Source organism: Mus musculus, chromosome 5 (assembly GCF_000001635.26).
Source record: "Mus musculus strain C57BL/6J chromosome 5, GRCm38.p6 C57BL/6J".
NCBI lineage: Eukaryota > Metazoa > Chordata > Mammalia > Rodentia > Muridae > Mus > Mus musculus.
In genome coordinates this window covers 93,464,548-93,608,726 of record NC_000071.6, presented here as the reverse complement: position 1 = coordinate 93,608,726, position 144,179 = coordinate 93,464,548, and the positions used below count along the sequence as shown (strand labels likewise).

The 144,179-nt window shown below is 41.4% G+C and overlaps 1 protein-coding gene across 1 annotated transcript; it reads left to right on the top strand.

The window, feature by feature from the left end:
• Window positions 1-72,395: 72,395 nt before the first annotated feature.
• Pramel33 (PRAME like 33) lies at window positions 72,396-126,900 on the top strand. Its single transcript, XM_006535296.3, has 4 exons — window positions 72,396-72,434; window positions 123,339-123,652; window positions 124,321-124,911; window positions 125,894-126,900. Exons 2-4 carry the CDS (start codon window positions 123,366-123,368, stop codon window positions 126,459-126,461), a joined length of 1,446 nt encoding a protein of 481 aa, XP_006535359.1. The 5' UTR covers window positions 72,396-72,434; window positions 123,339-123,365; the 3' UTR covers window positions 126,462-126,900.
• Window positions 126,901-144,179: the final 17,279 nt, after the last annotated feature.

Below are 144,179 nucleotides of genomic sequence, written 5' to 3'. Positions count from 1 at the left end.
TCAGGCTGGCTAACTGCGTTCCCCAATGTCTGGGCAGAACAAGCAGGAATGGGGTTGGCTAAACAAGTGCCTCCGGTTGTGGTAGAACTTAAAGCTGATGCCACCCCCATCTCGGTAAGACAATACCCCATGAGCAAGGAAGCTAGGGAGGGCATCCGGCCTCATAACCAGAGGTTGCTAGACCAAGGAGTTTTAGTGGCCTGTCAGTCCCCCTGGAATACACCACTTCTGCCGGTTCGAAAACCAGGGACCAATGACTATCGCCCGGTGCAAGACCTCCGGGAAGTTAACAAAAGGGTCCTGGACATTCACCCCACAGTCCTGAACCCGTACAATTTATTAAGCTCTCTCCCACCTGAGAGAACATGGTATACAGTCCTGGACTTAAAAGATGCCTTCTTTTGCCTGCGTTTGCACCCTAAGAGTCAGCTCCTGTTTGCCTTTGAATGGAGGGACCCAGAGGGCGGACAGACTGGTCAACTAACTTGGACTAGGCTACCACAGAGGTTCAAAAATTCCCCCACCCTGTTTGACGAGGCCCTCCATCGGGATCTCGCGCCTTTTCGCGCTCGAAATCCTCAGCTTACCCTACTACAGTATGTGGATGATCTCTTGGTCGCGGCGGCCTCGAAGGAGCTGTGTCACCAGGGAACTGAGAGGCTCCTCGCAGAACTGAGTGACTTGGGGTATCGAGTTTCGGCTAAAAAGGCACAAATCTGTCAAACTGAGGTAACCTACCTGGGGTATACCCTCCGAGGGGGTAAAAGATGGCTCACAGAAGCCCGGAAGAAGACTGTTATGATGATCCCCTCGCCAACCACCCCACGGCAGGTACGTGAGTTTCTGGGGACTGCTGGCTTTTGTAGACTCTGGATTCCAGGCTTTGCAACCCTAGCAGCACCTCTATATCCTTTGACTAAGGAAGGGGTTCCTTTTGAGTGGAAAGGAGAGCACCAAAGAGCTTTTGAGGCTATCAAGTCGTCTCTAATGACTGCCCCCGCGCTAGCATTACCAGACTTGACTAAGCCTTTCGTCCTATATGTGGACGAGAGAGTGGGTGTAGCCAGGGGAGTGTTGACACAAGCACTGGGACCCTGGAAGAGACCTGTAGCCTATCTGTCAAAAAAATTAGATCCCGTTGCTAGTGGATGGCCCACATGTCTGAAAGCTATTGCAGCAGTAGCCCTGCTGATCAAAGATGCTGACAAATTGACAATGGGACAGCAGGTGACTGTTGTGTCCCCTCATGCCTTGGAAAGTATCGTGCGGCAGCCACCTAACAGATGGATGACAAATGCCCGAATGACACACTATCAGAGCCTGCTGCTAAATGAGCGTGTAACCTTTGCGCCCCCTGCCATCCTCAACCCAGCTACCCTTCTCCCTCTAACAAATGATTCCGTCCCAGTACATCAATGTACGGACAACCTCGCTGAAGAAACTGGGACCAGAAGGGACCTGACTGACCAACCCTGGCCTAGAGTTCCCAGTTGGTATACGGACGGCAGCAGTTTCCTGATAGAGGGGAAGCGAAAGGCTGGAGCTGCGGTGGTGGACGGGAAAAAGTTAATTTGGGCAAGCGCTTTGCCTGAAGGAACGTCGGCACAAAAGGCTGAACTTATAGCGCTTATACAAGCCCTCCGAGAGGCTAAAGGTAAGATCGTTAACATCTACACTGACAGCCGCTATGCTTTTGCTACCGCACATATCCATGGGGCCATCTACAGGCAGCGAGGGCTATTGACTTCGGCTGGTAAAGACATTAAAAACAAAGAAGAAATTCTGGCCCTGTTGGAAGCCATACATGCACCTAAGAAGGTAGCCATCATCCACTGCCCCGGCCACCAAAGAGGAGAAGACTTGTTGGCCAGGGGCAACCGAATGGCAGACTCAGTGGCAAAACAAGTTGCTCAGGGGGCCATGATCTTAACTGAAAAAGGTGATCCGCCCAAAAGCCCTGAGGATAAAAGGTATAACATAAAAGAGCTATTGTGGACCAGTGATCCCCTCCCATACTTTTTTGAAGGGAAAATAGAATTGACTCCCGAAGAAGGAATAAAATTTGTGAAAGGACTACACCAATTCACCCACCTGGGAGTTGAAAAAATGATGAGACTAATTAAAAATTCCTGATACCAAGTCCCCAACCTGAAGTCAGTGGCTCAAAAAATTATAGACTCCTGCAAACCATGTGCATTCACTAATGCGACTAGAGCCTACAAAGAACCTGGAAAGAGACAATGGGGAGACCGTCCTGGAGTGTATTGGGAGGTAGATTTTACTGAAGTTAAACCTGGAATGTATGGTAACAAGTATCTGTTAGTATTTGTAGACACTTTTTCAGGATGGGTTGAGGCGTTTCCCACTAAAACTGAGACTGCCCAGATTGTGGCCAAGAAGATCCTTGAAGAAATCCTGCCAAGATTTGGAATCCCTAAGGTAATCGGGTCCGACAATGGACCAGCCTTTGTTGCCCAGGTAAGTCAGGGCTTGGCCACTCAGTTGGGCATCGATTGGAAATTACACTGTGCTTACCGCCCTCAAAGCTCAGGACAGGTAGAGAGGATGAATAGGACCTTAAAAGAGACCTTGACTAAATTAGCCATTGAGACCGGCAGGAAAGACTGGGTGACTCTCCTCCCTCTTGCGCTCTTCCGAGCCTGAAACACCCCTGAACGTTTCGGGCTCACTCCTTTTGAAGTTCTGTATGGAGGACCTCCCCCCTTAATGGAAGCTGGTGGAACATTGGTTTCCGACTCTGACCCTGTCTTACCCTCCTCTTTGCTTATTCATTTAAAGGCCCTAGAAGTGATTAGGACCCAGATTTGGGACCAACTGAAGGCAGCCTATACCCCAGGGACCACCGCAGTACCCCACGGGTTCCAAGTTGGAGACAAAGTCTTGGTCAGACGGCATCAAACCGGCAGCCTCGAGCCACGGTGGAAGGGACCCTATTTGGTGTTACTGACAACCCCTACTGCGGTAAAAGTTGACGGGATTGCCTCCTGGATCCATGCCTCCCACGTCAAGAGGGCTGCCAGTCAAGATGAAGGAAACCACGAAGACAATTGGACAGTGGCAACCACTGACAATCCTCTTAAGCTTCGTTTGCACCGCAGGCGCCACCCTGAGCCTAGGGAACCACAACCCTCATGCTCCAATTCAACAGTCTTGGGAAGTGCTTAATGAGGAGGGAAACATTGTATGGGCAACCACTGCAGTCCATCCCCTCTGGACTTGGTGGCCTGATCTCACACCTGACATCTGTAAGTTAGCGGCAGGATCCCCCAATTGGGACCTCCCCGATCATACTGATCTTAGCAACCCACCCTCTGAACAGCGGTGTGTCCCGGGCGGGATAGGGAACTCGTATGGATGTTCGGGGCAGTTCTACCGAGCTAATCTTAGAGCTGCACAATTTTATGTTTGCCCTGGTCAGGGTCGGAGCAAAAGGCTTCAAAAAGAATGTGGGGGGGGGGCATCAGATTACTTTTGTGGTAAATGGGCATGTGAAACGACAGGGGAAGCTTACTGGAAGCCCTCCTCTGACTGGGACCTAATCACAGTAAAACGAGGTAGTGGCTATGATAAGTCAAACCAAGGAGAAAGAAACCGCTATAAATATCCAGAAAATGGGTGCACTTTTAAAAACAGCCCCCCAGGATCATGCAAAGGTAAATACTGCAACCCCCTACGTATAAGGTTCACCGAGAACGGAAAACAACACCGTCTGAGTTGGCTTAAAGGAAATAGGTGTGGTTGGCGAGTATACATTCCACTAAGAGATCCTGGGTTCATTTTCACGATCAGACTGACAGTGAGAGACCCGGCAGTGACACTCGTAGGGCCCAACAAGGTCCTTATAGAACAGAGCCCCCCAGTCGTACCGGCTCCCCCAAAGGTCCCGGCCGTACCAGCTCCACCAACTCCACAGCCCAACACGGTGGTTCCCTTCCTAGGGACTAATACTCCCCTCATAAAGCCTACCTTGGCTTCCCCACCGCCCCTAGATACAGAGAGCCCTCTGGTCAGTCTAGTCCAGGGAGCTTTTTTAGCTTTAAATAGGACTAACCCTAATATGACTCAATCATGCTGGTTATGCTATGCCTCTACCCCCCTTATTATGAAGGAATAGCTCAGATCAGGATTTATAATATTACTTCAGATCATTCTCAATGCCTTTGGGGAGAAAACAGAAAGTTGACTCTAGCAGCAGTTTCAGGAAGAGGGCTTTGTTTAGGCCGGGTACCTCAGGATAAAGGGCACCTCTGTAATCAGACCCAGAACATCCAGTCTAGCAAAAGTGGTCAGTATCTAGTGCCCCCCCCCCTAGACACAGTGTGGGCTTGCAATACCGGTCTCACTCCTTGTGTGTCTATGTCTGTTTTTAATAGTTCCAAAGATTTCTGCATTTTGGTTCAGCTTATTCCTAGACTCCTGTATCATGATGATAGCTCCTTTTTAGACAAATTTGAGCATCGGGTCTGCTGGAGAAGAGAACCCGTTACCTTAACTTTGGCAGTTCTATTAGGATTGGGAGTAGCGGCTGGAGTAGGTACAGGAACCGCTGCCTTAATTAAGACCCCCCAATACTATGAAGAACTACGTGCAGCTATGGATGTTGATCTTAGAACTATAGAACAGTCTATAACCAAATTAGAAGAATCTTTAACTTCCCTGTCCGAAGTGGTGCTACAGAATAGGAGGGGATTAGACTTATTATTCCTTAAAGAAGGAGGACTCTGTGCTGCCCTAAAAGAAGAATGTTGTTTTTATGTTGACCATTCAGGAGTAATCAAAGATTCTATGGCCAAACTTAGAGAATGCCTAGATATACGTAAAAGAGAAAGAGAAAGCCAACAAGGATGGTTCGAAAGCTGGTTTAATAAGTCCCCTTGGCTCACCACTCTCCTCTCCACCATAGCAGGACCTTTAATTACACTTATGCTTTTGCTTACTTTTGGCCCCTGCATCCTTAATAAGTTAGTAGCTTTTTTTAGAGAAAGGATAAATGCAGTACAGGTTATGGTACTAAGGCAACAATATCGGGTCCTTCAAGAGGTTGAAAACTCGCTCCAAGATTAGAGCTATTTTCTAAAAGGAGTGGGGAATGAAGAATAAAAAATTACTGAACTCTTCCTCACCCCAGAGCCAGACCCCTCCCATCTAGAGAGTGTTCCCAGAACACTCCTGAACTCTTCACCCCAGAATGCATTCCTGAACTCCTTACCCTAGAGTTCGAACCCTCCCAACTAAAGACTGTTCCAAGAACATTTTTGAGATAAGGGCCTCCTGGAACAACCTCAGAATGAACTGGGTACATTGCCAAATAATAGGACATGACCCCTTAGTTACGTAGAATTCCCTTGGCAGAACCCCTTGTCCCTTGGCAGAACCCCTTAGTTATGCAAACTTGTACTTTCCCTGCCCCGCTCTCCCCCCTTGAGTTTTTCCTATATAAGCCTGTGAAAAAGTTGGCTCGAGGTCGATTCTCCTCTACACCATACTAGGTGCATGAGTTTCGACCCCAGAGCTCTGGTCTATGTGCTTTCTTGCTGTTACTTTATTAAATCTTACCCACTTACATTTTGAGTACGGTCTCAGTGTCTTCTTGGGTCCGCAGCTGTCCCGAGGCTTGAGTGAGGGTCTCCCTTCGGGGGTCTTTCACTAAAGGGATCTGCAACCCTATAGATGGAGCAAAAATATGAACTATCCAGTACTCCCCCCCCCTCACCCTGCCCCTGGAGCTCGTGTCTAGCTGGATATGTATCAGAAGATGGCCTAGTCGGACATCATTAGAAAGAGAGGCCCATTGGTCTTGCAAAGTTTATATGCCTAAATACAGGGGAATGCCAGGGCAAAAAGTTGGAATAGGTGGGTAGGAGAGGGGGGGTCTATGGGGGACTTTTGTGATAGCATTTGAAATGTAAATAAAGAAAATACCTAATTAAAACCGTAAAAAAAAGTTAGTGTTTCATTTGCAAGTCTTTATGGATTGGAGACAGCTTCTGGGTTAGGAATGGGAGCTTCTCTCAATACTATCATGTGGTACAAATCTGTGCTTGCCCTGTGCCTGCTGCTTCAAGCTCTCTGAATTCATATGTTCATCAGTTCTGCTGTGTTTTAGAAGGCCTGGTATCTTCAGTTAAAGGATGGCTGTTATGAAGATAGTAGAGCAAGTGTCTTTGTGTTATTGTGGGTCCTCTTTGGCTTTCTGTCTGGGAGTGGTAAAGCTGGTTCTAGAAGATAGATTGAATCTCAAATTTTTGAGAAACTGCCAGATTGATCTTACAAGTGGTTGTGCAAGTTTAAAGTCTCTTCAACAATAGAGATTTGTTCCCCTTGTTCCATAACCCCCTCACCATGAGCTGTGAAATGAGGTTGAGAGCTCTGATTCAGTCACTGAAAAGGTTGCATGTTACAAATAGAATTAAAAGGGTGGAGTTTAACCATCTAATCCAATTCCAGTTTGGGATTGTAGGGTGTGGCTCTAAAAGGGAGGGTGAGCAGAGAGGCATATAAAGGCTTCAGTGGAGCCAGAGAACACATTCAGAGAACTGCAACCTGAATAACTGCCTCATTTGGCCAGCACTGAGAGACCTATCTACAGTGTTCAGAACTAGTAGGTAATGATATTCCCCTGGGTCATGGGGTTGGATGTAGAGACATTTAGACTCCAAGTTATGACAAAAATGTTAATTTCTATCTTCTTGGAGGAACACATTGAACACCTGGATTTAATTCCTAATGAAGGTTTAGCTTCATCACAAATGTACATGTTAACCAGTTAATTTAATTATTATGGTTGATTTTTTAAAAGAAGGTCTTTGTATTTTGTTTAAGCTCTCCTAGAAATGATCGTGTGGTGAAGAATAAAAATTTTTACTGAACTCTTCTTCACCCCAGAGCCCGACCCCTCCCATCTAAAGATTGTTCCCGGAACACTCCTGAACTCTTCACCCCAGAATGCATTCCTGAACTCCTCACCCTAGAGTTTGAACTCTCCCAACTAAAAACTGTTCCAAGAACATTTTTGAGATAAGGGCCTCCTGGAACAACCTCAAAATGAACCGGGTACATTGCCAAATGATAGGACATGACCCCTTAGTTACGTAGATTCCCTTGGCAGAACCCCTTGTCCCTTGGCAGAACCCCCTAGTGATGTAAACTTGTACTTTCCCTGCCCAGCTCTCCCCCCCTTGAGTTTTACTATATACGCCTGTGAAAAATTTTGGCTGGTCGTCGATTCTCCTCTACACCACTAGGTGCATGAGTTTCGACCCCAGAGCTCTGGTCTATGTTCCATGTGCTTTCTTGCTGTTGTTCTATTAAATCTGGCCTTCTACATTTTGAGTATGGTCTCAGTGTCTTCTTGGGTCCGCGGCTGTCCCGGGGCTTGAGTGCTTGAGTGAGGGTCTCCCTTCGGGGGTCTTTCATTTTGGTGCATTGGCCGGGAATCAGCGCGACCACCCAGAGGTCCTAGACCCACTTAGAGGTAAGATTCTTTGTTCTGTTTTGGTCTGATGTCTGTGTTCTGTTTCTAAGTTTGGTGTGATCGCAGTTTCGGTTTTGCGGACGCTCAGTGAGACCGCGCTCCGAGAGGGAACGCGGGGTGGATAAGGATAGACGTGTCCAGGTGTCCACCGTCCGTTCACCCTGGGAGACGTCCCAGGAGGAACAGGGGAGGACCAGGGACGCCTGGTGGACCCCTTTGGAGGCCAAGAGACCATTTGGGGTTGCGAGATCGTGGGTTTGAGTCCCACCTCGTGCCCAGTTACGAGATCGTGGGTTCGAGTCCCACCTCGCGTTTTGTTGCGAGATCGTGGGTTTGAGTCCCACATCGCGCCTTGTTGTGAGACCGTGGGTTCGAGTCCCACCTCGCGTTTGGTCACGGGATCGTGGGTTCGAGTCCCACCTCGTGCAGAGGGTCTCAATCGGCCGGCCTTAGAAAGGCCATCTGATTCTTTGAGTTGCTTGTGGTCGACGCAGAGTCGCCGCCGTTTCTGGTTTCTTTTTTGTCTTAGTCTCGTGTCCGCTCTTGTTGTGAGTACTGTTTTTCTAGAAATGGGACAATCTGTGTCCACTCCCCTTTCTCTGACTCTGGAGCATTGGAAGGAGGTGCGGGTCAGAGCCCACAACCAGTCGGTGGAGGTCAGAAAGGGTCCGTGGCAGACCTTTTGCACCTCCGAGTGGCTGACGTTTGGAGTGGGCTGGCCACCTGAGGGTGCTTTTGACTTGTCACTAATCGCCGCCGTCAGGCGAATTGTTTTTCAGGAGGAAGGGGGTCACCCTGATCAGATCCCCTACATTGTGACCTGGCAGAATCTCGTCCAATTCCCACCTCCATGGGTCAAGCCTTGGACCCCAAACTCTACGAAGCTGACGGTAGCGGTTGCCCAGTCTGATGCAGCCAGAAAGTCCGGCCCATCAGCATCCCCCAAGATCTATCCAGAGATTGACGACCTCCTCTGGATGGACTCCCAACCTCCCCCTTACCCCTTGCCCCAACAGCCACCTGCAGCTGCCCCACCACAGGGACCAATAGCGAGAGGGGCTCAGGGACCGGCGGGGGGGGACTCGGAGTCGCCGAGGCCGAAGCCCCGGGGAGGAAGGGGGACCAGACTCAACAGTTGCCTTGCCACTCAGAGCACATGTAGGAGGGCCAGCACCAGGACCTAATGATCTCATTCCTTTACAGTACTGGCCTTTTTCCTCTTCTGATTTATATAATTGGAAAACTAACCACCCTCCCTTCTCAGAGAACCCCTCTGGACTTACTGGGCTCCTTGAGTCACTTATGTTCTCCCATCAACCCACTTGGGATGGTTGTCAGCAGCTTTTGCAGGTTCTTTTTACCACAGAAGAAAGAGAAAGAATCCTGATGGAGGCGAGAAAAAATGTTCTGGGAGAGGACGGCACACCCACTGCCCTCCCTAACCTCGTGGACGAGGCTTTTCCTTTGAACCACCCCAACTGGGACTACAACACCGCGGAAGGTAGGGGACGCCTCCTTGTCTATCGCCGGACTCTAGTGGCAGGTCTCAGAGGAGCCGCTAGACGGCCCACCAATTTGGCTAAGGTAAGAGAGGTCTTGCAGGGGCAGACTGAAACACCCTCAGTCTTCCTTGAGCGTCTAATGGAGGCATATAGGAGATACACCCCTTTTGACCCCTTGTCAGAGGAGCAGAGAGCCGCTGTAGCCATGGCCTTCATTGGTCAGTCCGCTCCCGACATTAAGAAAAAGCTGCAAAGGCTGGAGGGGCTCCAAGATCATACGCTCCAAGATTTAGTAAAAGAAGCAGAGAAAGTCTATCATAAGCGGGAAACAGAAGAAGAGAGGCAGGAGAGAGAGAAGAAAGAAATAGAGGAGAGGGAAAATAGACGGGATTGCCATCAGGAGAGAAATCTGAGTAAAATTTTGGCCGCAGTTGTGAATGATAGACAGTCAGGAAAAGGTAAAATAGGGCTCCTGGGCAACAGGGAAGTGAAACCGCCAGGTGGCAGAAAGATACCACTGGAAAAAGACCAATGCGCCTATTGCAAAGAGAAAGGACACTGGGCTAGAGATTGCCCTAAAAAGCGGGAGCGATCCAAGGTCCTGACCCTAGAAGATGATTAGGGAAGTCGGGGCTCAGACCCACTCCCTGAGCCTAGGGTAACTTTGTCCGTGGAGGGGACCCCCGTCAACTTCCTGATAGACACCGGAGCAGAGCATTCAGTACTCACTAACCCCCTAGGCAAGCTAGGCTCCAAAAAGACCATGGTAATTGGAGCCACTGGTAGTAAATTTTACCCCTGGACGACCAAACGAGCTCTTCAGATAGACAAGAATATAGTGACCCACTCCTTTCTGGTGACACCTGAGTGCCCTGCTCCCCTCTTGGGGCGCAATCTGCTAACCAAACTAAAGGCTCGAGTCCAATTTACTTCAGAAGGCCCACAAGTTAGCTGGGGAAAGGCCCCTGTTGCCTGCCTTGTCCTCAACACAGAGGAAGAGTACCGGTTGCATGAAGAGCAACCCAAAAATGCAGTCTCTTCAGGTTGGCTAACTGCGTTCCCCAATGTCTGGGCAGAACAAGCAGGAATGGGGTTGGCTAAACAAGTGCCTCCGGTTGTGGTAGAACTTAAAGCTGATGCCACCCCCATTTCGGTAAAACAATACCCCATGAGCAAGGAAGCTAGAGAAGGCATCCGGCCTCATATCCAGAGGTTGCTGGGCCAAGGAGTTTTAGTGGCCTGTCAGTCCCCCTGGAATACACCACTTCTGCCGGTTCGAAAACCAGGGACCAATGACTATCGCCCGGTACAAGACCTCCGGGAGGTTAACAAAAGGGTCCTGGACATTCACCCCACAGTCCCGAACCCGTACAATTTATTAAGCTCTCTCCCACCTGAGAGAACATGGTATACAGTCCTGGACTTAAAAGATGCCTTCTTTTGCCTGCGTTTGCACCCTAAGAGTCAGCTCCTGTTTGCTTTTGAATGGAGGGACCCAGAGGGCGGACAGACTGGTCAACTAACTTGGACTAGGCTACCACAGGGGTTCAAAAATTCCCCCACCCTGTTTGACGAGGCCCTCCATCGGGATCTCGCGCCTTTTCGCGCTCGAAATCCTCAGCTTACCCTACTACAGTATGTGGATGATCTCTTGGTCGCAGCGGCCTCGAAGGAGCTGTGTCACCAGGGAACTGAGAGGCTCCTCGCAGAACTGAGTGACTTGGGGTATCGAGTTTCAGCTAAAAAGGCACAAATCTGTCAAACTGAGGTAACCTACCTGGGGTATACCCTCCGAGGGGGCAAAAGATGGCTCACAGAGGCCCGGAAGAAGACTGTTATGATGATCCCATCGCCAACTACCCCACGGCAGGTATGTGAGTTTCTGGGGACTGCTGTCTTTTGTAGACTCTGGATTCCAGGCTTTGCAACCCTAGCAGCACCTCTATATCCTTTGACTAAGGAAGGGGTTCCTTTCGAGTGGAAAGAAGAACACCAAAGAGCTTTTGAGGCTATCAAGTCGTCTCTAATGACTGCCCCCGCGCTAGCATTACCAGACTTGACTAAGCCTTTCGTCCTATATGTGGACGAGAGAGCGGCTGTAGCCAGGGGAGTGTTGACACAAGCACTGGGACCCTGGAAGAGACCTGTAGCCTATTTGCCAAAAATATTAGATCCTGTTGCTAGTGGATGGCCCACATGTCTGAAAGCTATTGCAGCAGTAGCCCTGTTGATCAAAGATGCTGACAAATTGACAATGGGACAACAGGTGACTGTTGTGGCCCCTCATGCCTTAGAAAGTATTGTGCAGCAGCCACCTGACAGATGGATGACAAATGCCCGAATGACACACTATCAGAGCCTGCTGCTAAATGAGCGTGTAACCTTTGCGCCCTCTGCCATCCTCAACCCAGCTACCCTTCTCCCTCTAACAAATGATTCCGTCCCAGTACATCAATGTATGGACATCCTCGCTGAAGAAACTGGGACCAGAAGTGACCTGACTGACCAACCCTGGCCTGGAGTTCCCAGTTGGTACACGGACGGCAGCAGTTTCCTGATAGAGGGGAAGCGAAAGGCTGGAGCTGCGGTGGTAGACGGGGGAAAAGGTAATTTGGGCAAGCGCTTTGCCTGAAGGAACGTTGGCACAAAAGGCTGAACTTATAGCGCTTATACAAGCCCTCCGAGAGGCTAAAGGTAAGATCGTTAACATCTACACTGACAGCCACTATGCTTTTGCTATGGCACACATCCATGGGGCCATCTACAGGCAGCGAGGGCTATTGACCTCGGCTGGTAAAGACATTAAAAATGAAGAAATTCTGGCCCTACTGGAAGCCATACATGCACCTAAGAAGGTAGCCATCATCCACTGGCCCGGCCACCAAAGAGGAGAAGACTTGTTGGCCAGGGGCAACCGAATGGCAGACTCAGTAGCAAAACAAGTTGCTCAAGGGGCCATGATCTTAACTGAAAAAGGTGATCCGCCCAAAAGCACTGAGGACGAGAGGTATAACATAAAAGAGCTATGGTGGACCAGAGATCCCTTCCCATATTTTTTTGAAGGGAAAATAGAATTAACTCCCGAAGCAGGAATAAAATTTGTGAAAGGACTACACCAATTCACCCACCTGGGAGTTGAAAAAATGATGAGACTAATTAAAAATTCCCGATACCAAGTCCCCAACCTGAAGTCAGTGGCTCAAAAGATTATAGACTCCTGCAAACCATGTGCATTCACTAATGCAACTAAAGCCTACAGAGAACCTGGAAAGAGACAACGGGGAGACCATCCTGGAGTGTATTGGGAGGTAGACTTTACTGAAGTTAAACCTGGAATGTATGGTAACAAGTATCTGTTAGTATTTGTAGACACCTTTTCAGGATGGGTCAAGGCATTTCCCACTAAAACAGAGACTGCCCAGATTGTGGCCAAGAAGATCCTTGAAGAAATCCTGCCAAGATTTGGAATCCCTAAGGTAATCGGGTCCGACAATGGACCAGCCTTTGTTGCCCAGGTAAGTCAGGGCTTGGCCACTCAGTTGGGCATCGATTGGAAATTACACTGTGCTTACCGCCCTCAAAGCTCAGGACAGGTAGAGAGGATGAATAGGACCTTAAAAGAGACCTTGACTAAATTAGCCATTGAGACCGGCGGAAAAGACTGGGTGGCTCTCCTTCCTTTTGCGCTCTTCCGAGCCCGAAACACCCCTGAACGTTTCGGGCTCACTCCTTTTGAAGTTCTGTATGGAGGACCTCCCCCCTTAATGGAAGCTGGTGGAACATTGGTTTCCGACTCTGACCCTGTCTTACCCTCCTCTTTGCTTATTCATTTAAAGGCCCTAGAAGTGATTAGGACCCAGATTTGGGACCAACTGAAAGCAGCCTATACCCCAGAGACCACCGCAGTACCCCACGGGTTCCGAGTTGGAGACAAAGTCTTGGTCAGGCGGCATCGAACCGGCAGCCTTGAGCCACGGTGGAAGGGACCCTATTTGGTGTTACTGACAACCCCTACTGCGGTAAAAGTTGACGGAATCGCCTCCTGGATCCACGCCTCCCACGTCAAGAGGACCGCCAGCCAAGATGAAGAAAACCACGACGACAATTGGACAGTGGCAGCCACTGACAATCCTCTTAAGCTTCGTCTGCGTCGCAGGCACCACTCTAGACCTAGGGAACCTTAACCCTCATGCTCCAATTCAACAGTCCTGGGAGGTGCTTAATGAAAAGGGAAACATTGTATGGGCAACCACTGCAGTCCATCCCCTCTGGACTTGGTGGCCTGATCTCATGCCTGACGTCTGTAAGTTAGTGGCAGGATCCCCCTATTGGGACCTCTCAGATCATACTGATCTTAGCAACCCACCCCCTGAGGAGCGGTGTGTCCCAAATGGGATAGGGAGCACATATGGGTGTTCGGGGCAGTTCTACCAAGCTAATCTTAGAGCTGCACATTTTTATGTTTGCCCTGGTCAGGGTCAGAGCAAGAGGCTTCAACAAGAATGCGGGGGGGGGGGAATCAGATTACTTTTGTGGCAAATGGACATGTGAAACGACAGGGGATGCTTACTGGAAGCCCTCCTCTAAATGGGACCTAATCACAGTAAAACGAGGTAGTGGCTATGATAAGTCAAACAAAGGAGAAAGAAACCCCTATAAATATCAAGAGAGTGGGTGCGCTTTTAAAAACAGAGCACCCTCAGGACCATGCAAAGATAAATACTGCAACCCCCTACGTATAAGGTTCACCGAGAACGGAAAACAACACCGTCTGAGTTGGCTTAAAGGAAATAGGTGGGGTTGGCGAGTATACATTCCACTAAGAGATCCTGGGTTCATTTTCACGATCAGACTGACAGTGAGAGACCCGGCAGTGACACTCGTAGGGCCCAACAAGGTCCTTATAGAACAGGGCCCCCCAGTCGTACTGGCTCCCCCAAAGGTCCCGACTGTACCAGCTCCACCAACTCCACAGCCCAACACAGTGGTACCCTCCCTAGGAACTAATACTCTCCTCATAAAGCCTACCTTGGCTTCCCCACCGCCCCTAGGAACAGAGGACCGTCTGGTCAGTCTAGTCCAAGGAGCTTTTTTAGTTCTGAATAGGACTAACCCTAATATGACTCAATCATGCTGGTTATGCTATGCCTCTAGCCCCCCTTATTATGAAGGAATAGCTCAGATCAGGACTTATAATACTACTTCAGATCATTCTCAATGCCTTTGGGGAGAAAACAGAAAGTTGACTCTAGCAGCAGTTTCAGAAAGAGGGCTTTGTCTGGGCCGGGTACCTCAGGATAAAGGGCACCTCTGTAATCAGACCCAGAACATCCAGTCTAGCAAAAGTGGTCAGTATTTGGTACCTCCCCTAGACACAGTGTGAGCTTGCAATACCGGTCTCACTCCTTGTGTGTCTATGTCTGTTTTTAATAGTTCTAAAGATTTCTGCATTTTGGTTCAGCTTATTCCCAGACTCTTGTATCATGATGATAGCTCTTTTTTAGATAAATTTGAACATCGGGTCCGCTGGAAAAGAGAACCCGTTACCTTAACTTTGGCAGTTCTATTAGGATTGGGAGTAGCAGCTGGAGTAGGTACAGGAACCGCTGCCTTAATTAAGACCCCCCAATACTATGAAGAACTACGTGCAGCTATGGATATTGATCTTAGAACTATAGAACAGTCTATAACCAAATTAGAAGAATCTTTAACTTCCCTGTCCGAAGTGGTGCTGCAAAATAGAAGGGGATTAGACTTATTATTCCTTAAAGAAGGAGGACTCTGTGCTGCCTTAAAAGAAGAATGTTGTTTTTATGTTGACCATTCAGGAGTAATCAAAGATTCTATGGCTAAACTTAGAGAACGCTTAGATATATGTAAAAGAGAAAGAGAAAGCCAAGAAGGATGGTTCGAAAGCTGGTTTAATAAGTCCCCTTGGCTCACCACTCTCCTCTCCACTATAGCAGGACCTTTAATTACACTTATGCTTTTGCTTACTTTTGGCCCATGCATCCTTAATAAGTTAGTAGCTTTTATTAGAGAAAGGATAAACGCAGTCCAAGTTATGGTACTAAGGCAACAATATCGGGTCCTTCAGGAGGTTGAAAACTCGCTCTAAGATTAGAGCTATCTCCTAGAAGAAGTGGGGAATGAAGAATAAAAATTTTTACTGAACTCTTCTTCACCTCAGAGCCCGACCCCTCCCATCTAAAGATTGTTCCCGGAACACTCCTGAACTCTTCACCCCAGAATGCATTCCTGAACTCCTCACCCTAGAGTTCGAACTCTCCCAACTAAAAACTGTTCCAAGAACATTTTTGAGATAAGGGCCTCCTGGAACAACCTCAAAATGAACCGGGTACATTGCCAAATGATAGGACATGACCCCTTAGTTACGTAGATTCCCTTGGCAGAACCCCTTGTCCCTTGGCAGAACCCCCTAGTGATGTAAACTTGTACTTTCCCTGCCCAGCTCTCCCCCCCTTGAGTTTTACTATATACGCCTGTGAAAAATTTTGGCTGGTCGTCGATTCTCCTCTACACCACTAGGTGCATGAGTTTCGACCCCAGAGCTCTGGTCTATGTTCCATGTGCTTTCTTGCTGTTGTTCTATTAAATCTGGCCTTCTACATTTTGAGTATGGTCTCAGTGTCTTCTTGGGTCCGCGGCTGTCCCGGGGCTTGAGTGCTTGAGTGAGGGTCTCCCTTCGGGGGTCTTTCAGTGGCATTGGGTAGACTGAAAAGCAAGAACCTCCTTACTCATAAGCCTCCTCAGTTCTAAGATTCCTAACATGTTCCCTCATCCCTCACATTTCTATTACCTCAAATGTTTTTGTTTTTGTAAATCACTGACTCACACTGGAGACATGGAGAGCATGTACCTTTGAACACCTTTAACTCACAATAGCTGGAGTTACACTTGGGTAACTACTCAATGCCTTACCTTATGCTTTGCCTTACATCGCTTTCACATAGCTTTGATTTTTTTTTTTTGATATGGTCTTCATTAAGGACCCAGGAAACCTGGAGAATTATAGGAATCCATTGACATCAACATGCTTAGTAGGCCAATATTGACTTTTTTGTGTTTATAGTTTTTTGCTTGTTGTTTGTTGCATTTTGTTCAGTTGGATGTTTTGTTGTTTTTTTTTTCCTTTTTCCTTTTTCCTTTTTTTTGTTGATTATTTAATTACATTTGAACTGTTGTTCTCTTTCCCAGTCTTCCCTTTGCAAGCACCCCTACCATACTCTATCCACTTTGATTTGAAGACAATACTCCCTTACACCCACACCCAGTCCCTAATAAACCCTCTAGCATCCCCATTCCCAGGGCAACAAGCCTCCACAGGTGCACACTTTGGGTGGTGATTTCACTCATCAGAGCTCTGACGGGTCAAGTTAGTGGATAATGTTGTTCTTCCTATGGGATTTCAATGTCCTTCACCTCTTCTGTTCTTCCCTAAGTCTTCCATTGGGTTCCCCAGGCTCAGTCCAATGGTTGCCTATAAGTGTCTGCAATTGTCTTACATGCTGGCACAGCCAACATCCTGTCTGTAAGCATATCTTGGCATCAGCTATAATGTCAGGGATTGGTGTCTGCTATTGGGATGGATCCCAGGGTAGGCAGTCTCTGCATGGTCTTTCCTTCAATATCTGATTCTTTGTTTTTTTTTTTTTTGTCCATGTTTTTCTTTAGAAGGGAACAATTCTACTTTAAAAATTTTGAGATGGGTTACTGTGTCCGTCCCTCACCTGGGGAACCTGCCTATCCACTCGGGCTGGTCTCTTAAGGTTCTATCTCCCTTGTGCTGCACATTTTGGATTGGGCCATCAACATTAAGTCCTGTGAGTCTTGTTAATTCAATATTTTTTTCATGCTTTCATTTTTTAAGCGTGTCACAAACAAAATTTTTGATCCAATAATTATATACCACTTTTGGTGATAGAGAGCCTGGCATGACGCTAGTGTGAGGGACTGTCTGTCCATAACCAGTTAAGGATGCAGAGGTAAATTGATGTCTCTATCATTGCTTGAGCAGTAACTCAGAAGCTTGGTGGTTAATGTGATGGTGAGGAAGTTTTATAAACTTTGTCTTAAACGTATATGCATTTCTGGCTCCTTCCCCAGGAATCTTTTGATTGGAGACCTTTAGAAGATGAGTGTTCATACCCAACCCACACTCCAGAAGCTGGCAATTCAGATTTTGGTGAAAGAGGAGGCTCTAGGCAGTTCTGATCTGGAGGAGATAGCCCATGGACTCTTCCCAGCACTGTTCAAGGAGGCCTTTGATGGCAGACATATCAAGCTCATAAAGGCATTGGTGATAGCCTGGCCTTTCCGATGTCTCCCTGTGGGGGCATTGATGAAGACTCCTGACCTGGAAACATTGCAGGCTGTGCTAGATGGAGTAGAAATTCATTGAACAAGAGGATTTCACACCAGGTAAGCAATTTCCAAGTCCTGTAGAAGGGAGCAGAAGGAGTACACATTAAACATTGTCAGGGAGATTAGCTTTGTCATAAATGGATTAGATGCTTCTGATGGCATCATCAGGCAGGGATACAGGGTTCTTGACAGCTACTGTTTACTTGTACTGAGCACAGTTGGATATGGATTAGATTTGAATATGGACTAGAGTAAATGTGGCCTCACATTGGAATGAGCCTATCCCTGACATCCGCACAAGAACTAATAATATATGTAAGGAGAAGTAAAGTGTACCTTACTGAAAGAAAAGTATTCATGTGTACAGAAGCACAGGAAAGCCTCAGTAGTAAGCCTGAGTCCAACTTGGATATCAGGTCCTGAAAAAAAAAATGTACACTTTAGCAGGGAAGAGAGACGAGTTTAGATATATGTAGTAAAAGCTAATTCAAGGTCTGCCATCATACTTATGTTTCACCTACAGGAGGAAAAAACTTCAGTTTCTCAACCTGCAAAATGTGCACCATAATTTCTGGGACATATGCACTGATTCAGAGGACAGTGACTCTTCAACTGAGATCTTGGATGAAAAGCAAGCGGTGAAGGTCCATCCCAGATATGCACTGAGCCAGCATCTGAAGGTCACAGTTGACCTGTGCATTAGGTCCTGCCTTGATGAACCACAAGCATGGTTCTCGAAGTGGGCCCAGGAAAGAAAGGGCTCCCTATATTTCTGCTGTACAAAGATGAAGATCTTGGCTCTGCCTGTAAAAGATCTCAGACAGATCTTCCATGTTTTTGATCCAGAGCACATCATGGAGTTAGAACTAAATACTGAATGGACTCTGATAGAGTTGACACATTTTGCCCCCTATTTCGGGCAGATGAGAAATCTTCACAAAGTATTCCTGGAACCCCTCCACAAAATCGACTTCCATTTACCCAATAGAACCAGAGTCACCGAAGTCAAGTGTATCAACAAGTTTGCTTCTCAGTTCTCCAAATTCAACTATCTGCAGCATCTTTTCATGTTCTGCGTCCATTTTCTCAGATCCCAAATGAATCAGGTCCTAGGGTAAGCCATGATGGAGAGCTGGTTCAGCTATCAGAGCAAATCTGTCTGTCTTATATAAAAGATTAGTGGTACATGATGCCAGTCAGTCACTAGGAACAAACATTTAGAGATTCATAAGACTCTTAAAGTTGTCTCTTTTTTCCATGTTTGCTGAGATATACAAGGGAAATTTTACAAGTGAAATCAGTATCTGAAATGAGCACTCATGATCTAGAGAAGTGATTTTGCATAAAGAGTAGGTCAGAACTAGTAAGAATAGGAAGTCATTCTTTCTGGAATCAAGCCCACATAATCAAATGGAAAGGGAAGAGAAAGTGGAGTCTGTAGTGAGGAGTCAGGGTACTCATTAGCACAGCATGAACTTGAGTTATATGCTCAGAACTAGAAGAGTAGCCTTCTATATTCCCCAGTCACCATGGGTAAAATATTTTGAGCCCAAGAAGTGCTGAGTGCATGGGACAGGAGGATGTGCCTGGGCTGTAATGAGATCAAGTATGACTACAGAGAGAATGATAAAATACAGATTCAGTGAGACCACAGCAAATATTGAGATCCTGTCAGAATTTTATAGGGATGTTATTTCTTCTGTGTGCTTTCTGGGATTAGAGAGCAAACTGGTTTTCAGGTTTAGAGTAAGGCCATGAGATAAATTGTGAGGTTGACATGACTGAGGAGTTTCCAAAAGGAAGCATCATAGATGATGTCCTTGACCATTTAGTCAAACTGACACTAGGGCACTTGGTTCCTTCTACAACTTTGTATATCCCAGTCAAACCTCTACAAGACTATTTGCCAGAACTAACCATCTGTCTACTTTATCCCTAGGTGCCTGATGACACCCTTGAAGACCCTCTCCATTACTTACTCCCTGATTTCACAGAGAGATTTGGTTTCCTTTTCCTGCTGTCAGAGCCTCTTTCAGCTAAAACATCTGGAGTTGAGAGGGGTGGCCTTACTTGATTTAGATCTTAAGCCTCTGAGAGATCTCCTCATGAAAGTGGAAGGCACTCTTCAGACTCTGGACTTTCAGGGGTGTAGAATGAAGGACTCCCAGCTCAGTGTCTTCCTACCTGCATTCAAACACTTCTCTCAAATCTCCAATGTCAACTTCTACAACATTGACTTCTCCATGCCTATCCTGAAGGACCTTTTGCAGCACACAGCCAACTAGAGGAAGATAAATGTGGACAATACCCTGCCCCTCTGGAATGCTATGATGAGTTGGGTCATGTCTCTATAGAAAGATTTGCTCAACTTTGTCAGGATCTCATGGATACACTAAGGATAATTAGGCAGACCAAGAATAGCACCTGTGCTACAGATATCTGCCACACATGTGGGGAGCGCTGGGTCTTTGACCAGGTGTCCAGACTTTGTAGTTGTTGGCAATAAATTGGGAATGTTCTAGATTCAAATAAACAATAGGCTTGGGACACATCTCTCACCTGGGGAACTCAGAACTTGTGGCTTCTGACACTGTTCATATGGTTAGAAACTAAATGTTGTTCATTGACTGGGTCTTGGAAACTGAGCTTGACGTGGGGAACAGTTGTATAGACTGTGGGAACAGGGGCCTAGTGGAGTCAGATACACAGATTTTCATTGTTACATGTATTTTCCATGGACAGACTAACTAGTCTGGATACCTATAAACCTGTATGTTCTCAGTGTGGTATTTGACTGTTAACAACCTCACTACCTGGTTCAGGGTCAGGAATGTTCAATTGGTGGAGAAATGGAAAGACACTGTTTTTCATTATTGAAGCAAAGATCTTGGTGAAATTAACCTGTTACATTAAAATGAAAGTTTCTTGACACTTCTTTCCCTTGTCCTTTTCCTGGGCTACATGTACAACACTCCTGTGTGGCAGAACAGTTACGTGCAGAAAACATTTAAAATAATGTGAGCAACATAGACACACCTACTATGAAGGAAGATTAAAAGGATCACAGATAATTAACATGTAGTACATTCAGACCATAAGGCACTGTGGACCTATAAGGAATGCCTAAAGGGAAGAAGACAACATAGTGCAAAGTAAACAGGCTTTATAGTCTGGCTTTGTAATCTTGGCCTTTTTGACATGCTTTAAAGAGATGACTGCTGGAACCACTATATACATCTGTTATGCCACATGTCCCTAATGCCTTATTCCAATGTACTCCAAAACTCTCTGAAGTACCCATATTTATTTAAAGATATCCAATGAGATGCAGGTCCCTCTTCTCCATAAACCATTTACTGTACAAAAAAAAATGTATTTTAAGTCTTCAGTTGTAATCAAAAGAAGAGAGAAAAGTATCACCCTCGGCCTCATCATTATATCCCATTTCTGTAGAGTAACCTCTCAATAAAATAATTTCTTACTCTATATTTATTGAACAGGTAAAACATGAGTTCTTTCTTTAAATATCATTGTCTTCGTCCAAATTGAATAAAGCATGTAAATTTAAAGATTATGCAACAATCACCCTCTGGCAAGAAGTCCAGTTTACAATCTTGGGAAGGTGGATAAAGTTATCAGCTATGGTGGGATACATATAAACTTTTAGGCTGGCCTAAAGTACAGAGGTAGACAAAAAAATAAAGAACATACCTCTCTCAGGTTCGTTCTTTCTGTCTTCCCCCACAACCCGTCTCCCTGTCTGAATGTCCAGTTACCTGATCTTTTTCCTTAGGACCGGTAAACTCACCTGAGATTTTCTGACAATTAAAATTCTTTCATATTCTTAAAACAAACAATGCATAGATGGAGAGAGATTCTTCACAGGTGAAGAGCACACGCTGCTTTTTCAGAGAACCAAAGTTTTGTTTCAGAGCTAATAATCAGGTGGTTGTCTAATGGAACTCAGGCTTCCTGTTCTAGGACCCTCCTTTCTATCCTCTATTGATCCCACCTTTCACAATCACTAATCCACAAAATACATGTGTAGCTATTCAAATAGCTGAAGACGTCTTTAAAGATAAAATGGACAATCTACAGCAAACCAGTAGCCAACATCAAAGTTAATGGTGAGAAGCTGGAAGCAATCCCACTAAAATCAGGGACTAGACAAGGCTGTCCACTCTCTCCCTACCTATTCAACATTGTACTTGAAGTCCTAGCCAGAGCAATTAGACAACAAAAGGAGATCAAGGGGATACAAATTGGAAAGGAAGAAGTCAAAATATCACTCTTTGCAGATGATATGATAGTATGTATAAGTGACCCTAAAACTTCCACCAGAGAACTCCTAAGCCTGATAAACAGCTTCAGTGAAGTAGCTGGATATAAAATTAACTCAAACAAGTCAATGGCCTTTCTCTACACAAAGGATAAACAGGCTGAGAAAGAAGTTAGGGAAACAACACCCTTCTCAATAGTCAAAAATAATATAAAATACCTTGGCGTGAGTCTAACTAAGGAAGTGAAAGATCTGTATGATAAAAACTTCAAGTCTCTGAAGAAAGAAATTAAAGAAGATCTCAGAAGATGGAAAGATCTCCCATGCTCATGGATTGGCAGGATCAATATGGTAAAAATGGCTATCTTGCCAAAAGCAATCTACAGATTCAATGCAATCCCCATCAAAATTCCAACTCAATTCTTCAACGAATTAGAAAGGGCAATCTGCAAATTCATCTGGAATAACAAAAAACCTAGGATAGCAAAAACTCTTCTCAAGGATAAAAGAACCTCTGGTGGTATCACCATGCCTGACCTAAATCTGTACTACAGAGCAATTGTGATAAAAACTGCATGGTACTGATATGGTGACAGACAAGCAGACCAATGGAATAGAATTGAAGACCCAGAAATAAACCCACACACCTATGGTCACTTGATATTAGACAAGGGAGCTAAAACCATCCAGTGGAAAAAAAGACAGCATTTTCAACAAATGGTGCTCGCACAACTGGTTGTTATCATGTAGAAGAATTAGAATCGATCCATTCCTATCTCCTTGTACTAAGGTCAAATCTAAGTGGATCAAGGAACTTCACATAAAACCAGAGACACTGAAACTTATAGAGGAGAAAGTAGGGAAAAGCCTCGAAGATATGGGTACAGGGGAAAAATTCCTGAATAGAACAGCAATGGCTTGTGCTGTAAGATCGAGAATCGAGAAATGGGACCTCATAAAATTGCAAAGCTTCTGCAAAGCAAAAGACACCGTCAATAAGACAAAAAGACCACCAACAGATTGGGAAAGGATCTTTACCTATCCCAAATTGGGTAGGGGACTAATATCCAATATATATAAAGAACTCAAGAAGGTGACCTCCAGAAAATCGAATAACCCCATTAAAAAATGGGGCTCTGAGCTGAACAAAGAATTCTCACCTGAGGAATACCGAATGGCAGAGAAGCACCTGAAAAAATGTTCAACATCCTTAATCATCAGGGAAATGCAAATCAAAACAACCCTGAGATTCCACCTCACACCAGTGAGAATGGCTAAGATCAAAAATTCAGGTGACAGCAGATGCTGGCGAGGATGTGGAGAAAGAGGAACACTCCTCCATTGTTGGTGGGATTGCAAGCTTGTCCAACCACTCTGGAAATCAGTCTGGCGGTTCCTCAGAAAATTGGACATAGTACTACTGGAGGATCCTGCAATACCTCTCCTGGGCATATATCCAGAACATGTCCCAACTGGTAAGAAGGACACATGCTCCACTATGTTCATAGCAGCCTTATTTATAATAGCCAGAAGCTGGAAAGAACCCAGATGCCCCTCAACAGAGGAATGGATACAGAAAATGTGGTACATTTACACAATGGAATACTACTCAGCTATTTAAAAAATGAATTTATGAAATTCCTAGGCAAATGGATGGTCCTGGAGGGTATCATCCCGAGTGAGATAACCCAATCACAAAGGAACTCGCACAATATGTACTCACTGATAAGTGGATATTAGCCAAGAAACTTTGGATACACAAGATATAAGATACAATTTGTTAAACTCATGAAACTCAAGGAGAACGAAGACCAAAGTGTGGACACTTTGCCCCTTCCTAGAAATGGGAACAAAACACCCATGGAAGGAGTTACAGAGAAAAAATTTGGAGCTGTGACGAAAGGATGGACCATCTAGTGATTGCCATATCCAGGGATCCATCTCATAATCAGCTTCCAAACGCTGACACCATTGCATCCACTAGCAAGATTTTGCTGAAAGCATCCAGATATAGCTGTGTCTTGTGAGACTATGCCGAGGCCTAGCAAACACAGAAGTGGATGCTCACAGTCAGCTAGTGGATGGGTCACACGCCCCGAATGGAAGAGCTAGAGAAAGTACCCAAGGAGCTAAGGGGAACTGCAACCCTATAGGTGGAACAACAATATGAACTGACCAGTGCCCCGGAGCTCTTGTCTCTAGCTGCATATGTATCAAAAGATGGCCTAGTCAGCCATCACTGGAAAGAGAGGCTCTTTGGACTTATAAACTTTATATGCCCCAGTACAGGGGAACGCCAGGGCCAAAAAGGGGGAGTGGGAGGGTAGGGGATCGGGGGGGGGGTGAGTATGGGGGACTTTTGGGATAGCATTGGAAATGTAAACGAGGAAAATACCTAATAAAAAAAATAAATTAAAAAAATGGACTTAATTTCACAAAGGAATAAAAATGGCCCAATTAATTAAAATGGTGATGTTGATCAGTCTCAGTTGTGTTGCTCTAGGAAGAGAGTATGTGGAGGTTCAGGTATATCCTTTGAGTTCCATTGGTGAGCAATAGTGTAAGGTGTTCTGGGATCCAGAAGTTGACCTCTGACACCATGGGTGAGTGAGAGGAAATTAGGAGTTTGTCCCGGTACATTTATTTCTGTATGCATTTATGTATATTCTTGTTCTATTTGCATGTATCCTTGCATGACAGAAAAGGGTATCAGAACCTTGTATAGATGGTTGTCAGCTACAAGGTGGTTGTCTAGAATTGAACTCCCGTTGTCTGAAGGAGAAGCCAGGACTCATACTTACTGACAGATGATTCTTGCATGTGTGACAATGGTAAATGCACTCATGGATACAGAATCACAAGGAATCAGGAATCTCTTTTGCACAAAAGCTTATGACTTTGACATTATCTTTAATTCATTTCAGTTTAAACGATTTGTATACCGGTGTGATGCTGGTTTGCTTGATTGTTTGCTTTTTTTAGATAGTTTCTAAGTAGATCTGCCAATGCAATACCAATATCCTGAGTCATTCCAAGAATGGTCTGGATGTGCATCATTTCATAGATCATTTACCTAGCCATTCACAGGATCTGTGCACCCCATTAAACACAGTGTGATAATATGTAACAGTTATCTCAGTACCCTATAGGTTGAGAATTCAGAGCAGAAAATCAATATCATTCTATGTACTTATCTAATACCTAATATAAAAATTCTAGAAACTTCTTCTTGACATGGAGTTTGAGTCCCTGAGCACTTTCCTTTTGCTGTCTATTGACTTCATCTTATCCCTGATCAGCAACGGAATAAAAACTCTGCAAAATAGGTAAATAAAAATCAAAATAACAAAAACACCTAGACAATTTCTATACTATGAACTTTAAGGGTATGTTGATAACAGAAGGGAAAGAAACCATGTAGAAATGGAGGGAGATAATGACTAAAATAAATATAACCATGCCTATTTATGTCTTAGGGAAATGTCTGACTGAAACAACATTCTTTGTAAAATTGACATGATCTAATTATCAGTTATAAGTGCATACTAACTATAGATACAAAGCTTCACACAAATATTCAGAACTTTATCTTATATTAAAATAATTGCAAATTTCATGTTTATTTAATGTAATTATAAGTACCTCATGAGAATATATGTTGTTAAGTAGTTTCAGGAAACCTTGTTTCCATTCAGTTTGTGCCAAGTTTAAATGCTAACACATCTAGCTCCCAGTTTTTCATTCCTTTTTGTTTTCATTAATTCATTTATGTATTCACTTTACTAGCTGATCACCTCTTGCCTTTCCTTTCCACTAAATCCTACCCTCTGACCTTTTCCCCTCATTTCCTCCTCCCATTCTCCCCAGAGAAAGAAAGGCACCCATTCCCCACCCCTAACAGGTGCCACACAACCCTGACACACCAGGTTGCATCAGGGTTGAATGGTTCCAAACGAAGAGAAAAAGGTCTAAAACAGACAACCCCCAATCTCATTATTGAGATACCCCATTAAGACCAAGCTTCACATCTGTTCCATGTGTGTAGAAGGCATAGGTCTAGGCCATGCATGCTCTTTGGTTGGTTCCGTCTCTCTGAACGCCCAATGATTCAGAATAGCTTAGCTCTGTAGGTCTCCTTCTGGTATACTTGACCCCATTGTAAGGCATTGATGGCCCATAGCTACTGGAGACTGCTAAATAAAGACTCAGAGCCAGTGATCAATTCAAAAGCAAGAGAAATTTATTGTTCCAGTTTGCTGGGGTTGTCCTGTACCTCAAGAAGAGGTGCCAATCCCACATGGCCCATTTGGCAAGTTTTTATACAACAACTAGGCACAATATCATTTGTGAAACCGTATGACTTTTAAACTGATTGGGCCTTAGGGAATGAGGTGGCAAGGACTTCTCTTGTCTGTAGGTGGCCAACAGATAGTGTGCCCTGAGGTTTTCCTGAGAAATGTAATCCACAAAGAGAGGGTTGCCTACATGCTTCATGACATCCTCTGTCTTCCAGGAAGGGCTGGGTCCTTAGGCTCTGTGGTTTGGTGGAATTTGGTAAAAGCCCTGGGCTCCCTCTATTTTTCCTCTGATTTTTCCACAAGACTCCCAGAATTCTGCCTAATGTTTGGCTGTGGATATCCATCTGTTGACATCAGGTGCTGGATGAAGTAACTCACAAGACAGTATGCAAGGCTTCTGTCCTTAAGCATAACCAAGTATCATTGAGAGTGTCAGAGTTTGGCTCTCTTCCGTGGGGTAGGTCTCAAATTTGTTTAATCATTGGTTGTTTATTCCTTCAAACACTGCTTGATCTTTATCCCTGCATATCTTGTAGGCAGGGAAAATATTGGATGGAGAGATTTGTGGGTGGTTTTGTGTCCCCCCTCCCCCCATTGGAAATTCTGCCTGGCTAGAGGAGGTGGCTACTTCAATTCTTTATACCCATCTGCTGGGGTCTCAGCCAAGGTCATTCCCATATACTCCCAGCAGCCTGTTCCATCCCAGCTCTCTTGCTTGTCCCTATAATGATTCCACATGGATTGCTTTTCTATGTCTCAAAACTCTCAACCCCACAGACCCTCCCACCACACCTGATACCCCAAATTGTTCCTCACCATGTACACTCTCCCATACAATTCCCTCTGATCAATCACCTCTGATAGATATTTTATTTACCCTTCTTAGTGAGATTCAATCATCTTACCTTGGGCCCTATTGTTTCTTAGCTTCTTTAGGTGCTTGGATTGTGGCATGGACATCTTGTACGGTATGGGTAATAACTCATTATCAGTAACTACATACCATGCAAGTTCTTCGGGGTCTGAGTTACCTCACTCAGAATGATATTTCCCAGTTCCATCCATTTTCCTGAAAATTACATAATATTCCTTATTTTTAAGAGATGACCAGTATTCCATGGCATAAATGTACACTATATTCCTTATCAACTCTATGGCTGAGGGACAGGTGGGTTGTTTCCACTTTCTGCCTATTATGAATAAAGCTGCTATGAATGTAGTTGAGCAAGTGTCCATGTATTATGGGGAAGCATGTTTTGAGTATATGATCAGGAGTGGTATAACTGGGTTTTGAGGTAGAATTATTTGTGGAAAATACACAGATTGAATTACAAGTGTGGTGTAAAAGTTGGCACACTCATCAGAAATTGAAGACTGTCTCCCTTACTCCACAACCTCAAAGGATGTGCCCACAACCTTATAGGATGTGCCCTCAAAGTACTTTCAATCAGCATTTGACTAGGAAAGTATAATATGTCTTGAATTGCTTCTTGACCATTAGAAATTCCTCTGTTGACCTCTCTGCCCAATTTTTAAATGGGGTATTTGGTTTGTACATATGTGGTTCCTTGAGATATTTATTTTGTTTGGATATCAGCAATCTGACAAATGAAAAGTTGGTAAAGATATGTTTTTTCATACTATAGGCTGCTGTTTTGACATACTAATGCTGTCCATTGTCATCCAAAGGATTTTCTGTTTAATGGGGTCCATTTTATTAATTATTGAACTGAGTGCCTGAGCCATGGGTGTTCAGGAAGTCATCACCTTTTCCAATCTGTTCAAGAGCCCTGACATTAATAATGATATTCTGCAGAAAGGAGCCTAGCACAACTGTCATTGGCGAGGAATCACATTGCCATAGATAGAAATACATACAGAGACCCAGCCAAACAGAGTTCAGGGAATTTTGTAGAAGGTGGGGAGGAAGGATTGGGGAGCATCTCTCTCAGACCCACTGTTTTCTGATTGTGTTTGGCTCTGTTAAGAAGTGGGCCCAATTATAAGGCTCAGGCTCTCCTTCTCTTAACAATATGGCTGAGGATGGCCTTGAATTGATCCTCTTGCTTCCAACTTTTGAATTGTGATGTTCTAGGCATGGCCATATTGTTTGCTGCATGCGGTGCTGGAGAGAGGACTTCCTGTATGCTGGATAACTCTTTACAAACTGAATACACACCCAGAATCCTGGGACAATGTTAATGGAATCAAGCCTTGCCCCGTCCTCTAACTTTTGTGTAGGTATTACTGAAGTTTATTGCAAAAGCATCTAATTCAGTCCTTGAGCTCCAGAACATATTCCTGACTATTAAAAAATTGTTTTTCTCAAATCAAGTGACAGTAATATCTATGAATTATTTTATGTCTATTATCAGCAACAGACTAAACACTGTTCTGAGGCAAATCAGACTGATTTAATCATATGAACAACATTCACCCAGATACAGTGATTCAAAACAGTAATACTAGCAGGAAAAAGGATGCTGAGGCAGGAGGATTGCTAGAACTTAGATTTATAAAACCATAGCTTCAGAGCAAGACACAGACCTGTCATATCAAACACAAAACTACATAATAATTAAGCAAATGAAGGAAAAATATCACAAATTAAGTGATGTGATGTTAATTAATAAGTGAAATATTTGAGGGGTGGGGCAATATGGAGATATACTCACAATGAACTCTGAATCAATCCGTGTCATGGATGTTATGAATACAATTTAAAGGGTGGAGTTTAAAGATCTAATTCAATTCCAGTTTGTGTTTGGAGGCATGGCTGCAACAGGGAGGAGTAGGCAGAGAGTTCAGTAGAGACATAGATAATATTCAGAGACCTGGAGCCTGGATAGCTGCCTGGTTCGTCTGAGACTCAGAGACCGATCTGCAGTGCTTACAATAGGCATGTCATGATTTTCCCTTCAGTCATGCAGTTTGAAGTAGAGAAATTTAGACTCCAGGATAGGATTCCAAATTTTAATTTCCATCTCTTTAGAAGAACACATTGAAGATGTTGGCTTTCATTCCAAATAAAGTTTTAGGCTCATCACCAATATATTTCTATGATAGCATGTATATTTCATTGGTGTTCTCCATATAAGTTTTTGCGACAAGTATGCTCTATGTTGTTAACCATGTGAGTCTTGGTAAGGTAGAAATCAGATCATTATGACTAACATGTTCCCTCCTGTTTCCTTTCACTGAAGTAATTGTCTTTATTTGTTTTTGTGAGACCCTTACTCACATTGTAGACCATGCATCTTTGATCTCCTTCCATTCCCAATAGCTAGAATGAAACTTGCGTGTTACTCATGTGTCTTACCTTTGTCTTTGCATCATTTAAACAAAGTTTTCTTTTTTGGATATGATATGCTTTTGCGACCCAGGAATGCCTGAAAATTGTAGAAACCCATTGTCATCAACCTGCTTATGGGAATTCAATACTGATCCTCAACACAGGATGTATTTGTTTGTTTTATTGTATGTTAGCTTGTTTGGTTTGGTTTTATTGATTTTGTTGGTTGCTTGCTTTGTTTTTTTCTTATTTTACGTTTTTTCTTTTTCTTTATTAATAAATTTAATATTCCTTAAATTCTTTATTTACAGTACAGTCCTTATCCCAATCCTGGTCTGAGCTCTTATTGTTCCTCATTCCATAACTCCTCGCCATTTTTTTCCTTTTTTTATTGACCATTTTATTAATTTCTCATTTTCGGGGATGTTTTCTTTAGTTACATTTCAAATTTTATCCATCCCCTTTCCCAGTTTTCCTCCCTCCAGGAAACACCCTATCATATCCTCCCTCCCCCTGCTTCTATGAGGGTGTTCCTCTACCCAGCCACCCACTCCCACCTCCTTGCCATTGATTCCCCAGAGGCCATCCAATGCTACATATGCAGCTGGAGTTTTCTCCCTTCCCAGTTTTCACCTCCACACCCCCTTCCATTCTCTTCCCCTTTACCTCTAAGAGGGTGTACCCTACCCACTCACTCCAGTCTCATCCCCACCAGCATCCCCCTTAACTGGGGAAACAAGCCTCCAAAGAACAAAGGTCTCCTCTCACATTGATGCAAGATAAAGCAATTCTTTGTTACATATGTATCATGAACCATAGACCAATTCATGTATGCTCTTTGGCTGGTGACTTATTCCCTGGGAAATCTGAGGAGTCCAGTCAGTTGATGTTGTTTGCTTCCTATGGGGTTACAATCCCTTTCAGCTCCTTTAGTCCTTCCAGATCTACTTCATTAGGGTCCCCAAGGTCAATCCATTAGCTGGATGTGAGTGTCTGCAATTGTCTTAGACAGATGCTGACATAGCCCCTCAGAGGACAGCCATATCTTGGCATCAGCAACAGTGTTGGGGTTTCCTGTCTGCTATTTGAATGGATCCCAAGATCCCAGTCTCTGGATGGCCTTTCTTTCAATCTCTGCTCCATTTTTTGTAACTATTTTTCATTTAGACAGGAACAATTCAGGGTTAAATTTTTATGTTTTGTTTTGTTTTGTTTTTCGAGAGAGGGTTTTTTTTTCCATTTTTTTAATTAGGTATTTACTTCATTTACATTTCAAATACTATTCTAAAAGTCCTCTATACCCTCCCTCCACCCCTGTTCCCCTACCCACACACTCCCACTGCTTGGAACTGGTGTTTCCCCTGTACTGGGGCATATAAAGTTTTCAAGACCAAGAGGCCTCTCTTCCCAATGATGGCCAACTAGGCCATCTTCTGATACATATGCAGCTAGAGACAAAAGTTCTGGGGGCACTGGTTAGTTCATATTGTTGTTCCACCTATAGGATTGCAGACACCTTCAGCTCCTTGGATACTTCCTCTAGCTCCTCCATTGGGGGCCCTATGTTCCATCCAATAGCTGACTGTGAGAATCCAATTCTCTGTTAGTCAGGCACTGGAATAGCCTCACAGGAGACAGCTATATCAAGGTCCTTTCAGCAAAATCTTGCTGGCATATGCAATAGTGCCTGCGTTTGGTGTCTGATTATGGGATGGACCCCCAGTTGGGGCAGTCACTGGATGGTCCATCCTTTCATCTCAGCTCCATAACTCCTTCCATGGGTTTTTTGTTCCCAATTCTAAAAAGGGGCAAAGTATCCACACTTTGGTCGTTGTTCTTCTTGAGTTTCATGTGTTTCACAAATTGTGTCTTGGGTATTCTAAGTTTCTGGGCTAATATCCACTTACCACTGAGTACATATCACATGAGTTATTTGTGATTGGGTTACCTCACTCAGGATGATGCCCTCCAGATCCATCCATTTGACTAGGAATTTCATAAATTTATTGTTTTTAGTAGAAGAGAAGTACTCCGTTCTGTAAATATACTACATATTCTGTATCCATTCTTCTATTGAGGGACATCTGGGTTCTTTCCAGCTTCTGGCTATTATAAATAAAGCTGCTATGAACATAGTGGAGCATGTGTTCTTATTGCTAGTTGGAACATCTTCTGGATATATGCCCAGGAGGGGTATTACTGGATCCTCCAATAGTACTATGTCCAATTTTCTGAGGAACCACCAGACTGATTTCCAGAGTGGTTGTACAAGTTTGCAATCCCACCAACAATGGAAGAGTGTTCCTCTTTCTCCACATCCTTTCCAGCATCTACTGTCACATGAATTTTTTACCTTAGCCATTCTGACTGTTCTGACGTGGCATCTCAGGTTTGTTTTGATTTGCTATTCCCTGATGATTAAGGATGTTGAGCATTTTTTCAAGAGATTGGGTTTCTCTGTATAGCCCTGGGTGTCCTGGAACTCACTTTGTAGACTAGGCTGGCTTCGAACTCAGAAACCCACCTGCCTCTGCCTCTCAAGTGCTGGGATTAAAGGTGTGTGCCACTACTGCCCAGCTCAGGGTTAAAATTTCGAGATGGTTGACTGGCTGCTTCGCTCAACTGAGAGCCATGCCTATGCACTGTGGGTAGTCTCTTAAGGTTCTATCTCTCCTTTGTTCCTTATTTCAGCTAGGAACATGTTGGGAACAAAAACAATTGGGGGGGGGGGCAGGGGAAGGCCCTGGGAGGAAGGGGAAGGGAAAAGGGGCCCATATCTGGCCAGATTTCCTGGGCTGTGGGCAGGTGGACGCAGGCACTGGAGGGCTGCTGGACACTTTCCACTTGGCCCTGGGTGAGCATAGCTTCTGTCCCAGTTAGCAGGGGATGGAGAAGGGGCAGCCCCTGATCTGAGAACCCCAAGGCCACACCCTGTAGCCCCAGGGTTAGGAGAGAGAGGAATAAGGGAAGAGGTTCCCAACACTGCCCAGAGTGCACAGTGTATCTTGATGGAGCAGAGACTCTCTCTGGTTTAAGAGCTTTATTATAGAAATGCAGGGAGAGAGAAGGGAGAGAGAGAGAGAGAAAGAGAGAGAGAGGGAGAGAGAGAGAGCAAGCAAGAGAGAGAGAGGAGAGAAAGAGGGAGATAGAAGAGGAGAGAAGACAAAGAGAGGGGAGAGAGAGGGTGAGAATGAAGGATAAGAAGTAAGAGCATAAGAGTAAGAGATAGTGAGGTGTGGGCTGAACACCTCTTTTATGGTCTTTACTGTTGCTAGGTAACTGTGCAGGAGTTGAGCATGAAGGTCAGAAGATTGGGCCATTGTCTATGTCACTACTGACCATGCTTCTCTTGTGGGGGCTGTGGTGGGCGGTAACTTAGTGAGGGGTCAGAGTTCCAGGACCATGAGGGAATGCCTACCATGTCATGAAGGTGAATTATGACCATCGGGGTTCAGACCTCAGCTCAACTGGATACTAGCCTGCAATTTCCCACAGTGACATCCTCATTGAGTCCTGTGAGTCTCTCCCATTTTTCTATCTACCTTTCATTCACTTGCTTTTTTTTTTCTTTTTTTATTGTTTTTTATTAGGTATTTTCCTCATTTACATTTCCAATGCTATCCCAAAAGTCCCCCATACCCTCTCTTGCACTCCCCTTACCATCCACTCCCACTTTTTGAACCTGGCGTTCCCCTGTACTGGGGCATATAAAGTTTGTCCAATGGGCCTCTCTTTCCAGTGATGGCCGACTAGGCCATGTTTTGATACATATGCAGCTAGAGTCAAGAGCTCCAGGGTACTGGCTAGTTTATAATGTTGTTCCACCTATAGTGCTGCAAATCCCTTTAGCTCCTTGGGTACTTTCTCTAGCTCCTCCATTGGGGGCCCTGTAATCCATCCAATAGCTGACTGTGAGCATCCACTTATGTGTTTGCTAGGCCCGGCATAGTCTCACAAGAGACAGCTATATCAGGGTCATTTCCACAAAATCTTGCTAGTGTATACAATGGTGTCAGCCTTTGCAGGCTGATTATGGGATGGGTCCCTGGATATGGCAGTCTCAAGATGGTCCATCCTTTTGTCTCAGCTCCAAACTTTGTCTCTGTAACTCCTTCCATGGATGTTTTGTTCCCAATTCTAATAAGGGACAAAGTGTCCACACTTTGGTATTTCTTCTTCTTGAGTTTCATGTATTTTGCAAATTGTAACTTATATCTTGGGTATTCTAAGTTTCTGGGATAATATCCATGTATCAGTGAGTACATATCATTTGAGTTCTTTTGTGATTGGGTTACCTCACTCAGGATAATGCCATCCAGGTCCAACCATTTGCATAGGAAATTCATAAATTCATTCTTTTTAATAGCTGAGTAGTAGTCCATTGTGTAAATGTACCACATATTTTGTATCCATTCCTCTGTTGAGGGACATCTGGGTTATTTCCATTTCGGGCTATTATAAATAGGTCTGCTATGAACATAGTGGAGCATGTGTCTTTCTTACTAGTTGGAATATCTTCTGCAGAGAGATTAATTTGTCAGATGAACACAGATTCTGACTCTTCTCTTAAGTATCATTATGAAGACTAAAATTCCTCTTGTGCTTAAAATTCAGCTGGGAATGAAAGCTCCCAGAAAAGCTGTTTTCCTGCTTCTCTCTGGGCCTGCTACCCAACAGGAGGCTAGAGATTAACCTCAGCTTTACTATTTACATTTAAATAAAGTACCTGGACTTCCCCAAAAGAATTTCTGCTTTCCTACATTCTCACTGTCCAGATTTTGCTTTTCAAGCAGGTTAATCAACATTCTCCAGCCAGATCAGCAGATGTACATCCCTGCCCCCTAGAGCGCACAGGTGGCAGCTGTTATCTTCAGTCCCAGGACATTCCAGCACGTGGCTTTCAGTCTAAGTTAAAAATTAGGTTTACCAAGAGGGCTAGAAAAGTAGATATTTCTAATATGAATAGAGATTAGTTTTTATTTTGATAGATGGGTTTAGTCCCTTAGCTGACCTCTGGCTTTTCACCCTTGCTGTTACTGCAAGGTGTCCTTAGTTCCTCAGGCTGTGGAAAATACAGGGATGAGGAGAAACGACTTCCAGCTCCTATTTTAGCCACAAATCGTGGTGTTACTAATAACATAATTCTTGCCTAGGCCTTGCTAAATCTGAGGTTGATAATTCTCCTTTAGGAGCTACACAGTACTCAGAACTGTGCATACTAGTTCGTAATCATACGAATATAGTATGGGTATCGCTTGGTGCAGAGAACTACTGCAGGGAAAGGTCCAGCTTGACCATTTCTGATTTTCCTGTGGGTTATACCCGGTTTAAAAAGGAGGTTGATATCTAATAAACCAAAAATATCTACGGCTCTGCCTCCCCTCCCCAAAAGATACCAAGAGCCACAGGTGTGGGTCGTGACAGCACCCACGGGAGGGATCGTGTCAATGTCCACCCAAGCCAAGGTTAAAAGCCCACTCATCTATGGATGAGAAAATCTTTTGATCACCTCAGTTAAGCGTTGCCTTATTTAACTTAATTAATAGGGGGGAGAGATGTTGGAGACTGTACTGTCTTCACTGCCTCCCACCCCAATATAAAAAGCCAATTGGCCTTGTACTATGGAGCCGGTCATACCCCTCCTCCCTGTTTCCCTCCTGTCATCCAAAAGTGCGGAGGAATATCAACTAAGTGTTATTCTTAATAAAGTGTATTTCAAATTTGTTCAGCCAAACTTAGCCAGGGTTCCAATGCCCTACTTAAAATTCAACTAGGAAGTTACCTATTCAGTACTAATTAGCATTATAAAGTCAGAGCCTACAGCTCAAGGCTTTTCTGTTAGTTGTTTACTAGGATAGAAAGGACAGTCTTAGCCAGATACAGTTTACCATAAAAAAAGTTAGGGAATCCCACTGAGACAGGTTTTTTTTCTTTAGCCCTAAAATTCAGGCAAAACTATGGAGCATAAATAAATTTTTTGCCTTAGGCCATCTTTTTCTTTTTTTTCTTTTTTTGTTAACAAAAGGGAGGAGATGTAGTCTCCCCTCCCCCAGCCTGAAACCTGTTTGCTCAGGGGTGGAGCTTCCCATTCAATTGTTCTGCCATGCCCACTGCTGGAACCTGCCTCTTTGCTGTTTGGAGCCATGCACGTGGTCACCCTGCTATTGGACTCCAAGATTAATTGTCGGGAATCGGGCCCCCTTCCCCTGCTTTATAATTGCATGCGGAACAGTAAAATTGATCTTTGATCAGAATGCCTGTCTTAGCTTCATTTCTTTATCTCGCCACCTAGCCCCTCTTCTCTTCCAGGTTTCCAAAATGCCTTTCCAGGCTAGAACCCATGTTGTGATCTACTGGCCAAACAGAACAGATATATAGCCAAGAGAGGTATTGCGGGTTCCTCCGGCAGTACTATGTCCAATTTTCTGAGGAACCACCAGACTAATTTCCAGAGTGGTTATACAAGCTTGTAATCCCACCAACAATGGGGGAGTGTTCCTCTTTCTCCACCTCCTTGCCAGCATCTGCTGTTACCTGAAATTTTTGTGTTAGCCATTCTGACTGGTGTGAGATGGAATCTCAGGGTTGTTTTGACTTGCATTTCTCTGATGATTAAGGATACTGCTCATTTTTTCAGGTGTTTCTCAGCCATTCGGTATTTCACAGGTGAGAATTCTTTGTTTAGCTCTGTACCCCATTTTTAATGGGATTATTTGATTTTCTGGAGTCAACATTCTTCTGTATTTCATATGTATTGGATATTAGTCCCCTATCTGATTTAGGATAGGTAAAGATCCTTTCCCAATCTGTTGGTGGCCTTTTTGTCTTATTGACAGTGTCTTTTGCCTTACAGAAGCTTTGCAGTTTCATGAGGTCCCATTTGTTGATTCTTGATCTTACAGCACAAGCCATTGCTCTTCTATTCAGGAATTTTTCCCCTGTGCCAATATCTTCTAGGCTTTTCCCCACTTTCTCCTCCATAAGTTTCAGCGTCTCTGGATTTATGTGGAGCTCCTTGATCCACTTAGATTTGACCTTAGTACAAGGAGATAGGAATCATCAATTCACATTCTTCTAAATGATAACCACCAGTTGTGCCAGCACCATTTGTTGAAAATGCTGTCTTTTTTTTTCCACTGGATGGTTTTAACTCCTTTGTCAAAGATCAAGTGACCATAGGTGTGTGGATTCATTTCTGGGTCTTCAATTCTATTCCATTGGTCTACCTGTCTGTCACTATACCAGTACCATGCAGTTTTTATCACAATAGCTCTGTAGTACAGCTTTAGGTCAGGCATGGTGATTCTACCAGAGGTTCTTAAATCCTTGAGAATAGTTTTTGCTATCCTAGGTTTTTTGTTATTCCAGATGAATTTGCAGATTGCTCTTTCTAATTCGTTGAAGAATTGAGTTGGAATTTTGATGGGGATTGCATTGAATCTGTAGATTGATTTTGGCAAGATAGCCATTTTTACAATGTTGATCCTGCCAATCCATGAGCATGGAAGATCTTTCCAACTTCTGAGATCTTCTTTAATTTCTTTCTTCAGAGACTTGAAGTGTTTATCTTACAGATCTTTCACTTCCTTAGTTAGCGTCACGCCAAGATATTTTATATTATTTGTGACTATTGAAAAGGGTGTTGTTTCCCTAATTTCTTTCTCAGCCTGTTTATTCTTTGTGTAGAGAAAGGCCATTGACTTGTTTGAGTTAATTTTATATCCAGCTACTTCACCGAAGCTGTTTATCAGGTTTAGGAGTTCTCTGGTGGAATTTTTAGGGTCACTTATATATACTATCATGTCATCTGCAATAAGTGATATTTTGACTTCTTCTTTTCCAATTTGTATCCCGTTGATCACCTTTTGTTGTTGAATTGCTTTGGCTAGGACTTCAAGTACAATGTTGAATAGGTAGGGAGAAATTGGGCAGACTTGTCTAATCCCTGATGTTAGTAGGATTGTTTCAGCCTCTCCCCATTTACTTTAATGTTGGCTATTGGTTTGTTGTAGATTGCTTTTGTCATGTTTAGGTATGGGCTTTGAATTCCTGATCTTTCCAAGAGTTTTATCATGAATGGCTGTTGGATTTTGTCAAATGCTTTCTCATCGTCTAAGGAGATGATTATGTGTTTTTTGTCTTTGAGTTTGTTTATATAATGGATTAAGTTGATGGATTTCTGTATATTAAACCATCCCTGCATCCCTGGAATAAAATCTACTTGGTCAGGATGGATGTTTTTAAAGTGTTAAAGTGTTGGATTGTTTTAAAGTGTTCTTGGATTCGGTTAGCTAGAATTTTATTGAGTATTTTTGCATCGATATTCATAACAGAAATTGGTCTGAAGTTCTCTATCTTTGTTGGATATTTCTGTGGTTTAGGTATCAGAGTAATTATGGCTTCATAGAATGAGTTGGGTAGAGTACCTTCTACTTCTATTTTGTGGAATAGTTCGTGAAGAACTGGAATCAAATCTTCTTTGAAGGTCTGATAGAATTCTGCCCTAAAACCATCTGGTCCTGGGCTTTTTTTGTTTGGGAGACTATTAATGACTGCTGCTAAATTTTTAGGGAATATAGGACTGTTTAGATCACTAACTTGATCCTGGTTTAACTTTGGTACCTGGTATCTCTCTAAAATTTGTCCATTTCGTCCAGGTTTTCCTGTTTTGTTGAGTATAGCCTTTTATAGACAGATCTGATGTTTTTTGGATTTTTTCAGGATTTGTTGTTATGTCTCCCTTTTCATTTCTGATTTTGTTAATTAGGATGCTGTCCCTGTGCCCGCTCGTTAGTCTGGGTAAGGCTTTTTCTATCTTGTTGATTTTCTCAAAGAACCAGCTCCTCATTTGATTGATTTTTTGAATAGTTCTTCTTGTTTTCACTTGGTTGATTTCGCCCTTAATTTGATTATTTCCTGTCATCTACACCTTTTGGGTGAATTTCCTTCCTTTTTCTTTAGAGCTTTTAGGTGTGTTGTCAAGCTGCCAGTGTGTGCTCTCTCTAGTTTCATTTCGGAGGAACTCAGAGCTATGAGTTTTCCTCTCAGAAATGCTTTTATTCTGTCCCATAACATGGGGTATGTAGTGGCTTCATTTTCATTAAACTCTAAAAAGTCTTTAATTTCTTTCTTTATGCCTTCCTTGACAAAGGTATCATTGAGAAGAGTGTTGTTCAGTTTCCACGTGAATGTTGGCTTTCTATTATTTATGTTGTTATTGAAGATCAGCCTTAGTCCATGGTGATCTGACAGGATGCATGGGGCAATTTCAATGTTTTTGTATCTTTTGAGGCCTGTTTTGTGACCAATTATACGATCAATTTTGGAGAAGGTACCATGAGGTGCTGAGAAGAAAGTATATGCCTTTGTTTTAGGAAAAAAATGTGCTGTAGATATCTGTTAAATCCATTTGTTTCACCACTTCTGTTAGTTTCACTGTGTCCATGTTTAGTTTCTGTTTCCACGATCTTTCCATTGATGAAAGTGGTGTGTTGAAGTCTCCCACTATTATTGAGTGAGGTGCGATGTGTGCTTTGAGCTATACTAAAGTTTCTTTAATGAATGTGGCTGCCCTTGCATTTGGAGCATAGATACTCAGAATTGAGAGTTCTCCTTGGAAGACTTTACATTTGATGAGTATGAAGTGTCCCTCCTTGTCTTTTTTGATAACTTTGGGTTGGAAATTGATTTTATTAAATATTAGAATGCCTATTCCAGATTGTTTCTTCAGACCATTTGCTTGGAAAATTGTTTTCTAGCCTTTTATTCTGAGGTAGTGTCTATCGTTTTCTCTGAGATGAGTTTCCTCTAAGCAGCAAAATGTTGGGTCTTGTTTGTGTAGCCAGTTTTTTAGTCTATGTCTTTTTATTGGGGAGTTGAGTTCATTAATATTAAGATGTATTAAGGTAAAGTAGTTGTTGCTTCCTATTATTTTTGTTGTTAGAGTTGGAATTCTGTTCTTGTGGCTGTCTTTTTTAGGTTTGTTGAAGGATTACTTTCTTGCTTTATGTAGAGCGTGGTTTCTGTCCTTGTATTGTTTTTTTTCTGTTATTATCCTTTGAAGGGCTGGATTCGTGGAGAGATAATGTGTGAATTTGGTTTTTTCCTGGAATACTTTGGTTTCTCCATCTATGGTAATTGAGAGTTTGGCTGGGTATAGTAGCCTGGGCTGGCATTTGTGTTCTCTTAGTGTCTGTAAACATCTGTCCAGCATTTTCTGGCTTTCATAGTCTCTGGTGAAAAGTCTGGTGTAATTTTGATAGGCCTGCCTTTCTATGTTACTTGACCTTTTTCCCTTACTGCTTTTAATATTCTATGTTTATTTAGTGCATTTTTTGTTCTGATTATTATGTGTTGGGAGGAATTTCTTTTCTGGTCCAGTCTATTTGGAGGTCTGTAGGCTTTTTGTATGTTCATGGGCATGTCTTTCTTTAGGTTTGGGAAGTTTTCTCTTATTATTTTGTTGAAGATATTTGCTGGCCCTTTAAGTTGAAAATCTTCATCCTCATCTACTCCTATTATCCGTAGGTTTGGTCTTCTCATTGTGTCCTGGATTTTCTGGATATTTCGATTTAGGATTCTTTTGCATTTTGCATTTTCTTTGGTTGTTATGCCGATGTTCTCTATGGAATCTTGTGCACATAAGTTTCTCTCTTCCATCTCTTGTACTCTGTTGCTGATGCTCGCATCCATAATTCCTGATTTCTTTCCTAGGGTTTCTATCTCCAGTGTTGCCTCATTTTCTGTTTTCTTTATTGTGTCTACTTCCCTTTTTAGGTCTAGTATAGTTTTGTTCGTTTCCATCACCAGTTTGGATGTGTTTTCCTGTTTTTCTTCAAGGACTTCTACCAGTTTGGTTGTGTTTTCCTGTTTTTCTTAAAGGACTTGTAACTCTTTAGCATGTTCTCCTGTAGTACTTTAAATGTGTTATTAAAGTCCTTCTTGGTGTCCTCTATCATCATCATGAGATATGCTTTTAAATCCAGGTCTAGCTTTTCAGGTGTGTTGGGGTGCCCAGGGCTGGGCAAGTTGGGAGTGATACGTTCTGATGATGGTGATTGGTCTTGGTTTCTGTTAGTAAGATTCTTAAGTTTGCCTTTCGTCATCTGGTACTCTCTGGAATTATTTGTTATAGTTGTCTCTGGTTAGAGCTTGTTGTTCTCGTGATTCTGTTAGCCCTCATCAGCAGACCTGGGAGACTAGCTCTCTCCTGAGTTTCAGTAGTCAGAGCACTCTCTGAAGGCAAGCTCTACTTTTATAGGGAAGGTGCCCAGATATCTGGTGTTTGAACCTGCCTACTGGCAGAAGTTGTGTTCTACTCACCAGAGGTCCTAAGATCAAGTAGAGAGTACTCTAGTGACCTTGGGGGTGTCCACTGACTTCATGCCTAAGGTGACCAGGTCCTGGCGCCAAAAGGAAGGAACTTGTGACCCTGGTCAGGCTGTATTTTCTGTTTCCCTAATTAATGCTGTCTCATGTCCAGCGCGATTAGATTGGAACAGAACTTGTGTTCCATTCACCAGGGGTCCTAAGATACTGTAGAGAGTCCTCTGGGGACCTTGGGGTTGTCTGCCAACTCTGCGCCCCCTTGAATATTTTTTATGCAGAGCACATCACTGAATTGGAGTTGAATTGGACACTGTTAGAGTTGGCATATTTTGTTCACTACTTTGGGCAGCTGTGAAATCTTTGAAAAGTCTTCCTGGTATCCCTTCCTGGTATCACCTTCCCTATTTTCAATAGAACCAGAGTCAGAGAAGCCAAGTGTATCAACAAGTTTATTTCTCAGTTCTTCTTATTCAACTGTCTCCAGCAACTTTTCATGTTCTGCGTCCATTTTCTCATATCCCAGATGAATCAGGTCCTAGGGTAGGTCATAATGGAGAGCTGGTTCAACTATCAGAGCAAGACTGTCTGTCTTATCATAAGGATTAGTGGTACATGATGCGAGCCAGCCACTAGGAACAAACATTTAGAGACCCATAAGAATCAGAAAGTTATGTCTTGTTTCTATGTACACTGAGATAAACAAGGGAAATTTTACAAGGTAAATCAGTGTCTCAGAAGAGAACTCCTGATGGAGAGAAGCGATTGGGTGTAAATAGTAGGTTAGAGCTAGTAAAAATTAGTTGTAATTGAAATCATTCCCACAGAATCAAATGGAAAGGGAAGAGAAAGGGGAGACTGTAGTGAGGAGTAAGGGTACTCATTGGCACATTGTGAACATGGGTTATATGTTCTGAACTATGAGAGTAGCCTTCTATATTTCCCCAGTTTCCATGAGTGAAATATTTTGAGCCCAAGTAGCACTGAGTGCATGGGATAGGAGGTAGAGCTTGGGCTGTAAATGAGAGCAAGCATGACTGCAGTGGGAATGAAAGTATGCAGATTCAGTGAACACACAGCAAATATTGGGATCCTGTCAAAAATTTCATGGGATGGAAATTTCTTCTGAGTGCTTTCTGGGCTTAAGAAATGAATTGATTTTTAGCTTGAGAGTGAGGACAGGAGATGAATTGTGGGGTTGAATGGACTGAACAGGTTCCAATAGAAAGTATCATAAATGATGTCCTTGATCATTTAGTCAAACTGAACTTGGGGCACCTGGTTCTTTCTACCACTCAGTATATCCCTGCCAAACCTCTACAAGAACATTTGACTAAACTAACTCTCTGTCTCCTTTAACCCTAGGTTCCTTGTGACACCCTTGAAGACCCTCTCCATTAGTTACTCCCTAATTTCACAGAGAGACCTGGATTCCTTCTCCTGCTGTCAGACCCTCTTTCAGCTAAAACATCTGGGATTGAGAGGTGTGGTTTTACTGGATTTTGATCTTATGGCTCTGCGATGTCTCCTCATGAAAGTGGTAAGCACTCTTGAGACTCTGGATTTGCAAGGATGTAGGGTGAATGACTCCCAGGTCAATGCCCTCCTACCTGGATTCAAACAATGCACTCAGATCTCCAATGTCAACTTCTACAACAGTGATTTCTCCATGCCCATCCTGAAGGACCTTTTGCATCAACAGCCAACTGGACCAAGATGAATGTGAAACAATACACTGCCCCTCTGGAGTGCTATGATGTATTGGCTCAGGAGCTCATAGATAGACTCAGGGCAAAAAGGCAGCCCAAGAAGAGTTCATTTGTTACAGATATATGCCATACATGTGGTGAGTGCTGTGTCTAACACCAGGTGTTCAGACGTTGTTGTTGTTCTTGGCAGCAAATTGGGAAATATGAGTTCTGGATTTGAATAAACAATAGGCTTGATATACATCTTTCATCTGGGGACCTAGGAGCCCATGGCTTCTGACACTGCTCAGATGGTTGGAAACATAAGGATGTACAGTGACTGGTGTCTTGGAGACTGAGCTTGACATGGAGGAACAGTCGGAAGTGTGGAGGGAACAGGGGCCAATTGGAGTCAGAAACACTGTTTGGCATTGATACCTGGCTTCTCCCCGGAAAAACTAACTAGATGCTTAGTTGTATACTTATAAACCTGGATGTTCTCTCTGTGTGGTCTTTGACTGTTACCAACCTCACTATCTGGTTCAGGGTCAGAAAGGTTAGATGGGCCCAGGAATGGAAAACACTGGTATTTCTGGGGAAGAAAAAGTCTGTTTGAAATTGGAAATGTAGTGACAGACAAGTAGACCAATGGAACAGAATTGAAGACCCAGAGATGAATCGACACACCTATGATCACTTGATCTTTGTCAAGGGAGCTAAAACCATCCAGTGGAAAAAAGACAGCCTTTTCAACAAATGGTGCTGGCACAACTGGATGTTATCATGTAGAAGAATGCGAATTCATCCATTTCTATCTCCTTGTACTAAGGTCAAATCTAAGTGGATTAAGGAACTTCACATAAAACCGGACACACTGAAACTTATAGAGGAGAAAGTAGGGAAAAGCCTCGAAGATATGGGTACAGGGGAAAAATTCCTGAATAGAACAACAATGGCTTGTGCTGTAAAATCAAGAATCGATAAATGGGACCTCATAAAATTGCAAAGCTTCTGCAAATCAAAAGACACCGTCAATAAGACAAAAAGGCCACCAACAGATAGGGAAAGTATCTTTTCCTATCCCAAATCAGATAGGGGACTAATATCCAATATATATAAAGAACTCAAGAAGGTGGACTCCAGAAAGTCAAGTAACCCCATTAAAAAATGGGGCTCAGAGCTGAACAAAGAATTCTCACCTGAGGAATATCGAATGGCAGAGAAGCACCTGAAAAAATGTTCAACATCCTTAATCATCAGGGAAATGCAAATCAAAACAACACTGAGATTCCATTTCACTCCAGTCAGAATGGCTAAGATAAAAAACTCAGGTGACAGCAGATGCTGGCGAGGATGTGGAGAAAGGGGAACACTCCTCCATTGTTGGTGGGATTGCAAGCTTGTACAACCACTCTGGAAATCAGTCTGGCCGTGCCTCAGAAAATTGGACATAGTACTACAGGAGAATCCCACAATACCTCTCCTGGGCATATATCCAGAAAATGTCCCAACCGGTAAGAAGAACACATGCTCCACTATGTTCATAGCAGCCTTATTTATAATAGCCAGAAGCTGGAAAGAACCCAGATGCCCCTCAACAGAGGAATGGATACAGAAAATATGGTACATTTACACAATGGAATACTACTCAGCTATTAAAAAGAATGAATTTATGAAATTCCTAGGCAAATGGATAGAACTGGAGGGTATCATCCTGAGTGAAGTAACCCAATCACAAAGGAACTCGCACAATATGTACTCACTGATAAGTGGATATTAGCCCAGAAACTTAGGATACCCAAGATATAAGATACAACTTGCCAAACACATGAAATTCAAGAAGAACGAAGATCAAAGTGTGGACCCTTTACCCTTTCTTAGAAATGGGAACAAAACACCCATGGAAGGAGTTACAGAGACAAAATTTGGAGCTGTGAGGAAAGGATGGACCATCTAGTGATTGCCATGTGCAGGGATCCATCCCATAATCAGCTTCCAAATGCTGACACCATTGCATACACTAGCAAGATTTTGCTGAAAGGACCCAGATATAGCTCTCTTGTGAGACTATGCCGGGGCCTAGCAAACACAATAGTGGATGATCACAGTCAGCTATTGGATGGGTCACACGGCCTCCATTGGAGGAGCTAGAGAAATTACCCAAGGAGCTAAAGGGAACTGCAACCCTATAGTTGGAACAACAGTATGAACTAACCAGTACCCGGAAGCTCTTGTCTTTAGCTGCATATGTATCAAAAGATGGCCTAGTCGGCCATCACTGCAAAGAGAGGCCCATTGGACTTGCAAACCTTATATGCCCCAGTACAAGGGAACGCCAGGGCCAAAAAAGGGGAGTGGGTGGGTAGGGGATTGGGGGGGTGGGTATGGGGGACCTTTGGGATAGCATTGAAAATGTAAACGAGGAAAATACCTAATTTTTTTAAAAAAAGGTGTATTGGTGTGGAAAATACACACACACACACACAAAGAAGTTGGAAATGTATAAAATGAAACTTTTCTTGACACTTATTTCCCTTGTACTTTGCCTGGGTTACATGTACAACCATCCTGGGTGGCTGATCAGTTATGTGCAGAAAATATTTAAACAATTTGAGCAACATAGTCACACCTCCTATGAAGGAAGATTAAAAGGATCAAAATTAATATCTAGTACATTCAGATTTCAAGGCACCTTGGACTCAACCGAGATGCCTAAAGGAAAGAAGACAACATAGGGCAAAGTAAACAGGATTTCCAGTCTGGCTTTGTAATCTTGATCTTTTTATCATGCTTTAATGAAGTGACTACTGGAACCTCTATATCCATCCATTATGCCACATGTCTCTAAAGCCTTATTCCAGTGGACTCCAAAACTCTATGACACACCCATATTTTATATAAAGGTATCCAATAATATGCAGGTCTCTCCACTACATAAGGCATGTACTTTACAAAACAAATGTACTTTAATTTGTAATAAAAAAAAGAACAAAAGAAAAAAGACTCCCTCTGCCAAGTCATTATACCCCTTTTCTGTATAGTAAACCATCAATAAAATAATTTGTTACTCTGCATTTACTGAACACTTAGAATATGAGTTCTTCATTTACACATCATTGTTACTGTCTGAATTGAATAAAGTATCTAAATTTAAGGACTCTGCTACAAATGCCCTCTGGAGTGAAGTTAAAATGTACACATTGATGCCAGGCCTTTCACAATCTTTGGAAGATGGATAAAGTTATCAGCTAAGGTGGGACCCATATGGATATTTAGGCTGGCCTAAGGTAAAGAAGAAGAAAAACCAAACAACAAATCTCTCTTACACTCCTTCTTTCTGTCTTCCCTTGCAACCTGTCTTCCTATCTTAACAGTTCCCTGACCTTGTTCCTTAGGACTCACCTGAGATTTCCCCACAATTAACATGCATTTGTATTCTTAAAATAAACAAGGCATAGATGGAGAGAGACTCTTCATAGGTGGAGAGCACACACTGCTTTTTCAGAGTAGCAAAGTTCTGTTTCAGAGCTAATAATCAGGTGGCTGTCCAATGGAACTCAGGCTTCAGGTGATAGGACCCTCTTTTCTGGCCTCTGTGAATGCCCCCTTTCACATACACAAACCCACATAATATACATGTAGCTATACACCTAGTCAAAGAAGTTCTTAAAGAAAAGAGGACTCAGTTTCACAAAGTAATAAAGAAAATGGCCCAATTAATTAAAACTTGGATGTTGATCATCAACAGTTGTGTGGCTCTGTGAAGAGAGCATGTGAACTTTCAGGTGTGTCCATTGAGCTCAGCTGGAGAGCAATAGGGTAGGGTGCTTTGGGCTCCAGAGTTTGAGCTCCGAAACTATGGATGAGTTGAGGAAATAAGGAATTTGTCAATGTACAACATTTATTTCTGTATGCATTTTATGTTTATTCCTGTTCTATTCCTATGTAAGCTGGCATGACAGAAAAAGGCATCAGAACACTGTATAGATGTTTATCAGCTACCAGGTGGTTGTCTAGAATTGAACTCAGGTTGTCTGAAAGAGCAACCAAGACTCTCACTTACTGAGCTATCATCTCTCCAGGCCTATGTTTGACAAGGAAAAAAGCACTCACAGATACAGAGTCACATGGAATCAGGTATCTATGTTGCAGGAAAGCTTACCAGTTTGGCATTATATTTAATTAATTACATTTCAAATATTTGGTGACCTTGTGCGTGTTGATGGTGTGTTTGTTTGATTGTTTGTTTGTTTTTAGATAATCACTGTGTAGATATATCAAAGTAATACCAATGTCCTAAGTCATTCCAAGAGATCTCTGGATGTGTTTTACTTTGTAAAGTGTTTTTCTATCCATTCACTGGATCTGTGAACCCCATTAAACAGGATGTAATAATACATAACAGTTATCTCCACACCCTGTAGGTTGAGACTGCAGAGGAGAAATTCTATGTCATTCTATCTACTTATCTAAATAACTAATATCAAAATCCACAAAACTTCCTCCTGACATGGAGCTAGAATCCCTTACCACTTTCCTTCCGGTCTCTCTTGACTTCATCTTATCCCTGCTCAGGAATGGAATAAAAGCTGTGACAAATAAGTAAATAAAATTCAAAAGAATAAAAAACCTGAACAATTTTTATAGTATAAACTTTAAGCATATACTGATAAGAGAGGAGAAAGAAACAATGTGAAGAGGGGGGAGATAAGAAACTAAAATAAATATAACCCTACCTATTTGTATCTGTAGGATGATGTCTGACTGAACAACATTGTGTGTTTATAATTTACATATGCTAATTATCAGTTATAAGTACATACTAACTATAGCCACAAAGCTTCACAACAATCCTCACAACTTTATCTTATACCAAAATTTTTGCATATTTAATCACTATTTAATTCAATTATAAGTAGCTCATGAAAACTTAGGTTGCTAACATATTTCAGGGAGAACACATTTCTATTCAGTTTGCAGTTGACAAAGTTTAAATGTTAAACATGTCTAGCTCCCTATTTATCATTTCTGTTTATTTTCACTCATTCATTTATGCACTTTACCATTTGATCACATCCTGCCTTCCCTTTCCTCCCAGGCCTACCCTTCGACCCTTTCTCATCATTTCCTCCTCCCATTCTCCCAAGAGAAGGAAAGGTATTCACTATGTAACCCCATCAGCTACCACACCACCCTGGCAAACCAAGTTGCATCAGGAACAAATGCATCCTCTCCTGATGTGGCCAAATAAGATAGCCCCACTAGGTTCCCATAGATTCCATGGAAGGCAACAAAGTTCAATAAGAGACAACCCCAGATCTAATTTTTAGGTGACACACATTAAGACCAAGCTTCACATCTGCTCGACATTTGTAGGGGCCCTAGGTCTGGACCATGCATGCATTTTGGTTGGTGGCTCAATCTCTATGAATGCCCAATGGGTCCAGGTGACTTGGCTCTCTAGGTCTCCTTCTGGTATACTTGACCCCATCTGGCTCCCTCAATCCTTCCTCTGACTATATCAAAAGATTCCCTGAATTCTGCCTAATATTTGGCTGTGCATGTCCATCTGTTGCCATCACTTGCTGTATGAATCCTCACATGATGTTTATGCTAGGCTTCTGTCCTGAAGTGCAACCAAGTATCATCAAGAGTGTCAGGGTTTGGCTCTCCTCTATGAGGTAGGTCTCAAGTTTGTGCACTCATTGGTTGGTTATTCCTTCAATCTCAGCTCCATCTTTATCCCTGTATATCTTGTAGGCAGGTACATTTTTGGATGGAAGTTTTTGTGGGTGGGATGGTGTCCCCCTCCTTCCACTGGAAATCCTCCCTGGCTACAGGAAGTGGCCATTTCAGTCTCCTTATCCCTAGCTCCTGGGGTCTCACCCAGGGTCACTCCCATATCCTCCCAGGAGCCTGACCCACCCCAGGTCTCTGCCTTGTCCCTGATATTCCCCCACATGGATTGCTTTTAGCTATCCTTAAAGGCTCTTTTTCACTTTCTCTTCTACTAGATTCAGTGTGTCTTGATTTACGTTGAGATCCTTAATCCACTTGGACTTGAGCTTTGTACAAGGTGCAAATGCAGGACTATTTTCATTCTTCTACAAACAATCAGCCAGTTAGACCAGCATCATTTATTGAAGATGCTTTCTTTATTCCATTGTATATTTTTGGTGTTTTTGTCAAAGACCAAATGACCATAATTGTGAGCTTTTATTTCTGGGTCTTCAATTCTGTTCCATTGTTCAACATGTCTGTCTCTGTACCAATACTGTGCAGTTTTTATCACCATTGCTTTGTAGTAAAGCTTCATGTCAGGGATGGTGATTCTCCCAGCGGCTCTTCTATTGTTTAAGAATTGTTTTCACTATTCTGGGATTTTTTTTCCTTTCCAGAAGAATTTGAGAATTGCTCTTTCTATGTCTTTGAAGAATTGTGTTGGGATTTTGATGGGGATTACATTGAATCTATAGATTGCCTTTGGCAGAATGGCCATTTTTACTATGTTAATTCTATCAATCCATGAGCATAGGAGCCATGAGTCCCATGATGTGTACTCTTTAGTTGGTGGTTTAGTTCCTGGGAACTCTGGGGATAATGGTTAGTTCATAATGTTGTTCCTCCTATGGTGCTGCAAAACCTGTCAGCTCCTTGGGTCCTTTCTATAGGTCATTTATTGGGGATCCTGTGCTCAGCCAATGGTAGACTGTGAGTATCCACATCTGTATTTGTCAGACACTGGTAGAACAACTGCTCTGAGTGCAGCAGGTCCTCTAGGATAGATTGGGATATGGAGTTTTCACAGAGCAGACCAACTAGAAGTCTGCCACAGCAGCAAGGATCAGGTAGAAGGGGTGGAATGGATGGAAGAAAGGGGAGCGGTATCCGGGATTGGGGGGGTGGTTGATGGGTTCCAAGTCTACCAGGCTCCCAGCAGCAGCTCCAACACTCTGAATGCAGTGGTTCCTCCTGGATGGACCAGGATATGGAGTCTACTCGGGAGCAGACCAACAAGAGTTTAACCCAGCAGCAAGTACCTTGCTAATTCTTTTTTTTTTTCCTTTTTCTTTTTTTTTAATATTTTTTATTACGTATTTTCCTCAATTACATTTCCAATGCTATCCCAAATGTCCCCCATATCGTCCCTCCCACTTTCCTACCCACCCATTTCCATTTTTTTGGCCCTGGCATTCCCCTGTACTGGGGCATATAAAGTTTGCATGTCCAATGGGGCTCTTTCCAGTGATGGCCCACTAGGCCATCCTTTGATACACATGCAGCTAGAGTCAAGAGCTCCTGGGTACTGGTTAGTTCATAATGTTGTTGCACCTACAGGGTTGCAGATCTCTTTAGCTCTTTGGATACTTTCTCTAGCTCCTCCTTTGGGGGCCCTGTGCTCCATCCAATAGCTGACTGTGAGCATCCACTTATGTGTTTGCTAGGCCCCAGCCTAGTCTCACAAGAGAGAGCTATATCAGGGTCCTTGCAGCAAATGCTTGCCAGTGTATGTGTAAAATGTAAATTAAGGGAAAAAATTGGACATTGTACTACCAGAGATATAAGATACAAAAAAAAAAAAAATTGAACGTTGATTAGAACACTGTCTTGGTTTCATCTCTCTCTCATCACCTAGCTTCCCTCTCTTTCAGCACCAAACTGTCATTCAGGTGTACCCATCCTTGTGAGCTGCTGGACGGCTTGCAACACTAGAGGACTTCAGATCTGGAACTACAACAGGGCAGGAACATGGAGGCAGAAACTGATGCAGAGGCCTTGAAAGGTGCTGCTTACTGGCTTGCTATACTCAATGCTGCTATTGTTCTTGGGGTCATCACATGATAGTGGCAGCTCCAAAACACAGGAGTCTTCTGCTGTGACAAGATTGCACTCTTAGCAATAGGACTTCATGGCTCTCCTCATGGTCCAAGCTTCATCTTCTCTCCATCACCCCTTCAAACATGTGCCTTCAACTGTCACTGAGGCTTTACCTTCACCAATGTCCTCTCCTGGCTTCTCACAGGGCCAAACTTCAGATGCTCTCCTTTACCCTTCATGACTTCTAAACCAGTATAGCCTTGATGACTCTTAAACAACAAAGACTGGCTGCCAGTGCAGGAGGTTTAGGATTTTATACCATGTCTGTGACCTACTACATGGTGATTCTAAGATTACCTAAGATTTGAAATTTATGCCATGTACTTGATGCCCCTTAGTGTGTTCATGAAGACTTCAGAAAACAGGAGTGGTAACACTGGAAACATGCTGAATGCTAACACTTCCCTGGCAGAGTTTCATTTACTTGACACAGATGTGGCTAGTGTTATCTGGGAAGCAGTCTCTATTGAGAAAATGTCTTCCTCAGATTACATGTAGGCAATGTGTCTATGGGGGCATTTTCTTGATTAATGACTGCTGGAGGTGGACCTAACTCCCTGTGGGTAGGGCCACATGTATGCAAGTGACCTTGAGTTGTATGAGAACTTAGACAAAGAAAGACCCGTGGAACTAGTCCTCTCTAGTATTTTCTCCAGTATACCCCTCCAGGTTCCTGCTTGACTTCCTCCCCTGGTGCCCCTCAGTTAAGGACTTGGACCTGAAGGCTGTAAGAGGAAAGAAATCCTGACTCCTCAAGTTGCTTTTGGTCAGAATGTTTTGTCACACAGCAGAAAACTGGTTAAGACAGCATGTCCCAAAGTTTTCATGTGGGTGATGGGAAATGAGCCCAGTAGTCTGAAAGAGCAGCCTCTTAACCATTGTGTGGTCTCTCCAAAACACCCCCATTTTTTTTTAAATTCAAACCCATCCCTAGTGGCAAATATCCCCCAGCAGGATCATAGCTACTGAGACTTCCCAAACAATGCCACCAACTTGAGAGCACGTATTCAGATACCCCTCTGACTAGAAACAGCATCATATACAAACCACCAGAGATTGTTCATTCACAAAACTCAGCATCAGCTCATATTTCATTTTCTTGGATGTAAATTATTGCAAAAAGGAGGGAATAAGGCACTCAGTTGTTGAGTAAAGTCTTTAATAAAATGTAGACTTTCCTAAGAACAAATGAACTAAATAAAGACAGAATATTAAAAGCAGTAAGGGATCTTGATCCGGGACCCGCCGAACTTAGGAAATTAGTCTGAACAGGTGAGAGGGTGCGCCAGAGAACCTGACAGCTTCTGGAACAGGCGGAAGCACAGAGGCGCTGAGGCAGCACCCTTTGTGGGCCGGGGACAGCCAGCCACCGTCCGGACCGGAGGACAGGTGCCCGCCCGGCTGGGGAGGCGGCCTAAGCCACAGCAGCAGCGGTCGCCATCTTGGTCCGAGACCCGCCGAACTTAGGAAATTAGTCTGAACAGGTGAGAGGGTGCGCCAGAGAACCTGACAGCTTCTGGAACAGGCAGAAGCACAGAGGGGCTGAGGCAGCACCCTGTGTGGGCCGGGGACAGCCGGCCACCTTCCGGACCGGAGGACAGGTGCCCACCCGGCTGGGGAGGCGACCTAAGCCACAGCAGCAGCGGTCGCCATCTTGGTCCGGGACCCGCCGAACTTAGGAAATTAGTCTGAACAGGTGAGAGGGTGCGCCAGAGAACCTGACAGCTTCTGGAACAGGCAGAAGCACAGAGGCGCTGAGGCAGCACCCTGTGTGGGCCAGGGACAGCCAGCCACCGTCCGGACCGGAGGACAGGTGCCCGCCCGGCTGGGGAGGCGGCCTAAGCCACAGCAGCAGCGGTCGCCATCTTGGTCCGAGACCCGCCGAATTTAGGAAATTAGTCTGAACAGGTGAGAGGGTGCGCCAGAGAACCTGACAGCTTCTGGAACAGGCAGAAGCACAGAGGCGCTGAGGCAGCACCCTGTGTGGGCCGGGGACAGCCGGCCACCTTCCGGACCGGAGGACAGGTGCCCACCCGGCTGGGGAGGCGGCCTAAGCCACAGCAGCAGCGGTCGCCATCTTGGTCCCGGGACTCCAAGGAACTTAGGAATTTAGTCTGCTTAGGTGAGAGTCTGTACCACCTGGGAACTGCCAAAGCAACACACTGTCTGAGAAAGGTCCTGTTTTGGGCCTTCTTCTTCGGCCAGGAGGAGGTCCAAATACAAGATATCTGCGCACCTTCCCTGTAAGAGAGCTTGCCAGCAGAGAGTGCTCTGAGCACTGAAACTCAGAGGAGAGAATCTGTCTCCCAGGTCTGCTGATAGACGGTAACAGAATCACCAGAAGAACAATCTCTAAACAGAGTCAACTATAACTACTAACTCCAGAGATTACCAGATGGCGAAAGGTAAACGGAGGAATCTTACTAACAGGAACCAAGACCACTCACCATCACCAGAACCCAGCACACCCACTTCGCCCAGTCCAGGGAACCCCAACACACCTGAGAACCTAGACCTAGATTTAAAAGCATATCTCATGATGATGGTAGAGGACATCAAGAAGGACTTTAATAAATCACTTAAAGAAATACAGGAGAACACTGCTAAAGAGTTACAAGTCCTTAAAGAAAAACAGGAAAACACAATCAAACAGGTAGAAGTCCTTACAGAAAAAGAGGAAAAAACATACAAACAGGTGATGGAAATGAACAAAACCATACTAGACCTAAAAAGGGAAGTAGACACAATAAAGAAAACTCAAAGCGAGGCAACACTAGAGATAGAAACCCTAGGAAAGAAATCTGGAACCATAGATTTGAGCATCAGCAACAGAATACAAGAGATGGAAGAGAGAATCTCAGGTGCAGAAGATTCCATAGAGAACATCGGCACAACAATCAAAGAAAATGGAAAATGCAAAAAGATCCTAACTCAAAATATCCAAGAAATCCAGGACACAATAAGAAGACCAAACGTACGGATAATAGGAGTGGATGAGAATGAAGATTTTCAACTCAAAGGTCCAGCAAACATCTTCAACAAAATTATTGAAGAAAACTTCCCAAATCTAAAGAATGAGATGCATATGAACATACAAGAAGCCTACAGAACTCCAAATAGACTGGACCAGAAAAGAAATTCCTCCCGACACATAATAATCAGAACATCAAATGCACTAAATAAAGATAGAATACTAAAAGCAGTAAGGGAAAAAGGTCAAGTAACATATAAAGGCAAGCCTATCAGAATTACACCAGATTTTTCACCAGAGACTATGAAAGCCAGAAGAGCCTGGACAGATGTTATACAGACACTAAGAGAACACAAACTGCAGCCCAGGCTACTATACCCAGCCAAACTCTCAATTATCATAGAGGGAGAAACCAAAGTATTCCACGACAAAACCAAATTCACGCATTATCTCTCCACGAATCCAGCCCTTCAAAGGATAATAACAGAAAAAAACCAATACAAGAACGGGAACAACGCCCTAGAAAAAACAAGAAGGTAATCCCTCAACAAACCTAAAAGAAGACAGCCACAAGAACAGAATGCCACCTTTAACAACTAAAATAACAGGAAGCAACAATTACTTTTCCTTAATATCTCTTAACATCAATGGTCTCAACTCCCCAATAAAAAGACATAGACTAACAAACTGGCTACACAAACAAGACCCAACATTTTGCTGCTTACAGGAAACTCATCTCAGAGAAAAAGATAGACACTACCTCAGAATGAAAGGCTGGAAAACAATTTTCCAAGCAAATGGTATGAAGAAACAAGCAGGAGTAGCCATCCTAATATCTGATAAGATTGACTTCCAACCCAAAGTCATCAAAAAAGACAAGGAGGGACACTTCATTCTCATCAAAGGTAAAATCCTCCAAGAGGAACTCTCAATTCTGAATATCTATGCTCCAAATACAAGAGCAGCCACATTCACTAAAGAAACTTTAGTAAAGCTCAAAGCACACATTGCGCCTCACACAATAATAGTGGGAGACTTCAACACACCACTTTCACCAATGGACAGATCATGGAAACAGAAACTAAACAGGGACACACTGAAACTAACAGAAGTGATGAAACAAATGGATCTGACAGATATCTACAGAACATTTTATCCTAAAACAAAAGGATATACCTTCTTCTCAGCACCTCATGGTACCTTCTCCAAAATTGACCACATAATAGGTCACAAATCAGGCCTCAACAGATTCAAAAATATTGAAATTGTCCCATGTATCCTATCAGATCACCATGCACTAAGGCTGATCTTCAATAACAAAATAAATAACAGAAAGCCAACATTCACATGGAAACTGAACAACACTCTTCTCAATGATACCTTGGTCAAGGAAGGAATAAAGAAAGAAATTAAAGACTTTTTAGAGTTTAATGAAAATGAAGCCACAACGTACCCAAACCTTTGGGACACAATGAAAGCATTTCTAAGAGGGAAACTCATAGCTATGAGTGCCTTCAAGAAAAAACGGGAGAGAGCACATACTAGCAGCTTGACAACACATCTAAAAGCTCTAGAAAAAAAGGAAGCAAATTCACCCAAGAGGAGTAGACGGCAGGAAATAATCAAACTCAGGGGTGAAATCAACCAAGTGGAAACAAGAAGAACTATTCAAAGAATTAACCAAACGAGGAGTTGGTTCTTTGAGAAAATCAACAAGATAGATAAACCCTTAGCTAGACTCACTAAAGGGCACAGGGACAAAATCCGAAATGAAAAGGGAGACATAACAACAGATCCTGAAGAAATCCAAAACACAATCAGATCCTTCTACAAAAGGCTATACTCAACAAAACTGGAAAACCTGGACGAAATGGACAAATTTCTGGACAGATACCAGGTACCAAAGTTGAATCAGGATCAAGTTGACCTTCTAAACAGTCCCATATCCCCTAAAGAAATAGAAGCAGTTATTAATAGTCTCCCAGACAAAAAAAGCCCAGGACCAGACGGGTTTAGTGCAGAGTTCTATCAGACCTTCAAAGAAGATCTAACTCCAGTTCTGCACAAACTTTTTCACAAGATAGAAGTAGAAGGTATTCTACCCAACTCATTTTATGAAGCCACTATTACTCTGATACCTAAACCACAGAAAGATCCAACAAAGATAGAGAACTTCAGACCAATTTCTCTTATGAACATCGATGCAAAAATTCTTAATAAAATTCTCGCTAACCGAATCCAAGAACACATTAAAGCAATCATCCATCCTGACCAAGTAGGTTTTATTCCAGGGATGCAGGGATGGTTTAATATACGAAAATCCATCAATGTAATCCATTATATAAACAAACTCAAAGACAAAAACCACATGATCATCTCGTTAGATGCAGAAAAAGCATTTGACAAGATCCAACACCCATTCATGATAAAAGTTCTGGAAAGATCAGGAATTCAAGGCCAATACCTAAACATGATAAAAGCAATCTACAGCAAACCAGTAGCCAACATCAAAGTAAATGGAGAGAAGCTGGAAGCAATCCCACTAAAATCAGGGACTAGACAAGGCTGCCCACTTTCTCCCTACCTTTTCAACATAGTACTTGAAGTATTAGCCAGAGCAATTCGACAACAAAAGGAGATCAAGGGGATACAAATTGGAAAAGAGGAAGTCAAAATATCACTTTTTGCAGATGATATGATAGTATATATAAGTGACCCTAAAAATTCCAACAGAGAACTCCTAAACCTGATAAACAGCTTCGGTGAAGTAGCTGGATATAAAATTAACTCAAACAAGTCAATGGCCTTTCTCTACACAAAGAATAAACAGGCTGAGAAAGAAATTAGGGAAACAACACCCTTCTCAATAGCCACAAATAATATAAAATATCTCGGCGTGACTCTAACGAAGGAAGTGAAAGATCTGTATGATAAAAACTTCAAGTCCCTGAAGAAAGAAATTAAAGAAGATCTCAGAAGATGGAAAGATCTCCCATGCTCATGGATTGGCAGGACCAACATTGTAAAAATGGCTATCTTGCCAAAAGCAATCTACAGATTCAATGCAATCCCCATTAAAATTCCAACTCAATTCTTCAACGAATTAGAAGGAGCAATTTGCAAATTCATCTGGAATAACAAAAAACCGAGGATAGCAAAAACTCTTCTCAAGGATAAAAGAACCTCTGGTGGAATCACCATGCCTGACCTAAAGCTTTACTACAGAGCAATTGTGATAAAAACTGCATGGTACTGGTATAGAGACAGACAAGTGGACCAATGGAATAGAATTGAAGACCCAGAAATGAACCCACACACCTATGGTCACTTGATCTTCGACAAGGGAGCCAAAACCATCCAGTGGAAGAAAGACAGCATTTTCAACAATTGGTGCTGGCACAACTGGTTGTTATCATGTAGAAGAATGCGAATCGATCCATACTTATCTCCTTGTACTAAGGTCAAATCTAAGTGGATCAAGGAACTTCACATAAAACCAGAGACACTGAAACTTATAGAGGAGAAAGTGGGGAAAAGCCTTGAAGATATGGGCACAGGGGAAAAATTCCTGAACAGAACAGCAATGGCTTGTGCTGTAAGATCGAGAATTGACAAATGGGACCTAATGAAACTCCAAAGTTTCTGCAAGGCAAAAGACACTGTCTATAAGACAAAAAGACCACCAACAGACTGGGAAAGGATCTTTACCTATCCTAAATCAGATAGGGGACTAATATCCAACATATATAAAGAACTCAAGAAGGTGGACCTCAGAAAATCAAATAACCCCCTTAAAAAATGGGGCTCAGAACTGAACAAAGAATTCTCACTTGAGGAATACCGAATGGCAGAGAAGCACCTGAAAAAATGTTCAACATCCTTAATCATCAGGGAAATGCAAATCAAAACAACCCTGAGATTCCACCTCACACCAGTGAGAATGGCTAAGATCAAAAATTCAGGTGACAGCAGATGCTGGCGAGGATGTGGAGAAAGAGGAACACTCCTCCATTGTTGGTGGGATTGCAGGCTTGTACAACCACTCTGGAAATCAGTCTGGCGGTTCCTCAGAAAATTGGACATAGTACTACCGGAGGATCCAGCAATACCTCTCCTGGGCATATATCCAGAAGAAGCCCCAACTGGTAAGAAGGACACATGCTCCACTATGTTCATAGCAGCCTTATTTATAATAGCCAGAAACTGGAAAGAACCCAGATGCCCCTCAACAGAGGAATGGATACAGAAAATGTGGTACATCTACACAATGGAGTACTACTCAGCTATTAAAAAGAATGAATTTATGAAATTCCTAGCCAAATGGATGGACCTGGAGAGCATCATCCTGAGTGAGGTAACACAATCACAAAGGAACTCACACAATATGTACTCACTGATAAGTGGATACTAGCCCAAAACCTAGGATACCCACGATATAAGATACAATTTCCTAAACACATGAAACTCAAGAAAAATGAAGACTGAAGTGTGGACACTATGCCCCTCCTTAAAAGTGGGAACAAAACACCCATGGAAGGAGTTACAGAAACAAAGTATGGAGCTGAGATGAAAGGATGGACTATGTAGAGACTGCCATATCCAGGGATCCACCCCATAATCAGCTTCCAAATGCTGACACCATTGCATACACTAGCAAGATTTTACTGAAAGGACCCAGATGTAGCTGTCTCTTGTGAGACTATGCCGGGGCCTAGCAAACACAGAAGTGGATGCTCACAGTCAGCTAATGGATGGATCACAGGGCTCCCAATGGAGGAGCTAGAGAAAGTACCCAAGGAGCTAAAGGGATCTTCAACCCTATAGGTGGAACAACATTATGAACTAACCAGTACCCCTGAGCTCTTGACTCTAGCTGCATATGTATCAAAAGATGGCCTAGTCGGCCATCACTGGAAAGAGAGGCCCATTGGACACGCAGACTTTGTGTGCCCCGGTACAGGGGAACGCCAGGGCCAAAGGGGGGGAGTGGGTGGGTAGGGGAGTGGGGGTGGGTGGGTAAGGGGGACTTTTGGTATAGCATTGGAAATGTAAATGAGCTAAATACCTAATAAAAAAATGAAAAAAAAAAAAAAAAAGCAGTAAGGGAAAAAAAGGTCAAGTAACATATAAAGGCAGGCCTATTAGAATTACTCCAGACTTCTCACCAGAGACTATGAAAGCCTGGAGAGATGTTATACAGATCCTAAGAGAACACAAATGCCAGCCCAGGCTACTACACACAGCAAAATTCTCAATTACCATAGATGGAAAAACCAAAGTATTCCATGACAAAACCAGATTCACACAGTACACTTAGATAAATCCAGCCCTTCAGAGGATAATAATGGGAAAACACCAACACAAGGATGGAAACTACACCCTAGAAAAAGCAAAAAAGTAATCCTTCTTCTAACCTAAAAGAAGACAGCAGCAAGAACAGAATCCCAACTCTAACTACAGAAATAACAGGAAGCAACAATTACTTTTCCTTAATATCTCTTAATATCAATGGACTCAATTCCCCAACAAAAAGACATAGAGTAACAGACGGGCTGCACAAATAGGACCGAATTTTTGCTGCTTAGAGGAAACCCACCTCAGGGACAAAGACAGACACTACCTCAGACTAAAAGGCTGAAAAACAATTTTCCAAGCAAATGGTCTGAAGAAACAAGCTGGAGTAGCCATTCTAATAAGGAATAAAATTGACTTCCAACCCAAAGATATCAAAAAAGACAAGGAGGGGCACTTCATTCACATCAAAGGTAAAGTCTACCAAGATGAGCTCTAAATTCTAAATATCTATGCTCCAACTGCAAGGGCAGCCATTCATTAAAGAAACTTTAGTAAAGCTCAAAGCACACATTGCACCTCACATAATAATAGTGGGAGACTTCAACAATCCATCCCACCAATGAACAGATCCTGGAAATAGATACTAAACAGAGACACACAGATATTAACAGAAGTTATGAAACAAATGGATTTAACAGACATTTACAGAACATTTTATCCTAAAACAAAAGGATATACCTTCTTCTCAGCACCTTATGGTACCTCCTCCAAAACTGACCATATAATCAGAAACAAAACAGGCCTTAACAGATACAAGCATATTAAAATTATCCCATGTATCCTATCAGATCACCATGGACTAAGGATGATCTTCAGTAACAGCATAAATAATAGAAAGCCAACATTCACATGGAAACTGAGCAAAACTCTACTCAATGATACCTTGGTCAAGGAAGGAATGAAAAAAAAATTAAAGACTTTTTAGACTTTCATGAAAATGAAGCCACAATATAACCAAACTTATGGGACACAATGAAAGCAGTCCTAAGAGGAAAACTCATAGCCCTGAGTGCCTCCAAAAAGAAACTGGAGAGACCATACTCTAGCAGTCTGACAGCACACACAGAAACTCTAGAACGAAAGGAATCAAATTCACCCAAGAGGAGTAGACGGCAGGAAATAATCAAATTTAGGGCTGAAATCAACCAAGTGGAAACAAAAAGAACTATTCAAAGAATCAACCAAACCATGACCTGGTTCTTTAAGAAAATCAACAAGATAGATAAACCCTTAGCCAGACTAACTAGAGGGCACAGGGACAGTATCCTTCTTAACAAAATAAAAAATGAAGAGGAGACATAATAACAGATCCTGAGGAAATCCCAAACATCATCGGATCCTACTACAAAAGGCTATACTCAACAAAACTGGAAAACCTGGATGAAATGAACAACTTCCTAGACAGATATCAGGTACCAAAGTTAAATCAGGATCAGATTCACAATCTTAATAGTTCCATTTTTCCTAAGGAAATAGAAGCAGTCATTAATAGTTTCCCAACCAAAAAAAAAAAAAAAAAAAAAAAAAAGCCCAGGACCAGATGGGTTTAGTGCAGAGTTCTATCAGACATTCAAAGAACACCTAATTCCAACTCTCCTCAAACTATTCCACAAAGTAAAAACAGAAGGTTCTCTACCCAAATCATTCTATGAAGCCACAATTACTCTGATACCTAAACCACACAAAGATCCAACAAAGAACAAGAACTTCAGACCAATTTCCCTTAGGAATATCGATTCAAAAATATTAAAATCCTCGCAAATGGAATCCAAGAACACATTAAAACAATCATCCATCCTGAACAAGTAGGTTTCATCCCAGGGATGCAGGGATGGTTTAATATATGGAAATCCATCAACATAATCCACTACATAAAAAAACTCAAAGACAAAAACCACATGATCATCTTGTTAGATGTTGAGAAAGCATTTGAAAAAATCAAACACCCCTTCATAATAAAAGTTATGGAAAGATCAGGAATTCAAGTCCCATACCTAAACATAATAAAAGCAATCTGCAGCAAAACAGTAGCCAACATCAAAGTAAATGGTGAGAAGCTAGAAGCAATCCACTAAAATCAGGGACTAGACAAGGCTACCCACTTTCTCCCTACCTATTCAACATTGTACTTGAAGTCCTAGCCAGAGCAATTCGACAACAAATGGAGATCAAGGGGATACAAATTGGAAAGGAAGAAGTCAAAATATCACTATTTGCAGATGATATGATAGTATATATAAGTGACCCTAAAGTGATTCCACCAGAGAACTCCTAATCCTGACAAACAGCTTCAGTGCAGTAGATGGATATAAAATTAACTCAAACAAATCAGTGGCCTTTCTCTACACAAAGGATAAATAGGATGAGAAAGAAGTTAGGGAAACAACACCCTTCTCAATAGTCACAAATAATATAAAATACCTTGCTGTGACTCTAACTAAGGAATTGAAAGATCTGTAGACAAGAACTTCAAGTCTCTGAAGAAAGAAATTGAAGAAGGTCTCAGAAGATGGAAAGATCTCCTATGCTCATGGATTGGCAGGGGTAATATAGTAAAAATGGGCTATCCTGCTGAAAGAAATCTTCAGATACAATGCAATCCCCATCAAAAGTCCAAGTCAATTCTTCAGGGAGTTAGAAAGGAAAATTTGCAAATTCTAATGGAATAACAAAAAACCTGGAAGAGCAAAAACTATTCTCAACAATAAAAGAACCTCTGGGGGAATCACCATGCCTGACCTCAAGCTGTATAACAGAGCAATTGTGATATAGCAACAGACTGGTAGATCAATGGAATAGAATTGAAGGCCCAGAAATTAACCCACACACCTACAGATACTTGACCTTTGACAAGGGAGCTAAAACCATCCAGTGGGTAAAAGACAGCATTTTCAACAAATGGTGCTGGTACAACTGGTGGTTATCATGTAGAAGAATGCAAATTGATCTTTCTTATCTCCTTGTACAAAGCTCAAGTCTAAGTGGATCAAAGAACTCCACATAAAACAAGACACAGTAAAATTTATAGAGGAGAAATTGGAGAAAAGCCAAGAAGATATGGGCACAGGGGAAAAAATTCTAAACAGAACAACAATGGCCTGTGCTTTAAGATCAAGAATTGACAAATGGGACCTCATGAAATTGCAAGGCTACTGTAAGGCAAAAGACACTGTCAATAAGACAAAAAGGCCACCAACAGATTGAGAAAGGATTTTTACCAATCCTAAATCTGATAGAGGAGTAATATCCAATATATACAAAGAGGTCAAAAAGCTGGACTCCAGAAATTCAAATAAACCCCTTAAAAATGGTGTATAGAGATAAACAAAAAATTCTAAGCTAAGAAGTACCAAAGGGCTGAGAAGCACTTGAAAAAATGTTCAACATCCTTAATCATCAGGAAAATGCAAATCAAAATAAATCTGAGATTCCACCTCACACCAGTCAGATTGGCTAAGATCAAAAATTCAGGTGACAGCAGATGCTGGTGGGGATGTGGATAAAGAGGAACACTCACCCATTGAAGGTGGGATTGCAAGCTCGTACAACCACTCTGGAAATCAGTCTGGTGGTTCCTCAGAAAACTGAACATAGTACTACCAGTAGATCCAGGAATACCTCTCCTGGGCATATACCCAGAAGATGTTCCAACTGGTAATAAGGACACATACTCCACTATGTTCATAGCAGCCTTATTTATAATAGCCAAAAGCTGGAAACAACCCAGATGTCCCTCAACAGAAGAATGGATACAGAAAATATGGTACATTTACACAATGGAGTACTACTCAGCTATCAAAAACAATGAATTTATGAAACTCTTGGGCAAATGGATCTATCTGGAGGATATCATCCTGAGTGACATAACCCAATCACAAAAGAAGTCACTTGATATGCACTAACTGATTAGTGGATTTTAGCTCAGAAACCTAGGATACCCCAGATACATTTTCCAAAACACAAGAAAATCAAGAAGGAAGACCAACGCATGAATACTCCATTCCTCCCTAGAATAGGGAATAAAATACCCACGGAAGGAGTTGTAGAGACAAAGTTTGGAGCTAAGACAAAGGAAGGATCATCCAGAGACTGCCCCACCCAGAAGTCCATCCCATAATCAGCCACCAAACACAGACACTATTGCATATGCCAGCAAGTTTTTGCTGAAAGATCCCTGATATAGCTGTCTCTTGTGAGGCTATGCCAGTACTTGGCAAATACAGAAGTGGATGCTCACAGTCATCTATAGGATGGAACACAGGGTCCCTGATGGAGGATCTAGAGAAAGTACCCAAGGAGCTGAAGCAGTCTGCAACCCTATAGGTGGAACAACATTATGATCTAATCAGTACCCCCAGAACTCGTGTCTCTAGCTACATATGTAGCAGAAGATGGACTAGTCGGCCATCACTGGGAAGAGAGGCCCCTTTTCTAGCAAATTTTATATGCCCCAGTACAGGGGAATGCCAGGGCCAAGAAGTGGGAGTTGTGTGGGTAGGGGAGGAGGGCCGGGGGAGGGTATAGGGGACTTTTGGGATAGCATTTGAAATGTAAATGAAGAAAATATCTAATAAAAGAAAAGAATAAGCCTCAATTTACCCAACCTTCAGCCCTCAGGACTTTTCTAGATATGCGGTTACAATTCTACAGCATCAATTCCTTGGTTCAAACCTATGACTGGCTGTGACCTCAAGACCTCCCACAAAAAGTGTTTCAATTGTTAATAAACTGGCTAACATTCTCTTCCCATCTTATGTCTACAAGTCCAGAAATCCCTGGTTTCGGGGTTTCTTGAGCAGAGATAATACCCTTACTTCAACAACCTCCTTCCTGCTACAAGCCCCAATTGAGGTGTGTTATCTTCAGACTGACAACCCCAGGAAGAACTAAGTTGTGGTTTGGAAAAGTCCCTTTCCTTCCCTATGACTTCGATTTCTGTGACTTTTTTGTTTTTTATCCTAGATCCTGGTGTTTCTCCTGCACTTCACAGTTCCCAGAGCTGTGATGCAGTCCACAGGACAGACTCTCTTCTCACCTCCCTGTCTAGCCTAGAAGCTTCTTCCCTGTGACTATCCTGGCAGGGATGAAAGGGGAAGACAGTCTACACCAGTGGGTCTCAATCTTCTTAATGCTGTGACCCTTCAATGTACTTGCTTATGTTGTGGGAACCCCGACCAAAAAATTATTTCATGGTTACTTTTTAACTGTAATATTCCATGGTTATGAATTGTAGTATAAGTATCTGATATGCAGGATATTTAATATGGTATATCAAAGGAATCCTGTCACACAGGTTGAGAACCACTGATTTAGTAGATGCACTGAAGAAAATGGTGCAATTGATAAAACTCATTTTAAACTCATTAAAATTTTAGTATCTGATTCTAAAATCTCTTCACCAGAAGGGATTTGTGTCTGCACTGGGTTTTTGGTCACATTCTCCCATATGGCCCTCAGGCAAAAATGTTCACCCAGGAGATAAGGAACCAATGCTTCCTTTTGGCATTTCTGCCCTGATAACCAGGGATATTATAAAAACTTTGTTCTAGACCCCTGCCCACCAAATAAATGCTCAGTCAACTCATATCTGCTGTTCTGAAGACTTACTTTTTTTTAGATACTTTCTTTATTTACATTTCAAATGTTATCCCCTTTCCTATTTTCCCCCCAAAAAGACCCCTATCCTCTCCCCCCACATCTGCTTCCCAACCTACCCACTCCCACTTCCTGACCCAGGCATGCCCCTATACTGGGGAATAGAACCTTTACAGGACCAAGGACCTCTCCTCCTATTGATGACCAACTAAGCCATCCTATGATACATATGCAGCTAGAGCCATGAGTCCCTCAATGTATTTTCTTTGATTGGTGGTTTAGTGCCAGGGGACTCCGGGGTTACTGGTTAGTTTATATTGTTGTTCCTCCTAGGGGATTGCTAACCCCTTCAACTCCTTGGGTCCTTTTTCTAGATCCTTCATTGGGGACACTGTGCTACTTCTAATGGATGACTGTGAGCATCTACTTCTGTATTAGTTAGGCACTGGCAGAGCCTCGCAGGAGACAGCAATATCAGGCTCCTATCAGCAAGCTCTTGTTGGCATCTGCAATAGTGTATGGGTTTGGTGGTTGTTTATTGGATGGATTCCCAGATGCGGTAGTTTCTGGATGGCCATTCCTTCAGTCTCAGCTCTGAACTTTGTCTCTGTAACTCCTTCCATGTTAATTTTGTTCTCCCATCTAAGAAGAAGTATACACACTTTGGTCTTCCTTCTTCTTGAATTTCATGTTTTGCAAATTGTACCTTGGGTATTTTGCCTGCCTCTGCCTCCCAAGTGCTGGGATTAAAGGCATGTAGTTTCCATCCTTGTGTTGGTGTTTTCCCATTATTATCCTCTGAAGGGCTGGATTTGTCAAAAGGTATTGTGTGAATCTGGTTTTGGCATGGAATACTTTGGTTTCTCCACCTACGGTAATTGAGAGTTTTGCTGGATGTAGTAGCCTGGGCTGGCATTTGTTTTTTCTTAGTGTCTGCATAACATTTGTCCAAGATCATCTGGCTTTCATAGTCTCTGGTGAGAAGTCTGGTGTAATTCTAAGAGGTCTGCCTTTATATGGTACTTGATCTTTCCCCCTTATTGCTTTTAATATTCTTTCTTTGTTTTGTGCATTTGGTGTTTTGATTATTATGTGACAGGAGGAATTTCTTTTCTGGTCCAAAACTATTTGGAGTTCTGTAGGCTTCTTGTATGTTCATGGACATCTCTTATTTAGGGTGGGAAAGTTTTCTTCAACAATTTTGTTGATGATATTTACTGGCCCTTTAAGTTGGAAAACTTCCTTCTCGTCTGTACTTTTTATCCTTAGGATTGATCTTGTCATTGTGTCCTGGATTTCTTGGATGTTTTAGGTTAGGATCTCTTTTGATTTCTCATTTTCTTTGATTGTTGTGTCAATGTTTTCTATGGTATCTTCTGTATTTGAGATTCTCTCTTCTATCTTTTGTATTCTGTTTGTTATGCTTGCATCTATGGCTCCTGACTTCTTTCCTAGGTTTTCTATTTCCAGAGTTGTCTTCTTTTGTGATTTCTTTATTTTTTCTACTTCCATTTTTAGATCCTGGATGGTTTTGTTTAATTCTTTTACCTGTTTGGATGTTGTTCTCCTCTATTTCTTTTTTTTAAGATTTATTTTATTTATATGAGTACACTGTAGCTGTCTTCAGACATACCAGAACAGGGCATCAGATTGCATTACAGATGGTTGTGAGCCACCATGTGGTTGCTGTGAATTGAACTCACCTCTGGAAGAGCAATCAGTGCTCTTAACTGCTGAGCCATCTCTCCAGCCCTCTCCTGTATTTCTTTAAGGGAGCTATTTATGTACTTATGTATTTATGTACTTCATTTTCATTGTGAGAAGTGGCTTTAGATCCATATATTGCTTTTCTGGTGTGATGGTATATCCAGGACTTGCTATGGTGGAAGAGTTGGGTTCTGATGATGACAAGTAACCTTGGTTTCTGTTGCTTCTATTCTTATGCTTGCCTCTTGCCATTTGATTATTTCAAGTGCTCCTGCCCTCGATTATCTGATTGGAGCCTGTCTTTCCTCTAATCCCAGTTGAGTCAGAACTTCTCAGAGTCCAGCTTTCTTTGTGATCCTGTGACCCTGAGATCCTGATGTGACCAAGCTCCTGAGATCCTGGGATCCTGGGTGTTAGAGTGCCTGGAAGTTGTACCTCCTCTGGGGACAGTGGGGCTGTCTGCTGAGTTCAAAACCAATATAGACCACAGCTGACCTGAAGGAACCTGAGACACTGGTCAGTGGGGTTCCTGTGTCTGTGCTCCAGCTGGGACCAGGCACTCCCGATTCTCTTTGAACAGATGTTGTGTCCTACTCACCAGTGATCCTAAGATCCTGGGCATGCTAGAGTACCTGGGGTGGGGGTAGAGAATTGGACAGTCGGTAAGACTGTCCACTGAGTTCGGGCCCAAGGTCCTGATGACTTACTTGATAACTGACTTACTGGGGAAGAGTGACCACATCTGACTTTTTAGGTCTATCAAGCCTCAGGCTCTGAACATTAGTAGCTGCAAAAACAAATGCTGTCATCACAAGAAAGAAGAGAGAAAGGAGTTTACTTCACCTACTGTTCTTGGGATGCTGCAGCATGGTATTGTGGGAAAGGACTTCTGGAAAGAGGAGAGGCCTGGTCACAGTGTATCCTAACAGGAAGAAGAGAGAATGTGGTATTCAGCTTGATTTCTCTCTTTAATTCATGTCGCATCTGCCCTCAACCAGCAAAAACGACATGGCCACCAGTTCTTCTCACAGCAGTTTATTCAGCAAGCTTCAGTCTTCATCTCTCTCCCTCTTCATCTCTCTCCCCCGAACCCCGGGCCTCTCACTCTTATATACTCTCAGCCCCCATCCACTCACGGCAGGCTGCATCACCTCACCAGGCACGCAGCTTCAGCCAATTAGGGTGGCAGGGGCACGTCTCCACCAAATATGGACTTGTTTACATCCCCAGCATCTTAGTGCACGTGTGCAGTTCTCACGATGGTCGTGGCTTATTTTCAGGTGTATGAGAAAGTTCATAAGACTTAACAGAAGTCCCGGGCACCATCTTGGGACTGCTGCCACACCCACTCCTCACAAATTCAGTTCTGGCCTTTAGTCCATTTATGGTGCCACTCCCATTTAAGTTGGTTCACCTTTCCACTCAGTCACAGGTTTTAGGAAACATTCTCAGGTGGATTTCCATACAGATTCTAAATCCATAAACATGCTTAGCCATCACTTGGAACCTGTAGTGGCTATTCCTAGTTGTCAACTTGACTATATTTGGAATGAACTACAATCCAGAATTGGAAGGCTCACCAGTGACCCTAATCTGGAGGCTGGGAGATAGAAATTTTTGATCTGGATGTTGGTATGGAGATCTTGAGGCATAGTGGCTATGGATTCCAGAAGAATAATACAGGGAGATCTCAGAGTTCAAGCTCATCTGGGATTAAAGGTGTGGTGGAACACACCTTTAACCTGGACTACACCTTCTGCTGGAGACCATATAAGGACATTGGAAGAAGGGATTCTCGCTCTTGCTCCCTTGCCTGCTTGCCCTGTGGGACTGAGTAACTGCTAGATCCTTGGGCTACCTTTTACAGCGACTACTGAACCATTGTTGGGAATTGGACTGCAGACTGTAAGTCATCAATAAATTCCTTTACTATATAGAGACTATCCATAAGTTCTGTGACTCTTGAGAACCCTGACTAATACAGAACCTAAACACCAAAATTAGATAAGTAGATATTTTGGCATTGGGATGAGGTATAAGGTTTTGGCAAAAGAGATCATCTCTCAACTAGACAGGCTCTAACCACCTAAGAAAGAGGTCCCTGGGAATTCAGGAGAGTTAGTTTCTGAATTGAGTTAAAGTTGAAGGTGTGGTAGTTTGAATATTTGTTACTAGAAAGCACAACTTGCTCTCACCTTTGAGGATTCCATTTGCTGACTCACTAGGGCTCAAAGAGCAAATTCTTGGACATATTTAATGCCTTTAGCCACAGTTTTGTACCTTTTCGCCAACTTCACTGAAAACTTGTAGTGTTCTACTCTGGGTGCTAAGAGCCATTTATGGGGCTGGGCCTGGTGGATCATACCTTCAATACCAGCATCATAAGGCAGAGAGGTAAAAAGAGCTCTGAGTATTGTAGGGTAACCTTGTCTGCAGGTTTCAAGCACAGCCAAAGCTACACAGAGAAACTGTCCAAAACCAAAACCAATCAAACAACAACAGAAAAAAAAACATTTACATAATGGTTAACTTTGTCACTTTGGTGCAGTTTAGACCCATCAAGGAAATATACCTGATGACGTTGTGTAAAGAGGTTTTTGCAGATGCTCCAATCTGAATGTGGAGGTGCTGTTTCATAGGCTGAGATCATCATCCCATGTGCTGGTGTCATAAGAGAATAAGAAAGGGAGTGCAAACTGACTATGACTCTCTGCTCCTGACGGTGCACATATCCTAACCACTTGCCTCTCACTCTTGGCACCATGTCCTCCTTTCAATGATGGACAGTATTCCCTTGAACTTTGAGACAACGAAGATCCTTTTCCAGGTAAAACTGCTTCCTTTGGGAATTTCTTCACAGCAAGTGTCACTGGTCTTACTAGGAATCAGGCAGAGGTATTGGGTTTCTTAACAGATGTTAAAGGAAAGTTACTTTCTCTTGGGCATAGAATATGAGAGTTGAGTTATACACCTGACCCTGAAAGAACCTGTCATTTTAATCTGCACCAAAGATTAGAACATTACATTATATTATCCCTTTATCTTATGAGTTAATCCCACAAAGGAGACCATCCCACAGGAGGGCTGGTTCACCTGAAGATATTCCAAGGACATGGGAAGAATGATCAACCCCATAATGAGCGCCTGTTCTTACACTTCCCTACTACCAGTTGGTCAGTCATCTTCACTGCCAAACTAGCCTGTTGCCTTGGTTCCAACTCAAAGTTGTAAATGTAGTCTTTCTCCCTCCCAAGACCTGTGTAAATTCTAAACATGCCTGCTGAAATATTCTGGGCCTTTTGCCATTTTCTTCTGTAGACAGCCTTTTTCTATTCTGTTTGCAAACCTCCACTGCTGCCCCTAACTGTAAAGACATGACTCTTCCTCATTAATTTCTTTTAAAAAAAAAGAATTATTAGATATTTTCTTCATTTACATTTCAAATACTATCCCAAAAGTCCCCTAAACCTCCCCTGACCCTGCTCCCCTACCCACTCCACTCCCACTTCATTGCCCTGGTGTTCCCCTGTACTGGGGCATATAAAGTTTGCAAGACCAAAGGGCCTCTCTTCCCAGTGATGGCCGACTAGTCCATCTTCTGATACATATGCGCTAGAGACACGAGCTCTGGGGATACTGGTTAGTTCATATTGTTGTTCCACCTATAGGGTTGCAGACCTCTTTAACTCCTTGGGTACTTTCTCTAGTTCCTTCATTGGGGGCCCTGTGTTGCATCCTATAGATGACTGTGAGCAACCACTTCTATATTTTCCAGGCACTGGCATAGCCTCAAAAGGGACCGCTATATCAGGGTCTTTTCAGTAAAAACCTGCTGGCATATGCAACAGTGTCTGCATTTGGTGGCTAATTATGGGATGGACTCCTGGGTGGGGCAGTCTCTGGATGGTCCATCCTTTCATATTAGCTCCAAACCTTGTCTCTGCAACTCCTTCCATGGGTATTTTGTTCCCTATTCTAAGGAGGAATGAAGTATCCATGCATTGGTCTTCCTTCTTATTGATTTTTTTTTTTTTTGTATTTTGGCAAATGTATCTTGGGTATTCTAGGTTTCTGGGCTAATATCCACTTATCAGTGAGTACATATCAAGTGATTTCTTTTGTGATTGGGTTACCTCACTCAGGATGATATCCTCCAGATACATCCATTTGCCCAAGAATTTCGTAAATTCATTGTTTGTAATAGCTGAGTAGTAGTCCATTGTGTAAATGTACCACATTTTCTATATCCATTCCTCTGTTGAGGGACATCTGGGTTGTTTCCAGCTTCTGGCTATTATAAATAACGCTGCTATGAACATAGTGGAGCATGTGTCCTTATTACCAGTTGGAATATCTTCTGGGTATATGCCCAGGAGAGGTATTGCTGGATCTACTGGGTCTGCAACAAGTACTATGTCCAGTTTTCTGAGGAACTGCCAGACTGGTTTTCATCTTATCTGGTACCTTCTTGGATTTACTGCTGGCTTCTCTTCTTCTCAGACTCTAATAAGATGATATAGACACTTCCTTCTGAATTTCATTTTCAATTCTTTTAAATGTAATTCATCTCAGTAAGTAGGGCCACAAAGGGATTCCCAGGAAGCTGCTGAGTCTTCAGAGGCTGACTGGCTGACTGGCATTCACTGACATAGGGAAGATGGAATGCTTCAGGCAGGAAACTAGATGCAGTAGACTTGGGGAAGCATTAGTATATTAAATAGCCATGCCTTGCTCTCCCAACATGTCCCACTTAACATCCTGTCACTAACAAATAAAACAGGACCTAATACCGTAATAGATTTTTTAAAATCTTATAGTATATTAAATTAAAAACACCAGTCCCACCAATCAAAAACTTTAGAATGTTCTCAGATGGAATTTGAGGCTGATATGAGAGATTTTTCAGCTTTTTAAACCATACACAATAACATTTCCAGCAATGTAAATATTTTTTTAATTTAGTTTTTAATTAGGTATTTTCTTTATTTACATTACAAATGCTATCCCAAAAGTTCCCCAGACCCTCCCCCCACTCTCCCCTCCCCCTCCACTCCTACTTCTTGGCCCTGGCGTTCTCCCGTACTGAGGCATATAAAATTTGCAAGACCAAGTGGCCTCTCTTCCCAATGATGGCCAACTAGGCCATCTTCTGATACATATGCAGCTAGAAATATGAGCTCCAGGGGTACTGGTTAGTTCATATTGTTGTTTCGCCTATATGGTTGCAGACCCCTTTAGCTCCTTGGGTACTTTCTCTAGCTCCTGCATTGGGGGCCCTGTGTTCCATCCAATAGCTGACTTTGAGCATCCACTTTTGTGTTTGCCAGGCCCTGGCATAGCCTCACAAGAGACAGCTATATAAGGGTCCTTTTTGCGCTCCACTATGATCATAGCAGCCTTATTTATAATAGCCAGAAGCTGGAAAGAACACAGATGCCCCTCAACAAAGGAATGGATACATAAAATGTGGTACATTTACAGAATGGAGTACTACTCAGCTATTAAAAAGAATGAATTTATGAAATTCCTAGGCAAATGGATGGACCTGGAGGGCATAATCATGAGTGAGGTAACCCAATCACAAAAGAACTCACATGATATGTACTCACTGATAAGTGGATATTAGCCCAGAAACTTAGGGTACCCAAGATATAAGATACAATTTGCAAATCATATGAAACTCAAGAAGAATGAAGACCAAAGTGTGGACACTTTGCCCCTTCTTAGAATTGGGAGCAAAACACCCATGGAAGGAGTTACAGAGACAAAGTTTGGAGCTGGGATGAAAGGATGGACCATCTACAGACTGCCATACCCGGGGATCCATCCAATGTAAATATTTTTACATTTTTACCAATATATCTAAGAATTGATTTAAGATTTCTTTTTTGAGTTGCTACCATAAGAACTTCATGAAACTGCTTTTATGTTCAAATATGAAATTTCGTGTAAAGTAAATCTTTTTTCAGAACATTGCTACTCCTATTTGGCACAAGAATAAAGTATGTTTTATTCCCTTAAAGATCAGAGCTGGTTTGTCTGGTTTTCTTTTGTTTTGTTTTGTTGTTGTTGTTGTTATTGTATTGTTTGCTTGGTATTGGGGGGGGGGGGTTGGTTGTTCTTATTGTTTCTTATCAACAAGAGGAACTCCACTTCTCCCCTGGATTGATGTGTCAATGTTAACTCTTTGTTCATGACACAAAGAACCTGAGCATTGCATTGTGAGACATCATGGATCATTTCCAGTAACAATACACATACAAAATTACACATACACACATGAACTTACGGGTGTGTGTATAGATGCCTAATATATATAACTACAACCTGCTGAGTCTTATTTACTCTTTACTTTGTATATGTGTTTTCAAGTACAACCACCTGGAACTGCACAGCAATTAGGAGGCTCAGGTTTTTGTAATAATTCCCCCCTCACTCAGCAGCCCTTAGTTAACTGCAATTTTTGAACTAGAGGTGGGGCTATCTGAGATTTACCCCTTCCCATCAAATCAAATTGTAGATTGTGGGGGGATCTGTGGTGGTGAAGAGGAGAAGTGAGGAGGAAAGTGGCTTTTTGCTCCAGAGGAGTCAGGAAAACTTTCAGAGTTCTAGAACCTAAAACTTCAGCCTGTCCTTGCTTGCAATAGGAACACTGTCACCTCAGGTAAGTTAAACACCTGCATTCTGCAGCCCACCCTGCCACTCCATGCTGAGGACATTAGGTGGCACAAAGCACTGTAATTTCTGACCCAAGATTTGCAGATTAGAGATTTGTTTCAAACCCAAATTCAGTTTTATCTTTAACTGAGTGTTTTCTTTGATAATTTGTAAGTCTTTTAATTTTTGAGACAGCATTTTGCTATGTTGCCCAGATTGGCCTGGAACAGACCATGTAGCTAAGAGTGGTTGGAACCTGAAATCCACCTGTCCCTGTCTCCTGAATACTTGAGTCATTGGCATGTGTCACCAAATCCAGCCTCAGCTCCCAGGGGCTCACATTACAGGCTGTTACTCAAGAATCTTCTGTTTCATTTTAGTGTTTCTGGCTAGTTTGATTACTTAGTTAGTTTTTGCTAAGCTGAAACATGGTCTCCAGGCTACCCCAGAAATATATATGTATCTTAGATTAGTTTGAGCAGCAGAGACCTTCTGCCTCTACCTCCTAAGTGGTGGGACACAAGTCCAAGCACCGTATCCTCTTAACAGCGTGTGGTGATGAAGAGTGCTCAAAGCATGCTAGACAAGCCTTCCTGAAACTCACTACATGTCTAGTATCTACATTTAAACTTTTATTTCAATTACTTTTTGTCAGCATTCAGGAAACATAGACTCATTAGAGAAAAGTGAAATTCTCATAGATAAGAGAAATTTATAGAAAAATACATTAAATATCTTGAAGAGGGGTTTTCCTCTGTTGCCAATAAGAGAAAATTCTGTTGGGTTGGAATTTGTGTGTGAATGTGTATAAGTGTGTGTGTGTGTTTGTGTGGAGAGAGAGAGAGAGAGAGAGAGAGAGAGAGAGAGAGAGAGAGAGAGAGAGAGAGAGAGAAAGAGAGAGAGAGAGAGAGAGAGAGAGAGAGGGAGGGAGAGAGATGTGTGTGTGTTTTGTGACAACCTGACACTGGCTAGAGTCATCTGAGAGGAGGGAATATGCCTCCATAAGACTGTGCTATAGGTAAGCCTGTGGAGCATTTTCGTAATTAGTGATTAATGGGGAAGGGCACAGCCCATTGTGGGTAGTTCCACACCTGGGCTCATGGACCTGGTTCATCACAGCAAACAATCCCAAAGACATAACCTGGTACTGGCATAGTGGGCTGTTGTTTTGACACACCTGGTCATGTTTTAGGGAGGATTGTGGAAGGACTTTGGAAATTTGGACTAGAAAATCCATTGAGTGAGGAGATCTGAGCTAGGTGTTCTGTAGGATGTTGGGAGGTAAGAGCATTGAGAGCAGTACAGATGATGGAGGCATGACTTGAAATGCTTCAGAGGGAAGCCAAGACACTACTGAGTCATTTGAGTTAAGTCTTCATAGTTCAGATTTTAGCTTAAGAATCAGCTCTTGATTAACAAGTCACCAGAACAAGTAAAGTGAAACCTTTGATTTCCTGAAATATCAACAGGTCAGCTGGGGCTGAAGAATCAGCTGAGATAATAGACCAGCATTATTGAGGTAAGGCCATCTGGAAAGTGTTCTCTCAGAATCCAAAGAAACTTTATTCCAAGGTTGACAGGTGAACTCGGTAGTGAAAGAATCACCCTGGTGGTGCTGGTTTTGAAGTTACGGGAGAACAGGTGAAGCTTGGCACTGGAAAGCAGTGCTGGAGTCTTGGAGTCTTAGGGTCTAGGAAAGGCTATGGGTGAAAGTGCTACCCAGTTGAGAGACCCCAGCATTTGGAGATGCAGTACCTAGGCATAAGTAACAAGAACAGCAGATATGGAATGGAGCCAGCCTGAGCCTAGAAGACAAGCTCTGTGTGCTATACAGGACAGAGTGGAGAAGTGATCCGAGCCCTTTGAAGGAACCAAGAAGAGACAGGGTAGTACCCAGACATTGGACATTGAGTACATTATACTCTTGCCATTGAGGTTGGCTCTAATCTGATTGTGACTGTGCTCTGGTTCTCTCCTTTTTTGACATTTGATTTTCACAAGAGCCCAAACATGAGAGACTTTGAATTTTGAAAGGAGATTTTTGTATTTTAAAAGGGAATGGATTTTTTTTAGAATATTCTTCTCTAATATATATGACCCATCTAAAGCACATTTTCCTCTTCTACTCCTCCCAACTCCCTGTCAATATATACCTCCCTCCCCAGATCCTATCCCCCTTTGTTTTCTCTTCAGAAAAAAAGCAGGTTTCAAAGGGATGAAAGCCAGAGACAACAAAACAAGGCAAGACAAAGGCCCCAAGGCTGTACAAGGGAACCCAATAGGAGAAAAGAGACTAGATGATTTCCATTAATGTATTAATTTATTTATTTTACATCCAGAATGCAGCTTTCCCTCCCTGTCTTCCCAGTCACTCCCTCTCACCTCCCTTCCCTCCACTCCCCTTCATTTCTCCCCAGAGAAGTGGAGGCCTCCAATGGATTTGCCTTGGTATATCAAGTTTCAGTGGACTAGTTGCATCCTTTTCTATTAAGGCAAGAAAAGGCAGCCAAGTTAGGGGAAAGGGATCCAAAGGCAGTTAGCCCCTGGCCCTGCTATTAGGGATCCCATGGAAAGAACAAGGTGCACATCTCTTACATCTGTGTAGGGAGCCTATTTCTATCCTATGGATGCATTTCGGTTGGTAATTCAGTCTCAGTGAGCCCCTATGGGGCAAGGTTGGTTGAATTTGTAGGTTTTCTTGTATCCTTGGCTTATCTGATTCTTCAATCTTACCTCCCCCTCTTCCACATATTCTTCAAGCTCTGCCTAATGTTTTGCAGTGGGTCTCTGCATCTGTTTCTATGTGGTGCTGGATGAAGCCTCTCAGATGGCATGTAAGCTAGGCTCCTGTCTGTAAATATCCACACTATTGTTACTATAACATCAGGGGTGGTGTTTCTCTCATGGCATGGGTCTCACATTGGGCCAGTCATTCATTAGGCATTCCTGCAATTTCTGCTGCTTCTTTATCCATGCATATTTATAAGCAGGAAAATTTGTGTGTCAAAAGTTTGTGGGTGAGTTGTTGTCTCCATCAGAAGACTTGCCTAATTACAAGAAGTGACTGGTTCATGTTCCATAGGTCCTATTGCAAGAAGTCATAGCTAGGGTCACTCACTCTCATAGATTCCAGGGAGTTTCCATTGTCCTAGTTATCTAGCTCATCTCAGATATTCTCCGCAGTCACAGATTCCACTTCTCTCTCGCTTCATCTTCACCATATGTGACGACTCTGGTTACTGTCCAGAATTTCCCTTACATATAGTTCCCTCCATCCATCTACTCCTGAAGTGTACTTTATTTATGTTCTTATTTAGATTCAAATATCTTCTGCTGGACCTTTCTTCTTAGTTTCTTTAAGCCTCTGGATAACAAGGTTATCCTGTACTTTATGGTTACAATTCACTGCTGAGTACACGCCACATTTGTCTTTCTGAGTCTGGGTTTAGCCTGCAAGTTTCATGATGTCATTGTTTTTAACAGCTGAGTAGTATTCTGTTGTGTAAATGTAGCATATATTCATTTTCCATTCTTCAGTTGAGGGACATTTGGGTTGTTTCAAGTTTCTAGCTATTTCCAATAAAACTGCACATAGTTAAAACACTATTCTTGTGGTATGACGCAGCATCTTTTGAGTATATGACCAGGAGTGGTATAAGCATTTCAGAGATAATTATTTCCAATTATTTGAGAAAGCACTGAATTTATTTTCAGACTGGTTGTACAAGTTTGCACTCCTATCAGCAAAGGAAGAGAGTGTTCCCCATGCTCCACACTCTAGCTAGCATGAACTGTTGCCCTTCTAAAGGGTGTAAAATGAAATCCCAGAGTCATTTTGATTTGGATTTCCCTGATGACTAAGGATGTTGAGCATTTCTGTAAGTGCTTCTTGGTCATTAAATATTCCTCTGTTGAAAATTCTATTTAGCTATATACCCCTTTTTAAAATTTAGGCTATTTGGTTTGTTAGTGTCTACCTTTTTTAGTTCTTTAGGTACTTTGGATATCAGCCCTCTTTCAGATGGAAGGTTGGTGGAGATCTTTTCCCAATCTCTAGGCTACTGTTTTATCCTTTTGACCACTGTCCTTGACAAAAATCTCCTTTTCCATACAGGAGATGTTTTAGTTTCATGAGGTTCCATTTATTACTTTTTGATCTTAGTGACTGAGATGTTGGATCTTTCAGGAAGATGTCTCCTGTACTAATGGATTCAAAGCTATTACCCACTTTTTAATTATATTTAATGTATCTAGGTTTAGGTTGAGGTTTTTGGTCCGCTTGGACTGGAGTGTTCTGTAGGGTGATAGATATGGACCTATTTGAATTCTTCTACATGCAGACATCCAGTTAGAGCAGCACCATTTGTTGAAGATCTTTTCTTTTTTGTTGTATGGTTTTGCCTTCTTTGTCAAAAACCAATATCAATAATTGTAGTGGTTTATTTCTGGGTCCTCAATTTGGATCAACCTCTCTGTCTTGATACCAATGATTCAAGGTTTATTACTATTACTCTCTACTACCACTTGAAGTCAGAGATGGTGATGACTCCAGAACTTTTATTATACAGGACTGCTTTAATTATCTTGTTTATTTTTCCATATGAAGATTATAATAGTTCTTTCCATGTCTGTAAATAATTGTGTTGGGATTTTGACAGGAATTGCATTGAATCTGTAGATTGCTTTTGGTATTACAGCTATTTTCACTAGATTGAGGCTACCAATCCATGTATGTGGAGATTTTTCCATGTTCTGATATCTTCCTCAATTTCTTTATCCAATTTCTTTCAATTTTCTTTCTTCAAAAACTTGAAGTTCTTGTCATTGGTGTCTTACACTTGCTTGAGTAGAGTTACACCAAGATATTTTGTAAGTATTATAAAGGGTAATGTTTCTATAATTTCTTTCTAAGTCAGTTTATCATTTGTCTAAAAAAGGGTTATTTTTTTTTACAGTGAGTTTTGTTATCTAGCCATTTTGCTGAAGGTGTTTATCAGTTGTAGGAATTCTCTGATAGAATTTTGGAGATCTCTTATCTATACTATCATATGATCTGTGACTAGTGATACTTTTTCTTCGTTTCCAATTTTGTCCCCTTGAAATCCTTTAGTTTTTGCTCTAGCTAGAATTTCAAGTACTGTGTTGAGTAGATAGGGAGAGAGTGGGAAGACTTGTTGCTGGTTTTACTGAGATTGCTTTAGGTTTCTCTTTTTAATTTGATGTTGCCTATTGGTTTGTTGTATGTTGCTTCTACTATGTTTACATATCCAACATGTATCCTGATAACCTTAAGACTTTTAACATAATAGGCTGTTTTTGTCAAAGGCTTTCTTATCATACAGTGATATAGATGGTCCTGTGATATTTTTAAGGTTGTATTTATGGTGAAATACATTGGTGAATTTTCATATGTTGAACTCTCCTTGCATCCCTGGGATGAAGCCTATTTAATTATGGTGGATTATGTCTTTGATGTGTTCTTGGATTCAGTTTCCTATATTTTATTGAGTATTTTTGTATAAATGTTCATAAGGGATGTTAATCTGAAGTTCTCCTTTATGTTGAGGCTTTTTATAAGTTAAGTAACAGGGAGACTCTGGTCTTAGAATGAGTTTGTCAGTGTTCCTTTTGTTTCTATTATATGGAATAATTTGAGGATTATTGGCATAAGCTCTTCTTTGGAAGTATGGTAAAGTTCTGCACTAAAGCCATCTGACCCTAAGAATTTTTTGGATGAGTGATTTTTAATGACTACTACTATATCCCTAGGGGTTATAGGACTAGACAGTTAACTTGACATTGAGTTTTAACTTTTGTAAGTTGCATTTGCCTTGAAAATCATCCATTTCATTTAGATTTTCCAGTTTTAAGGAGTACAAGTTCTTGAAGTAAAACCTAATGATTTCTTTGGTGCCTGTTGTCATTATTTGCATTTCTGATTTTGTTAATTTGGGTAGTGTCTCTCTGCCTTTTGTTAGTTTGACTAAAGATTTGTCTGTCTTGTTGGTCTTCTCAAAAAACCAACTTGATGCTTGATTCTTTGTACTGTTCTTTTTGTTTCTAATTGATTGGTTTCAGCTCTATTGTCTACAACTATTGGATGTGTTTGCTTCTTTTCTTTCTAGGGCTTTCAGGTGTAGTATTAAATTGCTAGTATGAGAAATCTAATTCTTTATAAAGATACTTAGTGTTATGAATTTACCTCTGAGAACTGTATTCTCTGTGTCCCATAAGTTTCGATATGTTCAGCCTTCATTTTTACTGAATTATCAAAAGATTTTAATTTAGTTCTTCTTTGACCCAGTGATCATTGAGTAGAGAGTTGTTCAGCTCGTATGAGGTTGTTAGTTTTCTGTTGTTTCTATTGTTATAGTAATTGATAAGACACAGGGATTTATTTCAACTTTCTTATATCTTTTTAGGTTTTCCCTGTAACCAATTACATGTTTAATTACATGTTTAATTTGAGGTGCTGAGCAGAAGGCATATCCTTTGTAATTGGGTGAAAGGGTCTGTAGATATCTGTTATGTCCACTTGAAACATACATCTCTTTCATTATTTCTCTGTTTACTGTTTGTCTCAATGACTTGTCTTTTAGTGAAAGTGGGGTATTGATGTATCACACTATTAATGTGTGATACTCCAGGTTTGAATTTAACTTTAGAAAAGTTTGTTTTATGTTTGTGTGTGCTTTGCATTTGGAGCATAAATGATCATACTTGAAACATTCTCTTAATGGATTTTTTTTTTTACTATGAAGTGTCCTACAATAATTTTCATTGAAAATCTGTAAAAATATCAAGATGGCTACACTAACTTGCTTTTTTGGTTTGTTTGCTTGGAAAATCTTTTTCGAGACCTTTACTCTAAGGTAATGTCTATCTTTGTTGTTGAAGTCTGTTTATTATATGGAGTAGAATGCAGGATGTTCTTTTCACATCCATTCTGTCTGTGTCTTTTTACTTGAAAATTGAGTCCTTGATGTTGAGAGATATTGATGACTAATGATTGGTAATTCCTATTTTGATGTTGGTGATGGGTGTGTGTGCACGTGTGTGTGTGTGTGTGTGTGTGTGTTCCCATGCTTTTGGTTTTGCTGGTGTGGAATTACTGTATTTGGGTTGGAGTGTTCCTTCTAGTATCTTCTGTAGGGCTGTATTTCGAGATAAATATTGTTTAAATTTTGTTTTCTCATGGAAAGTCTTGTTTTCACCATCGACAGTGATGCAAAGTTTTACCTGGGTATATTTGTCTGGGCCAGCCATTCGTAGTTTCTGCTGTAAGACATTTGCCAAGGCCCTTCTGGATATAAAGTCTCCTTTGAGAAGTTGGGTGTAATTTCAATAGGTCTCCCTTTATATGTAACATGACCCATGTAGCATCAAGTGGAGGACACTGGGATTCAGGGAAGCAACATACTGGAACTTTGACCCACTTGGACTGAGTATTTTGCAGGGTGATAAATATGGATCTATTTACATTCTTCTACATGCAGGCATTGAGTTAGACAAGTACCATTTGTTAAAGATCCTTTTTTCCATTGTCTGGTCTTGGCTTTGTCAAAAATCAAGGGACCATGGGTGTGGATAATCAATTCACTTCCATTGATCAACCTGTTTGTCTCAATACCACCATGCAGTTTATATAACTACTGCTCTGTAGTACCAGTAATACCACTTGAAATAAGGGATGGTGATAACTCCAGAAGTTCTTTCATTGTCCAGGATTGTTTTAACTATCTTAAGTTTTTTGTTTATTCATATGAAATTGAGAATTGCTCTTTCAAGGTCTGTAAATAATTGTGTTGGAGTTTGATGGGAATTGCATTGAATCTGTAGATTGCTTTTGATAAGGTAGCCATTTTCACTATGTTAATCCTACTGATCTGTAGAAAAATGGTATGACTCCCAGCCTGCTATCTGCAAGGTGACTTAAGGATTTCTGTTAATCTCAGCATACTGGAACATGGGAAAGACATTCTTTCTCAGCAGAGAACCCTGATGTTCAGCCAATTTAGCTGTGTGCCTGAGGAAGTAGCCTTCATGGCCATTATTATCTCATTAGAAATGTACTTTGTTTTTAATTAAACTAAGCAACACTTAAAAGAGGTGGGCCACTGAGAGACTTCTCACACAGCAAGGAGGTTTGGGTCACCATGAACCTAGATAAGTTATTGCTTGGAATATGGAAGCTGTTGAGAATTAGAAGCTGTAGGAAAACTTTATTCTGCTTGCCTATAAAGATGATTGAATGCTCAATAAACTATGCATTGGCACACTGTTACTATGCATCCCCTGTGTACTGATTAATGCAACTCTACCCTTGGTACCCAATGAGTTAGACATTGATACCAATCTGTGAGCCTGGAAGATCTTTCCATGTTCTGATGTCTTCCTCATTTTCTTTCTTCAAGGACTTGAAGTTCTTGTCATACAGGTCTTTCACTTGCTTGGTTATACAAAGATATATTATTTGTGATTGTTGTGAAGGGCATTGTTTGCCTAATTCCTTTTTCATCCCATTTATCATTTGTATAAAGGCAGGATACTGATTTTTTAAATTAGTTTTCTATCCAGCCACTTTACTAAAGATGTTTATCAGCTATCAGATTTCTCTGAAAAAATATTTGGACTCATAAACATATGTTATTATATAATCTGTGAATAGCAATACTTTGGCTTCCTCTTTTCCAATTTATATCCTATTTTTTTTTCTATGCCTTGTATCCCTGATCTCTCCAAGTCTTTCAATATAATATGTTGGATTTTGTCAAAGTCTTTCTCAATAGCATGTAATTTTTTCCCTTGGTGTGTTTATATGGTAGATTACATTGATGTATATTTTTTGGGGGTGGGGGGTGCGTCAAGACAGTGTTTCTCTGTGTAGCCCTGGAACTCACTCTGTAGACCAGGTTGGCCTCGAACACAGAAAATTGCCTGCCTCTGCCTCCCAAGTGCTAGGATTAAAGGTGTGTGCCACCATGCCTGGCTGCATTTTTGTATTTTAACCCAACCCTGCTTCCTTGGTATGAAGCCTACTTTATCATAGTGGATTGTGACTTTGATGTCTTCTTGGGTTCTGTTTGCTAATATCATATCGAGTATTTTTGCATCAGTGTTCATAAGGGAAAGGTGTCTGAAATTTTCTTTGTTTGTTGAGGCTTTGTGTTGTTTAGGTATCAAGGTGACTCTTCCTTCATAGATTAGGTTTGGCAATATTCATTCTGTTTCTACATTGTGGAATAGCATGAGGGGTATTTGTAGCTGTCCAGTAGCCATGGAAGAACTGGGTTGCCGGGAAATGATAATGGATGGAATGCAAGAGAAGGATGAAGCGAAGATAAAGTTTCTGATCAAGGCTCCAAGTTTAATATTCAGCATTTTGTTTATACAGGGAAAGCCCACAGACCTCATTCTTTGTTTCAGCTGGAATATGTTGCAAAGAAAGCACAGAAGGCAGTCTATTCCTCTAAGTTCCTGTAGGAAATTGCAGGTGCAGACAAGTCCACCTAGGTTGTAAAACCCATTGTGGCAAGCACTCAAGATCTGTTTATCCTGCTCAAGGCTGGGGAAAGAGCACACAAGTAATGATATTATCTGTTCTTGGAAAGTCTGGTAAAATTATGCACTAAAAACCATCTGCCCCTGGCAAAGTTTTGGTTGAGGTTGGTATAGAGATTCAGAAGTTCAAACCATTGTCATCAAGGCAGGAGCATGGTAGCATCCAGACAGAGCTGAGAATTTTACATCTTTATATGAAGGCTGCTAGTGGAAGACTAGCTTGCAGGATAGGTAGAACGTATTGTTTAAATTGGGTTTTGTAATGGAGTATCTTGTCTTCTCTGTCCATGATGATTGAAAGTTTTGCTGGGTATAATAGTCTGGGTTGGTACCTGTGATCTCTTAGAGACTGTAAGACATCTCCCCAGTCCATTATGGCTTTTAAAGTCTCCTCTAAGAATTCTCCTGTAATTCTACATTTTTATGTTACTTGGCCTTCATCCCTATCACCTTTTACTATTCTTTTCTTTGTTTTATATGTTTACTGTTTGATTATTATGTGGCAGAAGGATTTTTTTCCAATCTACTACTTGTTCTTTAAGCTTCTTGTATGTTTATAGGCATCCTTTCCTTTAGGGGAAATAAATTTTCTTCTATAATTTTGTTAAAGATATAATGTCAGCCTCTGAGGTGGGGCTTGAGGCTTATGAATATAGCCTGGTTGTGCCAGGCCTCCAAGAATGCAGGAGGAGCTAGCTGTGGACCAAGAAATAGACAGCAGAAGGTTCAGGGATTGCAGTGTCAGAACTCCCTAACACTGAGTTTGCTCAGAGGGGCCAGGAGGCAGGGAATTGTGATAGTGCTCAGTAATATTTTATACATCAAAGCCACTAGCAAAACATCTTAAGCTAACTTTATTAACAACCACCATTTCAACTCTTTCTAAGGTTGGTTGACATTAATAAAAATCTACAGCTCTAAGTCCTTTCTGAGGGTGGTGGTTAAACCATTAATCTGCTGTGAAGCCATGTTTGGAAAAGATCATTCACTATTAATGTAAGTGCCAATGATACTACCAGGCAAGGGGCTGGAAGCTTCCTTAGAGATTTCATAGAACTCATAGATTAGGAGGGGCATGAGAGCAAGAAGCAGAGCAAAACTCCATAACAGCATGAAGTCCACAGGACACAGCCTTCAGGGCTCTGCCTCTCCAAGGCACACCCATTGTGATTGTGCCAAATGTGAAATTCCATGGATTCTAAAGTTTTTTCTTGATCCTCTAGTTCAGCTCTAACATTCATTTTTGTCCATATTTTATTTCCTTGTCATAGAATTTGCCATTGGTAAGTTAGGAGCATTGGCTGAGGACAAGTAGGAGGACATTGATCTGAGTCTGTCATCTCACATTCCAGAAAGTCCAGGGGCTGCAGAGTATCTACTACATTCTCTAAATGCTTGAAGAAGCTTCATATATAAAGGGAATTGGACACAAATCATGTCCAGATGTCTTAGTTGACTGAGGCTCTAACTCTGGGAAAATTAGTATAGGCATGCCCTATAAATCTGGTTAGAAATGATAGAGACCCTTTACAATAATGAATCTAATTTAGCCAAGCTTTCCACAATTGTCCAGCTTGGTTTTAGGTGGCAGTGTTAGTATTATTTTTGACCTCTTTAAAATGATCATGTCAGTATATGCACTCAGAACTTGTATATCCTGAGAGGTTTGTAGTCCAAAGGTAATTTGGGGTAATAGTTGTCTGTTTAGTGGCAACCCTGGCTAGGCAGAACACAGCTGTCAACTGAAATTGTCCACTGTTTGTGGAGAATCTCCTGGCATAGAGGCATCAGTCAGTTCGACCCAGTAGTTAGTATTACCACAGAGACCTCACATGTTACTATTAGGAGTAATAGAAAACTTAAACTTTTTTTTAGATTTATTTATTTATAATGTGTACAGCATTCTGTCTGCATGTATCCTGCAGGGCAGAAGAGGGCACCAGATCTCATTATAGATGGTTGTAAGCCACCATATGCTTGTGGGGAATTGAACACAGGACCTCTAGTAGAGCAAACAATGCTCTTAACATCCAAGTCATCTCTGAGGCCCAAACATAAACATTTTAAATATCATTATCTTAGGGTTTCCATTGCTTTGAAGAGATAGCATGACTAAGGCAAGTCTTCATCAAGTCAGCTTTTCATTAACCAACCAGGGATAATTGGGGAGCATTTTTACACCACAAAGATACAGGAGATGGATAAATACTCTTGACAATGCCTGTGCCTAGACTGTACCCAGTTCTCAGGATACAGAAATCATCATCTGAGTACACAATGCACAAGATCCTCCTCCAAAATCTCCCACCTTTAGTCCAAAAAAAGGCTTTATCCATATAACAAACTATACAATAGGAACAATGATGAAAAAGTTATCAAAACGTATCAGGTAAGAATTAGGCATAATATCCAGTCCACTTGTATTATCCAACATTGGAGAATGCACTGTACTATCTATGCTCTCTCCTTGAGTTCAGAGTCCTGTACTTAAGTCATTTTCTATCATAGCTTGCAGTTGTCATCGTGAAAAAAAATCTACTTAGACCTAAAACTATCTTTTTAAAGCATTTTGCTTAATCTAAAATATCTTCAGGTTAATTGTGAGATTAAAAGCATCTAGTGCTCCACCTCATTAGAGATTTGATAAGGAACATAACTTTAGTGTGCTTGCACAGTAAGCAACTTCTAAAATTATTGAAAAAAAAAAAACAGACAGCAGTCTACATGGAGAACTACCCAAATTTTCTATATAAAATTGGACTATCCAACTTAAGTCTTCTGACCAGTATGATATAAATTTTTGAGAAGCAGGAAGTATGAAGAACTTGCCCCCCTTGGACCTGGTAAAGTTCAGCAATCAACTTACTTTCTCTCTCTCTCTCTCTCTCTCTCTCTCTCTCTGGTGTGTTAGAGGTTGTGATTGTGTGGGCTTCCCTTATTTTGGTTATTCTGTAATGGAATTATTTTCTGTGTGTTTTTTTTAATCTACATGAAATGGATGATTTTATTGTATTTTGTTATTATTTTTTTTATGTATGAGTGTTCTGATGCGTTTGCACCGACATGCCAGAAGAGGGCATAAGAGCCCCTTATAGATCATTGTGAACTACCAAGTGGTTGATGGAAATTGAACTCAGAACCTCTGGAAGAGCAGCCAATGCTCTTAACTGCTGAGCCATCTCTCTAGCCCCCCTGTAGTTTTTAAAGTTGTAGTTAACCTGTTGGGCTGAAGTTTTTCATCTAAAATTTTCTGTAGGTCTAGATTTGTTGAATAGATAATTTTAAAGTTTGCTTTTGACTTGGAATATCTTTTCCATCTATGGTGATTGAGAGTTCTGCTAGGGATAGTAGTCTACATTGGCATCTGTGGTCTCATAAAAGATGCAAGACATCTGTTCAGGCCCTTCTATATTTTAGAGTCTCTGTTGAAAAGTCAAATGTAGAGCTCTGCCTGACCAGTGGCACCAGTTCCTTCCAGTCTGGGCCAATGTCCTGAGCAGAACTGGGGTGTGAACTCCACAGCCAAACCCACAACACCCAGAGAAGATCCACTCCAAGGTGTTAACACTCCCGGGATCATAGAGGAGGACACAAAATCTGCCCCAACACCTGAAGTAACTGAGACGAGTGGGACCCGGGAACCCAGGAACTCCATCTGACCAGTGGCATGGATTTCTTCCAATCTGGGCCAGTGCCCTGAGCAGACCTTGGGTGTGAACTCAGAAGCCAGCCCCACAATACCCAGAAAAAAATCCACTCCCAGACGCTCTAACATGCTCAGGTCCTCAGGGTCCCAGGAGCTTGGTAACACCATGATCGCATGGTTCCAGAGAGAGCTTGACTTCCAGGAGTTCTGACACACACAGGACCTCAGGAATTCAGGATCCTAGGACTTCAGGAACCCAGAATCACAGGATCACAGAGAAAGCTGAACTCTGAGGAGTTCTGACACAACCAGGATCACAAGAAGGACAAGCTCCAGTAAATAGCAAGGGCAGGTAGCTCTAGAGATAATCAGATAGCTGGAGGCTATAAAAACATAAGCAACACAAACCAAGGTTACTTGGCATCATCAGAACACAATTCTCCCACAATAGCAAGTCTGGGATATACCATCACATCTGATAGAGCAAAATTCAAATCTAAAATCGCTTCTCAGGGTGATGATAAAGAACTTTTTTTTTAATTACGTATTTTCCTCAATTACATTTCCAATGCTATCCCAAAAGTCCCCCACACCCTCTCCCCCCCTCCCCTACCCACCCATTCCCATTTTTTGGCCCTGGCGTTCCCCTGTACTGGGGCATATAAAGTTTGCCTGACCTATCGGCCTCTCTTTCCAGTGATGGCCGACTAGGCCATCTTTTGACACATATGCAGCTAGAGTCAAGAGCTCTGGGGTACTGGTTAGTTCATAATGTTGTTCCACCGATAGGGTTGCAGATCTCTTTAGCTCCTTGGATACTTTCTCTAGCTCCTCCAATGGGGTCCCTGTGATCCATCCAATAGTTGACTGTGAGCTTCCACTTCTGTGTTTGCTAGGCCCGGGTAAGAAGGACATAAATAACTCCCTTAAATACAGGAGAATACAGGTAAATAGCCAGAAGCCCCTAAAGAGGAAACATACACCCCTTAAAAAAATACAGGAAAACACAATCAAATAGGTGGAGGAAATGAACAAATCCATCCCAGATATAAAAATGGATATAGAAGCAAGAAAGAAATCACAAAGGGAGACAACCCTGGCGTTTAAAAACCTAGGAAAGAGATCAGGCATCACCAACAGAATACAAGAGATAGAAGAGAGAATCTCAGGTGCAGAAGATACCATAGAAAACATTGACACAACAGTCAAAGAAAGTGCAAAAAGCAGGTTGACAGATTCCAAGTAAGAAGGCCTGTCAAGTTGACAAACTGGGAGAAGGTATGGGTGGAGGAAGATAAAAGGAGCTGAGAGACATAGATATTGTTTTTATGACTTTTCTTTACCACAGGCTGCCACAAACCACTACAGCTGGGTAGGAGAGTCCCTGGGATTGGATTCTCAAAGTCAGGTGGGTAAGGATTTGGTGGTGACAAACAGAAACAAACACAGAGGCAGTTTGAATCTGAGTGTATTCTGCAGCTCTCAATCAACAGAGAAACTGGTGTTACAGCTCTGAAAAGCTGTATTCAGTGAAGCAGCAAAATAGAACAGACATAATCATTTACAATAATCATAATCATGTACAATAATCATTTTATACATCAAAATACAAAATCATCTAGGGATACTGGCAAATTCCCAAGAACAAGCTAATGAGTTTTTATGATCAGGTACTATTTAGCCTCTAGTTCCTGTTCTTCTGTAATTCTTCAAAACATAAACTGTTTTAATTCTATTTAAGACTTTCTTAAACAAGATTCCAAAACCTACTTCTGATGACACACATGCAGACACATATAATATTATTGTTGGGAAAGTTTATATTTATCACTACTATCTTATACGTGATTTATAAAGTGAAGTCCTGGTTTTCCAAGAGATGAGGTCATGTTTAGTGATTCCATTTCAAGAGATGGTTTTGTAACCATAATACTTAAGATCTTGGGCTGGTGAGATGGCTCAGTGGGTAAGAGCACCTGACTGCTCTTCCAAAGGTCCAGAGTTCAAATCCCAGCAACTACATGGTGGCTCACAACCATCTGTAACAAGATCTGACTCCCTCTTCTGGTGTGTCTGAAGATAGCTACAGTGTACTTACTATAATAATAAATAAAAAAAAATCTTAAAAAAAATACTTAAGATCTTGGCCTGGGCTATTAGGAACATCTTGTATATAGGAAAAGGAATAGAAAACATAAAACTGATACGAGAACCATGGCTCATTAATTTTTCTCCTGTGAGGAATTTCACAACTGGTTCCAGGAGGCCTCCCCCTTTTGAAGTCAAATGCCTTAGTCTGTGGAAATTGTCACACAGATCTTTACTGGAGGTGATGTGGCAAAAGGCCAACCTAGATATCCATATGTGAACTACCTTAGCTGATAACTTTATCCACCTACTCAAGATTTTGAATCCTGACACGTCTGGCATCCATGTGTTCATTTTAACTCATCCCAGAGGGCATTTGTTGCAGAATCCTTCAATTTAGATACTTTATTCTACTTAAACAACAATAATGTCATCTAAAGAAGGGAACCATGTTCGTTTGCTCTTTCTTTCTTTCTTTCTTTCTTTCTTTCTTTCTTTCTTGACATTTTCTTTATTTACATTTCAAATGTTACCTCCTTTCCTCCCTGCCATTGAATTCTCCCTATACTGGGACATAGAGCCTTCAGAAGACCAAGGGCCTCTTCTCCTATTGATGCCCAATAATGCCATCTTTGGCTATATATGGTGGAGAGACATGGGTCCCTCCATGTCTTCGTTTGGTAGTTTAGTCCCTTGGAACTCTGGGGGTTCTTGTTGGTTGATATTGCTGTTCTTCCTATGGGATTTTAAACCCCTTCAGCTCCTTCAGTCCTTTCCCTAACTCTTCCATTGGGGAGCCTATGCTTAGCCCAATGGTTGGATGTGAGCATCTGGCTCTGTATTTCTCAGGTTCTGGCAGAGCCTCTCAGGAGAGCTATATCAGGTTCCTGTCAGCTTGCACTTTTTGGCATCCACAATAGTGTCTGGGTTTGGTGACTGTATATGGCATGGATTCCCAGGTGGTGCAGTTTCTAGGTAGACTTTCTTTCAGTCTCTGCTCCATACTTTGTCTCCATATTTGCTCCTGTGAATATTTAGTTCCCCTATCTAAGAAGGGCCAAAGTACCCACACTTTGGTTTTTCTTCTTCTTGAGCTTCATGTAGTCTGTGAATTGTATCTTGGTTATTCCTAGGTTTTGGCCTAATGTCAACAAATCAGTGATTGCGGACCATGTGTGTTCTTTTGTGATTGGGTTACCTCACTCAGGATAAGGCCCTCCAGGTCCAACCATTTGCCTAGGAATTTCATAAATTCATTCTTTTTAAAGGCTGAGTAATACTCCACTGTGTAAATGTACCACATGTTTTGTATCCATTCCTCTGTTGAAGAGCATCAAGGTTCTTTCCAGCTTCTGGCTATTATAAATAAGGCTACTATGAACATAGTAGAGAAAGTATCCTTATTACGTGGTGGAGCATCTTCTGAATATATGCCCATGTGTGGTATAGCTGGATACTCTGGTAGGACTATGTCAAATTTTCTGAGGAACAGAGAGAGACTTATTTCCAAAATAATTGTACCAGCCTGCAATCCCACCAGCAGTGGAGGGGTTTTCCTCTTTTTCCACATCCTCATCAGCATTTGCTGTCACCTGAGTTTTTGATCTTAGCCATTCTGACTGGTGTGAGGTGGAATCTCAGGGTTGTTTTGATTTTCATTTCCCGGATGACTAAGGGTGTTGAACCATTTCTTTAGGTGCTTCTTGGCATTTTGAATTTCCTCTATTGAGAATTCTGTTTAATCTGTTACCCATTTTTTAAATTAGATATTTTCCTCATTTATATTTCCAATGCTATCCCAAAAGTCCCCCATACCCTCCCCCAAACCCTCTACCCACCCACTCCCACTTTTTGGCCCTGGCATTCCCCTGTACAGGGGCATATAAAGTTTGCAAGTCCAATGGGCCTCTTTTTCCAGTGATGGCCGACTAGGCCATCTTTTGATACATATGCAGCTAGAGTCAAGAGCTCCAGGGTACTGGTTAGTGCATAATGTTGTTCCACCTATATGGGTTGCAGATCCCTTTAGCTTCTTGGGTATTTTCTCTAGCTCCTCCATTGGGGGCCCTGTGATCCGTCCAATAGCTGACTGTGAGCATCCACTTATGTGTTTGCTAGGCCCTGCATAGTCTCACTAGAGACTGTTATATCAGGGTACTATCAGCACAATCTTGCTAGTGTATGAAATGGTGTCAATGTTTGGAGGCTGATTATGCGATGGATCCTAAGGTCAAATCTAAGTGGATCAAGGAGCTGCACATAAAACCAGAGACACTGAAACTTATAGAGGTGAAAGTGGAGAGAAGCCTCGAAGATATGGGCACAGGGGGAAAATTCCTGAATAGAACAGCAATGGCTTGTGCTGTAAGAACGAGAATTGACAAATGGGACCTCATGAAACTGCAAAGCTTCTGTAAGGCAAAAGACACCGTCAATAAGACAAAAAGACCATCAACAGATTGGGAAAGTATCTTTACCTATCCTAAACCAGATAGAAGACTAATATCCAATATATATATAAAGAACTCAAGAAGGTGGACTCCAGAAAATCAAATAACCCCATTAAAAAATGGGGCTCAGAGCCAAACAAAGAATTCTCACCTGAGGAATACTGAATGGCCAAGAAACACCTGAAAAAATGTTCAGCATCCTTAATCATCAGGGAAATGCAAATCAAAACAACCATGAGATTCCATCTCACAGCAGTCAGAATGGCTAAGATCAAAAAATTCAGGTGACAGCAGATGCTGGCAAGGATGTGGAGAAAGAGGAACATTCCTCCACTGTTGGTGGGATTGCAAGCTTGTACAACCACTCTGGAAATCAGTCTGGTAGTTTCTCAGAAAATTGGACATGGTACTACCAGAAGATCCCACAGTACCTCTCCTGGGCATATATCCAGAAGATGTTCTAACTAGTAAGAAAGAAACATGCTCCACTATGTTCATAGCAGCCTTATTTATAATAGCCAGAAGCTGGAAAGAACCCAGATGTCCCTCAACAGAGGAATGGATAAAAAAAAAATGTGGTACATTTACACAATGGAGTACTACTCAGCCTTTAAAACGAATGAATTTATGAAATTCCTAGGCAAATGGTTGGACCTGGAGGGCCTTATCCTGAGTGAGGTAACCCAATCACAAAAGAACTCAAATGATATGTACTCAATGATAAGTGGATATTAGCCCAGAAAATTAGAATATCCAAGATATAAGTTACAGTTTGCAAAACACATGAAACTCAAGAAGAACGAAGACCAAAGTGTGGACACTTTGCGCCTTCTTAGAATTGGGAACAAAACACCCATGGCAGGAGTTACAGAGACAAAGTTTGGAGCTGAGATAAAAGGATGGACCATCTAGAGACTATTACCCATTTTTAATAGGGTTATTTAATTCTCTGGAGTCAAACTTCTTGAGTCCTTTGTATATATTGGATATTAGCCCTCTATCAGATGTAGGATTGGTAAACATTTTTATCCTAATCTGTTGTTTGCCATTTTGTCCTAAAGTGTCCTTTGCCTTTCAGAAGCTTTGCAATTTTATGAGTACCCATTTGTCCATTCTTGATCTTAAAGCATAAGCCACTGGTATTCTGTGCAGGAAAATTTCCCCTATGCCTATGTGTTCCCTACTTTTTCCTCTATGAGGTTCAGTGTATCATGTTTTATGTGGAGGTCCTTTATCCACTTGGACTTGAGCTTTGTACAAGGAGATAAGAATGGATCAATTTGCATTCTCTTACATCCTGACTGCCAGTTGAACCAGCACCATTTGTCGAAAATGTTGTCCTTTTTCCACTGAATAGTTTTAGATCCTTTCCCAAAAATCAAGTGATCTTAGGTGCATCGGTTCATTTCCGTGACTTCAATTCTATTCTATTGATCTTTGTGCCATTCTTCTGTATGAATACAATATATTTTTATTACTATTGATCTGTAATGAAGCTTGAGGTAAGAGATAGTGATTCCGCCAGAAGTTATTTTATTGTTGAGAATAGTTTTCCCTATTTGATCACTTCAGTATACTATCATATCATCTGCAAATGGCGATATTTTGACATCTTCCTTTCCAATTTGTATCCCTTTTACCTCCTTCCATTGTCCAATAGCTCTGGCTAAAACTTTGAGCCCTACATTGAATAGGTACTGAAAGCATGGGTAGCCTTGTCTAGTCCCTGATTTTAGTGGGATTGCTTCCAGGTTCTCTCCATTTAGTTTGATGTTGGCTACTGGTTTGCTGTAAATTGCTTTTAATTTGTTTAGGTACGGGTCTTGAATTCCTGATTTTTCCAAGACTTTTATCATCAAGGGGTGTTGGATTTTTTAAAATGGTTTCTCAGTATCTAATGTGATGATCATGTGGTTTTTGTCTTTGAGTTTGCTTATATAGTGGATTACATTGATGGATTTCCATTTATTAAATGATCCCTGCATCCCTGGGATGAAGCCTACTTGGTCATGGTGGATAATTGTTTTGATATGTTCTGTGATTCAGTTAGTGAGAATTTTATTGAGTATTTTTGCATCAATATTCTTAAGGGAAACTGGTCTAAAGTTCTCTATCTTTGTTGAGTCTTTATGTGGTTTAGGTACCAGAGTAAAGGTGGCTTCATAGAATGAATTGGGTAGAGTACCTTCTACTTCTATTTTGTGGAATAGTTTGAGGAGAGTTGAAATTAGGTCTTCTTTGAAGGTCTGATAGAACTCTGAACTAAACCCATCTGGTCCTGAGCTTTTTTTGGTTGGGAGACTATTAATGACATCTTCTATTTCTTTAGTGGATATAGGACTGTTTAGGTCATTAATCTGATACTGATTTAATTTTGGTACCTGGTGTCTGTCTAGAAATTTGTTCATTTCCTCCAGGTTTTCCAGTTTTGTTGAGTATAGCCTTTTGTAGAAGGATTTGATGGTATTTTGGATTTCCTCAGGCTCTGTTGTTAGGTCTCCCTTTTCATTTCTGATTTTGATAATTAGGATGCTGTCCCTGTGCCCTCTAGTGAATAAGAGTTTATCTATCTTGTTGATTTTCTCAAAGAATCAGCTAGTGGTTTGGTTGATTCTTTGAATATTTCTTTTTGGTTCTACTTGGCTGATTTCGCCACTGAGTGTCATTATTTCCTGTCTTCTACTCCACTTGGGTGAATTTGCTTCCTTTTGTTCTAGAGCTTTTAGGTCTGCTGTCAAGATGCAAGTGTATGCTCTTTTTTGGAGGCACTCAGGACTATGAGTTTTAATCTTAGAAATGCTTTCATTGTGTCCTATAAGTTTGAGTATGTTGTGGCTTCATTTTCATTAAACTATAAAAAGTCTTTAATTTCTTTATTTCTTTCTTGACCAAGGTATCATTGAGAAGAGTGTTGTTCATTTTCCACGTGAATGTTGTCTTTCCATTATTTATGTTGTTATTGAAGATCAGTCTCAGGCCATGGTGGTCTGATAGGATACGTGGTACAATTTCAATATTTTTGTATCTGTTGAGGCCTGGTTTGTGGCCAATTATATGGTCAATTTTGGAGAAGGTCCCGTGAGGTGCTGAGAGGAAGGTATATCCTTTTGTTTTAGGATAAAATGTTCTGTAGATATCTGTCAGATCCATTTGTTTCATAACTTCTGTTAGTTTCACTGTGTCCCTGTTTAGTTTCTGTTTCCACGATCTGTCCATTGATGAAAGTGGTGTGTTGAAGTCTCCCACTATTATTGTGTGAGGTGCAATGTGTGCTTTGAGCTTTACTAAAGTTTCTTTAATGAATGTGGCTGACCTTGCATTTGGAGCGTAGATATTCAGAATTGAGAGTTCCTCTTGGAGGATTTTACCTTTGATGAGTATGAAGTGTCCCTCCTTGTCTTTTTTTTTGATAACTTTGGGTTGGAAGTCAATTTTATCCGATATTAGAATGACTACTCCAGCTTGTTTCTTCAGACCATTTGCTTGGAAAATTGTTTTCCAGCCTTTCAGTCTGAGGTAGTGTCTGTCTTTTTCCCTGAGATGGGTTGCCTGTAAGCAGCAGAATGTTGGGTCCTGTTTGTGTATCCAGTCTCTTAGTCTATGTCTTTTTATTGGGGAATTGAGTCCATTGATATTAAGAGATATTAAGGAAAAGTAATTGTTGCTTCCTGTTATTTTTGTTGTTAGAGTTGGCATTCTGTTCTTGTGGCTGTCTTCTTTTTGGTTTGTTGAGGGATTACTTTCTTGCTTGTTGTAGGGTGTGATTTCCGTCCTTGTATTGCTTCTTTTCTATTATTATCCTTTGAAGGGCTGGATTCGTGGAAAGATAATGTGTGAATTTGGTTTTGTCGTGGAATACTTTGGTTTCTCCATCTATGGAAATTGAGAGTTTGGCCGGGTATAGTAGCCTGGGCTGGCATTTGTGTTCTCTTAGTGTCTGTATAACATCTGTCCAGGCTCTTCTGGCTTTCATAGTCTCTGGTGAAAAGTCTGGTGTAATTCTGATAGGCCTGCCTTTCTATGTTACTTGACCTTTCTCCCTTACTGCTTTTAATATTCTATCTTCATTTAGTGCATTTGTTGTTCTGATTATTACGTGTCAGGAGGAATTTCTTTTCTGGTCCAGTCTATTTGGAGTTCTGTAGGCTTCTTGTATGATCATGGGCATCTCTTTTTTATGTTTGGGAAGTTTTCTTCAATTATTTTGTTGAAGATATTAGCTGGCCCTTTAAGTTGAAAATCTTCATTCTCATCAATTCCTAATATCCGTAGGTTTGGTCTTCTCATTGTGTCCTGGATTTCCTGGATGTTTTGAGTTAGGATCCTTTTGCATTTTGTATTTTCTTTGACTGTTGTGTCGATGTTCTCTATGGAATCTTCTGCACCTGAGATTCTCTCTTCCATTTCTTGTATTCTGTTGCTGATGCTCGCATCTATGGCTCCAGATCTCTTTCCTAGGGTTTCTATCTCCAGAGTTGCCTCGCTTTGGGTTTACTTTATTGTGTCTACTTCCCTTTTTAGTTCTAGTACGGTTTTGTTCATTTCCATCACCTGTTTGGATGTGTTTTCCTGTTTTTCTTTAAGGACTTCTACCTGTTTGGTTGTGTTTTCCTGCTTTTCTTTAAGGGCCTGTAACTCTTTAGCAGTGCTCTCCTGTGATTCTTTAAGTGACTTATGAAAGTCCTTCTTGATGTCCTCTACCATCATCATGAGAAATGTTTTTAAATCTGGGTCTAGATTTTCGGTTGTATTGGGGTGCCCAGGACTAGGTGGGGTGGGAGTGCTTCCCTCTGATGATGGTGAGTGGTCTTGATTTCTGTTAGTAGGATTCTTAAGTTTGCCTTTCGACATCTGGTAATCTCTGAAGCTAGCTGTTATAGTTGTCTCTGGTTAGAGCTTGTTCCTCAGGTGACTCTGTTAGCCTCTATAAACAGACCTGGGAGGCTAGCTCTCTCCTTAGTTTCAGTGGGCAGAGTATTTTCTACAGGCAAGCTCTCTTCTTACAGGGAAGGTACTCAGATATCTGGTGTTCGAACCTTCCTCCTTGCAGAAGTTGTGTTCCACTCACCAGAGGTCTTAGGATCCTGTGGGGAATCCTGTGTGGGCCCTTGCGAATATTGGGCGACTCCGCTGGCAAGGCACCCCAGTGCTCAAGTGGAGCAGAAGGGACTCATGCCCCAGGTCAGGCCCAGGTCCACTGCTTCCCTAGTTACTGCAGTCTCAGGTTCCGCGAGATTGGATTGGGGCAGACACTGTGTTCCACTCACCAGAGGTCTTAGGATCCCGTGGGGAATCCTGTGTGGGCCCTTGCAGGTGTCGGGCGACTCCGCTGGCAAGGCACCCCAGTGCTCAAGTGAAGCGGAAGGGACTTGTGCCCCAGGTCAGGCCCAGGTCCACTGCTTCCCTAGTTACCACAATCTCAGGTTCCGCGAGATTGGATTGGGGCCGACACTGTGTTCCACTCACCAGAGGACTTAGGATCCCATGGGGAATCCTGTGTGGGCCCTTGCGGGTGTCGGACGACTCTGCTGGCAAGGCACCCCAGTGCTCAAGTAGAGCATATTTTTTGCAACAAATGACTGCCAAAATTGTGGCAAGACCTGTGTCTATGGCCAAGGGGCAATACTTTGTTCCTGTTTGCAGTAAACATGGATACAGGACTTCTGACTATGAATAAATGACATGCTTGGGACACATCTCTCATCCAGGGTGCTCAGAGACTGTGACTTCAGACACTTCCCATATGGTTAGAAGTAAAGAGATGTGTGGTGACTGGGACCCTGAATGCTTATATTGAGATGTGGACTATTCCAATAGACTGTTGGACCAGGGGCATGATAGAGTCAGAAAAACAGTTTGTGGCTTCTGCCCAGACAGTATATATAGATGCTTTTTGTGTACCTATCAACCTGGATGATGTCTCCCCGGGGTCTTGGACTTTTTCCAACCTTACTACCAGGTTCAGTGTCAGGATGATAGAATAGGTCCAGGTTTGGAAAGACACTGTTGTTTTATGAAGGAAGCAAAGTTCCAGGTGAATATGGCATGTATAAAATAAAAGTTTTCTTGACACATCTTTCCCTAGTCTCTTGCCTGGGCTACACGTATAACACTTTTGGGTGGCTGATCAGTTATGTGCACAAAACATTTACATTAATGTGAGCAACATAGACACAAATCTTGTGAAGAGGGATTAAAATGATCACAGATGGTTAATATCCAGTATGTTGAGACCACAAGGCACCTTGGACCCCTCAAAGATGCCTAAAGGTAAGAAGACAACATAGAGCAAAGTAAACAGGCTTTCCATTCTAGCTTTGAACTCCTGAACTTTTTGTCATGCCTTAATGAGCTTACTAAAAAGAACCTCTATATACAGTCTATGCCACATGTCTCTAGAGCTCTATTCCTATGGAGTCCCAAACTCTATGAAGTAACCATAGTGTATAAAAAGGTGCCCACTATTATGCAGGTACCTTTGCTACATAAAGTATTTACTTTCAAAAAGACTTGTATTTTAAGTCTTCAGTTGCAATAAAAATAAAAGAAACAAAAATCTCCCTCTGCCTAGTCATTATACCCCTTTCTGTATGGTAAAGTATTACTGTCTGAATTGAATAGCATATCTAAACAGATGCCCTCTGGAGATAAGTCAAAATGTACACATTGATGCCAGGCCTGTCACAATTCAATCTTTGGAAGGTGGGTAAAGTTATCAGCTATGGTGGTACACATGGACATCTAGGCCAGCTTAAGGGATAGAAGAAGACTAAAAAACAAACAACACACCTCTCTCAGGTTCCTTCTTTCTGTCTTTCCCCACAACCTGTCTCCCTGTCTGAATGTTCAGTTCTCTGGCCTTGTTCCTTGGGACCAGTGAACTCATCTGAGGTTTGCTCATAATAATGCATTTAAGTTCTTTAAAGAAACAAGCCATATATGAAGAGATTGCTCACAGCTTAAGGGTACATGCTGATTTTGCATAGGAGCAAAGTTTGATTTCAGTGCTAATAATCAGGTTGCACTTGACAGGTACTCAGTCTTCAGGTGATAGGACCCTCTTTTCTGGGTTGTGTGGATCCTGGCTTTCACAAGCACAGATCCACATAATATACATGAAGCTACACACCAATCCAAAGAAGTCTTTAAATAAAAAAGTAATGACTCAATTTCACGAAGAAATTAAAAATGGCTCAATTATTTAAAATGGGGATGTTGATTGCATGGCTCAAGAGAGCACATGGAGTTTCAGGTGTGTGCATTGACCTCAGTTGGTGAGCTGTATAGGGTGCTCTGGACTCCAGAGTTTGAACTACTGTTCCAAGAGTGAGGAAGAGGAAATTAGGAGTTTGTCAATGTTGACCATTTTTTCTCTATATATTTTAATGTATGTTACTGTTCTATTCCATGTATGCTTACATATCATAAAAGGCACCAGAACCCAGGTAACAAATTCTTGGCTCTTAGTTAATTGCTAGGTTATTTTCAATATATTTTGTTTAGAAATAGCTGAGATTAGTTAATGGACAACAGTCCAGATTACTTTACATAGATACTTTCAAAGACATCAGAAATCCACAGCATGTGACACTTAATATTTATTCATTTGTTGTTGAGACACATCTGTTCTTGAATCACCCATTTCTAGATTCAAGGAAAATGTGAGCAGCCAGTCAGTGCTCTTAACTGCTCAGCCATATCTTCCTTCCCTTCCCTTTGCTTTTATTTTACTAAAAATATTTTTTCATACATTGAGTTGTGATTATGTCTTCTCCTCCCTCAACCTCTCTGAAATCATCCCTGCCTTCTCTTCATCTCAATCCACACCCCTGGTGTTTCTCCGAAGAAACGAAACAGCCACTCTAAGAATGATGAGACAAAACCAGGTGTGATGGTACAGAAGTGTAATCCCAGCACTTGAGAGGAAGACACAGGGTACCCTCCAGCCTGATCTACTAAGTGAGTTATAGAATAGCCAGAGTTACTCAGAGACCCTGTCTTGAAAAACAAAGAAAAGCAAATAAAAAAGCCAAAGCAAAAGAAAAATGCAAGTTGGACCAGGACAAAATAAATAAACCAACAGAAAAAAGTCAAGCCAGGCATGGCAGTGCATGCCTTTAATCCCAGCACTTGGGAGGCAGAGGGAGAGGCAGAGGCAGAGGCAGAGGCAGAGGCAGAGGCAGAGGCAGAGGCAGAGGCAGAGGCAGAGGCAGAGGCAGAGGCAGAGGCAGAGGCAGAGGCAGAGGCAGAGGCAGAGGCAGAGGCAGAGGCAGAGGCAGAGGCAGAGGCAGAGGCAGGTGGGTTTCTGAGTTTTAGGCCAGCCTGGTCTACAGAGTGAGCTCCAGGTCAGCCAGGACTACACAGAGAAACTCTGTCTTGAAAATAACAAACAAACAAAAAGAAAGAAAAAATTTTAATTTAAAAAAATAAAAACAACAATTAAATGCCCTTAGAGATACAGAGCACATTCAACAACAGAGAAATCTAATAAAAATAGGAAATTTTTAGCTATCATATACAACCAAAGGACCTACTATATAAAAGGAAAATTAAATAAAGAAAAGGGCCTGATGCATGCTATTTCACACAGAGCTGCCTAAACGCACTTGAGTTTGCTTTGTGTTGGCATCTACTGCTGGTCACTCAGCCTCTCCTTAATGTGGAATCTCCTTCCACATGGAGACTCCATTTGACTGAAGTAGTGTTTCATTTGCAAGTCTCTATGGATTGGAGATAGCTTCTGTGTTAAAAATGGAAATTATGTGTCTACTTCTCTCAACATAGTCATGTCATGTAATATAAACTCATACATGCCCTCTGCACTCTACTTCAGACTGAGTTTATATGTGCATCAGTTCTGCTGTGTTTTAGAAAGCACGGTGTCTTCAGTTGAGGGACCGCTGCTATGAACATAGTTGAGCAAGTGTCTTTTTGGTATTAAAAGTCCTCTCTAGGAGAGGTAAAGCTGGAACTAGAAGCATTCTCAAATTTCTGAATATACTGCAAGATTGATTTCAAAAGTGGTTGTCCAAGTTTTCACTCTCAGAAACAATTGAGGAGTGTTCCCCTTGTTGTATAACCTCCCCAACATGAGCTGTCACTTGAGGTTGTGATCTTAGCCATTCTGAAGTGTGTAAGATGGAATCTCAAGAGTCATTGCAATTTGCATTTCTTAGTTGATTTGGAATGTTGAACATTTATTTAGGTGCTTCTCAGCCTGTAGAGATTCCTCTGTTGAAATATTCTGTGTAATTTAGTGCTTGATTTTTAAATTGGAGGATTTGGCTTGTGGATAACTAATATTTTGTTATATTTATAGTTTTTGGATATCATCCTTCTGTCAGATGTAGTGTTAGTGAGGATCTTCTTCCAATCTTTAGGCTGTCGTTTTGGCATGCTGATGTTCTCTTTTGCTGTATAGAAGCTTTTCAGTTTCACCAAGTCCCATTATTAATTGTTGATCTCATGGTCTGAGCTATGGGTTTCTCTTCAGGAAGTTATCTCCTGGGGCAATGTGTTCCAGACTAATCCCCTACTTTCTCTTGTATTAGATGTTGTGCATCCATTTTTACTTTGAGGTCTTTGATCAGTTGGACTTGAGAGTACTGGAGGATGAAAAATATAGAGCAACTAGCTTTCTTCTACATGCAGATATCCAGTTAGACAGCCACCCATTGATGAAGATGCTTTCTTTTTTCCAATGTCTCTTTTGCCTTCTCTGTTAAAAATGAAGTGTTGAAGGTTGATAGTTGTATTGGTTTATTTGTGCACATTCAGGGGTATTCCGTTGATCAACTTTTCTGTTTTTCAGTCAATACTGTGCAGTTTTCATTTTACTATGGTTATGTAGTACAACATGAGATCAGGGACGGTGATTCTTTTTAGAAGTTCTTTTATTGGACGGGATTGTTTTAGCTATCCTGTATTTTTTATTTTTAGTTTTCCATATGGAATAGAGAATTGAGCCTTCAAGGTCTGTAAGAATTGTGTTGGAATTTAATGGGAATTCCTTTGAATCAGTAAATTACTGTTGGTATGATGACATTTTGTATTACATTAATCACCTGATTGCAGGATCATGAGAGACCTTTGCATCTTCTAATGGCTTCTTCTATTTAATTCTTCAGAAACTTGGAGTTCTCTTCATGCAGGTATTTTGCTTGCTCAGATAGAGTTATACCAATAAATTTGGTATTTTTCTCTTTTGTAGGGTGTTGTTGCCCTAATTTCTTCCTCATCCTGGTTATCTTGAATTAACTCTCTATCTACCACTTTGAAAAAGGCATTTTCCATCTCTAGCATTGCTCTGGAAGAATCTGAAGTGTCTTTCATATATAGTATAAATGCATCTGTGAATAGAGACACTGTGACTTCTTCCTTCCCAAACTGTGCCCTTCAATTGGCATCAGTTCTCTATAGCTCTAGCTAGACCACCAAATTCTATATTGCATATATAGGCAGTTATTTGACTGCATTGTGTTCACCATGTCATTGATTCATTAATGGAACTGCTCCACCTTTCTCTCCCTTAATCTGAGGTTGGTTATCAGCTTGCTGTATATTGCTTTTATTGTGTTTATGTGTACGCCTTTTATCCCTGGTCTCTATAGCACTTTTATCATGAAAGAGTGCTGGATTTTGTCAAAAAATTTTCAGCATCTGATGAGATGACCATGTATCCTTTTACTTTCCACTTGTTTATATGGTGGAAATATGCTGCTGTATTTTCCTAAAATGAACCATTCCTGCATCCCTGGAATAAAGCCTACAGGATCATGATTGATGATTCTTATCACATCTTCTTCAATTTTGATTCCACTTGTGTTATTTAGTATTTGGTATCAATATTCATATGGCAAACTTGTCTAAATTCTATCAAATTTATTTGTAGAGTCATTGTTGTGTGGTCTGTGTATCAACATGGCTGTGACCTCATAGGATAGATAGATAGATAGATAGATAGATAGATAGATAGATAGATAGATAGATGGATGGATGGATGGATGGATGGATGGATGGATGGATGGATGCATAGATACCTAGTTAGATGGACAGACAAACAGATAGTCTGATGAACAGTGTCCTAATACAAACCCCTTGTATACTTTTACACATCCATGTTGTAGGCCTGATACTGGACGCCAAAGCAGTCAAGGCTATGCTCACTAACTGAGCTCAATGGACACACCTGATACTCCACATCCTCTCTTCATTGTGTGGCATTAGGGAACAACACTGGAGCCACGCAAAAGTCAGGCAAGCTCGCTGCTGCTTAACATCTCCATTTCAATAAATTAGTTCAGTTTATTTAGATTTTTATTAGATATTTACTTTATTTACATTTCAAAAGTTGTCCCCTTTTCAGGTTTCCCCTACGAAAACCCACTATCCCCCCCCTCCTCCCCATGCTCACCATCCCACCCACATGTGCGTCCTGGCCCTGGCATGCCCTACACTGGAGAATACAGCACTTACAGGACCAAGGGCCTCTCCTCCCATTGATGACTGACTAGGCCATCCTCTGCTACATATGCACCTTGAGCCATGAGTCCCACCATATGTGCTCTTTGGTTGGTTATTTAGTCCCTGGGAGCTCTGGGGTTAATGGTTAGTTCATATTGTTGTTCCTCCTATGTGGTTGCCACCCCCTTCAGTTCCTTGGGTCCTTTCTCTAGCTCCTTCATTGGGGATCCTCTGCTCAGTCCAATGGTAGCTTGTGAGGATCCATGTCTGTATTTGTCAGGCACTGGTGGAGCCTCTCTGGAGACAGCTATAACAGCCTCTGTCAGGAAGCACTTGTTGGCATCCACAAAAGTATCTGGATTTGGTGATATAATATGGGATTGATCCCCAGGTGGGGGAGTCTCTGGACAAGCATTCCTTCAGTTTCTGCTCCACACTTTGTCTCTGTTACTCCATTCATCGGTATTTTGTCCCCCCTTCTAAGAAGGATTGAAGTATCCACACTTTGGTCTTCCTGTTTCTTGGTGGTTTGTGAATTATATTTTGCGTATTCCAAGCTTCTGGGTTAATATCCACTTATCAGTAAGTACATACCATGTGTGTTCTTTTGTGATTGTGTTATCTCACTCAGAATAGTATTTCCTAGATCCATCCATTTGCCTATATCATAAATTGCCTATTCCATAAATGTGTTGGTTTTAATAGCTGAGTAGAAATCCATTGTGTAAATATACAACATTTTCTGAATCCACTACTCTGCTAAGGGACATCAATGTTCTTTCCAGCACCTGGCTATTATAAATAAGGCTGCTATATGCATCAGAAGATGGCCTAGTCGGCCATCAGTGGAAAGAGAGACCCATTGGTCGTGCAAACTTTATCTTCCTCAGTACAGGGGAACGCCAGGGCCAAGAAGTAGGAGTGGGTGGGGGAGCATGGGGGAGACTTTTGGGATAGCATTGGAAATGTAAATGAAATAAATACCTAATTAAAAAATAAAATAAAATAATAAGTAAATAAATAAATAAGGCTGCCATGAACATAGTGGAGCATGTGTCCTAATTACTTGTTCAAACATCTTCTGGGTGTATGCCCAAAGTCGTATTATTAGGTCCTCAAGTAGTATTATGTCCAATTTTGGGAGGAACCACCAAACTGATTTTCAGAGTAGTTGTAACAGCTTGCAATCCCACCAGCAATGGAGGAGTGTTCCTCTTTCTCCACATCCTTGCCAGCATCTGCTGTCACCTGAGTTTATGATCTAAGCCATTCTGACCTGTGTGAGGTAGAATCTCAGAGTTGTTTTAATTTGCACTTTCCTGATAACTAAGGATGTTGAACATTTTTTTAGGTGCTTCTCAGACATTTGGTATTCTTCAGTTGAGAATTCTTTGTTTAGCTCTGTATCCCAATATTTGGTTCTGAGGAGTCTAGCTTCTTGAGTTCTTTGTATATATTGGATATTAGCCCTCTATCAGATGTAGGATTAGTAAAGATCTTTTTGCAATCTGTTCGTTGCCTTTTTGGCTTATTGACAGTGTCCTTGGCATTACAGAAGCTTTGTAGTTTTATGAGGTCCCATTTGTAGATTCTTTTTTGGTTTGTTTGTTTGTTTTTGTTTTTGTTTTTTTTTTTTTTGTTTTTTTTTTCGTGATAGGGTTTCTCTGTGGAGCCCTGGCAGTCCTGGAACTCACTCTGTAGACCAGGCTGGCTTCGAACAGAGAAATTCACCTGCCTCTGCCTCTCAAGTGCTGGGATTAAAGGTGTGCACCACCACGCCCAGCCTCCCATTTGTAGATTCTTGATCTTACAGCATAAGCCATTGATGTTTGTTCAGGAATTTTTACCTGTGCCCATATGTTCAAGGCTGTTCCGTACTTTCTCCTCCATAAATTTCAGTGTATTTTGGAATTGAGCTTTGTACAAGGAGATAAGAATGGATCAATATACATTCTTCTCCATTCTAACCTCCAGTTGAGCCAGAACCACTTGTTGAAAATGCTATCATTTTTCCACTGGATGATTATAGATCCTTTATGAAAGATCAAGTGACCATAGGAGTGTGGGAGTATTACTGACTCTTCTATTCTCTTCTATTCATCTACCTGCCTGTCAGTGTACCAATACCATCAAGTCATTTTGCTTTGTTTTGATTTGTTCTGTTTTGTTTTTTGTTTTGTTTTTATCACAATTGCAATAGTCCAGATTGAGGTCAGAAATAGTGATTCCACCACAAGTTCTTTTATTGTTGAGAATAGTTTTTGCTATCCTAGATTTTTTGTTATTCCAGATGAATATGCAAATTGCTCTTTCTAACTCTGTGAAGAATTAATTGGAATTTTGATGGGGATTGTACTGAATCTGAAGATTGCTTTTGGCCAGATGGCCATTTTTTACTATATTAATCCTGCCAATCCATGAGCATGGGAGATCTTATCATCTTCTGAGATCTTCTTTCATTTCTTTCTTCAGAGACTTGAAGTTCATATCATAAAGATCTTTCACTTGCTTATTAGTGTCACACCAAGAAATTTTAAATTATTTGTGACTAATGTGAAGGGGGTTGTTTCCCTAATTTCTTTTTCAGCCTGCTTATCCTTTGTGTAGAGGAAGGCCACTGATTTCTTTGAATTAATTTTCTTTATATGAAAACATTGAAGATGTCTTTAGACACACCAGAAGAGGGCTTCAGAGCCTATTACAGATTTGAGTTAATTTTATATCCATCTACTTTGCTGAAGTTGTTTATCAGGTTTAGGAGTTCTCTGGTAGAATTTTGGGTGTCTCTTAATTATATTATTCAAATCATCTGCAAATAGTTTTAGTTTGACTTCTTCCTTTCTAATTTGTATCACTTTGATTACTTTTGTTGACTAATTTCTCTGACTAGGGCTTGGAGTACTACCTTGAATAGGTAGGGAGAGAGTGGGCAGCCTTGTCTAGTCCTTGATTTTAGTGGGATTGCTTCAAGTTTCTCTCCATTTAGCTTGATGTTGCTTACAGATTTACTGTATATTGCTTTTACTATTTTTATGTAGGGGTTTTGAATTCCAAGACTTTTATCTTGAAAGTGTGTTGGATTTTGTCAAATGCTTTCTCAGCATCTGATAAAATGATTGTCCTTTTTTATTTCCTTTGAGTTTGTTTATATAGTGAATTACAATGATGGATTTCCATATATTAAACCATCCCTACATTTCTGGGATGAAGCCTACTTAATCATGATGTGTTCTTGGATTCGGTTTGCAAGAATTTTATGGAGTATTTTTGTATTGATATTCATAAGGGAAGTTGTTGTGAAGTTCTCTTTCTTTGTTGGGTCTTTTTGTGGTTCAGGTATCAGAGTAATTGTGGCTTCATAGAATGAATTTTGCAGAGTACTTTCTGTTTCTATTTTTGTGGAAAAGTTTGAGGAGTATTGATAATAGGTCCTCTTTGGAGGCCTGAGATTCTCTCTTCCATCTCTTGTATTCTGTTGCTGATACTTGCATCTATGTTTCCTGATTTCTTTCCTAGGATTTCTTTCTCCAGAGTTGCCTCCATTGGGTTTTTTTATTGTTTCCACTTCCATTTTAAGATCTTGGATGATTTTGTTCAATTCCATCACCTGTTTGATTGTGTTTTCCTGTATTTCTTTAAGGGATTTTTGTGTTTCCTCCCTAAGGGCTTCTACCTGTATAGCAGTGGTCTCCTGTATTTCTTTTGTTGTTGTTTTGTTTTTGTTTTTGTTTTTGTTTTTTGAGACAGGGTTTTTCGGTATGGCCCTTGCTGTCCTGGAACTCACTTTGTAGACTAGTCTTGCCTCAAACTCAGAAATGTGCCCACCTCTGCCTCCCAAGTTCTATATTTCTTTAAGTGAGTTATTTTTTTAAAGATTTATTTATTTATTATATATGGCTGTAGACACTCCAGAAGGGAGTTAGATCTTGTTACAGATGGTTGTGAGCCACCATGTGGTTGCTGGATTTTAACTCAGGACCTTTGGAAGAGCAGTCGGTACTCTTAACCACTAAGCCATCTTACCAGCCCTTTAAGTGAGTTATTAATACCCTTCTTAAAATCCTCTACCAGCGTTCAGCGATTTTCGGTGCAATCTCAGCAGAGGGCCCTAAGGTCCCCAGAGGACTCTCCATGCTGCAGGCACCCTAGCACAACCAGGTCCTTGAGGTCACTGGTAAGTGGAATTCAACATCAGTTCCAAAAAACCCAGAGGGTCTTATGCTAGCAGCAACAGGGTCAAAGGACAAAAGCAGGCCCTAGCACACTCAGAATCTTGGTATCACTGACACCAGACTATACAGGAGAGCCTGTGTACAGCAGAAGCGACAGAGCTTCTTGGAGAGGGTCCCTTTGGGCCTTCATCCTTACACAGGAGACAGAGCTGAGACCCAGACCCCTGAACACCTTCCCTGCTAGAGGCAAGTCAGCCTCCAGGTAGGGCTTTGACCCCAGGATTTAGGAGGGGGATATAAGCTCGACACTTCTGTGTACCTTTCCTGCAAGAGGAGCTTTTGCCCGCAGAGAGTGTTCTGACCACTGGGACACAAAAGAGAGTGGGACTCCCAGGAGTGCTGACAGAGGCTAAAAAATCACAGGAGGAACAAGCTGCAGCCAGAGACACCTAGAATATCTAACACCGGAGATTACCAGATGGCAAGAGGCAAATCCTAGTAAAAAAACCAGGACACTGGGCAGTATCAGAATCTAGTATGCCCTCCACAGCGAGTCCTGGATACCCCTACACACACAAAAAGCAAGATTCAGATTGAAAATCATATCTCATGATGCTGGTAGAGGAATTTAAGAAGGAAATTAATAACTAACTTAAAGAAATACAGGAGACCACTGCTAATCAGGTAGAAACCCTTAAAGAGGAAGAACAAAAATCCCTGATGGAAATACAGGAAAAAACTGCTAAACAGGTAAAAGACCTTAAAGAGAAAAGACAAACACACAAACACACACACACACACACACACACACACACACACACACACACAAAAACTTAAAAAATTACAGGAAAACACAACCAAACAGGTCCAGGAATTGAACAAAACCATCCAAGATCGAAAAATGGAAAAAAAAATGAAGAAAACCCAAAGGGAGACAGCACTGGAGAGAGAAACACTATAAAGTAAATCAGGAACCATAAATGCGAGCATCAGCAAAGGAATACAAGAGATGGAAGAGAGAATCTCAGATGCAGAAGATTCCATAGATAACATGGACACAACAATCAAAGAAAATGCAAAATGCAAACAGATCCTAACCCAACATATCCAGGAAATCCAGGATGTGTCCAATGAGAAGACCAAACCTATGGTTATAGGTATAGATGAGAATGAAGATTTTCAAATTAAACGGTCAATAAATATCTTCACCAAAATTATAGAAGAAAACTTCCCTAACCTAAAGAAAGAGATACCCATGAACATACAAGAAGCCTGACAGAACTCCAAATAGACTGGACCAGAAAGAAAGTCCTCCCAACACATAATAATCAGAACAACAAATGCACTAATTAAAGATAGAATATTAAAAGCAGTAAGGAAAAAAGGTCAAGTACCATATAAAAGCAGACCTATTAGAATTACACCAGACTTCTCACCAGAGACTATGAAAGCCAGACAATCCTGGACAGATGTTATACAGATCCTAAGAGAACACAAATGCCAGCCCAGGCTACTACACCCAGTAAAACTCTCAATTACCATAGATGGAGAAACCAAAGTATTCCATGCCAAAACCAGATTCACATAATACCTGTCCACGAATCCAGCCCTTCAGAGGATAATGATGGAAAACACTAACACAATGATGGAAACTACACCCTAGAAAAAGCAAAAAAATAACACTTCAACAAACCTAAAAGAAGACAGCAGCAAGAACAGAATCCCAACTCTAACAACAAAATAACAGGAAGCAAAAATTACTTTTCCTTAATATCTATTAATATCAGTGGACTCAATTCCCCAACAAAAAGACATAGACTAACAGACTGGCTAAACCAACAGGACCCAACTTTTTGCTGCTTACAGGAAACCCACCTCAGGGAAAAAGACAGACACTACCTCAGGGTAAAAGGGTGGAAGACAATTTTTCAAACAAATGATCTGAAGAAATGAGCTGGAGTAGCCATTCTAATATCGAATAAAATTGACTTCCAACCCAAACTTATCAAAAAAGACAAGGAGGGACACTTCATACTCATCAAAGGTAAAATCTTCCAAGATGAACTCTCAATTCCAAATATCTAGTTCCAAATGCAAGGGCATCCACATTCATTAAAGAAACTATAGTAAAGCTCAAAGCACATATTACACCTCACACAATAGTAAATGGAGACTTCAACAGACCACTTTCACCAGTGGACAGATCATGGAAACAGAAACTAAGCAGAGACACAGTGAAACTAACAGAGGATATGAAACAAATGGATTTAACAGATATCTACAGAACATTTTATCCTAAAACAAAAGGATATGCCTTCTTCTCAGCACCTCATGGAACCTTCTCAAAAATCAAAAATATAATTGTCAACAAAACAGGCCTCAACAGATACAAAAATATTGAAATTGTCCCATGCATCCTTTCAGATCACCATGAACTAAGGCTGATCTTCAATAACAGCATAAATAATAGAAAGCCAACATTCACATGGAAGCTGAACAACACTCTACTCAATGATTCCTCTGGTCAATGAAGGAATGAAGAAATTAAAGGCTTTTTAGAGTTTAATGAAAATGAAGCCACAACATACCCAAACTTATGGGACACAATGAAAGGATTCCTAAGAGGAAAACTCATAGCTCTGAGTGCCTCCAAAAAGAAACTAGAGAGAGCATACACTAGCAGCTTGACAGCATACCTAAAAGCTCTAGAACAAAAGGGAGCAAATATACCCAAGACGAGTAGAAGCCAGGAAATAACAAAACTCAGGGGCAGAATCAACCAAGTGGAACCAAAAAGAACTAGTCAAAGAATCAACCAAACCACTAGCTGGTTCTTTGAGAAAATCAACAAGATAGATAAACCCTTAGCCAGGCTCACTACAGGCCTCTGGGACGGTATCCTAATTATCAAAATCAGAAATGAAAAGGGAGACATAACAAGAGAACCTGAGGAAATTCAAAACACCATCAGATCCTATTACAAAAAGCTATACTTAACACAACAGGAAAACCTGGATGAAATGGACAAATTTCTTGGGAGATACCAGGTACCAAAGTTAAATCAGGATCAGGTTAATGACCTAAACAGTCCCACAACCCCCAAAGTAGTAGAAGCATTCATTGACAGTCTCCCAACCAAAAAAAAGCCCAGAACCAGATGGGTTTGGTGCAGAATTCTATTAGAAGTTCAAAGAAAACCTGATTCCGACTCTCCTCAAACTATTACACAATACAGAAACAGAAGATACTCTACCCAATTCATTCTATGAAGCCACAATTACTCTGAAACCTAAACCACAGAAAGGCCCAACAAAGAGACAGAACTTCAGACCAATTTCCCTTATGTATATTACTTCAAAAATACTCAATAAAATCCTCACTAACTGAATTCAAGAATACATCAAAACAATCATCCATTATGATCAACTAGGTTTCATCCTAGGGATGCATGCAGGGATGGTTTAATATATGGAAATCCATCAATGTAATCCACTATATAAACAAACTCAAAGACAAAATACACATGATCATCTCGTTAGATGCTGAGAAAGAATTTGACAAAATCCAACACCCCTTCATGATAAAAGTCTTGGAAAGATCAGGAATTCAAGACCCATACCTAAACATAATAAAAGCAATCTACAGCAAACTAGTAGCCATCATCAAACTAAATGGAGCAATCCCACTAAAATCAGGGATTAGACAAAGCTGCCCACTTTCTCCCTACCTATTCAGTATAGTACTCAAAGTCCTCCCCAGAGAAATTAGACAACATAAGTAGGTCAAGGGGATACCAATTGGAAAGGGAGAAGTAAAAATACCACTATTTGCAGATGATATGATAGTATGTATATATATATATATATATATGATCCTAAAGATTCCACCAGAGAATTCTTAAACCTGATAAGCAGCCTCAGTGCGAAGGCTGGATATAAAATTAACTCAAACAAATCAATGGCCTTTTTCTACACAAAGGATAAATAGGATAAGAAAGAAATTAGGGAAAAGCACCCTTCACAATAGTCACAAGTAATATAAAATACCTTGGTGTGACTGTAACTAAGGAAGTGAAAGATCTGTATGATAAGAACTTCAAGTCTCTGAAGAAACAAAATGAGGAAGATCTCAGAAGATGGAAAGATCTCCCATGCTCATGGACTGGCAGCATGAATACAGTAAAAATGACTATCTTGCCAAAAGCTATCTACAGATTCAATTCAATCTCCATCAACTTTCAACTCAATTCTTCAACGAATTAGAAAGGGCAATCTGCAAATTCATCTGGAATAACAAAAAAACTAGGATAGGAAAATCTCTTCTCAATGATAAAAGAACCTCTGGTGGAATCACCATACCATGCCTTAACTAAAGCTGTACTACAGAGCAATTGTGATAAAAATTTCATGGTACTGGTACAGTGACAGACAGGTAGAGCAATGGAATAGAATTGAAGAACCAGATATGAATCCACACACCTATGGTCACTTGATCTTTGACAAGGGAAATAAAACCATCCGGTGGAAAAAAAGACAGCATTTTCAACAAATGGTGCTGGCACAACTGGTGGTATCTTGTAGAAGAATGTGAATTGATCCATTCTTATCTCCTTGTACAAAGCTCAAGTCTAAGTGGATCAAAGGCCTCCACATAAGACCAGAGACACTAAAATTAATAGAGGAGAAAGTGGGGAAAAGCCTCGAAGATATGGGCACAGGGGAAAAATTCCTGAACAGAACAGCAATGGCTTGTGCTATAAGATCAAGAATTGACAAAAGGGACCTCATAATATTGCAAAGCTTCTGTAAGGCAAAAGACATTGTCAATAAGAAAAAATAGGCCACCAACAGATTGGGAAAGAATTTTTACCAATCCTAAATCTGATAGGGGACAAATATTCAATATATACAAAGAGCTCAAGAAGCTGGACTCCAGAAAATCAAATAACCCCATTTAAAAATGGGGTTCAGAGCTAAGCAAAGAATTCTCAACTGAGGAATACGGAATGACCGAGAAGCCCCTGAAAAAATGTTCAATCAACATCCTTAATCATCAGGGACATGCAAATCAAAACAACCTTGAGATTCCACCTCACACCAGTCAGAATGGCTAAAATCAAAAATTCAGGTGACAGCAGATGCTGGCGAGGATGTGGAGAAAGAGGAACACTAGCCAGGCATGGTGGCACATGCCTTTAATTCCAGCACTCGGGAGGCAGAGGCAGGAAGATTTCTGAGTAAGAGGTCAGCCTGTTCTACAAAGTGAGTTCCAGGACAGCCAGGGTTACACAGAATATCCCTGTCTTGAAAAACAAAATCAGAGCCGGGCATGGTGGTGGCACACGCCTTTAATCCCAGCACTCGGGAGGCAGAGGCAGGTGGATTTCTGAGTTTGAGGCCAGCCTGGTCTACAAAGTGAGTTCCAGGATAACCAGGGCTATACAGAGAAACCCTGTCTCAAAAAATTAAAAAAAAAAGAAAGAAAGAGAGAGAGAGAAAGAGAGAGAGAGACAGAGACAGACAGAGAGAGAGAGAGAGAGAGAGAGAGAGAAACAAAAACAAAACAAACAAAACAACAACAACAACAACAAAAGCCAGGCATGGTGGCACATACCTTTAATCCCAGTACTCAGGAGGCAGATTTAGAGTTCAAGGCCAGCCTGTTCTACAGAGTGAGTTCCAGGACAGCCAGGGCTACACAGAAAAACCCTGTCTCAAAAAAACCAAAAAAAAAAAAAAAAAAAAAAAAAAGAGGAACACTCTTCCACTGCTGGTGGAACTGCAATCTTGTACTACCACTCTGGAAGTCAGTCTGGAGGTTCCTTGAAAAATTGGACATTCTACTGGAAGATCCAGCAATACCTCTCCTGGGCATATACCCAGAAGTTCCAACTGGTAATAAGAACACATGTTCCACTATGTTCAGAGCAGCTTTATTTATAATCGCCAGAAGCTAGAAAGAACCCAGATGTCCCTCAACAGAGGAATGGATACAGAAATTGTGGTACATTTACACAATGGAGTACAACTCAGCTTTTAAAAAGAATGGATTTATGAAATTCTTGGACAAATGTATGTATCTGGAGATTATCATCCTTAGTGAGATAACCCAATCACAAAAGAAGTCATTAGATATGCACTCACTGATAAGTGGATATTAGCCTAGAAACATAGAACACCCAAGATACAATTTGCAAAACACAAGAAAATCAAGAAGAGGGAAGACCAATGAGTGGATACTTTATTCCTCCTTAGTATAGGGAATAAAATACCCATGAAAGGAGTTACAGAGACAAAGTTTGGAGCAAAGATGAAAGGATGGACTATCCAGAGACTACCCACCGGGGGATCCATCCCATTATCAGCCACCAAACCCAGACACTATTGCATATGCCAGAAAGATTTTGCTGAAGGGACCCTGATATAGCTGCCCCGTGTGAGGCTCTGCCAGTGCCTGGCAAATACAGAAATGGATGCTCACAGTCATCTATAAGATGGAGCACAGGGCCCCCTGTGGAGTAGCTAGAGGAAGCACCCAAGGTGAAGGGGTCTGCAACCCTATAGGTGGAACAACAATATGAACTAACCAGTACCCCCGAGCTCATATCTCTAGCTGCATATGTAGCAGAAGATGGCCTAGTCTGTCATCACTGGGAACAGAGGACCCTTGGTATTGCAAACTGTTTTTTGTTTTTTTGTTTTTTTTTTTTTTTTTTGATTTTTCGAGACAGGGTTTCTCTGTGTAGCCCCGGCTGTCCTGGAACTCACTCTGTAGACCAGGCTGGCCTATAACTCAGAAATCTGCCTGCCTCTGCCTCCCAAGTGCTGGGATTAAAGGCTTCACCATCATGCCCGGCTGGTATTGCAAACTTTATATGCCCAGATCAGGGGAATGCCAGGGCCAAGAATGGAGGGGGTGGGTAGGGGAGCAGGGTAGAGGGAGGCTGTAGGGAACTTTAGGGATAGCATTTGAAATGTATATAAAGAAAGTATCTAAGAAAAAAAGAAAAAAGATAACAACCTGTTCTTAAGACTAAAGCTCACTTTAAGGAGACAAAGGCCTTCTCCATGTTCCTGGTTCTCTCATAATCCAGGGAACTACAGCTCCCTACTTCCAAGCTTCTAGAATTGTACTCTCTCTCTTATCAAGTCTAAATATTGAAAACCGTTCCTGTATTGAACCCCAGCACCCATTCTTTATGGTTGTCTCTGTGAAAATGTTTCCATCTATAACCCAGGCTACACTCAAACTAAAGAAGATCCTGTCTCTACCTCCATGTGTAGTATGATCCTTTAGCTTGGCTAGCTCGAGTGGCATCATGTGTACACAATGTCCAAAGTTGTCCCTTCTTGAGGTTTCCCTAGTACGGGCTGAAGAAATGGTTCAGGAGTTAAGAGCACTAGGGATACAGCACACACAAGTTGCCATGTGAATGTTGGGAAATAAACCAGAGCTGTGTGTCAGAGCAGCCAGTGCTGCTACGGAATCCTGAGACAAAGCCAGGTGCAGTAGAACACAAGTGTAATCCCAGCACTTGGAAGGAGGCAAGAAGACCTCCAGCCTGGTCTACTATGCGAGTTACAGAACAGTCAGACTTACAATGAGACCATGACTTGGAAAATACAGAACAAAACAAAACAAAACAAAACAAAAGCAAATAAACAAAACAGAAATCAAAGACAAAAGAAAAACACACTAGTTGAAACAGGACAAAATAAACCAACAGAAAAAAAAAGAGAGAGAGACCCCAAAAGAAGAAACAAACAAACAAACAAACAAAAACAACAACTAAAACTATCCCTTACAGATAAAGAGCACAATCAAAGACAGAGGAATCCAGTAAAAACAGGAAATTTGCAACCTGACTATAAAAACAAAGGAACTGTAATTTAAAAGCAAAACAAAATAAATAAACAAAGGGGCCTGATACATTCTTCTCAGACAAAAGCTTTAAAATGCCTTTGAGTTTCTTTGTTTTGGCACCAACTGCTGGACATTCAGGCTCTCCTTAATAGTGGGATTTGCTTCCACGTGGAGACTCCAATTGACTGGAGCAGAGTTTCATCTGCAAGTCTTCATGGATTGGAGATAGCTTCTGTGTTGGGAATGGGAACGTATATCTACTTCTTCTCTCAAGGCTGTTATGAGATGTGGTACAAGCTTGTGCAAGCCATATGCATGCTGCTTCAGCCTCTCTGAGTTCATATGAGCATCAGAAGGCCTGGTGTCTTCAGTTGAGGGAGAGTTGCTATGAACAGAGTTGAGCAAGTGTCTTTTTGGTATTGTGGGTCCTCTTTGGTTATATGTCTAGGAGTGGTAAAACTGGTCTAGAAGGTAGGCAGTTTCTCACATTTCTGAGAAAGTGTCAGATTTATTTCACAAGTGGTTGTCCAAGTTTGTACTCTCACCAGCAATGGGAAAGTGTTCCCCTCTTTCCATAAACTCCCCAACATGAACTGTCAGTGGTGGTTTTGATCCTAGCCATAATGATATATGCATAATGGAATCTCACAGTCATTGGGATTTGCATCTGTCAGATGATTTGGAATGTTGAACATTTATTTAGGTGCTTCTCAGCATGTAGAGAATCCTCTGTTGAAATATTCTGTATAATTCTATAGTACCCCATTTTTAAATTGAGGTATTTAGTTTGTGGATATCTAATGCTTTGTGTATTTATAGGGTTATCACCATTTATAGTGATATCACCCCTCTGTCAGATGTGGGTTGGTGAGGATGTTCTTCCAATCTTTAGGCTGCAATTTTGGCCTGCTGATGAACTCCTTTGACAAATAGAAGCTTTTCAGTTTCATCAAGTGCCATTATTCATTGCTGATCTTATTGCCTGAGCTATGGGTTTCTGTTCAGAAATTTATCTCCTGTGTCAGTGTGTTCAAGGCTAATCCCCCACTGTAGTGGATATTTCTGGTTTTCAACTTGACTATATCTGGAATGAACTGCAATCCAGAATTTGAAGGCTCACCTGTGATCCTGATCTTGAGACTGAGAGATACAAGATTCTGCCCTGGATCTTGGCATGGAGATCTCGAGGCATTGTGGCTATGAATCTCAGGAGACTAAAGCAAGGAGATCTATAAATTCAAGGTCATCTGGGGCAAAGTAAGTTCCAGATTTAGGTGTGGTGGTACACACCTTTAATCTGGGCCACACCTTCTACTGGAGACTTAGACAAAAGTGGAAGAAGAAAGACTCTCTCTTCTCTGTGTGTGTGGGACTCAGCAACTGCTAGATCCTTGGACTTCCATTCACATCTGCTGCTGACCATTGTTGGGGAGTTGGACTACAGACTGTGAGTCATCATCAGTTCCCTTACTATACAGTGACTACCAGTAAGTTCTCTAACTCTAGAAAACCTTGACAAGTACATCCACTTCCTCTTGTGTTACATGCTGTGTATCCATTATTATGTTGAGGTTTTGATCAGTTAGACTTGAGAGTATTGGAGGATAATAAATACAGAGCAGTTTGCTTTCTTATACATGCAGATGCCCAGTTAGACAGGCACAATTGGATAGGGATGATTTCTTTTTTACAATGTCTCTTTAACATTCTCTGTTAAAAGTCTAGCGTCCATGCTTGATAGCTATGTGGGTTTATTTCTGGGTCTTCAGTTAAATTCCATTGATCAATTTATCTGTTTTACTGCCAATACCACACAGTTTTCGTTATACTATGGGCATGTAATACTACTTCAGATCAGAGAAGGTGATACTTCTAGGAATACATTTGTTGTAGAGGATTGTGGTCCTTGGTCTCAGTCCAATGGTTGCCTGTGAATGTCTGCAATTGTCTTAGGTGCTATTAGAACCTCTCAGAGGACAGCCACACCAGGCTCCTTTATATAAGCACATCTTGTCATCAACATTCTATAGGTTTTTGATGTCTGCTGATGGGATGGATCTAAGGATGCCTGTTCCTGGGTGGCTCTTTCTTCAGTCTCTGCTCCAGTTTTTGTCCCTGTTCTTCCTTTAGACAGGAACAAGTCTAGGTTAAAATTTTTGAGATCGGTAGCTGGGCGGTGGTGGTACAAACCTTTAATCTCAGGTCTTGGGATGTAGAGACAATCAGATTTCTGAGTTCAAGGCCAGCCTGGTATACAAAGTGGGTTCCAGAACAGCCAGGGTTACACAGAGCAACCCTGTCTCAAAAAAAAATTTTTTTTTAGATGGGTGTGTGGTACTTTCCCTCAACTAGAAGCCATTCCTAGCCACTGGAGGTGGTCTCTTAAGGTTCTGTCTCCCCTCTGTTGCATATTTCATATTGAACTTTATTGTTTGCTTGCTTGGTTATTTATTGTTTGAACGATTTCTTTATTCTCCTTTTTGCTCTTGATCTTCTTGGTTCAAATAATATTCTGAGACAACATGGTTGTTCTTTACCTAGGGATAATTTAGAATTTCAATTCCCAGGGATCTTCTTGCCTTGGTCTTCCGGCTGGAAGGATTACTATGTGAGCCAAGACACCTGGTTATGTTTTCCTCATTTGTGACCAGCATGGGCCAGAGGGAAATTCACCTGGGAGCCATAATATGTCCTTGAAAATACATGCACAAAACCATAAAATACCATTGTAAGAGGACATGACAAACATCCTTGTGCAGAACCTTTGGGGCCTACTTGTAGGAATTGGGCAAGAATTTGACATTGGGCTAGGACAGTGCAGTAGGCTCATATAAGAATATTTATCTTGGGCTAGTGCAAAGCTCAAGGAAAACTCGGCAGAGGAATGTGTGGCAATTGTTTTACCTTGTTCATCTTGATAAGCCCAGAGAAATAGTGATCAGGGGACTTTGTTTGTTTGTTTGTTTTTGTCAATAGACCTTTTATTGGTTATTTTATTTATTTGCATTTCAATGTTCTCCCCTTCCCCATTTTGTCCTCTGGAAACCCTCATCCAAACCCCTTTCTCCTTGTTTCTATAAACGTGATCCCATACCCACCCACTACTGACTCTCCAACCTGGCATCCCCTACACTGGAGCATCAAGCCTTCACAGGACTGAGGGCCTCTCCTCCCATTGATGCCCAACAAGGCCATCCACTGACATACATGCAGCTAGAGCAATGGGTCCCTATGTGTGTACACTTTGGTTGGTGTTTCAGTCTCTGGGAGCTCTTGGGTTGTGTTGCTCTTCCTATGGGGCTGCAAACCCTTTCAGCTCCTCCAGTCCTTTTACTAACATCTCCATTGGGGACCCCTTACTCGGTACATTGTTTATTGCCTTGTTTGTTCTTTGACCTAAAACTGACTTTATCCTTTGCATGTATTTAGACTGGTATAAAAGCAGACTAGAGAAAAGTGAATCTGCTTAGGACGTAGCACTGGCTGGAGTCATGGAATAATGTTGTCTAATGGTCATTGTCTTTTCAATCATCATTCCCAACCTTGAGACCCTGTTGCCTGACAGAGCTGGCTTGATCACATTTTACAGTTATTTATCAGTTCTGGAATAAAGAGGTGAGCTTTATGCTTTGCCAATCTTCTACTATGGTAGTACTCAGAAAGCAGAGCCAGGAGGATGGCTTCATCCACCTTGGAGGGAATTCTGTGGTGTGACTCCAGTAGTACAGTCCTTGCTTGGCATTCACAATTAAGGTTATAAATCACTGCATGATCTAGACAAATGGGGCATGCCTGTGTTCCCAGAACACGTGAGTCTGAATAGAGGCTCAGAAATCCAATGGTATCTTTCCTGTAATAGATAGTGTGAGGCAAACCTGTTCTATATTAAAATATTTTCAAAACAAGTTAAAAAGTGTGTCAGGGAGAGGCATAACATCAATGATTCTAAAAAGTCGGAGCAGGTTTGAGAAAGGAAGGATCAGTGGACATGGAGAGATGATCAGGGTTTCCTGGGCAGAGAGAAAATCTCTAGGATTAGGAGATTTTCAGAATACCTGATATTTGCAGAACACATAAATTCAATGCCCAACAAGTGTGATTGTGGCTTGGAACTACCTTTAGCTTCAGTGTTTCTGGAATCCTCTTCCCTTTCCTAGACTTAATAAGCACTATGACAACATGCAGACACACACACACACACGCACACTCACACAGAGACCTTGGATGATTCAGACCTAAAGGGGAAAGGCTCAGGGAAGCCTGTAGAAGAGAACAAAGAAAGAGGAATAGAGTCAGAGGAAATGGTGGACATCAAGGAAGCCAGAGCTTCTTAAACAAACACAGGAGAACTAACACACACAGAGAGAGACTAAAGTAGACTAAAGTAGAATTCTCAGGGCTTGTGTGGGTCTATTCCACATGGGGTATCAGTGTTGAGAAAAAAGTAGACTGACACAAGCTCCTATCCCAAACCCAGAAATTACTGAAAACCATTTACAAATGAAAAATTAGTTTTCTCAAATGGACTCTCCTTGAGGGTACAAGTCTCATTCATATGGGCAGGTCTACTGGCCAACACAAAGTGAACTCAGAGGCCTCTTTGGAGGTCCTAGGTCTCATAATGTTTTGACAGGCCTCTTTTGGGTTTTTTTGGATTTGCTTTTTAATTTAATTCTTTTTTTTTAATTTACCTTAAATCCCCCACTAACTGTTCTTTTCCAGGTCAGACCCTAGTTCACTACTTCTAGGTACCTTCTTACCATGTTCTCTGAGTAGGTGGAAGTTCCCTTGGTATCCCCACACCCTGGTACTTTTAGTATTTTTAAGGCAGGGCATATCCTCTCCCACTGAGGCCAGGCAAAGCAGCTCAGCTAGAAGAACACACCCCACAAACAGGCAATGGCTTCTGAAGTGGCCTTCAGTCCAGTTGTTAGGGGACCGACGTGAAGACCAAGCTAAAAATCTCCTACATCTGTGTGGGGAGGCCTATGCCCAGCCCATGTTCTCTTTGGTTGGGGTTTCAGTTTCTGAGAGCCCCAAAGGTCCCGGTTAATTTACGCTGTTGGACTTCTACAGAGTTTTTATCCCCTTTGGGACCTTTGCTCATATATTAGGGCTACCAATTTTGTATTTTTATTGGATTCTTGTGTGTGTGAGATCCTGTCCTGTATCTATATGTATTCCTTGTGGTTTTTCATTGGTTCTTTATCCTCCATTTCTTTGTTTTGTCATACTACAATATGTAACAGTTACCTAGGACTTATATTTCATCAATGTCTTCATATTTTTGCTGGATCCCAAAAATGTGTTGGTGGTCTAGAAACCACTAGACCCTGAAGTGGTTTCTCTCCTTAAACCTGTGGGTCCCATTGCTGAATTCAGGCTTGGTAACAAGTGCCATTGATCACTGAGGAACTCACAGCCTACTAAGTAAGCTCCCTTAAAGTTTTTTCTTAGAAAACACTTTTTTGTTCCATTTTTTGTTTTTAGTTTTTTTCAGACAGAGTTTCTGTTTAACAGACATGGCTGACCCAGAACTCAAATTGTAGACCAGACTAGCTGAAACTCCAAGGTCCACCTACATCTGCCTCCTTAATTCTGAGATTAAAGGCCTATTGTAGCATCTCTCACCTAACTAGATTTTGTTTTTATTTGGTTTGGTTTGGGTTTTGAGAGAGTGTTTCTCTATTTTGGAGCCCTCCCTGTCCCACACTTTAATCTGTAGATCAGTCTGGGGTCTAAAGATCCAGCTCCTCCCCTTGCCTCCAGGGTGCTGGGATTAAAGTCAGGTGCTACCCCACCCTGCTCTGCCTTAATTGTAAAACAGACCCTTAGTCCTTAGGCTTCACTGGTTAAGAATTATCTGCTTAGATAAAACTAGCCTTGAACTCACTGTGCCCAGTTTACCTTTACCTACAGAGTACAGGGATTAAAGGTGTTTGCCACCATTCCTTTTACAAATTTAATTCTCTTAAAGATTTAGCCTGGCAGTGGTGGCACACACCTTTATTCCCAACCCAACACTTGAAAGGCAAAGGCAGGCAGATTTCTGAGTTCGAGGCCAGTCTGGTATACACAGTGAGTTCCAGGACAGCCAGACCTACACAGAGAAACCCTGTCTTGAAAAAAAACAAAACAAAACAAAACAAAAAACGTTTTGTTCTCCATGTTTTGGTGTTTTTCCTGAATGTATGAATGTTCAGCAAATGAACGCCTGGTGTCCAAGAAGGTCAGATGGAGTTTTCAGGTTTCCGGAAACTGGAGTTACAGATCATTTCAAGCCACCATGTAGGTGTTCAGAATAGAGTATTAATAGGTGCTCATTATTGTGGAGCAAACTCTTTGGCACATGTCCCACTCCTGATTTCATCTTGGGCAAATCATTCTGGTCATATCAAACCTGACACATTATCTGTTTTCTGTCAGCCAAAGGCAACATCTCCCTCAGACCCTCCAATTTCTGTTTGCCTTTAGGTCTATTTAGAAGTAGACTCAAATGTAAGCTCAAGCTGTCCTTCTATTTACCATAAGGCTGAGGACAGCTTTGAATTGATTCCCCGGCTTCAACAGTTCAACTCTTGAACTGTTGAGTTTCCAGGCATAGCCATTATGTCTGCTGCATACAGTGCTGGAGAGAGGAATGGCTGTATGCTGGGTAGCTCCTTACACACTGAGTGCACACCCAGCACACTTGGACACTGTTAATGGAATCAGACAATGCTCCTTCCTCTAACATTTATGTAGGTGCTACTGCAGTTTATTGAAAAAACATCCAATTCAGGCCTTGAGCTCCAGAACATACTCCTGTCTATTAAAAACTCTTTGTCCCAGATCCAGTTACAATAATATCGATGAATTATTTTCTTTCTATGATCATCAATAGATTAAACCCTGATCTGAGGCAAATCAGACTGACTTTGTGCACATGAATAAAATTGGCCCAGGTGTGGTGTTTCTCAACATTAATCCTAGCAGCAAGAACTATGTTGAGGCAGGAGGATTGCTAGAACTTAGAGTTTAGAAACAACCCTGGCTTCACAGCAAGACCCAATCCTGTAGCAACCTCAAAACTATGTAATCATAAGGCAAATGAAGGAGAAAATCTACAAATTCAGTGATGTTTTATTAAGTAACAAGTGAAATGTTTGAGTGGTATGGTATGCTATGGAGGTATTCTCATTGAGAGCTCTGGTGCAATCAATGAAATGGCTGGATGTTACATATAGAATTAAAAGGGCAGAGTTTAACCATCCAATCTAATTCTAGTTTGAGGTTGAATTACATGGCTGCAATAGGAAGGGTTATTCAGAGAGGCTTCAGTGGAGACAGAAAATATTCAGATCTGGAGATTGGGTAACTACCAGGGTTGTCTAGGACTCAGAGACCTATCTGCAGTACTCAGAACTGGTATGTAATTGGTTTCCCTAGGGTCAAGCAGTTTGATTTGAAACCCTTTAGATTCCGGGGTAGTACAGGAAATTTCATTTTCTGTCTCTTTAGTAAAACACATTGAAGACCTTGGGTTTCATTCCCGATGACGTTTTAGCCTCATCTCCACTATATCTCTAAGATAACTTGTATATTTCATTACTGTGCTTGATATATTTTTTGACACAAGAATTTTCTAAGATGTTGGGCGTGTTGCTCTGGGTTAGCTGAAATCAGATCATTCTGACTAATGTGGTCTTTCATATTTCCTTTCACTGAAATGATGATTTTTTTTTTGTGAGTCCCTAGCTCATGTAACTTTGATCATCTTTAACTCTGATCATCCTGGTAGCTGGAATTACATTTGTAAGTTACTCAAATGTCTTACCTTAGTCTTTGCTTTAGATCATTTTCACATAGCTGTGGTTTTTGGATAACGTCTGCTTTTGGAACCAAGGTGAGCCTGACAGTCTTGGTAGGAACCCACAGATGTTATCCTCCTTACTGGAAATTCAATATTGTTATACAACACAGGAACTTTTTGGTTGTATTATTGTTTCTTTCCTTGTTTGTTTTTGTTGTTGTTGTTGTTGTTTGATTGCTGGTCTGTTTCTTTGTTGTTTTGTGTTGTTTGTCCTTTTTTTTTTCTTTTTTACTACTAAATTCAATTTCTCTTCAACTTAGTTTTACAGTCCAGTCATTATTCCCTTCCTGGTCTGCCATTTGTTCCTCATCACATTCTTCCTTCTCATCACCCCACCCTTTTGATAATTTTACATATTTACATATAAAATGTTATCTCTCTTCCAGGCTTCACCTCACAAATCCCCTCCCATGATACTTTCCCTTTACCTCTAAAACATTACTCCCCCACCTACCCACACACTCCTGCCTCACCCTTCACTATGACAATAGGCCTCCAAAGGACAAGGAGCCTCCTCTCTGAAATAAGCCATTTGCTACATATGTTATCAGGAACCATAGACCCAATCATGTATGCTCCTTGTTTGGAGACTTAGTCCCTGGGAAATCTGAGAGGTCCACTTAGTTGATGTTGTTTTTCTTCCTATGAGGTTGTAATCCCCTATATCTCCTTAAATCCTTCCCTATCTCTTCCATTGGGGTCCACATGCTCAATGCAAAGGTTGCCTGTGAGTATCTGCAGTTGTCCTTAGACAGGTGGTGGCACAGCCTCTCAGAGGACAGTCATATGTTGACAACAGCAATAGTGTTTAGGTTTGGTGTCTGCTGATTTTATACATCCCAAGATCCCAGTCTCTCAAGCGCCTAATCTTCAGTCTCTGAACTATCTCTTTTCCCTGTTTTTCCTTTAGTCAGGAACAATTCTAGGTTAAAATTTTTGAGATGGATGAGTGGCCCCTTCCCTCATTAGGGAGCCATGCATATCGACTGGGGTGTCCTCTTCAAGTTCTATCTCCTCTATGTTCCATATTTCAGCTAGGATCATCTGTACTGGGTCCTGGGAATCTCTTCCATTTTGCTTCCTGTTGGGAGCTATTAAGACAACTCTTGATCTCTGAATTGGGCCTCTCCCACCGAGAAGAAAAAGGGGTCAAGAGCGGGCCAGGGACACATGGATTCCGAGAACCATGGGATGTTCTAGCCCTAGGTCATCACTGATGTCCTGACCACACCCTGATACCACCAAGCTTCCTGCTTCCCTGTGTAGCTGCCAAAAGAAAGAATTTCTATTGCCCCCCTCCCATAAGTACTTCTCCTTTTGCCTGTATTGGCCCACCCCTCCCACTGATAAGTGTCTGTACTTCCCCTTTTGCTTGTGCATTTAAGCCTTGGATCTTTCTCAATACATTGGGGTCTTGATACAACTTCAGAACGGTTTCCGTGTCCTTACTCGTACAAGGCCCTCGTCTCTCTCTACCTCCTATTAAGTTATTAGGAGGAGGTCCCCTCGAGATCCTCAAATAACTGGACGTGTTGGACAGGTCAGCTTCCTTTCATTCTTTCCTTTGTAAAGAAAGGGAAACACATAAAAATATTTTGACCCCAAAATTATGTGTCCATTAGAGTACTAGAGAGGCTCCCATGATGCCAGTGTGGGAGTCTGTCTTTACACCACCAGTTTAGGATACAGAAATAAATTGATGTCTCTAGCACTGTAACTCTAGAGCAGTAATTCAGAAACTAAATGGTTAATGTGGTGGTGAGGAAGTAGTATAAAGTTGTCTTGAATATGTATTCTTTTCTAAATGCTTCCCCAGGAGCCTTCTTCCTGAAGACCTGAGAGGATGAGTGGTCAGACCCCACCCACACTCCAGAAGCGAGCAAGGCAGACACAGCTGAGAGATGAGGCTTTGGCCATATCCCCTCTGGAGAGCGTGCCAGCTGTGTACGTCCCATGGCTGTTCCAAGAGGCCTTTGCTGGCAGACACAACTCGCTCATAAAGACAATGGTGGCAGCCTGGCCTTTCCAATATCTCCCTGTGGGGCCATTGATAAATATGCATAACCTGGAAACCTTGCAAGCTCTGCTAGATGGTGTAGACAGGAGACTGACAAGAAAATTTCCCCCCGGGTAAGCATATCCAAGTATTGTATATGGGAGCGTAAAGAGTACACAGTAGACATTGCCAGGGAGAATGGCTTTGTCCTAAGTCTATTAGATGCTTCTGATTGCATAAACAAGCAGAGATACAAGGTTCTTGAAATCTACTCTTTACTTGTAGAGAGCACATTTGGATATGGATTAGACTTGAATATGGACTAGAGTAGACTTAGCCTCACAGTAGAATGAGCCTATCCCTGGCCTTCACAGTAATAATAATAATAATAATTACTATTATTATTATTATTATTATTATTATTATAGTAATAATAATAGTAGTAGAAATAGTAATAGAAATGATGTATACCTTAGTGAAAGAAAAGTATTCAAGTGTACAGAAGCCCAGGAAAGCTTTTGTAGCATGCCTGAGTCCACCTTGGATATCAAAGTGCTTAAAAACAAAGACTGTAGCAGTGTGGGGCATGGTAGCACACGCCTTTAATCCCAGCACTTGGGAGGCAGAGGCAGTCGGATTTATGAGTTTGAGGCCTGCCTTGTCTACAGAGTGAGTTCCAGGACAGCCAGGGCTAAACAGATAAACCCTGTCTCAAAAAAAAAAAAAGCTTTAGCAGGGAGGAGACCTGAGTTTAGACATATGTATCAAGAAGACTGCTGACATTCATAAGTTTCACCCACAGGAGGCCAAAACTTCAGGTTCTCGACATGAGAAATGTGCACCATGGCTTCTGGAACATAGGGAGCGATGCAAATGACAGTGACTCTGATGCAGAGACCTTGGATGAAAAGCAAGTAGTGAAGGCCCTTCCCAGATATGCACTGAGGCAGCGTCTGAAGATCATAGTTGATCTGTCAATCAGTTCTCAGCTCAATGAAGAAAAAGCATATTTCTTGAATTGGGCCAAGCAGAGAAAGGGGTCCATAAATTTCTGCTGTACAAAGATGAAGATCTGGGATGCACCAGACAAAGTTATCAGAGAAATCATGAATGTTTTTCATCCAGAGCACATTACAGAATTAGAACTGTATACCGACTGGACTCTGTTGCGGCTGGCACATTTTGCTCCCTACTTTGGGCAGATGAAAAATCTTGAAAAAGTCTTCCTGGCACCACTCCACAAGAATACCTCCCCTATTATGAATATAACAGGGGCCTCAAAAGTCAAGTGTATCAAAAAGATTATTTCTCAGTTTTCCAAATTCAACTGTCTCCAACATGTCTTCATGAAACGTGTCCATTTTCTCAGAGACCACCTGCATCAGATCCTAGGGTAAGCAAGTCAGCTACCAAAGCAAATCTGTCTCTCTTCTCTTAAGGATTAGTGGTACATAATGCCTGCCACTCACTAGGAACAAAATTTAGATACTCATAACACTCTGAAAGTTATGTCTTGTTTCCATGTATACTGAGATATGCAAGGGAAATTTTACAAGTTAATTCAGTCAACTGAAATAAGCACTCATGGAGTACAGAAGTGATTTGATCTAAGGGGAGGTCAGTTCTAGTAAGCATGGGCTGTAATTCTTCGTCAATCATGCCCACTCAATCAAATGGAAAGGGACCAGCAGGGGAGTGTGTAGTAAGGTGTCAGGGTACACATCAGCTCAGTGTGAACATGAACTATATGCTCAGATCTGTGGGAACAGCCTTCTATCTCTGCCCAGTTCCCTTGGATGAAATGTTTTGAGCGAGCCCAAGCAGCACTGAGTGCATGGGACAAGGAGTATAACTTGGACTGAAACTTAGAGCCAGCATGACTGCAGAGGGAATGATAGAATGCAGATTCAATGAGTTTATCAAAATCCTGTCAGGGGTTTCTTGGGTTGGAAGCTCAATCTTCTGTGTGCTTGCTTGCTTGCTTGCTTTTTTTTTTTTTTTTTTTTTTTTTTTTTTTTTTTTTTTTTGGTCTTTTGGAGACAGGGTTTCTCTGTGTAGTCCTGGAACTCAGAAACCCTCCTGCCTCTTCCTCCTGAGTGCTGGCATTAAAGGCATGTGCCATCAAGCCCAGCTTCTGTGTGCCTTCTTAGCTTAAGTGATGAACTGGTTTTCGGCTTGAGGGTGAGGCCCAAGGGTGAATTGCGAGATTGTCATGACTGAGCAGTTTCCAACAGGAAGCATCACAGATGTTGTCCTTGATCATTTACTTAAACTGACCTTGGGGCACTTGGTTCATTCTACCACTGTGTACATCCCAGCCAAACCTTTACAACACCACTTGCCAGAACTAACCCTCTGGTCTCCTCTATCCCTAGGTGCCTGAGGACGCCCTTGCAGACCCTCTCCATCACTCACTGCCTAATTTCACAGACAGACTTGGATTCCTTTTCCTGCTGTCACAACCTTTTTAAGTTAAAAAATCTGGAAATCAGAGGAGTGACATTATTTGCTCTCGATCTTATGCCTCTGAGAGGTCTCCTAGGAAAACTGGCAGGTACTCTTAAGTCTCTGGATTTTCAGTGGTGTAGCATGAAGGACTCCCAGCTCATTGTCCTCTTACCCGCCCTCAGTCAATGCTCTCAGCTCAACCAGATCAACTTCTACAGCAATGACTTCTCCATGGCCATCCTGAAGGACCTTTTGCAGCACACAGCCACCTGGAGCAAGATGAATGTGGAACAATACCCTGTCCCTCTGGAGTGCTATGATGCATTGGGTCATGTCTCCAGAGAAAGATTTGTGGAACTTTGTCAGGAGCTCATGGATACCCTCAGGGCCAAAAGAGAGCCTAAGAGCATATCTTTTGCAACAAATGTCTGCCAAAATTGTGGCAAGACCTGTGTCTATGGCCAGGGGGCAAGGCTTTGTTCCTGTTTGCAGTAAACATGGATACAGGACTTCTGACTATGAATAAATGACATGCTTGGGACACATCTCTCATCCAAGGTGCTCAGAGACTGTGACTTCAGACACTTCCCATATGGTTAGAAGTAAAGAGATGGGTAGTGACTGGGACCCTGAATGCTTAGATTGAAATGTGGACTATTCCAATAGACTGTTGGACCAGGGGCATGATGGAGTCAGAAAAACAGTTTGGCATTTATATGTGGCTTCTGCCCAGACAGTATATATAGATGCTTTTTGTGTACCTATCAACCTGGATGATGTCTCCCCGGGGTCTTGGACTTTTTCCAACCTTACTACCAGGTTCAGTGTCAGGATGATAGAATAGGTCCAGGTTTGGAAAGACACTGTTGTTTTATGAAGGAAGCAAAGTTCCAGGTGAATATGGCATGTATAAAATAAAAGTTTTCTTGACACATCTTTCCCTAGTCTCTTGCCTGGGCTACACGTATAACACTTTTGGGTGGCTGATCAGTTATGTGCACAAAACATTTACATTAATGTGAGCAACATAGACACAAATCTTGTGAAGAGGGATTAAAATGATCACAGATGGTTAATATCCAGTATGTTGAGACCACAAGGCACCTTGGACCCATCAAAGATGCCTAAAGGTAAGAAGACAACATAAAGCAAAGAAAAACAGGCTTTCCATTCTAGCTTTGAACTCCTGAACTTTTGGTCATGCCTTAATGAGCTTACTAACAAGAACCTCTATATACAGTCTTTATGCCACATGTCTCTAGAGCTCTATTCCCTTGGAGTCCCAAACTCTATGAAGTAAACATAGTGTATAAAAAGGTGCCCACTATTATGCAGGTACCTTTGCTACATAAAGTATTTACTTTCAAAAAGACTTGTATTTTAAGTCTTCAGTTGCAATAAAAATAAAAGAAACAAAAATCTCCCTCTGCCTAGTCATTATACCCCTTTCTGTATGGTAAAGTATTACTGTCTGAATTGAATAGCATATCTAAACAGATGCCCTCTGGAGATAAGTCAAAATGTACACATTGATGCCAGGCCTGTCACAATTCAATCTTTGGAAGGTGGGTAAAGTTATCAGCTATGGTGGTACACATGGACATCTAGGCCAGCTTAAGGGATAGAAGAAGACTAAAAAACAAACAACACACCTCTCTCAGGTTCCTTCTTTCTGTCTTTCCCCACAACCTGTCTCCCTGTCTGAATGTTCAGTTCTCTGGCCTTGTTCCTTGGGACCAGTGAACTCACCTGAGGTTTACTCATAATAATGCATTCAAGTTCTTTAAAGAAACAAGCCATATATGAAGAGATTGCTCACAGCTTAAGGGTACATGCTGATTTTGCATAGGAGCAAAGTTTGATTTCAGTGCTAATAATCAGGTTGCTCTTGACAGGTACTCAGTCTTCAGGTGATAGGACCCCCTTTTCTAGGTTGTGTGGATCCTGGCTTTCACAAGCACAGATCCACATAATATACATGAAGCTACACACCAATCCAAAGAAGTCTTTAAATAAAAAAGTAATGACTCAATTTCACAAAGAAATTAAAAATGGCTCAGTTATTTAAAATGGGGATGTTGATTGCATGGCTCAAGAGAGCACGTGGAGTTTGAGGTGTGTGCATTGACCTCAGTTGGTGAGCTGTATAGGGTGCTCTGGACTCCAGAGTTTGAACTACTGTTCCAAGAGTGAGGAAGAGGAAATTAGGAGTTTGTCAATGTTCACCATTTTTTCTCTATATATTTTAATGTATATTACTGTTCTATTCCATGTATGCTTACATATCATAAAAGGCACCAGAACCCAGGTAACAAATTCTTGGCTCTTAGTTAATTGCTAGGTTATTTTCAATATATTTTGTTTAGAAATAGCTGAGATTAGTTAACGGACAACAAAAAGTCCAGATTACTTTACATAGATACTTTCAAAGACATCAGAAATCCACAGCATGTGACACTTAATATTTATTCATTTGTTGTTGAGACACATCTGTTCTTGACATCACCCATTTCTAGATTCAAGGAAAACGTGAGCAGCCAGTCAGTGCTCTTAACTGCTCAGCCATATCTCCCTTCCCTTCCCTTTGCTTTTATTTTACTGAAAATGTTTTTTTCATGCATTGAGTTGTGATTATGTCTTCTCCTCCCTCAACTTCTCTGAAATCATCCCTGCCTTCTCTTCATCTCAATCCACACCCCTGGAAACGAAACAGCCACTCTAAGAATGATGAGACAAAACCAGGTGTGATGGTACAGAAGTGTAATCCCAGCACTTGAGAGGAAGACACAGGGAACCCTCCAGCCTGATCTACTAAGTGAGTTATAGAATAGCCAGAGTTACTCAGAGACCCTGTCTTGAAAAACAAAGAAAAGCAAATAAAAAAAGCCAAAGCAAAAGAAAAACGCAAGTTGGATCAGGACAAAGTAAATAAACCAACAGAAAAAAGTCAAGCCAGGCATGGAAGTGCATGCCTTTAATCCCAGCACTTGGGAGGCAGGTGGGTTTCTGAGTTTTAGGCCAGCCTGGTCTACAGAGTGAGCTCCAGGTCAGCCAGGACTACACAGAGAAACTCTGTCTTGAAAATAACAAACAAACAAAAAGAAAGAAAAAAATTTAATTAAAAAAAAAAAACAACAATTAAATGCCCTTAGAGATACAGAGCACATTCAACAACAGAGAAATCTAATAAAAATAGGAAATTTTTAGCTGTCATATACAACCAAAGGACCTACTATATAAAAGGAAAACTAAATAAAGAAAAGGGCCTGATGCATGTGATTTCAACACAGAGCTGCCTAAACGCACTTGAGTTTGCTTTGTGTTGGCATCTACTGCTGGTCACTCAGCCTCTCCTTAATGTGGAGTCTCCTTCCACATGGAGACTCCATTTGACTGAAGTAGTGTTTCATTTGCAAGTCTCTATGGATTGGAGATAGCTTCTGTGTTAAGAATGGAAATTATGTGTCTACTTCTCTCAACATAGTCATGTCATGTGATATAAACTCATACATGCCCTCTGCACTCTACTTCAGACTGAGTTTATATGTGCATCAGTTCTGCTGTGTTTTAGAAAGCACGGTGTCTTCAGTTGAGGGACCGCTGCTATGAACATAGTTGAGCAAGTGTCTTTTTGGTATTAAAAGTCCTCTCTAGGAGAGGTAAAGCTGGAACTAGAAGCATTCTCAAATTTCTGAATATACTGCAAGATTGATTTCAAAAGTGGTTGTCCAAGTTTTCACTCTCAGAAACAATTGAGGAGTGTTCCCCTTGTTGTATAACCTCCCCAACATGAGCTGTCACTTGAGGTTGTGATCTTAGCCATTCTGAAGTGTGTAAGATGGAATCTCAAGAGTCATTGCGATTTGCATTTCTTAGATGATTTGGAATGTTGAACATTTATTTAGGTGCTTCTCAGCCTGTAGAGATTCCTCTGTTGAAATATTCTGTGTAATTTAGTACTTGGTTTTTAAATTGGAGGATTTGGCTTGTGGATAACTAATATGTTGTTTTACTTATAGGTTTTGGATATCATCCTTCTGTCAGATGTAGTGTTAGTGAGGATCTTCTTCCAATCTTTAGGCTGTCGTTTTGGCATGCTGATGCTCTCCTTTGCTGTATAGAAGCTTTTCAGTTTCACCAAGTCCCATTATTAATTGTTGATCTCATGGTCTGAGCTATGGGTTTCTCTTCAGGAAGTTATCTCCTGGGGCAATGTGTTCCAGACTAATCCCCTACTTACTCTTGTATTAGATGTTGTGCATCCACTTTTACTTTGAGGTCTTTGATCAGTTGGACTTGAGAGTACTGGAGGATGAAAACTATAGAGCAACTAGCTTTCTTCTACAGGCAGATATCCAGTTAGACAGCCACCCATTGATGAAGATGCTTTCTTTTTTCCAATGTCTCTTTTGCCTTCTCTGTTAAAAATGAAGTGTTGAAGGTTGATAGTTGTATTGGTTTATTTGTGCACATTCAGGGGTATTCCGTTGATCAACTTTTCTGTTTTTCAGTCAATACTGTGCAGTTTTCATTTTACTATGGTTATGTAGTACAACATGAGATCAGGGACGGTGATTCTTTTAGAAGTTCTTTTATTGGAGGGGATTGTTTTAGCTATCCTGCATTTTTTATTTTTAATTTTCCATATGGAATAGAGAATTGAGCCTTCAAGGTCTGTAAGAATTGTGTTGGAATTTAATGGGAATTCCTTTGAATCAGTAAATTACTGTTGGTATGATGACATATTTTACTACATTAATCACCTGATTGCAGGATCATGAGAGACCTTTGCATCTTCTAATGGCTTCTTCTATTTAATTCTTCAGAAACTTGGAGTTCTCTTCATGCAGGTATTTTGCTTGCTCAGATAGAGTTATACCAATAAATTTGGTATTTTTCTCTTTTGTAGGGTGTTGTTGCCCTAATTTCTTCCTCATCCTGGTTATCTTGAATTAACTCTCTATCTACCACTTTGAAAAAGGCATTTTCCATCTCTAGCATTGCTCTGGAAGAATCTGAAGTGTCTTTCATATATACTATAAATGCATCTGTGAATAGAGACACTGTGACTTCTTCCTTCCCAACCTGTTCCCTTCAATCGGCATCAGTTGTCTTATAGCTCTAGCTCGACCACCAAATTCTATATTGCATATATAGGCAGTTAGTTGACTGCATTGTGTTCACCATGTCATTGATTCATTAATGGAACTGCTCCACCTTTCTCTCCCTTAATCTGAGGTTGGTTATCAGCTTGCTGTATATTGCTTTTATTGTGTTTATGTGTATGCCTTTTATCCCTGGTTTCTATAGCACTTTTATCATGACTTTTACTTTCCACTTGATTATATGGTGGAAATATGCTGCTGTATTTTCCTAAGATGAACCATTCCTGCATCCCTGGAATAAAGCCTACAGAATCATGATTGATGATTCTTATCACGTCTTCTTCAATTTTAATTCCACTTGTGTTATTTAGTATTTGGTATCAATATTCATATGGCAAACTTTGTCTAAATTCTATCAAATTTATTTGTAGAGTCATTGTTGTGTGGTCTGTGTATCAACATGGCTGTGACCTCATAGGATAGATAGATAGATAGATAGATAGATAGATAGATAGATAGATAGATAGATAGATAGATAGATAGAAAGATAGATAGATAGATAGATAGATAGATAGATAGATAGATAGATAGATAGATAGATAGAAAGATAGATAGATAGATAGATAGATAGATAGATAGATAGATAGATAGATAGATAGATAGATAGATGATAGATAGATAGATGTATAGATGGGTGCATAGATACCTAGGTAGATGGACAGACAAACAGATAGTCTGACAAACAGTGTCCTTATACAAACCCCTTGTATACTTTTACTCATCCATGTTGCAGGCCTCAAACTGGAAGCCAAAGCAATCAAGGCTATGCTCACTAACTGAGCTCAATGGACACACCTGATACTCCACATCCTCTCTTCATTGTGTGGCATTAGGGAACAACACTGGAGCCACGCAAAAGTCAGGCAAGCTCGCTGCTGCTTAACATCTCCATTTCAATAAATTAGTTCAGTTTATTTAGATTTTTATTAGATATTTACTTTATTTACATTTCAAATGTTGTCCCCTTTTCAGGTTTCCCCTACGAAAACCCACTATCCCCTCCCTCCTCCCCATGCTCACCATCCCACCCACATGTGCGTCCTGGCCCTTGCATTCCCTACACTGGAGAATACAGCACTTACAGGACCAAGGGCCTCTCCTCCCATTGATGACTGACTAGGCCATCCTCTGCTACATATGCACCTTGAGCCATGAGTCCCACCATATGTGCTCTTTGGTTGGTTATTTAGTCCCTGGGAGCTCTGGGGTTAATGGTTAGTTCATACTGTTGTTCCTCCTATGTGGTCGCCACCCCCTTCAGTTCCTCGGGTCCTTTCTCTAGCTCCTTCATTGGGGATCCTCTGCTCAGTCCAATGGTAGCTGGTGAGGATCCAAGTCTGTATTTGTCAGGCACTGTTGGAGCCTCTCTGGAGACAGCTATAACAGCCTCTGTCAGGAAGCACTTGTTGGCATCCACAAAAGTATCTGGATTTGGTGATAGAATATGGGATGGATCCCCAGGTGGGGGAGTCTCTGGATAGGCATTCCTTCAGTTTCTGATCCACACTTTGTCTCTGTTACTCCATTCATGGGTATTTTGTCCCCCACTTCTAAGAAGGATTGAAGTATCCACACTTTGGTCTTCCTTCTTCTTGGTGGTTTGTGAAATATATTTTGGGTATTCCAAGCTTCTGGGTTAATATCCACTTATCAGTAAGTACATAACATGTGTGCTCTTTTGTGATTGTGTTATCTCACTCAGGATAGTATTTCCTAGATCCATCCATTTGCCTATATCATAAATTGCCTATTCCATACATGTGTTGGTTTTAATAGCTGAGTAGAAATCCATTGTGTAAATATACAACATTTTCTGAATCCACTACTCTGCTGAGGGACATCAATGTTCTTTCCAGCACCTGGCTATTATAAATAAGGCTGCTATATGCATCAGAAGATGGCCTAGTCGGCCATCAGTGGAAAGAGAGGCCCATTGGTCGTGCAAACTTTATCTTCCTCAGTACAGGGGAACTCCAGGGCCAAGAAGTAGGAGTGGGTGGGGGAGCATGTGGGAGACTTTTGGGATAGCATTGGAAATGTAAATGAGATAAATACCTAATTAAAAAAATAAAATAAAATAATAAGTAAATAAATAAATAAGGCTGCCATGAACATAGTGGAGCATGTGTCCTAATTACTTGTTCAAACATCTTCTGGGTGTATGCCCAAAGTCGTATTATTAGGTCCTCAAGTAGTATTATGTCCAATTTTGGGAGGAACCACCAAACTGATTTTCAGAGTAGTTGTAACAGCTTGCAATCCCACCAGCAATGGAGGAGTGTTCCTCTTTCTCCACATCCTTGCCAGCATCTGCTGTCACCTGAGGTGTGATCTAAGCCATTCTGACCTGTGTGAGGTAGAATCTCAGAGTTGTTTTAATTTGCACTTCCCTGATAACTAAGGATGTTGAACATTTTTTTAGGTGCTTCTCAGCCATTTGGTATTCTTCAGTTGAGAATTCTTTGTTTAGCTCTGTATCCCAATATTTGGTTCTGAGGAGTCTAGCTTCTTGAGTTCTTTGTATATATTGGATATTAGCCCTCTATCAGATGTAGGATTAGTAAAGATCTTTTTGCAATCTGTTCGTTGCCTTTTTGGCTTATTGACAGTGTCCTTGGCCTTACAGAAGCTTTGTACTTTTATGAGGTCCCATTTGTAGATTCTTTATTGGTTTGTTTGTTTGTTTGTTTTTGTTTGTTTTTTGTTTTTGTTTTTTTTTTTTTTTCGTGATAGGGTTTCTCTGTGGAGCCCTGGCTGTCCTGGAACTCACTCGGTAGACCAGGCTGGCCTCGAACACAGAAATTCACCTGCCTCTGCCTCTCAAGTGCTGGGATTAAAGGTGTGCACCACCAAGCCCAGCCTCCCATTTGTAGATTCTTGATCTTACAGCATAAGCCATTGATGTTTGTTCAGGAATTTTTATATGTTCAAGGCTGTTCCGTACTTTCTCCTCCATAAATTTCAGTGTATTTTGGAATTGAGCTTTGTACAAGGAGATAAGAATGGATCGATTTGCATTCTTCTCCATTCTAACCTCCAGTTGAGCCAGAACCACTTGTTGAAAATGCTATCATTTTTCCACTGGATGATTATAGATCCTTTATGAAAGATCAAGTGACCATAGGAGTATGGGAGTATTACTGACTCTTCGATTCTCTTCTATTCATCTACCTGCCTGTCAGTGTACCAATACCATCAAGTCGTTTTGTTTTGTTCTGTTTTGTTTTTTGTTTTGTTTTTATCACAATTGCTATTAGTCCAGATTGAGGTCAGAAATAGTGATTCCACCACAAGTTCTTTTATTGTTGAGAATAGTTTTTGCTATCCTAGATTTTTTGTTATTCCAAATGAATATGCAAAATGCTCTTTCTAACTCTGTGAAGAATTAAGTTGGAATTTTGATGGGGATTGTACTGAATCTGTAGATTGCTTTTGGCCAGATGGCCATTTTTACTATATTAATCCTGCCAATCCATGAGCATGGGAGATCTTATCATCTTCTGAGATCTTCTTCCATTTCTTTCTTCAGAGACTTGTAGTTCATATCATAAAGATCTTTCACTTGCTTATTAGTGTCACACCAAGAAATTTTAAATTATTTGTGACTAATGTGAAGGGGGTTGTTTCCCTAATTTCTTTTTCAGCCTGCTTATCCTTTGTGTAGAGGAAGGCCACTGATTTCTCTGAATTAATTTTCTTTATATGAAAACATTGAAGATGTCTTAAGACACACCAGAAGAGGGCTTCAGAGCCTATTACAGATTTGAGTTAATTTTATATCCATCTACTTTGCTGAAGTTGTTTATCAGGTTTAGGAGTTCTCTGGTAGAATTTTCGGTGTCTCTTAATTATACTATCAAATCATCTGCAAATAGTTTTAGTTTGACTTCTTCCTTTCTAATTTGTATCACGTTGATAACTTTTGTTGACTAATTGCTCTGACTAGGGCTTGGAGTACTACCTTGAATAGGTAGGGAGAGAGTGGGCAGCCTTGCCTAGTCCTTGATTTTGGTGGGATTGCTTCAAGTTTCTCTCCATTTAGCTTGATGTTGCTTACAGATTTACTGTATATTGCTTTTACTATTTTTAGGTAGGGGTCTTGGATTCCAAGACTTTTATCTTGAAAGTGTGTTGGATTTTGTCAAATGCTTTCTCAGCATCTGATAAGATGATTGTCCTTTTTTATTTCCTCTGAGTTTGTTTATATAGTGAATTACAATGATGGGTTTCCATATAGTAAACTGTCCCTACATTTCTGGGATGAAGCCTACTTAATCATGATGTGTTCTTGGATTCGGTTTGCAAGAATTTTATGGAGTATTTTTGTATTGATATTCATAAGGGAAGTTGTTCTGAAGTTCTCTGTCTTTGTTGGGTCTTTTTTGTGGTTCAGGTATCAGAGTAATTGTGGCTTCATAGAATGAATTCTGCAGAGTACTTTCTGTTTCTATTTTTGTGGAATAGTTTGAGGAGTATTGATAATAGGTCCTCTTTGGAGGCCTGAGATTCTCTCTTCCATCTCTTGTATTCTGTTGCTGATACTTGCATCTATGTTTCCTGATTTCTTTCCTAGGATTTCTTTCTCCAGAGTTGCCTCCATTGGGTTTTCTTTATTGTTTCCACTTCCATTTTTAGATCTTGGATGATTTTGTTCAATTCCATCACCTGTTTATTTGTGTTTTCCTGTATTTCTTTAAGGGATTTTTGTGTTTCCTCCCTAAGGACTTCTACCTGTATAGCAGTGGTCTCCTGTATTTCTTTTGTTGGTTTGTTTTTGTTTTTGTTTTTTGAGACAGGGTTTTCGGTATGGCCCTGGCTGTCCTGGGACTCACTTTGTAGACTAGGCTTGCCTCGAACTCATAAATGTGCCCACCTCTGCCTCCCAAGTGCTATATTTCTTTAAGTGAGTTATTTTTTTTAAAGATTCATTTATTTATTATATATGGCTCTGTAGACACTCCAGAAGAGAGTTAGATCTTGTTACAGATGGTTGTGAGCCACCATGTGGTTGCTGGGATTTTAACTCAGGACCTTTGGAAGAGCAGTCGGTACTCTTAACCACTGAGCCATCTTACCAGCCCTTTAAGTGAGTTATTAATACCCTTCTTAAAATCCTCTACCAGTGTTCAGTGATTTTCGGTGCAATCTCAGCAGAGGGCCCTAAGGTCCCCAGAGGACTCTCCATGCTGCAGGTACCCTAGCACAACCAGGTCCTCGAGATCACTGGTAAGTGGAATGCAACATCACTTCCAAAAAACCCAGAGGGTCTTATGCTAGCAGCAACAGGGTCAAAGGACAAAAGCAGGCCCTAGCACACCCAGAATCTTGGTATCACTGACACCAGACTATACAGGAGAGCCTGTGTACAGCAGAAGCAACAGAGCTTCTTAGACAGGGTCCCTTTGGGCCTTCATCCTTACACAGGATACAGCTGAGACCCAGACCCCTGAACACCTTCCCTGCCAGAGGCAAGTCAGCCTCCAGGTAGGGCTCTGACCCCAGGATTTAGGAGGGGGATATAAGCTCGACACTTCTGTGTACCTTTCCTGCAAGAGGAGCTTTTGCCTGCAGAGAGTGTTCTGACCACTGGGACACAAAAGAGAGTGGGACTACCAGGAGTGCTGACAGAGGCTAAAAAATCACAGGAGGAAGAAGCTCCAGCCAGAGACACCTAGAACATCTAACAACAGAGATTACCAGATGGCAAGAGGCAAATCTTAGTAACAAAAACCAGGACACTGGGCATTATCAGAATCTAGTACACCCTCCACAGCGAGTCCTGGATACCGCTACACACACAAAAAGCAAGATTCAGATTTAAAATCATGTCTCATGATGCTGGTAGAGGAATTTAAGAAGGAAATTAATAACTAACTTAAAGAAATACAGGAGACCACTGCTAAACAGGTAGAAACCCTTAAAGAGGAAGAATAAAATCCCTGATGGAAATACAGGAAAAAACTGCTAAACAGGTAAAAGACCTTAAAGAGAAAAGGCACACATACACACACACAAAAAAAAAAAAAAAACCTTAAAAAAAAATACAAGAAAACACACCAAACAGGTCATGGAATTGAACAAAACCATCCAAGATCTAAAAATGGAAGAAAAAACAATGAGGAAAACCCAAAGGGAGACAGCACTGGAGAGAGAAACACTAGAAAGTAAATCAGGAACCATAGATGCGAGCATCAGCAAAGGAATACAAGAGATGGAAGAGAGAATCTCAGATGCAGAAGATTCCATAGAGAACATGGACACAACAATCAAAGAAAATGCAAAATGCAATAAGATCCTAAACCAACATATCCAGGAAATCCAGGATGTGTCCAATGAGAAGACCAAACCTATGGTTATAGGCATAGATGAGAATGAAGATTTTCAAATTAAACGGTCAATAAATATCTTCACCAAAATTATAGAAAAAAACATCCCTAACCTAAAGAAAGAGATACCCATGAACATAAAAGAAGCCTAACAGAACTCCAAATAGACTGGACCAGAAAAGAAATTCCTCCCAACACATAATAATCAGAACAACAAATGCACTAATTAAAGATAGAATATTCCAGGACAGCCAGGGCTATAGAGAAACCCTGTCTCGAAAAACCACAAAAAAAAAAAAAAAGATAGAATATTAAAAGCAGTAAGGAAAAAAGGTCAAGTACCATATAAAAGCAGACCTATTAGAATTACACCAGACTTCTCACCAGAGACTATGAAAGCCAGACAATCCTGGACAGATGTTATACAGACCCTAAGAGAACACAAATGACAGCCCAGACTACTACACCCAGTAAAACTCTCAATTACCATAGATGGAGGAACCAAAGTATGCCATGCCAAAACCAGATTCACATAATACCTGTCCACGAATCCAGCCCTTCAGAGGATAATGATGGAAAACACAAACACAATGATGGAAACTACACCCTAGAAAAAGCAAAAAAATAACACTTCAACAAACCTAAAAGAAGACAGCAGCAAGAACAGAATCCCAACTCTAACAACAAAAATAACAGGAAGCAAAAATTACTTTTCCTTAATATCTATTAATATCAATGGACTCAATTCCCCAACAAAAAGACATAGACTAACAGACTGGTTAAACCAACAGGACCCAACTTTTTGCTGCTTACAGGAAACCCACCTCAGGGAAAAAGACAGACACTACCTCAGGGTAAAAGGGTGGAAGACAATTTTTCAAACAAATGATCTGAAGAAACGAGCTGGAGTAGCCATTCTAATATCGAATAAAATTGACTTCCAACCCAAAGTTATCAAAAGACAAGGAGGGACACTTCATACTCATCAAAGGTAAAATCTTCCAAGATGAACTCTCAATTCCAAATATCTAGCTCCAAATGCAAGGGCATCCACATTCATTAAAGAAACTATAGTAAAGCTCAAAGCACATATTACACCTCTCACAAGAGTAGTGGGAGACTTCAACAGACCACTTTCACCAATGGACAGATCATGGAAACAGAAACTAAGCAGAGACACAGTGAAACTAACAGAGGATATGAAACAAATGGATTTAACAGATATCTACAGAACATTTTATCCTAAAACAAAAGGATATGCCTTCTTCTCAGCACCTCATGGAACCTTCTCAAAAATCAAAAATATAATTGTCAACAAAACAGGCCTCAACAGATACAAAAATATTGAAATTGTCCCATGCATCCTTTCAGATCACCACGGACTAAGGCTGATCTTCAATAACAGCATAAATAATAGAAAGCCAACATTCACATGGAAGCTTAACAACACTCTACTCAATGATTCCTCTGGTCAATGAAGGAATGAAGAAATTAAAGACTTTTTAGAGTTTAATGAAAATGAAGCCACAACATACCCAAACTTATGGGACACAATGAAAGGATTCCTAAGAGGAAAACTCATAGCTCTGAGTGCCTCCAAAAAGAAACTAGAGAGAGCATACACTAACAGCTTGACAACATACCTAAAAGCTCTAGAACAAAAGGGAGCAAATTTACCCAAGAGGAGTAGAAGCCAGGAAACAACAAAACTCAGGGGCAGAATCAACCAAGTGGAACCAAAAAGAACTAGTCAAAGAATCAACCAAACCACTAGCTGGTTCTTTGAGAAAATCAACAAGATAGATAAACCCTTAGCCAGGCTCACTACAGGCCTCTGGGACGGTATCCTAATTATCAAAATCAGAAATGAAAAGGGAGACATAACTAGAGAACCTGAGGAAATTCAAAACACCATCAGATCCTAACACAAAAAGCTATACTTAACACAACTGGAAAACCTGGATGAAATGGACAAATTTCTAGGGAGATACCAGGTACCAAAGTTAAATCAGGATCAGGTTAATGACCTGAACAGTCCTATAACCCCCAAAGAAGTAGAAGCATTCATTGACAGTCTCCCAACCAAAAAAAAAAGCCCAGAACCAGATGGGTTTGGTGCAGAATTCTATCAGAAGTTCAAAGAAAACCTGATTCCGACTCTCCTCAAACTATTACACAATAAGGAAACAGAAGATACTCTACCCAATTCATTCTATGAAGCCACAATTACTCTGATACCTAAACCACATAAAGACCCAACAAAGAGACAGAACTTCAGACCAATTTCCCTTATGTATATTGCTTCAAAAATACTCAATAAAATCCTCACTAACTGAATATAAGAATACATCAAAACAATCATCCATTATGATCAACTAGGTTTCATCCTAGGGGTGCATGCAGGGATGGTTTAATATATGGAAATCCATCAATGTAATCCACTATATAAACAAACTCAAAGACAAAATACACATGATCATCTCGTTAGATGCTGAGAAAGCATTTGACAAAATCCAACACCCCTTCATGATAAAAGTCTTGGAAAGATCAGGAATTCAAGGCCCATACCTAAACATAATAAAAGCAATCTACAGCAAACTAGTAGCCATCATCAAACTAAATGGAGCAATACCACTAAAATCAGGGATTAGACAAAGCTGCCCACTTTCTCCCTACCTATTCAGTATAGTACTCAAAGTCCTCCCCAGAGCAATTAGACAACAAAAGTAGGTCAAGGGGATACCAATTGGAAAGGAAGAAGTAAAAATACCACTATTTGCAGATGATATGATAGTATGTATATATATATATATGATCCTAAAGATTCCACCAGAGAATTTTAAACCTGATAAGCAGCCTCAGTGCGAAGGCTGGATATAAAATTAACTCAAACAAATCAATGGCCTTTTTCTACACAAAGGATAAATAGGATGAGAAAGAAATTAGGGAAAAGCACCCTTCACAATAGTCACAAGTAATATAAAATACCTTGGTGTGACTGTAACTAAGGAAGTGAAAGATCTGTATGATAAGAACTTCAAGTCTCTGAAGAAACAAAATGAGGAAGATCTCAGAAGATGGAAAGATCTCCCATGCTCATGGACTGGCAGCATGAATACAGTAAAAATGACTATCTTGCCAAAAGCTATCTACAGATTCAATTCAATCTCCATCAACTTTCAACTCAATTCTTCAACGAATTAGAAAGGGCAATCTGCAAATTCATCTGGAATAACAAAAAAACTAGGATAGGAAAATCTCTTCTCAATGATAAAAGAACCTCTGGTGGAATCACCATACCATGCCTTAACTAAAGCTGTACTACAGAGCAATTGTGATAAAAATTTCATGGTACTGGTACAGTGACAGACAGGTAGAGCAATGGAATAGAATTGAAGAACCAGATATGAATCCACACACCTATGGTCACTTGATCTTTGACAAGGGAAATAAAACCATCCGGTGGAAAAAAAGACAGCATTTTCAACAAATGGTGCTGGCACAACTGGTGGTATCTTGTAGAAGAATGTGAATTGATCCATTCTTATCTCCTTGTACAAAGCTCAAGTCTAAGTGGATCAAAGGCCTCCACATAAGACCAGAGACACTAAAATTAATAGAGGAGAAAGTGGGGAAAAGCCTCGAAGATATGGGCACAGGGGAAAAATTCCTAAACAGAACAGCAATGGCTTGTGCTGTAAGATCAAGAATTGACAAAAGGGACCTCATAATATTGCAAAGCTTCTGTAAGGCAAAAGACATTGTCAATAAGAAAAAATAGGCCACCAACAGATTGGGAAAGAATTTTTACCAATCCTAAATCTGATAGGGGACAAATATTCAATATATACAAAGAGCTCAAGAAACTGGACTCCAAGAAATCAAACAACCCCATTTAAAAATGGGGTTCAGAGCTAAGCAAAGAATTCTCAACTGAGGAATACGGAATGACCGAGAAGCCCCTGAAAAAATGTTCAACATCCTTAATCATCAGGGACATGCAAATCAAAACAACATTGAGATTCCACCTCACACCACTCAGAATGGCTAAAATCAAAAATTCAGGTGACAGCAGATGCTGGCGAGGATGTGGAGAAAGAGAAACACTAGCCAGGCATGGTGGCACATGTCTTTAATTCCAGCACTGGGGAGGCAGAGGCAGGTGGATTTCTGAGTAAGAGGTCAGCCTGTTCTACAAAGTGAGTTCCAGGACAGACAGGGTTACACAGAATATCCCTGTCTTGAAAAACAAAATCAGAGCTGAGCATGGTGGTGGCACACGCCTTTAATCCCAGCACTCGGAGGCAGAGGCAGGAAGATTTCTGAGTAAGAGGTCAGCCTGTTCTACAAAGTGAGTTCCAGGACAGCCAGGGTTACACAAAATATCACTGTCTTGAAAAACAAAATCAGAGCCAGGCGTGGTGGTGGCACACGCCTTTAATCCCAGCACTCGGGAGGCAGAGGCAGGTGGATTTCTGAGTTTGAGGCCAGCCTGGTCTACAAAGTGAGTTCCAGGATAGCCAGGGCTATACAGAGAAACCCTGTCTCAAAAAAGTAAAAAAAAAAAAAAAATAAAGAAATAAAGAAAGGAGAGAGAGGGAGAGAGAGACAGAGAGAGAGAGAAAAAGACAAAAAAAAAAAAAAACCAAAACAACAACAACAACAAAAGCCAGGCATGGTGGCACATACCTTTAATCCCAGTACTCAGGAGGCAGAGGCAGGCAGATTTCTGAGTTCAAGGCCAGCCTGTTCTACAGAGTGAGTTCCAGGACAGCCAGGACTACACAGAAAATCCCTGTCTCAAAAATACCAAAAAAAAAAAAAAAGGAACACTCCTCCACTGCTGGTGGAACTGCAATCTTGTACAACCACTCTGGAAGTCAGTCTGGAGGTTCCTTGAAAAATTGGACATTCTACCTGAAGATCCAGCAATACCTCTCCTGGGAATATACCCAGAAGTTCCAACTGGTAATAAGAACACATGTTCCACTATGTTCAGAGCAGCTTTATTTATAATCGCCAGAAGCTAGAAAGAACCCAGATGTCCCTCAACAGAGGAATGGATACAGAAATTGTGGTACATTTACACAGTGGAGTACTACTCAGCTTTTAAAAACAATGGATTTATGAAATTCTTGGACAAATGTATGTATCTGGAGATTATCATCCTTAGTGAGATAACCCAATCACAAAAGAAGTCATTAGATATGCACTCACTGATAAGTGGATATTAGCCTAGAAACATAGAACAACCAAGATACAATTTGCAAAACACAAGAAAATCAAGAAGACGGAAGACCAATGGGTGGATACTTTATTCCTCCTTAATATAGGGAATAAAATACCCATGAAAGGAGTTACAAAGACAAAGTTTGGAGCAAAGATGAAAGGATGGACTATCCAGAGACTACCCCACCGGGGAATCCATCCCATTATCAGCCACCAAACCCAGATACTATTGCATATGCCAGAAAGATTTTGCTGAAGGGACCCTGATATAGCTGCCTCGTGTGAGTCTCTGCCAGTGCCTGGCAAATACAGAAATGGATGCTCACAGTCATCTATAAGATGGAACACAGGGCCCCCAGTGGAGAAGCTAGAGAAAGCACCCAAGGAGGTGAAGGGGTCTGCAACCCTATAGGTGGAACAACAATATGAACTAACCAGTACCCCCAGAGCTCATATCTCTAGCTGCATATGTAGCAGAAGATGACCTAGTCGGTCATCACTGGGGACAGAGGAACCTTGGTATTGCAAACTGTTTTTTTTTTTATCTTTTTTTGATTTTTCGAGACAGGGTTTCTCTGTGTAGCCCCGGCTGTCCTGGAACTCACTCTGTAGACCAGGCTGGCCTATAACTCAGAAATCTGCCTGCCTCTGCCTCCCAAGTGCTGGGATTAAAGGCTTCACCATCATGCCCGGCTGGTATTGCAAACTTTATATGCCCAGTACAGGGGAATGCCAGGGCCAAGAAGTGGGAGTGGGTGGGGAGGGGAGCAGGGTGGAGGGAGGCTGTAGGGAACTTTAGGGATAGCATTTGAAATGTATATAAAGAAAATATCTAAGAGAAAAAGAAAACAACCTGTTCTTAAGACTAAAGCTCACTTTAAGGACACAAAGGCCTTCTCCATGTTCCTGGTTCTCTCATAATCCAGGGAACTACAGCTCCCTACTTCCAAGCTTCTAGAATTGTACTCTCTCTCTTATCAAGTCTAAATATTGAAAACCGTTCCTGTATTGAACCCCAGCACCCATTCTTTATGGTTGTCTCTGTGAAAATGTTTCCATCTATAACCCAGGCTACACTCAAACTAAAGAAGATCCTGTCTCTACCTCCATGTGTAGTATGATCCTTTAGCTTGGCTAGCTCGAGTAGCATCATGTGTACACAATGTCCAAAGTTGTCCCTTCTTGAGGTTTCCCTAGTACGGGCTGAAGAAATGGTTCAGGTTTTAAGAGCACTAGGGATACAGCACACACAAGTTGCCATGTGAATGTTGGGAAATAAACCAGAGCTGTGTGTCAGAGCAGCCAGTGCTGCTAAGTGCTCAGAGATAGCTCCAGACCCCTTTCTTTGCTTTTCCTTTACTCAAAGTATTTTTTTATACAGTGTGTTATTATTAAGGCTTCTCCTCCCCCAACTCCTCTGACATCTTCTCTAACTTCTCTTCCATCTCAATCCACACCCTTTGTGCCTCTCCTAAGAAAAGAAACAGTCACTT

Excerpts from the sequence above, each read along its gene's own strand:
- Pramel33 (XM_006535296.3), top strand. The coding sequence starts at position 123,366 with ATGAGTGGTCAGACCCCACCCACACTCCAGAAGCGAGCAAGGCAGACA. Across the intron at positions 123,653-124,320 it reads ACAAGAAAATTTCCCCCCGG|GAGGCCAAAACTTCAGGTTC; the intron begins GTAAGCATATCC and ends TTTCACCCACAG. Across the intron at positions 124,912-125,893 it reads CACCTGCATCAGATCCTAGG|GTGCCTGAGGACGCCCTTGC; the intron begins GTAAGCAAGTCA and ends CTCTATCCCTAG.